The sequence below is a fragment of the Salvelinus fontinalis genome, chromosome 16 (genome assembly GCF_029448725.1).
Source record: "Salvelinus fontinalis isolate EN_2023a chromosome 16, ASM2944872v1, whole genome shotgun sequence".
NCBI lineage: Eukaryota > Metazoa > Chordata > Actinopteri > Salmoniformes > Salmonidae > Salvelinus > Salvelinus fontinalis.
Window position 1 is genome coordinate 35,273,402 of NC_074680.1, and position 142,647 is coordinate 35,416,048.

General features: G+C 42.9%; 8 protein-coding genes and 1 pseudogene across 19 annotated transcripts; 5 read left to right on the forward strand and 4 right to left on the reverse strand.

Annotated features, from left to right (window-relative positions):
* Nucleotides 1-9,434: 9,434 nt before the first annotated feature.
* Nucleotides 9,435-12,447, forward strand: LOC129813076 (NF-kappa-B inhibitor alpha-like). The gene is made up of 6 exons (XM_055865234.1): nt 9,435-9,767; nt 10,566-10,671; nt 10,825-11,038; nt 11,234-11,322; nt 11,473-11,730; nt 11,960-12,447. Exons 1-6 carry the CDS (start codon nt 9,520-9,522, stop codon nt 12,002-12,004), a joined length of 960 nt encoding a protein of 319 aa, XP_055721209.1. The 5' UTR covers nt 9,435-9,519; the 3' UTR covers nt 12,005-12,447.
* Nucleotides 12,448-14,708: 2,261 nt separating this feature from the next.
* On the reverse strand, nt 14,709-17,173 carry LOC129813077 (proteasome subunit alpha type-6-like). The gene is made up of 7 exons (XM_055865235.1): nt 17,004-17,173; nt 16,466-16,560; nt 16,287-16,368; nt 16,017-16,172; nt 15,307-15,485; nt 15,111-15,205; nt 14,709-14,914 (listed from the first exon to the last, which is right to left on the reverse strand). Exons 1-7 carry the CDS (start codon nt 17,077-17,079, stop codon nt 14,857-14,859), a joined length of 741 nt encoding a protein of 246 aa, XP_055721210.1. The 5' UTR covers nt 17,080-17,173; the 3' UTR covers nt 14,709-14,856.
* Nucleotides 17,174-17,370: 197 nt separating this feature from the next.
* Nucleotides 17,371-44,423, reverse strand: LOC129813078 (mitochondrial ribonuclease P catalytic subunit-like; annotated as a pseudogene).
* Nucleotides 44,424-45,525: 1,102 nt separating this feature from the next.
* Nucleotides 45,526-53,480, forward strand: ppp2r3c (protein phosphatase 2, regulatory subunit B'', gamma). The gene is made up of 12 exons (XM_055865251.1): nt 45,526-45,737; nt 45,957-46,078; nt 46,397-46,501; nt 46,642-46,754; nt 47,182-47,279; nt 47,853-47,923; nt 49,985-50,117; nt 50,273-50,404; nt 50,559-50,695; nt 51,026-51,163; nt 51,726-51,785; nt 53,015-53,480. The coding sequence occupies exons 1-12, from the start codon at nt 45,671-45,673 to the stop codon at nt 53,204-53,206; spliced, it is 1,368 nt and encodes a 455-aa protein (XP_055721226.1). The 5' UTR covers nt 45,526-45,670; the 3' UTR covers nt 53,207-53,480.
* On the reverse strand, nt 53,330-55,829 carry fam177a1 (family with sequence similarity 177 member A1). Its single transcript, XM_055865255.1, has 5 exons — nt 55,720-55,829; nt 55,087-55,269; nt 54,903-54,969; nt 54,682-54,779; nt 53,330-54,531 (listed from the first exon to the last, which is right to left on the reverse strand). The coding sequence occupies exons 1-5, from the start codon at nt 55,786-55,788 to the stop codon at nt 54,340-54,342; spliced, it is 609 nt and encodes a 202-aa protein (XP_055721230.1). The 5' UTR covers nt 55,789-55,829; the 3' UTR covers nt 53,330-54,339.
* Nucleotides 55,830-60,824: 4,995 nt separating this feature from the next.
* On the forward strand, nt 60,825-68,567 carry LOC129813081 (F-box only protein 33). Its single transcript, XM_055865250.1, has 4 exons — nt 60,825-61,395; nt 62,217-62,327; nt 62,793-63,460; nt 63,765-68,567. The coding sequence occupies exons 1-4, from the start codon at nt 60,857-60,859 to the stop codon at nt 64,028-64,030; spliced, it is 1,584 nt and encodes a 527-aa protein (XP_055721225.1). The 5' UTR covers nt 60,825-60,856; the 3' UTR covers nt 64,031-68,567.
* Nucleotides 68,568-68,800: 233 nt separating this feature from the next.
* Nucleotides 68,801-99,278, reverse strand: ctage5 (CTAGE family, member 5). Of its 11 annotated transcripts, none has more exons than XM_055865244.1 (28): nt 99,049-99,278; nt 98,815-98,948; nt 98,630-98,716; nt 97,742-98,483; nt 93,491-93,619; nt 93,232-93,347; nt 91,394-91,525; nt 91,172-91,282; nt 90,956-91,027; nt 90,692-90,802; nt 90,464-90,535; nt 90,225-90,329; nt 89,841-89,963; nt 88,285-88,396; nt 86,947-86,993; nt 83,312-83,402; nt 82,556-82,694; nt 77,808-77,909; nt 77,519-77,579; nt 77,369-77,404; nt 77,222-77,289; nt 77,020-77,102; nt 74,462-74,599; nt 73,654-73,782; nt 72,300-72,422; nt 71,826-71,875; nt 71,483-71,657; nt 68,801-70,772 (listed from the first exon to the last, which is right to left on the reverse strand). In XM_055865244.1, exons 1-28 carry the CDS (start codon nt 99,179-99,181, stop codon nt 70,624-70,626), a joined length of 3,570 nt encoding a protein of 1,189 aa, XP_055721219.1. In that variant the 5' UTR covers nt 99,182-99,278; the 3' UTR covers nt 68,801-70,623. The 11 variants fall into 11 exon arrangements, with proteins under 11 accessions (XP_055721219.1, XP_055721218.1, XP_055721216.1 ...); XM_055865243.1 differs by having other exon boundaries at nt 93,491-93,622; XM_055865241.1 differs by having other exon boundaries at nt 97,655-98,483.
* Nucleotides 98,896-104,591, forward strand: gemin2 (gem (nuclear organelle) associated protein 2). Of its 2 annotated transcripts, none has more exons than XM_055865254.1 (11): nt 98,896-98,972; nt 99,862-99,990; nt 100,095-100,179; nt 100,306-100,395; nt 100,489-100,548; nt 100,647-100,760; nt 103,399-103,443; nt 103,566-103,634; nt 103,890-104,000; nt 104,174-104,232; nt 104,323-104,591. In XM_055865254.1, exons 2-11 carry the CDS (start codon nt 99,869-99,871, stop codon nt 104,360-104,362), a joined length of 795 nt encoding a protein of 264 aa, XP_055721229.1. In that variant the 5' UTR covers nt 98,896-98,972; nt 99,862-99,868; the 3' UTR covers nt 104,363-104,591. The 2 variants fall into 2 exon arrangements, with proteins under 2 accessions (XP_055721229.1, XP_055721228.1); XM_055865253.1 differs by lacking the exon at nt 98,896-98,972 and adding an exon at nt 99,279-99,366.
* Nucleotides 104,592-105,400: 809 nt separating this feature from the next.
* pnn (pinin, desmosome associated protein) lies at nt 105,401-112,061 on the forward strand. Its single transcript, XM_055865249.1, has 9 exons — nt 105,401-105,555; nt 106,226-106,294; nt 106,488-106,565; nt 108,983-109,058; nt 109,137-109,231; nt 109,496-109,571; nt 109,758-109,913; nt 110,092-110,230; nt 110,339-112,061. Exons 1-9 carry the CDS (start codon nt 105,443-105,445, stop codon nt 111,574-111,576), a joined length of 2,040 nt encoding a protein of 679 aa, XP_055721224.1. The 5' UTR covers nt 105,401-105,442; the 3' UTR covers nt 111,577-112,061.
* Nucleotides 112,062-142,647: the final 30,586 nt, after the last annotated feature.

A 142,647-nucleotide genomic window follows, 5' to 3' on the forward strand; every position in this document is an offset into this window, starting at 1 on the left:
CAATTTGTCAATTTCAAGGTGACGCAACGCCTGGTTATGCTGCGTTTCTGTCTAAATGTATAGTGTCTAAAGCCATGGCATCATAATGATGGTAATAAGAGGTGGATTAATTTGGGTGGGACTGTGTAGTACCTCACTGAAGGCCCAGGCCCCAGGCCCACGGCACGCCACTGTTAGCTCACCACCAAATACAAAAAAGGACAGACATTTTTCACAGCACAGGTAGCATGCACAAAGCCAACCTAACTAACCAAGAACCAACCAAACTAACCAAGAAACAACTTCATCAGATGACAGTCTTATAACATGTTATACAATAAATCTATGTTTTGTTCGAAAAATGTGCATATTTGAGGTATAAATCAGTTTTACATTGCAGCTACCATCACAGCTACCGTCAGAAATAGAACCGAAGCAGCCAGAGTAATTACAGACACCAACGTCAAATACCTAAATACTCATCATAAAACATTTCTGAAAAATCGATGGTGTACAGCAAATGAAAGACAAACATCTTGTGAATCCAGCCAATATTTCCGATTTTTTTTAAGTGTTTTACAGCGAAAACACAATATAGCATTATATTAGCTTACTACAATAGCCTACCACACTACCGCATTCATTCATCAAGGCACGTTAGCGATAGCAATAGGCACGTTAGCGATAGGGAATAAACCAGCAAAAGATATTAATTTTCACTAACCTTCATAAACCTTCATCAGATGACAGTCCTATAACATCAGGTTATACATACACTTATGTTTTGTTCGAAAATGTGCATATTTAGAGCTGAAATCAGTGGTTATACATTGTGCTAACGTAGCATCTTTTTCCCAGAATGTGTGGATATTTTTATGACACCAACTATTCTGACCAAATAACTATTCATAAACGTTACTAGAAAATACATGTTGTATAGGAAATGATAGATACACTAGTTCTTAATGCAATCGCCGTGTAAAATAACTTCATTACGACATCCAGCTTAGGTATAGCGAGAGCGTACCCAAAATCTGGGCGCAAACGACTAGTACAACATGTTCGACAGATATATGAAATAGCATCATAAAATGGGTCCTACTTTTGATGATCTTTCATCAGAATGTTGTACAAGGGGTCCTTTGTCGGGAACAATCGTTGTTTGGATTTAGAATGTCCTCTTCTCCAGTCAATTAGCACGGAAAGCTAGCAAAGTGGCGCTTAGCTCTCCTTCCTGAACAAAGGCACACAACGCAACACGCCTAACGTCCCGAATAAATTTCAATAACCTAATAAAACTATATTGAAAAAACATACTTTACGATGATATTGTCACATGTATCAAATAAAATCAAAGCCGGAGATATTAGTCGTCCATAACGACAGCTTATCAGAAGGCAAATCCAGGTCCCTTCACGCGCTCTCCAGAAAACAGGAAACTGGTGACACGTCATGCCGAGAACTATTATTCGACCCCAGATCAAGTTACACACTCCATTTCTTCTCTCACTGCCTGTCGACATCTAGTGGAAGACGTATGAAGTGCATGTATTCTAATAAATATCAAGGACATTAATAGGCAGGCCCTAGAACAGTGCATCGATTTTAGATTTTACACTTACTGTCAGGAAGTTTGCTGCAAAAGTTCTGTTTTACTCACAGATATAATTCAAACGGTTTTAGAAACTAGAGAGTGTTTTCTATCCAATAGTAATAATAATATGCATATTGTACGAGCAAGAATTGAGTACGAGGCCGTTTAAATTGGGCACGATTTTCCCCCAAAGTGAAAACAGCGCCCTCTGTCCTCAACAGGTTTTAAAGGTCTCCAAAGCACACACATCCCTTTGTCGCTTGTCTTTTCAGTTTGCTGCAGCTAGTGACTGGAACGAGCTGCAACAAACAATCTAACTGGACAGTTTTATCTCAATCTCTTAATTCAAAGACTCAGCCATGGATACTCTTACTGACAGGTGTGGCTGCTTTGGGTGATGTATTGTTGTCTCTACCTTCTTGCCCTTTCTGCTGTTGTCTGTGCCCAATAATGTTTGTACCATGTGTTGTGCTGCTACCATGTTGTGTTGCTAACATGTTGTTGTCATGTTGTGTTGTCACCATGCTGTGTTGTCATGTGTTGCTGCCTTGCTATGTTGTTGTTTTAGGTCTCTATGTAGTGTTGTGTTGTCTCTCTTGTCGTTGTAAATAAGAATTTGTTCTTAACTGAATAGCTTAGTTAAATAAAGGTTAAATAAAAATAAAATGTAAGGGATTAAGGGGATTGGATGCATGTTTTAAATAAATGCCCCACAAGAGAGTGGAGCTGAATGGAGAGCGAGAAGTTCTCCGCTGAGTTTATAAAACTGTAAAAATAGTGTTTTATGTATAATATTTTCAACAAAATTAGAATGCTTTTACACCCGTCCCTATTGCAGAATGCAGCCTTCTGACACAGCATGTACTAATGCCAACTTTTATCCACATCTGCATTAGTCTCCTCGTTTGGTGATTGGCATTTAGGCTGTGACAACGAAAATGCATCAGACAGACCTACAATATGTTTTAGCAGGGAAGTTTGGTTAGGTAACCTTATTGTAATTATGAAAATAATTTTGTCAAACAGATTGTGAACCCAAAATTGTAATTTATATTCTAGAGAGGGGACAATAAAAATACAAATAATTTGGTTGGAGTGTAGGGGCAGATTTATGTAATCTTGTCTAGGAGATGTTATTATCTATTTACTTAGTTTGATCAGTGGAACAATTATCATTCTTAACAATGGGCTAAAATATAGCCTAATTACTGTGCTTGTCAGCAAGGACACTACTGTTATTCCCCAAACTTATTTTATTATTCCACTTCTTCCCAATTTTGCCATTGTAATCACATATTTTAAATCTCATATGCCTACTTGTGTCTTTGATAATGAATTATGTGAGGCAATGTATTTGTGCAGCCATTCATGGACAGTTTTTAATAAGTTATACAAATAAGCACAGGATATTAAATGCTCCAGGAATCAAATATCATTTTTGCCATTTTAGTATTGTGCACATACTAGGCAGCTCAAAAACGTGTCATATGTCTATGTAGAGTATGGTGATGACAAGGATCTTCAACTAGTAGGCTTAAACCACCTGAATATTGATATTCATTAGATTTTTCTTGAAGTTTGGTAATTTTGAGAAATTAATGGTTATAACAAGAACATTTTCAAACACCCATCACTTGGGAAACATAGATCAGGAGTGGCCAACCCTCCTGGAGAGCAAGCAGAAGTTTCTTCCAGCCTCATTTTAAAGAGATAGTTCACCCAAATGACAAAATACGAAATGTTTGTGTCCTTACCTTGAAAGCAGTCTATGGACAAGGAGACCTCAATCTATGATTTGGTTACCCTCTGCCATTAACCATTAATATTTCCTGTGCAGAGCCTTAGTGTAGTGGTAACAGTCTGCCGGCACGTGGCATACAACTTTCTACCTGACAACAGGGATCAATCCCTGCTTCCAACCTTCGCACTCTTTCTGGTATTTGCCTGTCTTCCGATCTCATTTCATTACTGTCAGAATAAACTGTCAAACCACCAAAAAATATGCACAAAAAAATATTATTATACTTTAAATTTCATCCCCCAAATATCGCAAAGTAACAAAGTCGTCCAATTTTGAGTGTTCATTTAATGTTCAAAGCATACTGAATACACCTGACCTGTGTTTTTATTAAAACATTTAAATCCACTCTGGTCATAGGCCTAATGTCAAAATGCCTAGAATTGCAGGAAATGAGCTTTGAAACAGTAGGCTACAATTTTCCCTGTCTCGGGGTTGTACTGGGGGGGAATGAAATTCTCATAGAAAATCTCTCCCCAAGCTTTCTTCAAAAGTTGGTAGCCCTGTTCTTATGTTATTGAGCTTGAACTGATATTTTGCTGTTGTGTAGATAGTGATATCTTCTCATCCCAAGACATGAAATGCATCCAAATCAGGCATTTTCAGTCTGCCTTTAAATAAGAAAATAAAGATTCCCTTATATTCCCCTACATGTCTGAGTAGGGCTAATGGTATGAAAATGTTTGGTCACAGTATTAACATGCCACAGCATATCATCAGAGAACAAAGATTGTGTTCTTTTCAGCTAGCCTATATGCTAATACTTTGTGGCTTATTTCCATGCATTTACTATAATTCACTTCTCTTTTTGACCTGCACTGTTAGGGGAATTTTACTGTACCCTGCAATTAAATCTGCAACCTTGTGCATGTGACTAATAAACGCCATAATATACAGTGGGGGAAAAAAGTATTTAGTCAGCCACCAATTGTGCAAGTTCTCCCACTTAAAAAGATGAGAGGCCTGTAATTTTCATCATAGGTACACTTCAACTATGACAGACAAAATGAGAAAAAAAATCCAGAAAATCACATTGTAGGATTTTTAATTAATTTATTTGCAAATTATGGTGGAAAATAAGTATTTGGTCAATAACAAAAGTTTATCTCAATACTTTGTTATATACCCTTTGTTGGCAATAACAGAGGTCAAACGTTTTCTGTAAGTCTTCACAAGGTTTTCACACACTGTTGCTGGTATTTTGGCCCATTCCTCCATGCAGATCTCCTCTAGAGCAGTGATGTTTTGGGGCTGTTGCTGGGCAACACGGACTTTCAACTCCCTCCAAAGATTTTCTATGGGGTTGAGATCTGGAGACTGGCTAGGCCACTCCAGAACCTTGAAATGCTTCTTACAAAGCCACTCCTTCGTTGCCCGGGCGGTGTGTTTGGGATCATTGTCATGCTGAATGACCCAGCCACGTTTCATCTTCAATGCCCTTGCTGATGGAAGTAGGTTTTCACTCAAAATCTCATGATACATGGCCCCATTCATTCTGTCCTTTACACGGATCAGTCGTCCTGGTCCCTTTGCAGAAAAACCCCCCAAAGCATGCTTGTGCTTCACAGTAGGTATGGTGTTCTTTGGATGCAACTCAGCATTCTTTGTCCTCCAAACACGACGAGTTGAGTTTTTACCAAAAAGTAATATTTTGGTTTCATCTGACCATATGACATTCTCCCAATCTTCTTCTGGATCATCCAAATGCTCTCTAGCAAACTTCAGACGGGCCTGGACATGTACTGGCTTAAGCAGGGGGACACATCTAGCACTGCAGGATTTGAGTCCCTGGCGGTGTAGTGTGTTACTGATGGTAGGCTTTGTTACTTTGGTCCCAGCTCTCTGCAGGTCATTCACTAGGTCCCCCCGTGTGGTTCTGGGTGAGATCTTGCGTGGAGCCCCAGATCGAGGGAGATTATCAGTGGTCTTGTATGTCTTCCATTTCCTAATAATTGCTCCCACAGTTGATTTCTTCAAACCAAGCTGCTTACCTATTGCAGATTCAGTCTTCCCAGCCTGGTGCAGGTCTACAATTTTGTTTCTGGTGTCCTTTGACAGCTCTTTGGTCTTGGCCATAGTGGAGTTTGGAGTGTGACTGTTTGAGGTTGTGGACAGGTGTCTTTTATACTGATAACAAGTTCAAACAGGTGCCATTAATACAGGTAACGAGTGGAGGACAGAGGAGCCTCTTAAAGAAGAAGTTACAGGTCTGTGAGAGCCAGAAATCTTGCTTGTTTGTAGGTGACCAAATACTTATTTTCCACCATAATTTGCAAATAAATTCATTAAAAATCCTACAATGTGATTTTCTGGAAAAAAAAAGTATATTTTTGTCTGTCATAGTTGAAGTGTACCTATGATGAAAATTACAGGCCTCTCATCTTTTTAAGTGGGAGAACTTGCACAATTGGTGGTTGACTAAATATTTTTTTGCCCCACTGTAACAAGGACAATGTTGAGGAAGTTTAAACAGGATACTGTAAATGATTCTAGTAAATTATTAACTTTTTAGATAAATGAGTCATTTTAGCTGAAGGATCTATAAATATGCCTGTTATCCTATCCGCCAACCATTTATCTTCTCTGGACAAGAAACTGAAAGGAAACTGCATTCCCCACATTGTTCAAATGTTCGCTAAACCATGGGGAAGGAGCATGATCTTTCTAATTTCCCTCTCTCTCACGCATGCACGCACGCACACACACACACACACACACACACACACACACCTGACTCACCTCACCTGGTATGCTTTACTCATTAACTCACTGGGAAGTCCGGAGGAATCCAAAGAAAGAAGTCATGATTCATACAGTCACCTTGCCTGGATAAGATGTCACAACAAAATGCCAACTGTAAAGACAAAGTTGCACACAAAATACACAATGTCATCAATTCGATTAACACACACTACTGTTTTCCATTGGGTTGGACTGGTTGTTTGACAAGGCAGAATACTCATCACTTACATTTACTTACATTTACATTTTGATTCAGTGATTCACTAGTATTAATTATGATGTCAGAATAAGGCTGTAACGTAGACATGTCCATTCTTGTCTGCTCATGCCCATTGCTCCGTGTTTGTGTTTCCAAAACTCCTGCCCTGTGGAGTTTTAGGGATTCCCATACATGCCCTCCCTCCACCCTGTCCTCCTCCCTTCCCCAAGTAAGATGCAGATTATGGGCTTTAAAGTTGAGTTTTCCCTGAAACTCCCATTCATCCAACAGGCATAATCTAACTGCAGCACTAGTGTTGTGAAAAAGTTTATATTCCAATGTTATGAGACATTTTTTGCAGAAGATAGTTAATGGAGATTTGCTGTTCTCTTTGTTGTGAAATGAAAATATTCTCAGGCTGAAACCTGTATGTGTGTGTCTTTTCTGCACGCACACTCAATATTACTATTTAAGTGCAGATAACCCAGGGTTGTGTAATAACACGGTCTCCCATCTTTCCATGCACAGACGTTGTTGTTCCTCAAAATGTACTTCATGTGCCAGGAGTTTCCTACCACGTCCGGTCCACTCAGTCATGTGACTCCATAGAACATCTAAAGAGGACATGTCAAAAAAGGACTATCATAACATAAGATACAAGAAAGTAATGACCTTACATACCTAGACTTGAATTAAAGTCAGATTAATCATACTGTCTTGTGCCACAGTGGAATAAACATTTATTTTATTGCACTTCAGGTAATACTTGCCACTGGCCTCGTCAAAGGATTAATTGTCTTGCTATACAGGTTATTGATCGGATCATGGTTCACCCATACAGACAGACTCAAAATGGCAACAAACTGGTCTTCTTTTCAAGTTCAGCTGGGTAATTTCAGACGTGTCAGTCATTAGTCATGTTCTGTCAGTAAGGTCAGATAAACGGTGGTTACCACCACTAGTGTGTATGTTCCTGTCCGTGTGGTCTGGTAACACATGGAGATAGTTGCTATGTTTCTTTTGCTTTCATTTGAGGAGAAATGTACCTTGATGTGTATGATTGTGTTTCTTCCCGTGTTGTGCAAATAGAAAGACCGCTGGATTTCACTGTGTTGTTCACACCACACACATTAAACAATAGTCGATTGGCATCAAGGAAAAATACAGTGTATTCGGAAACTATTCAGACCCCTTCCCTTCTTCCACATTTTGTTACGTTACAACTTTATTCTGAAATGGAAGAAAATATATTTTTTCCCTCATCAATCTTCACACAATACCCCATAATGACAAAGCGAAAACAGGTTTTTATTTGCAAATGTATTAAAAATAAAATATTTATTTACATAAGTATTCAGACCCTTTGCTATGAGACTGAAAATTGAACTCAGGTACATCCTGTTTCCATTGATCACCCTTGATGTTTCTACAACTTGATTGGAGTCCACATCTGTGGTAAATTCAATTGATTGGACATGATTTGGAAAGGCACACACCTGTCTATTTAAGGTCCCATAGTTGACAGTGCATGTCAGAGTAAAGACGAAGCCATGAGGTCGAAGGAATTGTCCGTAGAGCGCCGAGACAGGATTGTGTCGAGGGACAGATCTGGGAAGGGTACCAAAAAATGTCTGTAGCAGTGAAGGTCCCCAAGAGCACAGTGGCCTCCATCATTCTTAAATGGAAGCATTTTGGACTCACCAAGTGTCATGTCTGGGGGAAACCTGGCACCATCCCTACGGTGAAGCATGGTGGTGGCAGCATCATGCTGTGGGGATGTTTTTCAGCCTCAGGGACTGGGAGACTAGTCAGGATCGAGGTAAAGATGAACAGAGCAAAGTACAGAGAGATCCTTAGAGAGAACCTGCACCAGATCACTCAGTACCTCAGACTGGGGGTGAAGGTTCACCTTCCAACAGGACAACGACCCTAAGCACACAGCCAAGACAAAGCAGGAGTGGCTTCGGGACAAGTCTCTGGATGTCCTTGAGTGGCCCAGCCAGTGCCTGTACTGGAACCCAATCGAACATCTCTGGGGAGACCTGAAAATAGCTGTGCAGCGACGCTACCCATCCAACCTGACAGAGCTTGAGAAGAGGTGCTTCAACAAAGTACTGAGTAAAGGGTCTGAATACTTATGTGAATGGTATTTCAGTTTTGTTTTTAATACATGCAAACATTTCTAAAAACCTGTTTTTGCTTTGTCATAATGGGGTATTGTGTAGATTGATGAGGAGACAAAAAAACAACAATCAATTTTAGAATAAGGCTGTAACGTAATAAAATGTGGAAAAAGTAAAGTGGTCTGAATACTTTCTGGATGCACTGTAAGCAGACAGGAGTTTCCTAATTGTAATGCAGTTCTGTCTCATTAGGCCTATCATTGTACAGAGGGATGAAATATTTGACAAAATAAAATGTATTGACAGGCCTACTCAGCCAATATAATATATTGTCACGCCCTGACCATAGAGAGACATTGTTTCTCTATGGTGAAGTGGGTCAGGGCGTGACTGGGGGTGATCTAGTTTATTTATTTCTTTGTGGTGTTCTAGTTTATTTTCTATGTTTTTTTTTTGTATGATTCCCAATTAGAGGCAGCTGGTAATCGTTGTCTCTAATTGGGGATCATATTTAAGTAGCTGTTTTCCCCACCTGTGTTTATGGGATATTGTTTTGAGTTAGTGCACGTAGCAACTCTGTAGTCACGGTTCGTTGTTAGTTTATTTTTTATTTGTTTTTGTCTTTGCTTAGTTTCACTTTCTAATAAATAATGTGGAACTCAACATCCGCTGCGCCTTGGTCCGACATTTATTTCAGCGAACGTGACATCTATTCTGCAAGTAGCCAACTATATGCACTATAATCAGGCAGAATTATATTTTGCTTACTTTTAATCAACTGAGTGAATTGTCTTGATTTTATTTCGGCTATTATTTGCATTTATGTAGGATTATGCACATTTCTCAAAACTTCAAATGCCATCTGCAATGTTCTAACATAAACCTAATCTGTTTTTTTTAAGGGGGTTCGTTTCATGTTGGATAAACGGCCACAATAATGAAAATGCAGAATTTAAATATGTGACAGTGCAATCCGCCTGGAAATCCCCCACCCTGTATTGACTCCTCCCCCTCGGGCACTACTAGAATTGAATGCTGGTGTATGTAAAGGTCTGAATTACAACCAACACAGAAGCCAGTGTCAATGGACCTTCATCGAGCGAGAATCCTCAACCACATGGATTGTAACACTGATGGTCGACATTCTAAGGATGGGAAAGTTAAATCTTTCAATGAAGAGCGGCTGGACAGTGGCCTCGACTCTCTCAAAGATGAGGAATATAAAGTTGTCGCCTGTGAGCTCGAGCGTCTTCGTGTGGATTGTCACACACCGCAGAGAGACGAATGCGGCAATGAACTGTGGAAGGAACAAGTTTCAGATGATGGAGACACGTACGTTGAGAAACTATAATACCATCTGTGGACATTCAAGTTTTTTTCCATGTCAGAAGATAGTTACACCAAGTCTACTATAAATAATGCATTATTATTGTTATTTTTAGGCTATATAGGTAACCTAACGGATAGCGCGTTGGGCAATTCACCTAAGGGTCCTGGTTCGAATACCCGAGCCGACAAGGTGTAAATCAATCGATGTGCCCTTGAGCAAGGCACTTAACTCTAATTTCCTTCAGGGGCTCCTTACTACTCTGGCATACCCTGTAAAACAATACATTTCACTGCACCTATCCAGTGAATGTGACAATATAAAAACAAATGTAAGCTTATTTTTGTAGTTGAGTAATTTTTCGCAATTGTGGGTGTCTTCCAGTGTGCAACAGTTATTGTTAGCATTTGCATGCAAAGCAGCCTCTAAACAATGCACAAGGAAGGTATTGGGGGGAGTTAGTCAGAGTGATTATTATGGTCATTGTGGACTGTACGTAAACAAAAGGCTATCAGAACGGAATGTACTATGGCCGGGGGTCAAATGGGCGGCGCTCACACTCTGCCCCAGCCGGGAAAGTCCCAGGCCTCGTGCCAGAAACCACGCGCTGCAACGTACGCCAGTGCGTCAAGCCACCACTAGTAGAAATAGCTTGAGGGGGAAAAAGTGTGAAGTCTATGAAGTGCTGCCGTTTTCTCATTCTACATTTTAAACCCCTACATGTCATATTCGTGTTCTTTTCTTTTGTTGAGTAATCTGAGCAGTTAAATAATACATTCTTATTTCTTTTTAAATCTATGCAGGCTTCTCCACCTTGCCATTATCCATGAAGCCAAGGACTGTGCAAGGAAGATGATAGCGCTGTCATGCAATGAGCCTTTCCTCAATCAACATAACTACCAGAGACAGGTAAATACAGCTAAAACCTGCACAAATAGATGCATAGGTAGAATACAAGGTGTATGTGTATGTATGAGAGAGAAGTATATGCACACTTACAATAAAGTTTTTTGTGTGAGACCCATACTTCCAGTTCCTAACCAAATCCCTCCTCCCCTATAGACTCCTCTCCACCTGGCTGTGATCACAGAGCAGGCTGAGATAGTGGAGTGTCTCCTGAAGGCTGGCTGTGACCCCACGCTAGTGGACGAGAGTGGCAACACAGCCCTTCACATCGCCTGCAGGAAGGGCTCTCTCACCTGCTTCAGTGTCCTCACCCAGACCCAGGGCTGCTCTACCCAGCTCCCAGCCATCATGGCCACGCCAAACTACAGTGGTAAGAAGGGTCTAGTCTATTTTCTGTTACTTGTTTCAGCTGGTAGGGAACCTGTGGCCATACTGAAACTAAGCAACTACTAAATAATGTTTAACAACTGCAGTAATTACGGTTACTACACAGTTATAAGGGCAGCTTAATGTAAAGTGTTATCCTTTTCTCTGACCATTGGTCTTCCTCTGCTCTCTGTTTCAGGTCAGAACTGTTTGCATCTGGTCTCTATCCATGGCTTCCTCTCGCTAGTGGAGAGCCTTGTTGATCTCGGAGCTGACATCGATGCACAGGTATGCATGCAACAACTTAGTCTTTCTTCAACCCTACCCTCACAATAGTCCACTCATTTGACTATGTCATGCACATTTAATAAAAAACATCCAAATGCTGTGTATTTTCCGTTAACTTATTTGGTACTTGTTTGTCCCTTGGTGTTCCAGGAGCAGTGCAATGGCCGCAGCCCTCTCCACCTGGCTGTTGACCTACAGAACCTGGACTTGGTGCTGCTCCTGGTCAGTAAAGGGGCGAATGTCAACAGCCTGACCTATGGCGGTCACACGCCGTACCACTTGACCTACGGACGCCAGAACGCCTCCATCGAAAGGGAACTGTATGAGCTGACGGCTCAGGAGCTGAGAGAACTGCCAGACAGTGAGTCTGAGGACAGTGAGGAAGAGGAGGGACCGGCTGATGAAGTGGTGAGTGTGACTTAACTCTGATGTGAGTTTATTTGGACTGTGAGTGTGTGACACATCGCTACTGTGTGTGATTGCTTGTATAGGGTTTTGCCATATAGTTCTGTAGTGATACTAAACTGTGAAAACGGTTCAGCATATCTAGCTGTATGTCATGAGTGAACCCAGCAGATTAGACATTTTAGATAGTCATGAGTGAACTTTGGCTCTAATCCACCTTCTCCTTTAACAGGTGACATGTTGGTATGATGACGTTCAATGGAATGGGTGCCATTAGAAAATAGACCACAGAACCTCCAAAGAACAGTAGTACAGGCAGAGACAGAAGCTCATCTGTGCACAGGCTTTAGCTTTGGTACAGTCGCATGCCGAAGTGGTGCCAACCTCAGAGGTAGAGGATGGCAGAAGACTGGTACAGCAGGGGTACAACAGACTGACAAAGTGATGATGGACAATGTGAACCACTGAGAAGATGCCAAATAAACAAAATGGATGCCAATAAATAAGTCTTTATGGCTCTGAAAGACTCATTATCACAGCATACATCCAACCAACGATGTAATAACACCTACATGTATTATATTGTAAATGGATGTGAATACAAAGATTTATATTTTTAAATGTATAAAGTTTGACTATTGTAAATGCTTTCCATTGTTTGTGGAAAGGTAAAGCAAGCCACACACTCCAGTAAATTAAAATAGTCCATATTTAACATTGCCTTGATTTCTGGTGTTTTTCCATCTGTTGGAGATTGATGAAAAAATATGGTGATTTTTCAGAACTTCAGTCATCTCTTTACGAGACTGAATCATGCAATTATGTTAAATAAATTACACAGATGCCGAAAGGTCAGTGTTCAAGACTAACACACTATTATGCAGATAAAATGGCACATCACAAATGCCCGAACAGAATAAGGGACTTAAGTTCCAAGTTGCTGGTCTATCAGGCTTCTGAATGAGTTATAGCCAAATGATGAGCTGTACCATCTATCCATAGACTTGTATATGTAATTAGTATTGTTATTATAGCTGAGTACACTTGCATTTCCTGTAAGGGTGGGGCCAAGACTGGCAGCAGTGAACAATTTCCCTGGGGAGTCAGAGCTTCACAGACATGAGGATCTCTCAGATGTTAAATGTGATTAAGGTCATGTGATGAGGGATATACAGTAACTTTGATTACCTGTGTGTGTGCGTGTACAAACAGTCTGGTAGAACTTCGAGACTTTTGTCAGTGTGGTTATTGTCATGCATATAAGTACAAGCTTAACAGCTCATGAGAATCTACTACTGAGCTACTGATTTTCATACTACAAAGATGAGTCATTTTACCTTGTCGGTCTACTTTTCAGTGGTGCATTCTCAGAGAAACCTCTGCAGGTGAAGGCAAATTATTTAGTCATAGCATGCTCCCTCAAAGCCCGAAGTGATCAGGAAACACAAGAGGGACAGCCAGGCCATTCAGAAAAGAGTCCCGAGGGGGAATAAGAGAAGCTCATATGACTCGGCATGACAAGGAGAAATGACAAAGCCTTCGGATGGAAAATCCAGACCGTCTTCATGAAGGGGAATATACAGTGCATTTGGAAATTATTCAGACCCCTTGACTTTTTCCACATTACATTACTTATTCTAAAATTGATTAAATAACATTTTTCATCATCAACCTACACATAATACCCCATGACAAAGCAAAAACAGGTTTTTAGAACTTTCTCAAATATAAAAACCCCCTGAAATATCTAATTTACTTCAGTACTCAGACCCTTTACCCAGTACTTTGCTAAAGCACTTTTGGCAGCAATTACAGCCTTGAGTCTCCTTGGGTATGACGCTACAAGCTTGGCACACCTGTATTTGGGGAGTTTCTCCCATTCTTCTCTGCAGATCTTCAGGCTTTGTCAGAGGAGTGTCGCTGCACAGCTATTTTCAGGTCTCTCCAGAGATGTTCGATCGGGTTCAAGGCTGGGCCACTCAAGGACATTCAGAGACTTGTCCCGAACTCACTTCTGCATTGTCTTGGATGTGTGCTTAAGGTCATTGTCCAGTTGGAAGGTGAACCTTTGCCCCAGTCCGAGGTACTGAACGCTCTGGAGCAGGTTTTCATCGAGGATCTCTCTGTACTTTGTGCCTCGTTCATCTTTCCCTCGAACCTGACTAGTCTCCCAGTCCCTGAAAAACATCCCCACAGCATGATTCTGCCACCACCATGCTTCACCGTAGGGATGGTGCCAGGTTTCCTCCAGACATGACACTTGGTATTCAGGTCAATGAGTTCAATCTTGGTTTCATCAGACCAGATAATATTTTTTCTCATGGTCCGAGGGTCATTTAGGTGCCTTTTGGCAAACTCCAAGGAGGTCGTCATGTGCCTTCACGAACAATTTCTTCGACCTCATGTCTTGGTTTTTGCTCTGACATGCACTGTCAACTGTGAGACCTTATATAGACAGGTGTATGCCTTTCCTTATCAATTGAATTGACCACATGTGGACTCCATTCAACTTGTAGAAACATCAAGGACGATGAATGGAAACAGGATGCATACTTATGAAAATGTGAATACTTATGTAAATGTCATCATTGAAGATGAGGTAATTCTATTTTAGGTGATTGCTAAAAATCAGAGTTGTCTTTGATAAGACATTTGTGGATGTGAATATCAAGTTTATAATGCACACATGCTTACAACCACTTCAAGAATGCTGTACATCCAGCAGTCTAGAACAGGGAATAAGGGGATCTTCAATCTCATTGCTCAACTTTCAAATATTATTGTATTGCATCACTAATGTGCTGAGCTGTGTGGACAATTTATTTCAAAAGATCTGAATCCACTTGCCTTTGTTTTTAAGTAAAATAAGACATTCAGGGATTTCTATAGCACACACACAATCATAGTGTCAAATAACAGTCAGCATAAGGCTTTGGATCTATGCACCATATCTGTATGGGGAAAGAAAACCTACCAGGATGTGAGTTTCTCGAAAACATTCTCTTTAATTGAACAGCGTAAATGTACAGCAAAAAAGAAGTCAGCGCTTTTGTTCTGAAGATCAGCGGTAGTGTTCTCTGCCATATTTCTAGGGTAGTCTCCCCTCTAGACTGGAACAGATGGAAACACTCAATCTCGCTCTGACAGGGACACAAGGTGGACATCGATCTCGGTCTCTGTCAGGATCCTGTAAATGGAGAGAGACAAATACTGATTCTGCCTGGTTCTTTGTACATAACCTATCTCTCCAGTGTATACTTGGTGTTTACACAACATACAAAAAAAGATTACATTTCTATTTACACTTATGACTTCCTATGTTCTTTTCTGCACCAAGCTTCGAAAAGTTGCATCACTATTAAACAATTCCCATGGAGACTCACCTGAATTTAGGGTCTTCCGTTGTAATGACACCGATCTCTAGCTCGGAGGGCTTGAAGTCAATGGACAGTACCGTAGACAAACAAGTTATCGCAGTCTGTAAACAAAAGAGGATGAAACTCAAACTATTTCAAAATCGGGACTAGTTTGCTGATTTAGGTTATATTATTCTACACACCAAGGGGTATGGTATTTTACCTCGATTGTTTGCGCAAAGGTCCAGTCCAGTTTCTTCTTGACCTTTTTCTCCAGGAAGGTGGTGGCCTCTGTCTGTTTGACCCCAGCAGCGGTGGCCTTGAAGCCACAGTAGTATCCTGCAGGGTCACACTTATACACTTGGGGACCACACTCCTCGTCCACACCAATCACTATCATGCCTGCAACAATGGATAAAAAAAACAATTAATTAAGTGAGACCAAAGGCCAAAACTAAAAGCATCTTTCTTAGCTAAGAATGCAACTTTCTTACTCTGCATTTCCCCCCAAAAAATACATTTACATTTTTGTCATTTAGCAGATGCTCTTATCCAGAGTGACTTACAGTTAGTGCATTCATCTTAAGATAGCTAGGTGAGAACCACATATCACAGTCATAGTAAGTCAATTTTTCAATTTTTCTTCAATAAAGAAGTTATCAGCAATGTCAGTGCAAGTAGGAAAAGTGCCGGGTTTTTTTTTGGGGGGGGGGGGGGGATAAGAAATATGTCTTATTTAAGATACTCTTTGAAAAGCTAGGGTTTCAGACGTTTTCATAAGATGGGCAGGGACTCTGCTATCCTGATGTTTTTATTAGTGAGGAACAGTCGTACTGTTAATTTTAAACCAGCAGGTTTGGTTCACCTCCAATAATTTGAAACCACTTATAGTCCAAGATTATTATTATTTTTAAACAGAATTGTAACACTTACAGCAACCCAGAGGTCTCATCTCAGCGTTCTGTGTGTACACCTGAGAGATGTCAGCCATCCTCTTACACAGCATGTCCACTGGGATCTCATAGCCGTACTTGTACTTCCAGTTGGCTGCTTCGTAGCGAGCTCTCTGGACTTGAGACTTGCTGTCAGCTGAACACAAAAGAATCAGTTATTATTTGTCATTATTACAGAAATTAATTAATACACTCCATGAAGTTAATCTTCAGTGTGTATTGGATATTTCAACCTTAAAATATTTCCCACCTGTCATTCCGGACATGACACAGCCAATGTTTTCTGTGATTTTGAATAGGTGTGTGACTGTGGAGGCATCAAGAAGCTTGTCCTGTAGGAGATTGAAGAGTACATCTCATTACAGCCTGTAACATCGCATAGGCATATTGATAACAGAGCAATGAATAAGTCATGAAGAATGTTCTTACTGGAACTTTCTTCTGTGTGACGACAACTGCACAGTCTTGTCCTCGGATAGCTAATGAGGTAAGGCCACCTTGATTGATAGCCTTGAATGCATATTCTGGGGAAATAAACACAACAGGAAAACATTATGCATCACTCCAGACTGTTGTTTATGGGAGAGATAACAGATTCAAAGCGGCAACTTCTGTCAAATAACGTTACACGAGTAGTTCTTAGGTTAGCAAATTTCAAGCGCAGCAGGAACTGTTGACAGATTTGAATTTTAACGTTAGCTAGGATAGCTACTTAGCTGGCTAACTAGCTAATTGATTAGCTACTAGTTAGCAAGCATAATCAATTTCTTACGCGTTAGGATCTGACAATGTTAACATACTTTATCCGTTCACTGACAGAATTAAACAGTTAATAATATGATTAACTTAAGTAACATGTCCCTTAACATTACTAGCTAGCTAAGTTACTAGCTTACGTTAGTTTGCTACCGGTGATGACTGCGCAAGTTAGTATTTTTTATTTTCTTCATAACGATCCCATACTAACCGACTTGGTAGAGTCTGCCCTCTGGAGAGAAGATGGTAATATGTCGGTCAAATCCTGCACTCGACCCTCGGGACATTGTGTTGGTAAATATGTATAAAAGTTGAAACTGAAAATAGAACAGCTCAGGGAAAAAACGATGCACGGCAATGACCCCCGGAAGTAGTTCTCGGGAACAGTAGATTCATGTTCGGGTCAAGAGAAGAAGGGGCGTGGTTTACTCACACTGGTTTGATGAATGCTTTTTTTATATATATAATCTAGGACTCAAAGTGATTGAGTCTTTCTTTTATAATTTTTTCACGTTATATAGTTTCATTAAGGAACACTGTATTTTACAGTTTGTGAAGATCAAACAGAAGCAGGGGCCTTATTTTGCCCTGGTGAGACAAAGACACTTCTGGGGAACTAAATAAGTATATCTCTCTGCCCCATTCTCATCATAGTGGATGTGAAAGGAGCCTCCATTTGTATGGACAATGGTGTCATAACTTGATATCCTAACATAACAAAACACCACAAGAATTATAATAACCTCAAACACACATATGCCATGCATTTATTTATTTGGGGCTCTCGAGTGGCACAGCAGTCTAAGGCACTGCATCTCAGTGCTAGAGACATCACTACAAACACCCTGGTTCGAATCCTGGCTGTATCCCTGTGCGATAGGGCGACGCACAATGTTCCTTTTAGGTCCTCATATAGACAACATGAATTTATGCCATGATTTGTAATAAATAAGCAAGCTCCATCTCTCTTTTACTCTCACCTGGAATCATACACTCTTTCCCGGAGTGTAACTGCTCAGCACCAGCTAGTTCCCTCTCTGCCACTTGAAGAAGAGGCGTCAAGTAGCACCATCGGGCAGGCAGGCCTTGTGGTCCCGCATCAGGTCCCGGCTCAAAGTTACAGTGGTTCCCAGAGTGCAGTGTGGCATACAGCAGGAAAGGGTCACCCTCAGAACTGTCAAACAACCAGAGGTGTCAAGATCCAAACAAACCCAAAGAATACACAATGTATTGCACACAAATACACAGAGAGGACGAAACATTAAGAACACCTTTCTAATACTGCGTTGCCTAATATGATCCTCCAGAAAGCTTTGGTTTGTAAAGACATAGGACTGATTTTGTAAGACAGAGTATACAGCTGAATTAACATGTCAGTGAAGAAGCAGTGGGCCTTCTGCTGGACCAGGCTCATGTCATGTCTGTCCCAGCTGCGTGAGGGCCGCTGCATGTGCTTCCTCCACAGTACCAGAATGACCAGGCTCTGTCGCTCCAGTTCTGACACCACCACCAGGAGCTGCATGTAAACACAAAGACATTTAGCCATCATCACTTATGTCACACCACGGTCCTTTTAATTAGGCACCAAACAGAACACAATGTATTTAAAAGGACTACAAATTTCTTTGCAAATTTTAACAAAATGTTTATTGCATGCCAGCCTTAATAAACATTATTTTGCTTTTAGAAGATCAACAAAGGTTAGCTAATATAATGCATTGCATTTAGGGTGAACATTCTCCTATCCTTCAATGTAAGATTTTTATGAATGAAAGAACACAATGCATTCGCCCATTGGGATGAATACTCAGTCCGTGATGTGTTAATACCTTCATTCACTTCCTCTGTAGGGAATTTCCCTGGTTGAGTCTGAGACAATTGACACATATTATATATTGTTTTTTTAACCTTTATTTAACTATGCAGGTCAGTTAAGAACAAATTCTTATTTACGATGACGGCCTACATCAGCTATAGAGAAATTAATTATCTCAATGCTTAACCATTGTTTTGGCTTTTTTTGGTATTAACTATTGGTTTACTCAGGTAGGGTTGCAAAAATCCAGTAACTTTCCCAAATTTCCCTGGTTTTCCAGAAAAACCAGTTGGAGTTCCTGGACAACCCTACTCAGAGGTGATGATGATGGGAGTTATTTTCTACAGGATATTGCATATTTTCCACTTTTGACAAAAAAAGGGGAAATTAAAAAGCTGATTGCAATCTTTATATTACTTTGCTATCAATTTGCACCTGTTTGACCGAGATAATTACTTTTTTTGTCTCATTCATCTCATCTCCTCTGCAACTTTTCCCTAGGTTCCTTGCTGCAAATGAGAATATGTTCTCAGTCAACATACATGGTGAAATAAGGGTTAAATAAAGAGGACCTGTGCAAACACCATGCCATTATTTAGCACTTTTTAAAAAGATCACACCTAGGTCCGTGGCAGTCATGAAATTTTGTCCGCCGGTTATTGTCATGCAAAAGTTCATTAGCATAAACATGTTTAGCATCTCCAGGCCTCCACACATACAAGCAGCATACAAGTGTAAGGTTCTGCTTTTCTATTCTTAGTCAACCTTGTGTTCTTTTTCTTTGTGTTCTGGAACGTAGTTCTGTCTTTCATTTTTGTTCATTGATTTCACCTGTGTTCGTTTCTCACCTGGTCTCATCAGCTCCCTATTTAGTTCAGTTCTTTCTGTTTGAATGGTAGTGAGGTATTGTTTGTTTTTGACTGCCTACCTGTCTTTGACCATTGCCTGCGACCACGTTCCTGCCTTCTGCGAAGGCTTAATAAACATCTGCTGTGCTCCGTGTGTTTGAATCTACACCTTTTTCTCCCTGAGTATTCATTACAAAAAGCTGGTGATGCACACCTTTGGAACATCTACATTTAAGTTGAATAAATCAATTTAATATACACCATGACAATAAATCCATTATTTATTTTAGGCAGGTCTAAAGAAACATGACATGAAGAAAATGTATTTCAGAAGAACAGAATATGTTTTGGCCTACTGTATGTTATCTGGCTATACGTCACGCCATAGGCTGTAGGCTTGTACCTTTAACTATCAGTGGAGGCTCCTCATAAGAGGAAAGGGAGGACCATCCTCTTCAGTGAATTTCATAAAAATAAAAATAGTCAAATATTTTAAAAAGTTATAATTTTTATACTGAACTAAAATATAAACTCAACAGGTAAAGTGTTGGTCCTATTTTTCATGATCTGAAATAAAAATTCCCTGAAATTTTGCATACACACAAAAAGCTAATTTCTCAAATTTTGAGCACAAATGTATTTACATTTCTGTTAGTGACAGGTGTGACATATCAAGAAGCTGATAAAACAACACGATCATTACACAGGTGCACTTTGTGCTGGCGACAATAAAAGGCCACTCTAAAATGTGCAGTTTTGTCACATAACACAATGCTACAGATGTCTCAAGATTTGAGGGAGCGCGCAATTAGCATGCTGACTGCATATTAGCATGCAGTTAGCATGCTGACTGTCCACCAGAACTGTTGCCAGAGAATTGAATGTTAATTTCTCTACACAAGCCGCCTCCAACGTTGTTTTTGAGAATTTGGCAGTAGGTCCAACCTGCCTCACAACCGCAGACCACGTGTAACCATGCCAGCCCAGGACCTCCACATCCAGCTTCTTCACATTCGGGATCGTCTGAGACCAGCCACCCAAACAGCTGATGAAACTGAGGAGTATTTCTGTCTGTAATGAAGCCCTTTTGAGGGGAAAAACGAATTCTGATTGGCTGTGCCTGGCTCCCCAGTGAGTGGGTAGGCATATGCCTTCCCAGGCAACACTCATGGCTCAGCCCCTGCCCAGTCAGGTGAAATTAGGGCCTCATGAATTTATTTCAATTGACTGATTTCCTTATGTCAAATCAAATCAAACTTTATTTGTCACGTGCACCGAATACAACAGGTGTAGACCTTACAGTGAAATGCTATATACAGGCACTGGTTAGTCGGGCTAATTGAGGTAGTATGTACATGAATGTATAGTTAAAGTGATATGCATATATGCTAAACAGAGTGTAGCAGCAGCGTAAAAGAGGGGTTGGGGGGGCACAATGCAAATAGTCCGGGTAGCCATTTGATTACCTGTTCAGGAGTCTTATGGCTTGGGGATAAAAGCTGTTGAGAAGCCTTTTGGTCCTAGACTTGGCGCTCCGGTACCGCTTGCCGTGCGGTAGTAGAGAGAACAGTCTATGACTGGGGTGGCTGGGGTCTTTGACAATTTTTAGGGCCTTCAACTGACACCACCTGGTGTAGAGGTCCTGGTTGGCAGGCAGCTTAGCCCCAGTGTAGTACTGGAACGTACGCACTACCCTCTGTAGTGCCTTGCGGTCAGAGGCCGAGCAGTTGCCGTACCAGGCAGTGATGCAACCAGTCAGGATGCTCTCGATGTTGCAGCTGTAGAACCTTTTGAGGATCTCAGGACCCATGCCACATCTTTTTAGTTTCCTGAGGGGGAAAAGGATTTGTCGTGCCCTCTTCACGACTGCCTTGGTGTGTTTAATGGATTTATTGTCATGGTGTACATTCTAGTTTGTTGGTGATGTGGACACCAAGGAACTTGAAGCTCTCAACCTGCTCCACTACAGCCCCGTCGATGAGAATGGGGGCGTACTCGGTCCTCCTTTTCCTGTAGTCCTCAATCATCTCCTTAGTCTTGGTTACGTTGAGGGATAGGTTGTTATTCTGGCACCACCCGGCCAGGTCTCTGACCTCCTCCCTAATGGCTGTCTCTTCGTTGTCGGTGATCAGGCCTGCCACTGTTGTGTCTTCTGCAAACTTAATGATGATGTTGGAGTCGTGCCTGGCCACGCAGTCGTGGGTGAACAGGGAGTACAGGAGGGGACTGAGCACGCACCCCTGGGGGCTCCAGTGTTGAGGATCAGCGTGACAGATATGATGCAACCTACCCTCCCCAAATGGGGGCAGCCCGTCAGGAAGTCCAGGATCCAGTTGCAGAGGGAGGTGTTTAGTCCCAGGGTCCTTAGCTTAGTGATGAGCTTTGAGGGTACTATGTTGTTGAACGCTGAGCTGTAGTCAATGAATAGCATTCTCACATAGGTGTTCCTTTTGTCCAGGTGGGAAAGGGCCGCGTGGAGTGCAATAGAGATTGCATCATCTGTGGATCTGTTTGGGCGGTATGCAAATTGGAGTAGGTCTAGGGTTTCTGGGATAATAGTGTTTATGTGAGCCATTACCAGCCTTTGGAAGCACTTCATGGCTACAGACGTGAGTGCTACGGGTCTGTAGTCATTCAGGCAGGTTGCCTTAGTGTTCTTGGGCACAGGGACTATGGTGGTCTGCTTTAAACATGTTGGTATTTCAGACTCATTCAGGGACATTTTGAAAATGTCAGTAAAGACACCTGCCAGTTGGTCAGCACATGCCCGGAGCACACATCCTGTTAATCAGTCTATCCTCACGGCCTTGTGAATGTTGACCTGTTTAAAGGTCTTACTCAAATCAGCTACGGAGAGCGGGATCACACAGTCATCCTGTCAGGACCCGGTGAGAGAAAGTCACTAATAGTTGTCAGAACCCAGAAGATGAGGCAGACTCAGCAGTACTAGAGATAATGATTTAATAAAAGGACAAGATCTTCAGGCAAAGAATATAAATCCACCACGTCCAAAATAAAGCCAAGAGGCACAAAATGGATATCCTCCAAAATACAAAGAAACTCCACAAAGTGGTAAAAACAGCAGGGAAAAACAAACCTCAAAAGACTACTCAAAAAATACACAAGAACTAAACCAGAGAACCTCTGGAAAATCCAATAATAGAACTATATGTTTCACACAAAAAGGCTTGGGCTGGGGCTGGGTGCTAACATACAAACACTGAGCAAAGAACTGAGGAACACACAGGGTTTAAATACTAACAAGGGAACGAACACAGGTGCAAACAATAAAAGAGCAAGGAAAAAACAAAAGGTTCAAAAAAGGTGCAATGGGGACATCTAGTGACAAAAACCAGAACAGTCCTGGCCAAAACCTGACACATCCAGAACAGCTGATGCTCTCATGCATGCCTCAGTGTTGCTTGCTTCGAAGCGAGCATAGAAGTGATTTAGCTCGTCTGGTAGGCTTGTGTCACTGGGCAGCTCTCGCGGCTGTGCTTCCCTTTGTAGTCTGTAATAGTTTGCAAGCCCTGCCACATAAGACGAGCGTCGGAGCCGGTGTAGCACGATTCAATCCTAGCCCTGTATTGGTGCTTTGCCTGTTTGATGGTTCATCAGAGGGCATAGCAGGATTTCTTATAAGCTTCCAAGTTAGAGTCCCGCACCTTGAAAGCGGCAGCTCTACCTTTTAGCTCAGTGTGAATGTTTCCTGTAATCCATGGCTTCTGGTTGGCGTATGTACGTACAGTCACTGTGGGGACGATGTCCTCGATGCACTTATTGATAAAGCCAGTGACTGATGTGGTGTACTCCTCAATGCAATCGGAGGAATCCCGTAACATGTTCCAGTTTGTGATAGCAAAACAGTCCTGTAGTTTCGCATCTGCTTCATCTGACCACTTTTTTATAGACCGAGTCACTGGTGCTTCCTGCTTTAATTTTTGCTTGTAGGCAGGAATCAGGAGGATAGAATTGTGGTCACATTTACCAAATGGAGGGCGAGGGAGAGCTTTGTACGCATCTCTGTGTGTGGAGTACAGGTGATCTAGAATTTTTTCCCTCGGGTTGCGCATTTAACATGTTGATAGAGATTAGGTAAAACTGATTTAAATTTCCCTGCATTAAAGTCTCCGGCCACTAGGAGCGCTGCCTCTGGGTGCTCGATTTCCTGTTTGCTTATTTCCTTATAAGTGCGGTCTTAGTGCGGTCTTAGTGCCAGCATCCACCTGTGGTGGTAAATAAACAGAATATCCATGTCATCATTCAGTCACGATTCCGTGAAACATAAGATGTTACAGTTTTTGATATCCCACTTGTAGGATATTCATGGTCGTACCTCGTCTAATTTATTGTCTAATGATTGTACATTGGCGAGTAATACTGACGGTAATGGCAGCTTTCCTACTCGCCTTCTGTGGATCCTTACGAGGCACCCCGCTCTGTGTCCTCTGTACCTGTGTCTCTTTCTCTTGCCAATAATGGGGATGTTGGCCTTGTCGGGTGTTAGCAGTACATCCTGTTCGTCCTGCTGGTTGAAGAAAAAATCTTTGTCTAATCCGAGGTGAGTGATTGCTGTCCTGATATGCAGAAGCCATTTTTTGCCGTAAGATACGGTGGCAGAAACATTATGTACAAAATAAGTTACAAATAACCCGAAAACCCCCCACATAATAGCACAATTGGTTCGGTGCCCGTAAAACTGCTGCCATTTCTTCCGACGACATTTATATGAACTGTAACTCAGTAAAATCGTTTAAATTGTTGCATGTTGTGTGTATATTTTCGTTCAGTAGAGATAAAACTATACTAAATATATTGAAGTCACCAAATAATTTATTTTTAAAAACTGTTTTGCAATTGTCTACAGTTGCCTCAGCAGTATTCTGTAGGGGAGCACCATGGTGTAGCCGGAGGACAGCTAGCCTCCGTTCTCCTCTGGTTACATTGACTTCAATACAAAACCTAGGAGGCTTATGGTTCTCACCCCCTTCCATAGACTTACACAGAGATTATGACAACTTCCGGAGGACATCCTCCAACCTATCAGAGCTCTTGCAGCATAAACTGACATTTTGTCCACCAAATCAAAGGATCAGAGAATTAATCTAGTCCTGAAATCATAAGCTTTGGTCACTGGAACTCTTCCAAGTTAAGGTAAGCATTTGTTTTTATTAATGTATTGCCACCGGGGCCGGCCAGTGTAACTGCTAAACTGATTTCTGACTGTACACTGTACTGCATGATTTTAGCGGGTTTATTAGTAGTTCTAGTTGACTATGATGTGACAACGATGTAGGCTGTGTGTAGCGGTTAGCGGTCATGATATGACGTTTTGGCTAGGAAAGGTTTTTTCACCTGGTCACAGACAGCTGATGTGTTGTGCAAACGAAGGGAAAAGGTGAGGAGGAGACTGAATAGATAGTTGCGAGAAGTAATTATATACAGTATAGGCCTACAACGAGCAAAGTGATCATGCTGTTTTTATGTGGCTGCTATGAAAGTGAACTGTTAGCGTGTGAATAGGGGTGTATTCATTCCACCTATTCTGTTGAACCTTCACCTCACTAAAAACCTGCGTTCGATCCCAGACTGTGTCACAACCGGTTGTGACCGGGAGTCCGATAGGGCGGTGCACAATTGGCCCAGCTTCGCCTGGGCTAGGGAAGGGTTTGGATGGGCACCTGCAGGCTGGCTTCGGTCGTCAGTTGGACGGTGTCTCCAACACATTGGTGGGGCTGACTACCGGGTTAAGTGGGCGGGTGTTAAGAAGTGCGGTTTGGCGGGTCATGTTTCGGAGGACGCATGACTCGACCTTCGCTTCTCCCGAGCCCGTTGGGGAGGTGCAGCGATGAGACAAGATCGTAATTGGATCGCAATTGGATATCACAAAATTGGGGAGAAAAGGGGTGTAAACTAAAAATAATAAATAAAAGAATGATGACATTCAATGCTGCAAAAATGTTTTGATACCCTTTCCCAGATCTGTGCCTCGACACAATCTTGTCTCGGAGCTCTACGGACAATTCCTTCGACCTTATGGCTTGGTTTTTGCTCTGACATGCACTGTCAACTGTGGGACCTTACATAGATAGGTGTGTGCCTTTCCAAATCATGTTGAATCAATTTAATTTACCCCAGGTGGACTCCAATCAAGTTGTAGAAACATCCCAAGGATGGTCAATGGAAACAGGATGCACCTGAGCTCAATTTCTAGTCTCATAGCAAATGGACTGAATACTTATGTAAATAAGGTATTTCAGTTTTTAATTTTTAATAAATTTGCTAAATTTTCTAAAAGCCTGTTTTCGTTTGTCATTATTGGGTATTGTGTGGAGATTGATGAGGGGAACAAATTATGTAATACATTTTAGAATAAGGCTGTAACGTAACAAAATGTGGAAAAAGACAAATATTTCTGAATATACTCAGTCCATCATTACTTTAGGCCTATGTATAAGGTCTAATTTGCATATGGGTGTTTGGAATTAATCATCACCTCTGAAAGTGCTGTCCATTTCATTGCACTCTCTTGGCATTCTCTCAACCAGCTTCACAAGTTAGTCACCTGGAATGCATTTCAATTAACAGGTGTGCCTTGTTAAAAGTTAATTTGTGGAATTTCTTTCCTTCTTAATGCATTTGAGCCGATCAGCTGTGTTGTGACAAGGTAGGGCTGGTATACAGAAGATAGCCCTATTTGGTAAAAGACCAAGCTCATATTATGGCAAGAACAGCTCAAATAGACAAAGAGAAATGACAGTCCATCATTACTGTTAAGACATAAAGGTCAGTCAATACGGAAAATTCCAGAATTTCAAAAACCATCAAGCACTATGATGAAACTGGCTCTCATGATGACCACCACAGGAAAGGAAGACCCAGAGTTACGTCTGCTGCAGAGGATAAGTTCACTAGAGTTACCAGCCGCAGAAATTGCAGCCCAAATAAATGCTTCACAGAGTTCAATTAACAGACACATCTCAACATCAACTGTTCAGAGGAGACTGTGTGAATCAGGCCTTCATGGTCGAATTGCTGCAAAGAAACCAATACTAAAGGACACCAATAATAAGAAGAGACTTGCTTGGGCCAAGAAACACAAGCAATGGACATTAGACTGGTGGAAAGCTGTCCTTTGGTCTGATGAGTCCAAATGTGAGATTTTTGGTTCCAATCACCGAGTCTTTGTGAGATGCAGAGTAGGTGAACAGATGATCTCCGCATGTTTGGTTCCCACTATGAAGCTTGGAGGAGGAGGTGTGATGATGTGATAGAGATACGCCTTCCCATCTGGTTTGCGCTTAGTGGGACTATCATTTGTTTTTCAACAGGACAATGACCCAACACACCTCCAAGAAGGAGAGTGATGGACCAAGAAGGAGAGTGATGGAGTGCTGCATCAGATGACCTGACCTCAACCCAATTGACATAGTTTGGGATGAGTTGGACCGCAGAGTGAAGGAAAAGCAGGCTAAAAGTGCTCAGCATATGTGGGAACTCCTTCAGAACTGTTGGAAAAGCATTCCAAGTGAAGCTGGTTGAGAGTGTGCAAAGCTGTCATCAAGGCAAAGGGTGGCTACTTTGAAAAATATAAAATATATATAAAATATACATTTTTGGTTACTACATGATTCCATATGTGTTATTTCATAGTTTTGGTGTCTTCACTATTATTCTACAATGTAGAAAATAGTAAAAATAAAGAAAAACCCTTGAATGTGTAGGTGTGTCCAAACTTTTGACTGGAACTGGAAGTGTTTAATGTGATTTTCGATTGCGTTTGCATTGATGTCAGAGGGGTTAGAGGGACAATAGAGCCCTGCGTACCAGGCCATTAGGACCTGGTGATCGTTAGCGAGTTGAGTACTACTAATGCATGTCCAGAGTGGATCAAAGGAGATTACCATGATTCAACGGCCACTTACAATTTTACTGGTGTCATGACACAGGACTGCAGGTGTTGCAGTAATTTGGTCACCGCAACAGCCCTAATCACACCCTGTTCTCTTTCTGTCCACTCTAGATGAGGAAGTGTTGACCTGGGAACAGCCGGTGGATGTGGCTGTTTTCTGCTAACTCATCATGGGGGAAGTGAGCTTGGAGCAGCAGGTGTAAGGTTTACCAATTAAAGCGTGAGACAAGAGCCATGAACTTTTAGCTGTAACCTGAAGTAATTTATATTTCTCACCTCATTGTTGTATCCGTTTTAGTTTCTCATTCTCTCTTCTAGCAAGAAGAGGAAGATGGAAAAAAATAAACCCAGAATAATCATTTAATTACACAACGATTTCTATATTAAAAGTCGTTGCTTATTGCAAATATCTGTTAATATATGGTTCATGGTTTTACACACAAAAAAACTCCTACATGTCTAGTTGTCCGATGTGGTTGAGGCTGCAGACGTGTGGGTTGTGGATGGGTGGCCTTTAGCTCATAACTGGGATGGAAATTTACCCCACACACACACTTGAAATACTGATGTTAGTCATGTGAGAACCGGAGAGGAAACCCCCCCAATAAGGCATCAGGGTCTGTAGGTGTGCTGAAACAATACTCTCTGTGCTGCGATTATACAAACACAGAACTCCTATATTTTTTTATATATTTATTTATTTATTTATTTATTATTTATTTATTTATTTGAAAGCAGGGGATTAATATCTACTCTATGCAGTCAGTGACCTGAGGCCACAGCCCCTCCTGCTCACTTCACCTGTCAGAGAAACAATAATGCCACACAATTGTGGGGAGTTGGAGGGAGGAAAAGGAATGTCATTATTCACACTGTGTGGTCAGACTCTGTGGTGACTGAGGGTTCTGCTTACAGATAGAAACCCACAGAGTATGGTTAGGCTATGAAAAAATATATACCCATCTTTCCCACAGGATCCAATCTAAACAACAGCCTCCCACATCACCCTGCAGCTGTGACAATGCAATCTCCACTGTGTCTCAAGTGGGGGAAGACTGGTATTACAACTAAGTCACTTCAATGGAATTCAAGACGTTCCCTTTCAGGATATTTGTATTTGTCTCTATCCGAGGGGTCTATCCGAGGGGGAGGCAGGTAGCCTAATGGTTAGATACCCTAAAGGCTATTGCCTGCAGTTGTGCTCTTGAGCAAGGCACTTAACCCCCCACAACAACAGCTCCTTGGGAGTCCAGTGAGGCAGCCACCTGCACCTCTTCTAAACCTGTATATGTATGTGTGTCTTCCTGAGGGGTTAGGTTAAAAGCGGAAATACAATTTTGGTTGGACCTTGTGTGCAACTGACCGATAAAGTGATCTTAATGTTAATCTATTAATCTATATCTGCTGGTGTGGCTGTGCTCCATATTACCCCCTAGTGGCAAAAGGAGAGATGGTGGAGACATACTGTACATACAGTACATCCTATTCAGAATTACTTAATTGTACTGAGTCACAAATACAGAATAGGCACCCTTTAAATTCTGTAACTAGGAATTAGGTCATATTCACAGTGATTCCAGCCTTAGTCATTATATTGGAAAGTCAACAAGTACTTTTCTCTCACAGATTCAACTAAACTGATGTTTGAGAGTATTTGTTTTAATGATGATGACTGATGCTCGACCACTCAAGTAGTAGAAAATTAAGGAAATCCACCCATTGCATTGGGAGATTTCTTTTTGAGTGACACGGACTGTGGTTTGCTTAGTTTGGAAGACAGAGGAAGAGTAACAGTGAGTCAGCATGAACCTCAAGCACACTAACATGAGCTGTTGCCTTGCCAACTGGAAATGGTAACACCAACTGTGGGTGTTCATTATGTTCTAATAGCTACTGTAGAAAGGGCAGGGAAGGAGAGAGAAGGGCAGGAGAAGGCATGGAAGGAGAGGGCTGGGCAGGGCATGGCACGGCACGGCAGGAGAGGGCAGGGCTGGGACTTGGAGATTCCATCAGGTGCAGTCTAATTGCATTGCAGAAGCCACATCAATAACACATCTCAACCTTATGTGTCAGATCTTATGGTCAGATCAACAGTGCCAACCTAGGCTCGGAACATTTCGTACCATCTTGCTCAGATTGTTGTTCCATTGAGTTTGGCAGGTCGCTGCCTTAAGAAAATAGACAAGGCCTTGCCTTGACTCATGACAATTATATATTCTGGATTCACACCGCCAGATATGAGAGATCTGGCAGAGCACTCACCATCTGCGACTGGTTCCCTTTAATGCCCATGTTGGCAATGTTGAAACCATCTATGACCATGTCAAAGGCCGGCTTCCACTTGACAAAGTTCTTGAAGCTCTCCAGCTCCTGGGAGAGGGAGAAACATTTGGTTACGCAAGCGACTGGTTTAAATATTTGGTGAAATGCTATGTGCTTCCATTTTAAATGTTTGTGCATGTCAAGTGCATATCATATGTAATATTGACATTTTTATGATGCATTTCAATGTCTCACAGCTATCAAATATCAAAATCTTAGGTGAAATATAAAGGGGCTGGAGGGGATTCACATGCCGGAACAATATCACTTCATGACAACACCAGACTTGAAAGTCCCAAGCACCAGCTCACGTTGCATGCCTGACTGTACACAACAAGGATGAATTTTAGTAACAGGGCAAGACTTGCTCAATATTTACTGAACTTGACAGCCAGACAGCCTTCCCTTTTTTTGTCATGTTTTTCTTTTCTTGTTTCCATTTCAATGGGAACCTGGACTGGCTCCAGATATGAGTCTGGTAGTACACAGTACAGTGGGGGAATTTCTGGCTGGACCACATGCCAACTCCAGGCCACACCTCTACATGTCTGTCTATCATGTACATTGTACACTGTATGTATGCATACATTGGTCTCTCGTGTTGCCGTCACTGCTGCATTGGAAATAGAGATCCATTTACATTTCATTGGTAGGAGGTTGGTAAATACTGGTCATACATGTCTAAATCTAAAGTATTTTGCTGAACTAAAATGTTTCTTTAAAAAAAAGGATTTCATCACATGTATATGCAAATATGTTCCTCATGTTTCTAGAGAATGCAATCAGACTGACCAACTGCAGCCTACACACAGGAGATTACAGTAGTACACTGCAGAGTCCATTCATTGTTCAACAAATCATCTTGTATAAGTGTCTATTATACAATACTGTAGCCATGGGAACAGGCCACTACTTTCACTTCTTTGTCTCTGCATGCAAATAGCCTGAGAAATCCCCCGCCACACCCCAACACAAACCTCAAAGTCCACCAGAACAACAGTACTGTATACCCTTGCAAAATACTAACCATTCTTCAAGGTGGCTCCAACTGCTTGATTGTACTGTACATTTGAGAATAAAAAATGCAGATAATAATTCTATAAAGAATTGTAGCTTATTTGACTAAAGCTAGTAACTTGTCCCTTGTAGCGTCAGCTGTGTGAATTGTGTCAGTTGCTCTGTCTAGTGGTGTCAATTTTTGTATATTTTCCATTTGGTTTACATTTTTTATATTATGCACTTCGAGATTATTCTGTATAATAAAAAGCACTTTGCAAATGTAATAAATTATTATTATTAATATTATTACTTTTATTTTAACAGCATTGCAGTGAGACATCTGTATAGAATGGAAAGGGGAAGAATATTTGGGGAATCCCTCTTTTGTGCAGAAGGGAGAAAGTTCTGAAATAAATAACATTCAGAAGTCAAGAAATGTTCAGGCCCTGTTTCAGGCCATAGACATTCATATTCATTAAGTGTCCATATACAGGCCTCTGTGATAAAAGCAGGATGTTAACATCTAGTTGACCAATAGGCTTGGGACGAGGTTACTTTCACATTTACTTCACCTCTACCTTATTAACACAGCTTGTTGTGTTGCTATCTACTCCCTGCAGCAAAAGCAGTTGTCATGGAGAGTTGAGGTAGCACAATCGGACTAGAAGAACTGGGAATTCTCAGAGGTTGTAGGGTCACGTGACTGGTGCCTAGATGTTGTTTGTTTGATGGAGTCTGATACAATGAATCTCCAGTGTAGTTCCATAATACCTTTTTTGCACTATTGGTTAGAGCCCGTAAGTAAGCATTTCACTGTAAGGTCTACACCTGTTGTATTCAGCGCACGTGACAAATAAACGTTGGTTTGATTTGATTGTGGAGGGAAAGGGTTTGGCAGAGCACAGCCTTCGCTTTGGCTCCCTCTCCTGTCCAGCTCAGGTGTTCGGCGTCGCTGGCCGTCTAGCTGCTGCCGAACCTGCTGCTGGCAATCGCTCTTCACTCATTAACCCCGTACTTGTCTCATCATCATTACACACATCTGGTTCCAATCCCCACTCTATCACTGCATATATACTCCCTCTGTCATTTGTCTTTGTCGGTCATTGTAAATGTTGCTTGTTTTATTATTTTGCATTTTGGGTTTCATCCCGCTTTTATATATGCTGCTTTAATAAATTCAGTAGTTCTAAACCTGAGACTGCCTCCTGCCTACTCCTCTCTACACTTGTGACAAGTAGGAAGAGATTATTTCACATTTGATGGCTCTTCATTGTTCTTGCACAATTAAGTTATCCATGTGGAAAAAGGACAGAAGTCTGAGAAACAATTTTATCAACAAGATAAAATGTCTAAAATCACTGAGGAGCCTACGTATTAAATGCATTAGGCTACACAGTGACATTCCACAACTATTCTACAAAAATCCCCCAACCTCCCAAAACAAAAGTTGTAGATAACTATTTGTTACACCCATGTCTGTGACCTAATAGTGTCTAGTCTAAAGCAAAAGAAACCGGTTGTTTAAGTTCTATAGCTGGGGCTATATTCTAAAAAACCCTGTCAACTTGTTTCAAAATGTTACCATAAACTCTTTCTTGTCAGTGTAAGATTATTTTGTGTTTATGCTATGCCTTTACCTCTAAAAGTATTGATTGGGACTGAAAGAGAAATTGGCTAAAACAAAGCAGTATTGTGAATCCTAGACAAAAATTATGCAGATGCTTTCAATTGGTTCTGAATGCATTGTTCTTGCACTGTTTCATGCGACAGATTTAACAAAAGTTGAACCTTGAAAAGAAAATACTGATGCTGCATAGGAGCATGCAAGGAGCAACGCTCCAGCCCCAGGACTGAAGGCGTTAGTTTTCAGTGCCCCACAGTGGTTTCACTACATAAACTACTCACTCATGTAGACATGGGGGGTTAGAGTCCACACACACACACACACACACACACACACACACACACACACACACACACACACACACACACACACACACACACACACACACACACACACACACACACACACACACACACACACACACACACACAGAGCAGGCAGGGACTTTCCAGGGTCACTCATGTAAGAGCCTATTGAGGGCTGAAATGTGAAACTCTTTTGTGCAGCTTACAACTGCAGCGGGCTAAAAACTGTCCAAGCTGTGCACAGAAATAAACATGTCACAAAAAGCTAGTGTTGCCTAAAGCAACAGAGAGGGATTACAGCTCAAAACAGGGATTTAACTGACATGCAGCAGCAGCGTATTGCATTTCCGTAAAATAAACTGCCATAAAATAGCTTATTACTTTATTATACAATATGCATATCTTTATCTATACTGAACATGCCAATTGCATGCTCGCTCAAAACTTGAGACATACGTGGCGTTGTGTTGTGTGACAAAACTGCACATTTTAGAGTGGTGCAGGCCTACCGGCAGACTCTGTTGCCCCGGCTGCAGGAGGGCACAGAGGAGCTCCTCTGGGAAGTGATGGAGGTGTCTCGCCTGCTTTCCCTGCTCTTGAGGGATGTGGCTCGTGCCAAAATGATGGGCCATGGCGCAGGTGGTTACCTCCCGGCGCCATCTCTGGCTGGCCCAATCCCGTCTGTCAGCTGCTCTCCAGAGCACATTTGCCACTCTCCCAATCACCCCAGGGCTGACGTTTGGCCCAGGGGTTGATGACATTCTGGAGCAGACCGATAAGGTTCGTAGGGACCGGGAGACCCTGAGACGGTTCATGCCGCCTCTTCAGGCCCGGGTCCAAGGCAGACGGACCGTCGCCACTCACCTGCACCCGAACGATAGTGGGGTCCCTCTCCTGCCCCATCGCCTCATGCTGAGGGACGACAGCAGGGAGGGGCACAGCGTGCGGTGGAGCAACAACCTGTCAACCGTCACCACCACAGGGACGTACCTGGGGAACCCAGGCGCACGGGGCACCAGAGGAGAGGCGGGCTACGGCAGGACCCCTGACACACCCTTCCCCGGCCTCGGCCGCTTCTCCCGGTCTCAAAGGGCAAAGTGGGGGGAGGGTGTGGAGTCCCACTAGGTGTTGTCCACAATGCTCGAGGGCTACCGACTCCAATTCCGGTGCCGGCCCTCATCCTTCACGGACTTTTGTGTCACCACGGTGGCCGACCTCCTGAAAAAAAACCTGCGGCTGGAGATCTCCTCACTCCTGGACAAGTGTGCCATCCACAGGATCGAGACATCAGAATGGCTAGGTGGGTTCTACTCCACTTATTTTGTGCTCCCAAAAAGAGACGGAGGGTCCGACCAATTCTGGACCTCCAAAACCTCAATGCGTACTTCCATGTTCCTGTTCACCCAGCTCATTGGCAGTATCTCCGATTCGTTTTTGAAGGGACAGCTTACGAATTCATGGTTCTTCCCTTCGGCCTCTCCTTGGCACACGCACTTTCACAAAGTGCATGGACGCTGTCCTGGCACCTCTCACGTCCTGAGGATTGTTTATCCTCAATTACCTGGACGATTAGCTGATTTGTGCCCTGACCAGGACATAGGTCCTGTCAGACAGAGACATGCTCCTGACCCACATCGCGGGCTGGGTCTGACGCCCACCCAGAGGATGGCCTTCATTGGCATGGAACTGGACTCAGTTCTCATGAGAGCCCGCCTGCCCACCAGAAGGGTTCAGGCGATCTTATCTTGTCTCGACCACTTTCGGCAGGAGCGGGTGGTATCCGCCCTGACCTGCCAACGCCTGTTGGGCTTGCTGACGGCGGCCTCGTTGCTGATTCCCCTGGGCCTGCTCCATCTCCGGCCTCTTCAACGATGGTTCAACTCCCACCGGCCGCACCCGAAGCGCCACCGTCACCGCCAGCTGTGGGTGACCGCACAGCATTCTTGAGGTGGCGCAGTCACTCCTTTCTCTCAGGTGGGTTGGAGATGCTGAGTATATTCCGTCGGGAGCTGGTCAGCACAGACGCCTCCCAGATCGGCTGGGGGGGTGTGACCAAGGGCAGGTAGGCCAGCGGCTGTTGGCTATCCCCTTGGAGCAGCAGGCACATCAATACACTAGAGCTCCGAGATGTACTGCTGGCCCTGCGGTCTTTCCTTCCAGATCTGAAGGGAAGACATGTTCTGGTGAGAACGAACAACACCACAGTGGTAGCTTACATCAACCATCAGGGTGGACTAAGGTCCCACCACCTCCATCTTATGTCACGGGAGCTCCTTCTCTGGGCTCAGGGACATCTAGTGTCTCTACGCGCAGCACACATACCTGGCATCCTGAATGTAGCTGTGGATATGTTCTTGTCACGACTTCTGCCGAAGTCGTTGCCTCTCCTTGTCCGGGCGGTGTTCGGCGGTCGACTTCACCGGTCTTCTAGCCATCATCGATCCATTTTTCATTTTCCATTGGTTTTGTCTTGTCTTTCCACACACCTGTTGTCAATCCCATTCATTACCTGTTGTGTATTTAACCCTCTGTTTCCCTTCATGTGTTTGTCAGAGATTGTTGTATGTCAAGTGTTGTTTTATTAGTGTATAGGTGTGCGACGGGTCCTTGTACCCATTTTATTTTGATATATGTATATTACTCGTGTTTGGAGCATTTCATGGACGTTTATTAAAAGTCTCCATATACACTTCATTTACTCTCCTGCGTCTGACTTCCCTGCCACCTATACACACGACGTTGACAGAATCTCTGACCTTAAAAAATGAAGTCAGCAGGAGGAGGCACTTCGCTAATGGAGGTTGAGGAACGCGTCCTGAAACAAGCGGAGGAGATTGACAGTCTGTGCGCTGCCATGGATCGCATTGTCCAGAGTATGGACCGCTGGGAGAGACAGGGAGCTTTTCCAGTACCTCCACCACCACCTGGAATTCCTTTGAACGTTTTTTCTCCTCCGGAACAGAACAGGATCCAGTTATCCCTACCCACGGGATACAATGGAGATACTGCCAGCTGCCAGGGTTTTCTCCTAAAACTGAACTTGTATCTGGCCACGGTCTCTCCAGTACCATCAGACCGTGAGAAAAGCTCCGCCCTCGTCTCATGCCTTACCGGGAAAGCCCTGGAGTGGGCCAACGCTGTGTGTGGAGAGGATAAGGCGTTGGACCATTTTGAGGAGCTCATCTGCCATTTCCGGAAGGTATTCGACCACCCATCCGAAGGCAGAGCAGCAGGTGAGCTCCTCTATCATCTGAGGCAGGGGACGAGGAGTACTCAGGAGTTCGCTTTGGAGTTTAGGACTTTGGCTGCCGGCGCTGGATGGAGCGACAGGGCCCTGATCGACCACTACCGTTGTAGTCTACGCGAGGACGTCCGTCGGGAGCTGGCCTGTAGAGACACCACCCTCAACTTCGACCAGCTGGTGGATATGTCCATCAGGCTGGACAACATGCTGGCTACTCGGGGACGTCTAGATCGGGGTCTGGTTGTTCCATCCTCCCGCACTCTCTCTCCCGAACCTATGGAATTGGGAGGGATGGTGCGCAGGGAGACCGGAGGGGGTACCCGCTCGAGCACCATCTATGATCGCAGAGATCACACTGCTGATCGGTGCCGGGTTGGTTCCTCTGGGAATAGAGAAGGCAGGCAGGGCACTCTGGCATCACCCCAGGTGAGTAGGCACCATACTCATCCAGAGCCCTCTGCTGCACTTATGTTTGTCTCTGTCACCTTTCCGGATTTTTCCCTGCATTCCCAGTATAAGGCGCTAGTAGATTCAGGCGCGGCTGGGAATTTCATTAATAAAAATTTTGCTCATAGTTTAGGGATTCCTGTTGTTTCTGTGGATATGCCTTTCCCTATTCATGCCTTAGATAGTCGACCAATAGGGTCAGGGTTTATCAGGGAGGTCACCGCACCTTTGTCTATGATAACGCAGGAGGGTCACAAGGAGAAGATTAGTCTTTTCCTTATTGATTCCCCTGCGTATTCTGTGGTGTTAGGCCTACCCTGGTTAACTACTCATAACCCCACTGTTTCTTGGCCACAGAGGGCTCTCACGGGGTGGTCGCGAGAGTGCTCAGGTAGGTGTGTAGGGGTTTCCGTTGGTGCTACTACGGTGGAAAGTCCAGACCAGGTTTCCACCGTGCGCATTCCCCCAGAATATGCCGATTTGGCACTCGCCTTCTGTAAAAAGAAGGCGACTCAATTACCACCCCATCGACAGGGGGATTGTGCGATAGATCTCCTGGTAGACGCTGCATATCCCAGGAGTCACGTGTATCCTCTGTCGCAAGCGGAGACAGTGGCTATGGATAATTATATCTCTGAATCCCTGCGTCAGGGGTTCATTCAGCCATCCATTTCACCCGCCTCTTCGAGTTTCTTTTTGTGAAGAAGAAGGATGGCGGTTTACGCCCGTGCATTGATTATCGAGACCTTAATAAAATCACGGTAAAATATAGTTACCCGCTACCTTTGATCAATACAGTAATGGAGTCAATGCGCGGGGCCCGCTTCTTCACAAAATTGGATCTCAGGAGTGCGTACAATCTGGTGCGTATTAGGAGGGGTGATGAGTGGAAGACGGCATTTAGCACCACCTCAGGTCATTATGAGTACCTGGTCATGCCATATGGGTTGATGAATGCTCCATCAGTCTTCCAATCGTTTGTAGATGAGATCTTCAGGGACCTGAACGGGCAGGGTGTAGTGGTGTATATCGATGATATTTTGATATACTCTGCTACACGCGCTGAGCATGTGTCCTTGGTGCGCAGGGTGCTTGGTCGCCTGTTGGAGCATGATTTATATGTCAAGGCTGAGAAATGCTTGTTCTTCCAACAATCCATCTCCTTCCTAGGGCATCAGATTTCCACTTCAGGAGTGGAGATGGAGAGCGACCGCATTACAGCCGTGAGTAATTGGCCGACTCCAACCACGGTAAAGGAGGTGCAGCGTTTTTTAGGGTTTGCCAATTACTACCGGAGATTTATCCGGGGTTTTGGTCAGGTTGCAGCTCCCATTACCTCACTGCTAAAGGGGGGACCGGTGCGCATAGGGCTTTTGGTAAACTGAAGGCTCTGTTTACCTCGGCGCCTGTGTTGGCTCATCCGGATCCCTCTTTGCCATTCATAGTAGAGGTGGACGCATCCGAAGCTGGGATAGGAGCAGTGCTCTCTCAGCGTTCGGGTGTGCCACCGAAGCTTCGCCCCTGTGCTTTCTTTTCGAAGAAGCTCAGCCCGGCGGAGCGTAACTATGATGTGGGGGACCGAGAGCTGTTAGCTGTCGTAAAAGCCTTGAAGGTGTGGAGGCATTGGCTTGAGGGGGCTAATCACCCTTTTCTCATCTGGACTGACCACCGCAATCTGGAGTACATCCGGCAGGCGAAGAGACTAAATCCTCGCCAGGCAAGGTGGGCCATGTTTTTCACTCGTTTTGTGTTTACGCTTACTTACAGACCAGGCTCCCAGAACGTCAAGGCAGACGCATTGTCTCGGCTGTATGACACAGAGGAGCGACCCATGGATCCCACTCCCATACTCCCAGAGTCGTGTTTGGTGGCGCCAGTAGTGTGGGAGCTGGACGCGGACATTGAGCGGGCGTCACGTGCAGAGCCCTCTCCTCCTGAGTGTCCAGCTGGTCGTCTGTACGTTCCGTCTGCTGTCCGCGACCGATGGATCTATTGGGCTCACACATCACCCTCCTCTGGTCATCCTGGGATAGGTCGGACGATGCGCTGTCTTGATGGGAGGTACTGGTGGCCCACTTTAGCTAAGGACGTGAGGATTTATGTTTCCTCCTGTTCGGTGTGCGCCCAGTGCAAGGCTCCTAGACACCTGCCTAGAGGTAAGCTTTTACCTTTACCCGTTCCTCAACGGCCGTGGTCGCACCTGTCAGTGGATTTTGTGACTGATCTTCCACCTTCACAGGGTTACACCACGATCCTGGTCGTTGTGGATCGGTTCTCTAAGTCCTGTCGTCTTCTCCCTTTGCCCGGTCTCCCTACGGCCTTACAAACTGCAGAGGCTCTGTTTACACATGTTTTCCGGCATTATGGGGTGCCTGAGGATATAGTGTCTGATCGGGGTCCCCAGTTTACGTCAAGGGTCTGGAAGGCGTTCATGGAACGTCTGGGGATCTCGGTTAGTCTTACCTCAGGTTTTCACCCCGAGAGTAATGGGCAGGTGGAGAGAGTTAACCAGGATGTGGGCAGGTTTCTGCGGTCCTATTGCCAGGACCGGCCAGGGGAGTGGGCGAAGTTCGTGCCCTGGGCAGAGATAGCCCAGAACTCGCTACGTCACTCCTCCACTAACCTTACCCCTTTTCAATGTGTATTAGGGTATCAGCCGGTTCTGGCTCCTTGGCATCAGAGTCAGACCGAAGCTCCTGCGGTGGACAATTGGTTTCGGCACGCTGAGGAGACTTGGGAGGCAGCCCACGTCCACCTTCAGCGTGCCATAAGGCGCCAGAAAATTGGCGCAGACCGTCGCCGCAGTGAGGCCCCGATGTTCGTACCAGGGGACAGGGTCTGGCTCTCGACCCGAAACCTGCCCCTCCGCCTGCTCTGTCGGAAGCTGTATCCGCGGTTTGTGGGGCCGTTTAAAGTCCTGAGGAGAGTGAACGAGGTATGTTATAGATTACAACTGCCCACTAATTACCGTATTAACCCCTCGTTCCATGTGTCTCTCCTCAGGCCGGTGGTGGCTGGCCCGCTCCAGGAGGCTGAAGTGCGTGAAGTTCCTCCGCCTCCTCTAGACATCGAGGGGGTCCCGGCGTACGCTATTCGATCCATTTTGGATTAGAGACGTCGGGCGAGGGGCCTTCAGTACCTCGTGGACTGGGAGGGGTACGGGCCGGAGGAGAGATGCTGGGTTCCGGTGGAGGACGTTTTAGATCCTTCCATGTTAAAAGAATTCCACCGCCTCCATCCGGATCGCCCTGCACCTCGCCCTCCGGGTCGTCCCCGAGGCCGGTGTCGACGCGCTGCTGGAGCCGCGCGTCAGGGGGGGGGGTAATGTCACGACTTCTGCCGAAGTCGTTGCCTCTCCTTGTCCGGGCGGTGTTCGGCGGTCGACTTCACCGGTCTTCTAGCCATCATCGATCCATTTTTCATTTTCCATTGGTTTTGTCTTGTCTTTCCACACACCTGTTGTCAATCCCATTCATTACCTGTTGTGTATTTAACCCTCTATTTCCCTTCATGTGTTTGTCAGAGATTGTTGTATGTCAAGTGTTGTTTTATTAGTGTATAGGTGTGCGACGGGTCCTTGTACCCATTTTATTTTGATATATGTATATTACTCGTGTTTGGAGCATTTCATGGACGTTTATTAAAAGTCTCCATATACACTTCATTTACTCTCCTGCGTCTGACTTCCCTGCCACCTATACACACGACGTTGACAGTTCTCAAGGGAGGGCCTGCCACCATGGGACTGGAGTTGCACCTGTGGGACAAGTTCGGGAGGTCGCAGGTGGACCCATTTGCCTCCCTGGACAATGCACACTGCCTCCTGTGGTACTCCATGTCAGAGCCACCAGGGCCTCTGGGCTTGGATGCTCTGGCTCAGGATTGGCCAGGGCCGGAGCTTTACGCATTCCCCCCTTTTCCCCTGATCCAGGCTGTGCTGGACAGAACCAGAATGGTGGAGCATCGTATGCTGCTGGTGGCCCCATACTGTCCCAGACGACCCTGGTTCAGCCTTCTCCTTGCCCTGTTGACTGGGACACCTTGGCAACTGCCCCTGAGACCCAACCTGCTGTCTCAGGTTGGGGGAACTCTGTGGCATTCAAGACCACACCGCCTCCGTCTGTGGCACCAATGGTCCATTTACAGGAGGGCGCAATGTGCTACCGGATGGACCCCGGTGGGAGGAGTATATCTCTCCGCCTCAACTCTTCATTCCTCCCGAAGGTTCTGTCAGACAAACATGTGAACATCCCTTTAATCCTGTCTGCTTATGACCCCCCCGGCAGTCTGGGCCTCCCTCTGGCATGCTGTGCCCTGTGCGGGCACTGGCTGCCTATGTGGAGCGGACACGGTCAGTGAGAACAACAGACCAGCATTTGTCCGCTATGGTGAGAGAGTCCTGGGGGCTGGGCTATCAAAGCAGAGGCTCTCTCACTGGATCATAGACACGATTACGACAGCATACCGCCTGGCTGGCAGGCCAGTGCTGGGACCTGAGGTGGCACATTCAACACGAGGTGCGGCTGCGTCCTGGGCTCTACTGAGACGAGTGCCCCTCGCTGATATCTGTGCTGCGGCCAGCTGGGCTTCATCTTCCAACTCTTCTAAGTACTATCGGGTAAATGTGGCACCTCCCTCTGCGGTTGATTCAGCGGTCCTGGGCATCGCCTCCCCTTCCGGGGACTGTGCTGTGACCCCCCCTTCCACTTTGATGGCCCCTGTGTCTCGATCCCTCGCTGAGACTTCGCTGCAGGCTGGCTGGGTCCCTCTAGCACCAACTAAATCTGGTACGGGTATACCAATATATTGGAGTGATCCAATATAGTGAAACATAACGAAGGTTACGTATGTAGCAACAGTTATGTGAGCTATACGGATCACTCTAATCCTCTAGGGTGCTAGAGGCACCTCAAAAATGATGTCGAGAACATGTGTCACGGCCATGGGGTCTATATATAGGGGCGTGACACAGGTGTACATGGGAGTAAATCTATAAATCCTCTCTTCGGATTTATCCCTCTGCCGCGGAGTAATACCAACATATTGGAGTGATCCATATAGCTCACATAACCACGGTTACATACGTATCCTTCGTTTTTCATGGTTCGGGTTAGGCCCTTTAGTTCCAGTGAAGGGAAATCTTAATGCTACAGTATACAATGACATTTTAGATGATTCTTTGCTTCCAACCTTGTGGCAACAGTTTGGGGGAAGGCCCTTTCCTGTTTCAGCATGACAATGCCCCTGTGCACAAAGCGAGGTCCATACAGAAATCATTCGTCGAGATCGGTGTGGAAGAACTTAACTTGCCTGCACAGAGCCCTGACCTCAACCCCATCGAACACCTTTGGGATGAATTGGAATTGAATTAGAAGGCCGTTATAGCAGCCAAAGGGGGACCAACTCCATATTAATGACCATGATTTTGGAATGAGATGTTCGACGAGGAGCTGTCCACATACTTTTGGTCATGTAGTGTATCGGTACAAAAAGGAATTCCCATGCTCCCATTAAGACAAAACAGAATTAACAAGGTGTTTTCCCCACAGTAGTCTGTAGGTTATATTGTGTATAAAGGCTTGCACACATCGCAATGAATGAGTATCTAGTGTTCGTCTGCCGATCGTTCAGCGTGCTGTGTTTTAAGTACCACCCGCGGTAGACGTCTGGCTGCCAACATTTTCACAAAATTCTACATGTAAAATCGGTGGGCAAATTACGTTCAGAGGTGCTAAGTACTCTCAGACTGTAAATGCTATTGGTGTGTCTGAGCCCTAAGAAGCATTAGGTACATAAGATAAGACTCAGTCTCTAAGAATTGTATGTTTCCTCCCATGCGTCTGAAGATTTCTTATTGAAGAAACATAAATGGCCACATATAGGAACAGTGATAAATGGAGGTAAGCTAGATACTGCACAATTATTTTGATCTGAGAAGAGCCTACAAGCAGCTATCATCAAACACTGCATTTAGACAGGCGGCCCAATTCGGATATTTTTGACCAATCACATTAGATCTTTCCACATCAGCTCTTTTTCTGAGCTGATCTGATTGGTCAAAAGACCAATTAGTGAAAAAACTATCAGATTTGGGCTGCCTGTCTAACAAAGCCAATGAGGTGCAACAGGTCTTTGCCAGTAAAGGATGAAATGTATTTTATCACCTACATATTGACCAGCCTTTGCTAGTGTCTGCAATGTGTGGCTGGACTGAGCTGACTGACTATAGCGGGCTCAGTGAGGGATACATAGAGAGACACAGGGAGCTAAATGTGCTGCAACTGGAAATCCCCCCCTGATCAGCAAGATCCACCCTGAACAACACTGTATCACGCAATAATGCATTTCTCAGCTGATTAGTTTGACCAAAACTTTAAAAATGTTTGCCCAAACATCCAGCACCAAATGAATAGTTCAATGCAAAATCTAAAATTTGCAAATCTCACTGCATGCATCTGGAGAAATGCAGGAGAAATCTACAGTTGCTTGACATTACCAACCCTCTGCCATTAAATTCACATCGTGCAGACTTTGTTTAATACGACACTAGCACCATCTACTGGACATTGTATCTATCTACTTTTACATGATGTGTTTGTTCAACCAAATGTATTCAAAAGGATCGGCTGATAAAAAAAACATAAAGCTGACCTGTAGTGCAGACAGTTTGCATAATGTGTTTGGACACTATCAGTGTGGGGATAGACAAGAGGGAGACAAATAAGAAAGAAAAAGAGGTTCCCAAACCTCTGGAGTGGTCTCATTTAGACATCTCTGCCTTGGATCACATCCCCCATAACCCTGTCCTTGAGCTGGGCGTACTCCTCCGGACTCTGTGATGAATTCCAGCTCTGCCTGACAGCTCAGACACAATCCCCTGGTTACAGGGGGTAAAGAGGCCAGAGGTAAAAAATTATTTCAATTTTCCAGCCATCTAGATTTCTTATAGAAGTAGCCTATGAAGTGCTGATGAAAACTCTGAATTCATTAGGTCTAATGGTTTAATGACGAGGAGAATGTTTATGTCGTTACCTGGGATCTACGGTGGACCAGCTTCCACTCCACTTCTGGTCTAGAAGATTGGCAGGAGAGAGGAAGATATCATCATCAAACTAAAATAGGCACAACCCATGCTTTGTTCCAATAATATTGTGTGACTGTAGGCCTATTCAGTAACCTATACTCAGGATTTACCTCTCAAACCAAGCTTTGATATCTTTAGCCAGAGTCTCCATGGGATAGATCTGGTTGTCTCTATATGAAGCAGGATGGACTGCAGCCCGTCCCTATGGCCCTGATGAGAGAGGCCACACTGGAATAGGGCCTGCCATGTCTCCTGGTTGGGAATGAGGCCCTTCTCCATCAGTTCGGCATACAGGGCCCCGGCAGTGGCACCATCACCATGCAGTACTGCCCCCACGATGGCATCGCCGTAGTTACGCGGTGATGGCCCTCTTGATGGGTGTGATAGCACCTCCTTCCAGCGTTCTGATCTGCTAAAGCCCTTTATGAGCAGGCTGGAGGCCCTGGTGTCTAACGTCATGATCTGGCTCCTCATGATGTCATACTTGTTAAACACCTCCAAGTGGTGGCCACTGCTGACACACAGGGTGAGGTATTGAAGAAGCAGCTCGTAAGACAGTGTCCCGGTATCCATTGCAAAATAGGGACTGTCCCATCGGCCAGCATTGATGCCATCATCGTCAAAGCGATCGGGGTTCGGTGAAGTCAATTTGAGTGTCTCCCTTTCTGAGGCAGTGAGAGGGTGGTCTGGGGGTTCCAGTCTCTTATTCTTTCTGGGGAAGTCTGGTTCTTCCTCCTACAGGGCTGCCTCAGCCCTCTTCTTTTGGTATTCAGCAGTTATCTTAGCTGTTCCAGCAGCAAACACTGACTTGGGAAAAGGGGGCCTCTCTCTGATATTGAAGTCCCTCTGTCTGTCTTCTTTCCTGTTGGTACCTTCATGTCTACTCACTCCTTTCATGCATAATAGTCTGGTGCAACCTGATAGCTTGCTAATCACATTATTTAGGGGAATAAAGCCAGGAGTGCTGGGATGAGAGTGTGGGCTAATGTATTTGACGTTTTCTTGGTTTTGATATCAGGAAGGAGTTCATTGTTTACAGAAAATATTTTGATGAAACCAACTACTTTAACAATATTATTTTGTACACACTGTCAGTGTCAGCTGTGCGGTCTCATGCCTCTGTTGTATCAAAAACAGTTAAGTGAAGTTCAAACTAACATTAACTAGCTAGCTGGAAGTGTCAAGACACATCCGTTGTCATTTCCTACAAGTAACAACCAGTTAACAGCTGATAATAACAGGTTTAATTATTTTATTCTTTGGCTGATAATTTGACTAAATAATATAGCTGAAGAAGAATTTACGGAGTATTGAGAATGAATGCCTGTGATCAGAAAGTTGAATTTCATGATAGCCGACAAACCCATTGCAGGATTAGACAGATGGGTATACAGAGAAGATTTACTTGCGTCCCGTTAGAGGTTGGGATGTTGATGTTGTAGTTTCAATGAGCAAGGCAGAGGCAAAACGCCTGATATGGACAGTGATGCTGCAGAGATGGCAGGAGCAGTGGAATAGAGATACTAAGGGCAGGCATTTATTTCAAGTACAGAGGAAAGCTTGGGAGGGGAGGACGGCAGGAAGGGACAGAAGAGAGGAGGCTATTTTTACAAGATTAAGGGTAGGACACAGCCAGTAGTCCTTAAATGTGATAGGAAAGCATCCAACAGGAAAGTGTGATTATTGCCAGGAAACAGAAACGGCGGAGCATGTATTGCTACAGTGTGGGCAGATCACGTATGAGGGAGAATTTTAATTATTTTATTTTATTTAACCCTTATTTAACTAGGCAAGTCAGTTCAGAACAAATTCTTATTTACAATGATGGCCTTCCCCGGCCAAACCCCGGATGACGCTGGGCCAATTGTGCGCCGCCCTATGTGACTCCCAATCACAGTCGGTTGTGATACAGCCTGGAATCTAACCAGGGTCTGTAGTGACGCTGGAGAAGGGGATACAGGAAATTAGTTTAAAGAGTATATTGAGTAGAACGTCATTAGATATAGTCTCAAATATTTAATATTTTTTAAGAGCAACGGGGCAGGTAGAATTTTGTTTCTCCGTCTCTGGTCTACACCCCCAGTACAGTAGGTGGCGGTAATGCACCATAACGTTGGATGTAAAGCGCCGATAAACCCCACCGAATAAGAAGTTGCTAGCCGACCAATCCCAAACAAGCTAACGATTGTTTAGACATTTCAGAGAAGCTGAAAAGAGTAACTTATCATAACATTGATTAGCTTGTTTTCATGTTATTAGGAATAAACAGAAGTTAAAATGTCAAACGATACGGTAGTACATTGGAAGGAACTTTTGAAAAGAAGATTGGCATCCTCCAAGAAAGGTTTTCTACGTCCATAGCTAGATCTGTTGTGTTTATTTAGATAGCAAGTTAGCTAGCTAACGTTAGGCTAATTTCAGCTAGCTAGTCATATTTATGACTAGCTAGTTAGCTACTTATTTATTTTTGTGTAAGAAAAACTAGATAACTAGCAATCTACCCACTCAATTATTGAACTTTCACAAAGCCTTATTGTGTCAACATGTATTCATTTCTGTTCAGATGAGAGGACTGAGGAGGAGAAGAAAGCAGAAGAGACAGCACTCTTCACCAAATACTACACAGAGTGGAGGGGTGGAGGCAACAGAGAGAACTACAGGAACATTCCACGCTTCTACTACAGGGCAATTGAACATTCTGACAGAAACATTCTAGCTAACTAATCAGATCATTTTTGGGGGGTGTTTTGACATCTTTATAGCAGTTGTGATATTCACAACATGTCAATGACATTTTCTTTTAGGGTCATTTAGCAGACGCTCTTATTCAGAGCGACTTACAGTATCAGTGCATACATTTCCCCCTTGGGAATGGAACCCAGAACCCTGGCGTTGCAAGCACCAAGCTCTACCAACTGAGCCAAAACGGGACTGAAGTGCTTTTGTGAGGGGCTGAAAGGATCATGGTTTCTGAAGTCTTATATATCTGTGTGATCCCTATAGCTTCCTGCAGAGGATGAAGTTCTCCTGCAGAAGCTGCGAGAGGAGTCCAGAGCCGTCTTTCTGCAGAGGAAGAGCCGGGAGCTTCTGGACAATGAAGAGTTACAGGTGAGACTGACATCTGGTTCAATCAAACAACTATTTAGTCAAATAGAAAGATTTACAAGCACTGGAATCTGATAAGTCCATGGCACTATTAAAGTAATCAAACCTAATTATTTAACCTAGACCTTCTTTCTGTTATCTAGAATCTGTGGTTTCTGCTGGACAAACATCAAGTGCCACCCATGACAGGAGAGGAGGCAATGATAAGCTATGACAGTTTTCTGAAGGTTGGAGAAAAAGCAGGAGTTAAGTGCATGTGAGTACTCGGCATATTACGTTTTGGAGCCACAAAGTTTTGTGCTAATCACTTGGGCAGAATTAACACTGTTTACATTCATATTAGCCCAAAAGCATGTTTTTAGCTGGTGTGAAAAGGCAACAGGACTACCATAATGAGACATACTGTATGTGTAAACTACGGGTGGATTTATTAGTCGTAGCAAAACGTTTTGCACCGTAGTAATTTTTATTTTGTAAATCTGCTCCAAAGTATTCCCATGAATAGTAGAGAGGTACAGGGTATACAAATGTAAGCAAGGTTTGAAAATATTATGCTTTAGTCTAATATTATATTTGTTTCTTGTTGTCAATTTGCAGTCTACAAAATTAACCATTTTTGACATATCTTGGAATGGAACGTGGAATTCTTCTAACAGTTTTTTTGTCCTGCCTTTCGCTCCTAGGCAGTTCTTCACTGCCAGAGTGTATGCCAAACTTCTCCACAACGATCCATATGGCAGGATATCAATTATGCAGTTCTTTAACTATGTCATGAGAAAAGGTCAGTTTCTTATCCATGTCTCCTATTGTCTTGCATCCATAACTTTCATCCATAACTTAGGTCCAACAAATTTGGCCAGACAACTTTTTCAGTCAGAACATCTGGATAATGGAACACCCTGCCAACCAAGAGAGTGCAGTACCTTTACTAGCATCAAGGCAAACCTGAAAAAGTGGCTAAAGGCAAACCAGTCGTGTGAAAATTAAGACATTCCTACTCTTAAGATGTCAGATACCTTTAAACAAAATATTATCATATTATCTATTATTGTATATTAGTGTTATATTGCTGTTTTCTGCCTAGGGACTACAGAATAAAATTATCACATAAAATGTGCTATCTAACTAAGTCTGGTGTAATGGCATGTTGTACATCAGGGATGGGCAACTTTGGGAGCCACAAAAAATCGGAACTCATCATGGGTGGCTTGCGGGTCTGCGAACCCACATCCATACTTTTTGAGGGCCCTAAGTGAAAATGTGTTGAGTTTGGTGGGAAAGTGAAGTTGGTATTTTGTAACAGTGTTCGCTAAGTGCCTTGTCCTGATTTTGATATTGATGTCTCTTCTTCCAGTGTGGCTTCACCAGACGAGGATAGGACTGAGTCTCTATGACGTGGCTGGACAGGGCTACCTCCGTGAGTCTGTAAGCACTCTCACTACTTTACTTTTACACCAAAATCTTGTGTTGGTGGCTCCTTAGTGAAATAGGGATATTCCTTCCCTCCCTACTTTCTCATGATTCCTATTGAGACCCATTTGTGCTTTTCAGAGATGTGAAAGATATTTACTATGACCTTGATGCAGGAACCACCCTCCTGTGAAGCATCTCTGGTTACAGGGTGTTGTTCTTCTCTGTGACATGTTCTTCTCAGTGACCCTTTTGCCTTTGGTTAACCAACCGATGGTGTTTTTTTGTTCATTTATTTGTGTTGTTCCCAACAGTGACCTTACATACATACCCAATCTAGTAGCCATGGATTACAGGCAACATCCGCACTGAATTAAAGGGTAGAGCTGCCACTTTTAAGGAGCGGGACTCTAACCCGGAAGCTTATAAGAAATCCCGACATGCCCTCCGACGAACCATCAAACTGGCAAAGCGTCAATACAGGACTAAGATTGAATCATACTACACCGGCTCTGACGCTCATCGGATGTGGCAGGGCTTGCAAACCATTACAGACTACAAAGGGAAGCACAGCCAAGAGCTGCCCAGTGACACGATCCTACCAGACAAGCTAAACTACTATGCTCGCTTCGAGGCAAATAACACTGAAACATTTATGAGAGCACCAGCTGTTCCAGAAGACTGTGTGATCATGCTCTTCGCAGCCAATGTGAGTAAGACCTTTTAACGGGTCAACATTCACAAGGCTGCAGGGCCAGACGGATTACCAGGACGTGTACTGCGAGCATGCGCTGACCAACTGGCAAGTGTCTTCACTGACATTTTCAACCTCTCCCTGTCCGAGTCTAAAATACCAACATGTTTTAAGCATACCACCATAGTGCCTGTGCCCAAGAACACTAAGGTAACCTGCCAAAATGACTACCGACCCGTAGCTTTCACGTCTGTAGCCATGAAGTGCTTTGAAAGGCTGGTCATGACTCACATCAACAACATTATCCCAGAAACCCTAGACCCACTCCAATTTACATACCAACGCCAATAGATCCACAGATGACGCAATCTCTATTGCACTCCACACTGCCCTTTCTCACCTGGACAAAAGGAACACCTATTTGAGAATGCTATTCATTGACTACAGCTCAGCGTTCAACACCATAGTGCCCTCAAAGCTCATCAATAAGCTTAGGACCCTGTGACTAAACACCTCTCTCTACAACTGGATCCTGGACTTCCTGACGGGCCGAACCCACGTGGTAAAAGTAGGCAACAACACATTCACCACGCTGACCCTCAACACAGGGGCCCCTCAGGGGTGCGTCTCAGTCCCCTCCTGTACTCCCTGTTCACTCATGACTGTGTGTTCAGGCACGACTTCAACACCATCATTAAGTGTGCCAATGATCACTGACAACGACGAGACAGCCTATAGGGAGGAGGTAAGAGACCTGGCCGTGTGGTGCCAGGACAACAACCTATCCCTCAATGTAATCAAGACAAAGGAAATGATTGTGGACTACAGGAAAAAGAGGACCAAGCATGCCCCCATTCTCATCGACGGGGTTGCAGTGGAGCAGTTTGGGAGCTTCAAGTTCCTTGGTGTCCATATCACCAACAAACTAACATGGTCTAAGCACACCAAGACAATTGTGAAGAGGGCACGACAAAACCTATTCCCCCTCATGAGACTGAAAAGATTGGGCATGGGTCCTCAGATCCTCAAAAGGTTCAACAGCTGCACCATCGAGAGCATCCTGACTGGTTGCAACACTGCCTGGTATGGCAACTGCTCGGCCTCCGACCGCAAGGCATTACAGTGGGTAGTGCGAACAGCCCAGTACATCACCGGGGCCAAGCTTCCTGCCATTGTAAGGTCTACACCTGTTGTATTCGGCGCATGTGACTAATACAATTTTATTTTATTTGTTTTTTCCAGCAAAGCGACAAATGTTATGACTTTTGGGGTGTAAATTGTCCAAGTTGCCCCAGATTCACTATAAGTTGAACATCAGACTGTTTAGAATTCAGATTTGACTTATTGTTGAGATGATATGTGTGTGTTTTGTAATGTGATAGGACTTGGAGAACTACATTTTAGAGCTGATTCCCACACTCCCTCAGCTGGATGGCCTGGAGAAGTCCTTCTATTCCTTCTATGTCTGCACCGCTGTCCGCAAGTTTTTCTTCTTCCTGGATCCCCTACGGACTGGTTTGTTACTTATGATAACTAACCAAAAACATATTTGTCAAATGTGCAGACTTCTGTAAGATTCCTATAACTTCTTTGTCATGCCTATAACTTGTTTGTCTGTGCCTGCTCTGACGAAATAACATCTTGTTCCATTTATTCATGTTTATTCTCAGGGAAAATTAAGATTCAAGACATCTTGGCCTGCAGCTTTTTGGATGATCTACTTGAGCTGAGAGATGAGGAGCTTTCCAAGGAGAGCCAGGAATCCAACTGGTTCTCTGCACCCTCTGCTCTTAGAGTTTATGGTACGCAGCAGCTATTTGATAAAAAAAAATGCCTCAGACATTAGGCTAATCTGAAGCCGGTAACACATGAATGTTCAAATAAAAAAAGAGATTCTAGATGATCTTTGTCTTTGCCCTCTTGGTAAGATGGTCGATCATGTGTTCCCTTTTGCAGGTCAGTACCTGAATCTTGACAAGGACCACAACGGCATGCTCAGTAAGGAGGAGCTGTCTCGCTACGGCACTGGCACTCTGACCAGCATCTTTCTTGACCGCGTGTACCAGGAGTGCCTCACCTACGACGGAGAGATGGTAAGAACCTTGCCTGCTGTTCTGACCTATTTTACTATACATGTGCGTACTTAAAATAGATGATTGATGTCGGTGTGTTGCAAAGACTCTCCTTGCAGGTTTATAGCTCTTTGTTTGTCTAAATGTAAAATAGTTTAACGAAATACAATGACTTTGAACTGTACGAAACCATCTAAAACACACTCTTACTCAAAATTTGTCAGATTCCACATGGCATAAGACCATTATCACATAGTTGTTCTAAGATTTTATCAAAGGACACAGTAAGTGTGAAATGTGTTATGACCTGATTTGATGCTTAATCTGGTCTTGACTCTGTGTCTCTCCCAGGACTATAAGACGTACCTGGACTTTGTCCTGGCTCTGGAGAACAGGAAGGAGCCTGCAGCGCTGCAGTACATCTTCAAGCTGCTGGACATGGAGAATAAGGGCTACCTCAATGTCTTCGCACTCAACTACTTCTTCAGGGTGAGACATCAGAGGGATAAATAGAGAGAGCAGAGTAGACAGTGGTACCTCTCCATCTGAAATCCTGCCCACTGAACAAAAAGTGTTGTCATGGGCCTCCCGAGTGGTGCAGCAGTCTAAGGCACTGCATGGCAGTGCTGAGGCATCACTACAGACTCGGGTTCGATCCCAGGCTGTGTCACAGCCGGCCGTGCCCGGGAGACCCATAAGGCTGCGCACAATTGGCCCAGCGTCATCCGGGTTATGGGAGGGTTTGTCCGGCTGGGATGTCCTTGTCTCATCGTGCTCTAGCGACTCCCTGTGGTGGGCCGGGCTTGGCAGGGTCGTGTTTCTGAGAGGAGTTGCAGCGATGAGACAAGACTGTAACTACCAATTGGATATCACAAAATTGTGGGGGGGGGGGGTATATTTATATATATAAATTATCAACTTTTTTTTGTGAACAATTATTATTTATTAAGTCACTATCAAAACAATCAATGAAAATAATAATAATTGATCTACATCTGAAAACTGTTGTAACATTGCATCATGTATTTTTGCTTCATGTTTTTTCCACCAGGCCATTCAGGAGCAGATGAAAATCCATGGCCAGGAGTCGGTGTCCTTCCAGGATGTCAAGGTAAATAGACTTTGTCCCGTTACCGTATTCACCATGGAGGAAGTAACTCTGAAGTATACTACTGGTTAACCCACACCAAACGCGATCACGACTCGCAGGTTGAAATATCATAACAAACTCTGAACCAATTATATTAATTTGAAGAGAGGTAGAAAAGTATGAAAAATGTCTGGCAATTTAGCTAGCTAGCTTGCAGTTGCTAGCAAATTTGTCCAATTTAGCAAGCTTGCTGTTGTTAGCTAATTTGTCCTGGGATATAAACGTTGAGTTGTTATTTTACCTGAAATGCACAAGGTCATCTACTCCGACAATTAATCCACACATAAAACGGTCAACCGAATCATTTCTAGTCATCTCTCCTCCTTCCAGGGTTTGTCTTTGGACTTTTTATATGGCGATTGGCATCTAGCTTTCATAATAAGGTGTATTACCACAACTGACCCACTAACTTCAGTTCATTTTTCAATTACCCACGTTAGTATAACCAATGAGGAGATGGCACGTGGGTATATGCTTCTATAAACCAATGAGGAGATGGGAGAGGCAGGACTTGCATTGCGTTCATTGTCACAAATAGAACTGACTCCTATTTTAGCGCTTGGCAACGCAGATGCTCGTTGGCGCGCACGAGCAGTGTGGGTGAAATTATTGAATAACATGTGTCCATTTATTTTGGAACACACGCGACGCGAGTGTTCTGGTCAGCATGTTAGTGTGGGTGTCAAGCATTTGTATGGAGTTAACCAGAAGGTATTGTGCTCAGTAGGTGTTCAGTGTTTCCCCAAGCTCTATTCTGAGTTTGTTTATACAAATTTTACATTGATGCAAATTTGTCATGCCATAAAATCGAAGTTTCCCTGACTGCTTTTTACAGTCTCAAACTGCATTCTCATTTGTACTAGTAGGGATTTTGTTTTTAAAATTGTAATCTTTAATCGTGATATGCCCGTTTGCGATATTACAAGAAGTTACTGCAAAGAACAGTTTTTTCCCTCAGACGTCATTGCGCGCATGATAGAACCGCAGCATATCTACTGACATTTCTTTTACCATGATGTGTGATGCTCCTCAGCTCTGCTTCAACAAAACAAAAACAATAACAACGGCCGTGGGGTGGACAGTGGTGCTGTTTTCCCCACTGTGGATTCCATCTTTAATAATGATTTCAATAATTAACTCATTGATTTTAATAAGTCGTTTAAAAAAAAGTTGCAATGTTGTGCCTTCAGGATGAGATCTTTGACATGGTGAAGCCAAAGGATCCCTACAAGATCACGTTGCAGGATCTAGTGAACAGCAGCCAAGGAGACACAGTAACCAGCATCCTCATTGATCTCAACGGATTCTGGACTTATGAAAACAGGGAAGTTCTGGTTGCTAACGACAACGACAGCAACACAGCTGACCTTGACGATACATGAATCTTCAGTCAACCTGGGGACTACTAGACTCAGCAAGAAGATGATAAATGTTATGGTAAAGATTCTAGACACACTCACTGGAACTCAGTTGTTTAAAAAATAACTTGTCAAGACTTCGAAATACACAGTTGTATGACCTGTTTAAATGTTTATTAATGTAGTGTACAAAGTATAGAAAATGAAAATACTATGTATTTTACTCTAAAAATGACTATAAAAAGCCTTCAAATGAAACTGTTTTTCCATTAACACATTATAAAATGTTTTTACATAATTATGTTGGCCTTTCAGTTTTTCTTTCCTTGGGTAAAGGTGTGTAGTGTGAATACCGTAGGATGGGAAAATATTTTCCTTATACAACCAGCCCTAATAAAGTGGCATTTCATATTATTGCTGTTCAAAAGAAAAGCAGCAGATATTTTTTAAACATGTTTCGCTTTACCTTGGGCTTCCTTCTCAAGCCTTATACACTCAGAAGGGATCATGGCAGATAAGGTAAACTTCAGCAGAGCTATTTCTAAATATATGGTTCTGGACAATAGTAATGACTGAAGTGTGAGCACAGATGCCAACAAGCACCGTGTGAAGTTTTGTTAAAGGCCTGGAGGATAGTTCCCAACATTATTTTGATGAACTTTCTGAAAAGAACTGGAGAACTAGTCATAGTAAAACAATAGGATATTTGTGGGTATTTTAAGGGGAAAATTGTCATGGTTGATAATGAATATAAAAAGAAATTTCCAACTGAAATAAATCAACTATTCCAATAACATTATGCACCCCTGGAATGGTTTTTAGAAAGGTCACTTATCTCGCTGCTAACTTATTGTATAACAATGTTATTAAGTACCTGAATTTTTTTTAATCAGATCTCTTAAACCCGCAAATAGTTAAAATCAGCATCATATCTATAATGTGTGTGCTCATTCACTGACGCACAGCAATGTTCATTGCACACAAAAGTTAATGCATATTGACAACGCAGCAACTAAAAAATATGTATTCTGTCTCATGTCTGACTTACAGCATTAATAGAACATGATCAATATGATACAAAAATAAGAACTACACTATAGCAAAAATGCTGAGGAGGCTACATCGTGAAATGTGAAGATGTCCATTTAATTGAACTGTTAGGTGGGGATGGGGGCAGGGAATCTGTTGGCATCAGGTGTGGCATCTTGATCCAGCTCAAAGGTGACGTTGACGAAGGAGGCTTTACCCTCCGGCTGCTCCATGGCTGGCTGCTGCATCTCCTGGTCATGCTCCTCAAAACGACGCTCTGCCTCCTCAGACAGCCGGTTCTCCTCCTCCTCCTCCTCCTCCTGTCAGTCACAACATGAATGAGGATTAGGGATACTAAACTACACCTTGGAGTAGTAACAAGTAGTGACAAAATAGTGGTAACACATTAATAGTAATTAAGCATTCCAAGGTCTGCCAGTAGATGCTTCCCCATTGACAAGACAACGTACCTCCTTTTTCATTCTGTAGTACTCGTCAATAGCATACTGGTACTTAGGTGAGGTAATGCCAAACAATGAGGCCATTCTCTCCCCAAGATAGTCACAAACTGAAAGCACAAGGCAGAGGCACAGTATTACCAAGACACAGAACATTACATTTATATAGGATATATTTTGACACTCATCATATGTGTGTATCTTTAGTCTAGTATACATAATACCACATTTACCTGAAATAGTGGAGGTTGCCACTCTCCACATGTGAAACAAGAAATATGGACCCCAAGTCAACCTGGACTATAACAAAAATATGACACAATAACAAAACAAAGTTAACAAAATGCAGGAATATTTCATTCTATTCATGTCATGGAGTAAAGTCCAATTTGAATTTATAAGGACATAGAAACCAACAGGGTCAGCTGAGGTCTTAACAGCTATAGAAGCTTGCACTTCCTCCTCTTCTTCTTCATCTGTGCTGTATTCCTCCATGGTCTCTCCACTGGCAAAGTAAATCGTTCTTCGGGGCACCTTCTGCTTCTTCATCCCTAAGTCTCCCAGCTCCACACTCTCAAACTCCTTCACCATATTGGAGCTCTGTCAATCATCATCACCACCACCAACAAAAACAGTCTATTCTCAAAACATGTTTGGTTACAGCTGGTAGAAACAGGATTTTACTATCATGTTAGCACTAGAAAACTTAGCAGCTACGTTATAGGGCTGTTTACATTTGTCTCACGTTATTTTGAGGTTAGTAAATCACCATTTGAATAAAAACATTCCAACAGGTTTTTCAAGCAGTTTCTGTGAGTGATTGATTCTTGCCAGCTATGTCTGTGTTATAATTGTTAACAAATAGCCTACAGAATGCACGTATTTATGAATTAATGTTCGAGATAGATAGCTAGATATATAGCTAGCTGCTGATGCTACAAGGAAGTATTAACGTTAGATCGCTAGCTAAAACAAACACAACACAAATTGGTTTTTATTGGCTAAACTCATGATAACAGGTCTAAAATTGTAATTATGACACAATCGCACCTTTTCAGCGTCCATAGCTTTCCCCAAAGAGATGTTGACATTAGTGAGATATAGCGACAGCTCTGCCATCTCACTTCTCTCTCAAATTTCGGAAGTGACGTGGATAGGGGTTTGGTCATAGAGATCCTATTAAATTACTAGACGGATTTTTCATAAACCCTTCTCCCTTGGTCAGGGAGAAATCCAAAACCCGTCTAATTGGAATGAATGGCAGTAGAGGCATAGTCAGGGAGAAATCCAAAACCTGTCTAATTGGAATGAATGGGAGTAGAGGCATAGGTGATGCATTTCCTGCTTTTACTTACACAGGACAATAAATGTAACGCATAAGTAAGTTACCAGGGGGCAAGGCTACCGACGTAAAAACTAATCTGAAGAGGGGGCTGGCTAAGGCTGAAACTGGCGAGTGTAGAGAGTATAGGGATATTGTTATCCACGTCGGCACAAACGATGTTCGGATGAAACAGTCAGAGGTCATCAAGCACAACATAGCTTCAGCGTGTAAATTAGCTAGAAAGATGTGTCAGCATTGAGTAATTGTCTCTGGCCCCCTCCCAGTTAGGGGGAGTGATGAGCTGTACAAAAGTCTCACAACTCAATCGCTAGTTGAAAACTTTTCTGTGCCTCCCAAAAGATAGAAAATGTAGATAATATGCCCTCTTTCTGGGACTCATCCGACTCATCCACAACATGCTATCTAATCGGGTGTCTACAAACAGGACCAAGCTTTGCTTGCTGAGGAGTGACAGGGCTCTAACTCCTCTAGCTCCACAATGAGATAGGATGCAGACCAGCAGCCTGCCAGTTTAGTGGAGTCTGCGACTAGCATAGTTAGTGTAGTCAGCTCAGCTATCCCCATTGAGACCGTGTCTGTCCCTCGATCTAGGTTGGGCAAAACTAATCACTTTAGTGTTCACTTTAGCAATCTCACTGGAATAAAGACCTTTTCCATTCCTGTCATTATTGAAAAATATTATGATATCTCAAAAAAGGGCTACTTAATGTTAGATCCCTCACTTCCAAGGCAGTTAAAGTCAATTAACTAATCACTGATCATCATCTTGATGTGATTGGCTTGACTGAAACATGGCTTAAGCCTGATTAATTTACGGTGTTAAATGAGGCATCTCCTCCTGGTTACGCTAGTGACCATATCCCTGCGCATCCCGCAAAGGCGGAGGTGTTGCTAACATTTATGATAGCAAATGTCAATTTACCTAAAAACAATTACTGCGTTTTTATCTTTTGAGCTTCTAGTCATGAAATCTATGTAGCCTACTCAATCACTTTTTTATAGCTACTGTTTACAGACCTCCAGGACCATATATAGAGTTCCTCACTGAGTTCCCTGAATTCTTATCGGACCTTGTAGTCATGGCAGATAATATTCACATTTTTGGTGACTTTAATATTCACATGGAAAAGTCCACAGATCCAAAAGGCTTTCGGAGCAATCACCGACTCAGTGGGTTTTGTCTCCGGACCTACTCACTGCCAGTCATACCCTGGACCTAGTTTTGTCTCGTGGAATAAATATTGTGGATCTTAATGTTTTTCCTCATAATCCTGGACTATCGGACCACCATTTTATTACGTTTACAATCGCAACAGATAATCTGTTTAGACCCCAACCAAGGATCATCAAAAGCCGTGCTATGAATTCTCAGACAACCCAAAGATTCCTAGATGCCCTTCCAAACTCCCTCTACCTACCCAAGGACGTCGGAGTACAAAAAACGGTTAACCACCTAACTGAGGAACTAAATTTAACCTTGTGTAATACCCGAGATGCAGTCACACCCCTAAAATCAAAAAACATTTGTCACAAGAAACTAGCTCCCTGGTATACAGAAAATACCAGAGGCCTGAAGCAAGCTTTCAGAAAATTGGAATGGAAATGGAACTCTGCCAAACTGGAAGACTTCCAACTAGCTTGGAAAGACAGTACCGTGCAATATCGAAGGGCCCTCACTGCTGCTTAATCATCCTATTTTTCCAAACTAATTGAGTAGAATAAGAACAATCCAAAATAAAAAAAATGATACTGTTGCAAAGCTAACTAAAATGCAGCAAGAGAGGATGGCTTTCAATCCAGCAGTGATGAATTCATGAACTTAAACAAAGAAAATATCATAATCATTAGAAAGCAAATTACGGACTCCTCTTTGAATCTGCATATTTCTCCAAAGCTCAGTTGTCCTGAGTCTGCACAATACTGCCAGGACCTGGGATCAATGGAAACACTCAAGCTTTTAAAATCCTATATCTATTGACGCATTCATGAAAATAGTTATGGCTTCTAAACCGTCAAGCTGCATACTGGACCCTATTCCAACTAAACTACTGAAAGAGCTGCTTCTTGTGCTTGGCTCTCCTATGTTGAACATAATTAATGGCTCCCTATCCACCGGATGTGTACCAAACTCACTAAAAGTGGCAGTAATAAAGCCTCTCTTGAAAAAGCCAAACCTTGACCCAGAAAATATTAAAAAACTAGCGGCCTATATCAAATCTCCCATTCCTCTCAAAAAAATGGGAAAAGCTGTTGTGCAGCAAGTCACTGCCTTCCTGAAGACAAACAATGTATACAAACCGCTTCAGTCTGGTTTTAGACCCCAATCAAAGAACTGAGACTGCACTCATGAAGGTGGTAAGTTACTTTTTAATGGCGTCAGACCAAGGCTCTTCATCTGTCCGCGTGCTCCTAGACCTTAGTGCTGCTTTTGACACCATCGATCACCACATTCTTTTGGAGAGATTGGAAACCCTAACTGGTCTACACAGACAAGTTTTGGCCTGGTTTAGATCTTATCTGTCGGAAAGATATCAGTTTGTCTCTGTGGATGGTTTGTCCTCTGACAAATCAATTGTACGTTTCGGTGTTTCTCGAGGTTCCGTTTTAGGACCACTATTGTTTTCACAATATATTTTACCTCTTGGTGATGTCATTCGGAAACATATTGTTCACTTTCACTGCTATGCAGACGATACACAGCTCTACATTTCGATAAAATATGGTGAAGCTCCAAAATTGCACTCCCTGGGATTGGATGGCGGCATATTTTTTACTTTTAAACTCGGACAAAACAGAGATGCTAGTTCTAGGTCCCAAGAGACAAAGAGATCTTCTGTTGGATCTGACAATTAATCTTGATGGTTGTACCGTCGTCTCAATTAAAACTGTGAAGGACCTCGGCGTTACTCTGGACCCTGATATCTCTTTTGATGAACATATCAAGACTGTTTCAAGGACAGCTTTTTTTCCATTTTCACAACATTGCAAAACTCTGAAACTTTTTGTCCAAAAATGATGCAGAATATCTAATCCATGCTTTTGTTACTTCTAGATTAGACTACTGCAATGCTCTACTTCCCGGCTACCTGGATAAAGCACTAAATAAACTTCAGTTAGTGCTGAACATGGCTGCTAGAATCTTGACTAGAACCCCAAAATGTGATCATATTACTCCAGTACTAGCCTCTCTAAACTGGCTTCCTGTGAAGGCTAGGGCTGATTTCAAGGTTTAACCGCCAACCTACAAAGCATTGCATGGGCTTGCTCCTACCTATCTCTCCGATTTGGTCCTGCCGTACATACCTACATGTACGCTACGGTCACAAGACGCAGGTCTCCTTATTGCTTTCTCCTATAGAGCTCTATTTTTATGGAATGGTCTGCCTATCCATGTGAGAGACGCAGACTCAACCTTTAAGTCTTTATTGAACACTCATCTCTTCAGTAGGTCCTATGATTGAGTGTAGTCTGGCCCAAGGGTGCGAAGGTGAACAGAAAGGCACTGGAGCGACGCACCACCCTTGCTGTCTCTGCCTGGCCGGTTCCCCTCTCTCCACCTATTACAGGTGCTGAGTCACTGGCTTACTAGTGCTCTTCCATGCCGTCCCTAGGAGGGGACATGATCTTTCTGTCCGGGTTGGCGCCCCCTCAGGTTCGTGCCGTGGGGGAGATCTTTGTGGATTATACTCAGCCTTGTCTCAGGGTAGTAAGTTGGTGGTTTGCGGATATCCCTCTAGTGGTGTGGGGGCTGTGCTTTGGCAAAGTGGGTGGGGTTATATCCTACCTGGTTGGCCCTGTCCGGGGGTATCGTTGGACGGGGCCGCAGTGTCTCCCGACCCCTCCTGTCTCAGCCTCCAGTATCTATGCTGCAATAGTTTGTGTCGGGGGGCTAGAGTCAGTCTGTTATGTCTGGTGTAATTCTCCTGTCTTATCCAGTGTCCTGTGTGAATTTAAGTTTTCTCCCTCTAATTCTCTCTCCCTTCCCTCCCGGAGGACCTGAGGCCTAGGACCATGCCTCAGGACTACCTGGCCTGATGACTCCTTGCTGTCCCCAGTCCACTTAGCTGTGCTGCTGCTCCAGTTTCAACTGCTCTGTCTGCGGCTATGGAACCCTGACCTGTTCACCGGGTGTGCTACCTTGTCCTGGACCTGCTGTTTTTGACTCTCTCTCTCTACCGCACCTGCTGTCTCGAACTCTGAATGCTCGGCTATGAAAAGCCAATTGACATTTACTCCTGAGGTGCTGACCTGTTGCACCCTCTACAACCACTGTGATTATTATTATTTGACCCTGCTGGTCATCTATGAACGTTGGCCATGTAGTGTTATACAGTGCTTCTACATCTGAATTACTTGCTGTTTGGGGTTTTAGGCTGGGTTTCTATATAGCACTTTGTGACATCGGCTGGTGTAAAAAGGGCTTTATAAATACATTTGATTGATTGATTGAACGACGTGGTCTTGGCGTGGGCAGAGAATTCAATAAAATGACCATTTTACTATTTTATTCTTATAAATCCAGTAGAATATTGCGGGGCTCAACTGCAATGAAAGTACTCCACCTTGCGCACTTGAGAGGTATGGCAAAAATAACAGCACTTGGGTCAAACCATTTCCCCAAATGGCTTGATAAAATAATACTACATTTGTAGATGTCGTCAGTACAACTAAATGGACAACATACTATGGGGAAACTAAAGTTGTATCAAACAGATGAATTTTCATAAGGAAAGCAAACTATGTCGGCCTGTTTCATAAGTGGGATTTTGCAGAGTATTGTTTTCATCCCCACGTAGTCATAGAAGTGGTATCATCCAATAGTATTGAACACAAAGCTGCTGAATGTTGTTTGTTTTCCACACAGAGAGTAGCGGAACAGTACCGTTGTCGCACAATCTTACAACGGTTATATTTACACTTTTGTTTGCGAATAATAGTTTAGTGGCCTGCGCCATGGCTCTGTGCGGGGGTGTTGGAGCCATGGCTTTACCAAGCGAGCTTATCGTCCACATATTTTCATTCTTGTCCGACCGTGACAAGCTTCGGGCCTCGTCCGTGTGCTCTCGCTGGAGGGAGTGTCTGTTTTACCCATCGCTTTGGACGGAGCTCAAGTTGCGTGTCGGAGGTGGCTCGAATGGGGGAGGCTATGGCTCCGAACAGACCCCAAGATTAGACTTTCTCATGAGGAAGTTTGGCTCCTTCGTGCGCGAACTACAGCTCGAGTTTGCCCCAGTTGAAGGATATCTAAGGCCATTGAATGGCGTGGAGGGCAGGATGGAATCTGTCGAAAGCGACCCTCGGTTCCCTGGCCGCTGGAAAGACGCAATTATCACCTATTTGGACCAGGTGTTGTGTGTCCTCGGATGTATTCGAAACAACAGGTAGTTGGATACATCAACATTATGTTTAATGCAAAGTGCGTCAGCTACGCCATACTCGTCAAATTGAGTGTGTTGGGTCTGCGTAGTCAGCGAGCTAACCTTTAGCTAGCCTAGCTATAAACAAACCCACCATGTCATTACGTAATCGGGTCATGTCGTTCTCTACGGATTTCTGCGTTTCCTGCCTGATTGAGGTGTCGTTTTTCGCCTATTCAAGCTATAATCTAGCTACTTGGTATATAGGACATGTCAGTCTGAAGTCTGTTTTTCTGCCTGGTATGCAAATGTTGCTAGGGCATATTTATAATTTGAACTACATTGCTGCAGCAGTGGTGGTCATGCTCAGGTAATCTATAAACGGAACCACTAAGGTCAGCAATGACATTGGCAGCATGCTTTCATTTGCAAGTCCGGCTTCTCAAACCTGTACTAGCAATATGCCAATATCTTTTGGACACGTACTGTCCTGAAAAGTTCCAGTTGCACTGCCACATAGGGAGACTTAAAACTGTCTTGAGGCATTTCTTTGTTGGTAGTTAATTCCAGTACTCATTCAATAACAACACACTTGTGAAAGAGAGCTCTAGAGATGTTGGTTGTACAGTCAAATGAGGAATGCTGGGTTTGTGGTGTACACCAGTGATGTTGAAAGGTGTTGATTGTCACAGGCCTTCTGGCAAATTGGTGAGGACGTGCATACTGTTTGAGTTGTTTGCAGTCGTGTTTGTTGCAGAGTACAATTAGAACATACTGTCACTGACCTCCACTATGGCTGATTGTGTCTGGTTTTGTCTAAAGCTCATACTACTTTCTCGCTCTAGGAATCTCCAGAAGCTGAGTCTGTATGGGGATACCTGCGTTCTTCAGGATGAGGGCATTCTGGACAGTGCCTATCTCAACCAGGTTGACCAAGGAGGAGTGAAAATCAAAGAGTGAGTGGCTTTATATCTTACTTAAGGTGACAAAAGGGCATTAAATGGGTCACAATCACAGTCCTCAGTTGAAATTCTGCCTCATAGAATTACATATAGAACACATAACTAGGTATTTTTAAAATTTATTTAACCATTATTTGATTAGGCAAGTCAGTTAAGAACTAATTCTTATTTACAATGAAGTCCTAAGAATAGTGCCTTGTTCAGGGGCAGAATGACAGATTTTGACCTTGTCAGCTTGGGGATTTGATCTAGCAAACTTTCGGTTACTGGGCCAATGCTCTAACCACTAGGCTACCTGCTGCCCCAGGTAATCTAATAGGATTTATGTTCTGCCTATTTTTTTTCTCTCCTGTATTCATTTTAATTTAGAGTAGACTTATTGCATATATGAAGACGTGACAAAGATTTAAACTTTCTCTCTCTCTGTCTTTGTGTTTGTATTCCTCTGGCATGGAATAGGATCCAGCAGCTGTTAGTGGAAGTTTTGTCTAACAGCAGGCAGATGAAGTGGCTGTCCTCAGCCTTCATGCTGGGTGTGGTGACCCCCTGCTCCCTGGCCTCTCTGTCCAACCCCAGCGCTGCCTCCCTGGAGCACCTCAGCCTGTTGGACAACCAGCTGCCCTGCCTGTCCTCCCCTGTGGAGCTGGAGCGCCTTGTCCACCTGCGTTCCCTGGCCCTCGACTTCTGTGACTTCACCTCTGAGATGTGCCGCCTGCTGGCTGGAGGACACCGTGCTCCACTACACCGCCTCTCCTTGATGGTGAATGGTGCCGCTCTGGAGGCCAAGCCGCTGGATTGCACCGCCAGTGAGGATGACTGGAAGGCCCTGGTCCGACGCTGCGCTAACCTGCGGGTCTACATGATGGCCCTGGATGTGTCCAGCCAGGACCTGCTGAGGGTGCTCAAGCCCAGCCTACCCCTGGAGAGGATCCACCTGGACAGCTACTCCACCCTGGTCACAGACGGCACGCTGGAGCTCATTTCCCAGCAGTACAACAAGACCCTGAGCCACTTCGTCCTGATGAGGGATGACGCCGGCTTCCCTGACCTCAGCGTCAACCGCAACGAAGACCCGCTGGTCCTACTGGCCTGGCGCTGCGTACACCTCTCTGTCCTGGTTATCCATGGTGAGTTAGCCTGGGTCAGAAGCTAGTATTACGTAGCTCAACACTTTTAGTGTAGCCTAACATTTTAATGGGAGTGATTTCGATTACGAATATCATGGGTTCTAGTTGCTCAGATAAAATAACCAGTTATACATATTTTCTGTAGGAGTAATGTTATGTCTAGTGTGTGTATAGTGTAGAGGTCATATTGGCAGCATGTTGATTTGTATAGCACAGATCAAATGGAGTTGGTTTACATTCAGTATGCAGTATGTTTTTTCTACAGTGGTGTTCAATGTGATTCTCCTCTGTCTGAACACCACAGGCTACACTGTGTGGTCCCACAACCTGGTGGCCATCTCCCGTCTACGTGGCTCCAGCCTCAAGGTCCTGGCTGTGTCCGAGGAGAGTATCGACTTCGACCCGGACCAGGGGGTCTTCATGGAGGGTGACCCCGTCCACAACCTGGTGAAGGAGGTGTCCCAGGGCCTGGGGCGCATCTGGCACCCCTCCATGGACTCCAACTTGGTCCTCAGCGAGCCCACCCAGCACTTCCACAGGGAGATGCAGAGCTTCAGCCTGGGCATGTAGGTTAGAGCTACAACCGCCAGGCCGGTCCTCCATCTGGGTCGTGTTCATTAGGCACCAAACGGAAGAAAACAAGACCTAAACAGGGAGGGACTACCCGGGCTTGTCCAGTAAGAAACGCTCATCTTCTGTTTTCTGTTGCAAAACGTTTTGAAACGTTTTCTGTTGTGTGCCCTAAAGAACACGACCCTGGTATGGCCTGCTGCACATGCTCAGTGCTTGTCATGATGATATAATCTAAACCTTATGGGTCCTATCTCATTTGCATACTTTATTTTTAGTGTATATTTTCTTTCTTTGTAGAATGAACTAATCCTTTATATGTGCTGTGTTTAATCAGTATTAGCTCTATTTATATCTATCTATATATATCCTGCTTATGAATAGGAGAGTATAGTCGGGTATTTGATTAGTAGCTAATTGAGCGATTGGTGTATGGAAGGGGCTTTTTTTTTACACAGCTAGCTTACTTGTATTGCAAGTTTTCTTTTTGGTTTTGTCTGTTTGTTGTTTTTCTCTTAGCGAGTGCTGAGTTACCGTAAACTAACTTATCAGTTAATCCACCTTGGCTTTTTGCAATGACGGAATCCTTTGTAATTGTTTGTTCACCTTTTTAAGGGGAGATTAGTCCAGTGGTCTTCCGGCAGAGGGAGGGACAGTGCTGGTGGACTGTTAGGCCCCCCTAACCCCTCACTTCCTGTCTGCTCTTTACTTTTGTGTTTTGGAGATAATATGATTGCTATGTTACGGGACTAAGATCCTGCTGGTTCTTCTCAGCCCAGAGGTGGGATGTGATACAGTTCTGCTGGTGAAACAAATTGCTAAGGGTTCCACACTGACACACTCATGCTGAGACCCTTTGAGCTGCCTACGTACAGCTGCAGTACTTTAGTCAGGGGGCAGCATTGACAGTCATGTGCTGCAGTTTGCTCTCAGAAAAATCCTCTCTGTCTCAGGTAGGCAAAACATGATGATGATGAAGATGGTGGTGGGGGTGATGTATACTATGAAACAATCAGCTAGTCTGTCAGTTTAATCCAGTTTTTCTTGAGTCACAGTTGCCTTGGAAATCCCCTTGTGTTCTGGATTCAATCGTTTTTGCCATCAAATCTGCCCATTTTACCACAGGGTAAACAAACTTAGTCGTACATTTGTTTTAAGATTAAGGTGTTGAAAGAGTTTAAAGAATGGCAAATTACTCCTTGCACGTATTTCTCTTGTTCACAGTTTTAGGGCAAAGTACTTGCTGTGTTGACTGACTCCAGGACCACAGTGTTTCACCTGCTGAGCATTGGATGGAGGGAGGCATATATTTGCTTGTTCCATATCTCAGGATTTTTGCACTTTCTGTACTTTTTTCCAATGAAGGCTTTATTTTAATGCAAAGCTATCTGTTCTAAGGGTCAGTGTGCGTGGTGGTGGGACTGAATACTGGATACTAATACTGGGGAAAGAAATCTTCCAACACAACGCACACCAGAGGTTGTTGGTTTTATTTTTCTAGCCCCGCCTCGTTCCCTCGATTGAACTTTTAAGAAGGTTAAGATCCGTGATGTCTGTCTGTGAAAAGACTTTTAATGACGTTTTCTATTGTTGTGTACTTGCTGTTTTAGAGCTCAGAGTAGTAGAGGGAATCTGAAGTTGGTTGCTCAGTGGTAGAATGTAAATGTGAAGCTAACAACCTTTTTTTAATGTGTAAAGTTGTCTGCTATCCAGAATTCCCCCTACGTACGAATATCTTCTTTATCCTCGCTTGTAAAGCTTAGGGAACCAGTCTTGACTGATAAGGCAGTACAGTGTGTGGGGCCTGGAATAGGTGACCTCTCTGGTAGGCCTCTGCTTGTTCTGTGCTGCTGAGATATTGTAACATTCCAGAGAAGACGAGAGTAGGCTACATCTCTTGACCTTGAGTGGTTATGAAGCCGTCGGTCGGCTATTGCTTCTTGTTGCGTTCCTCCGTGCCCATGACTTTCATTGGTACTACCAAAGCCAGCCATTTCAGTTAAAGAAGAGATAAAGTACTGTATATTGAGGAAAAAATGATCTTGTATAGAAACATCTGACATCAGATGGCAAGAAGTGTGTGTGTGATCCATGTTTCAAACAATGTCACAATCAGCCTGTGGAATCCACTACTAAGCTGTTGCAGTCAGATATGAGCCTGCATGCAAGGTTCCACTCGGAGTAAACTTAGTCTATCTACGGTTTATGCATGAGAAGCATCAATATGGGGGGGAAAGTAATATTGAAACTATATGCATGTTAAGAGGGATTCTAAAAGTGTTCAAGTCCTGTCTATTTTTAGTACCACACCAAAAAGGATAGATAATATTCTATATTTGGAGTTAACTTGTTTGTGCTGAACAGGGGTAGGGTAAGACCTTGTTAGAGGAAGAGGATGACGAATGCCAGTCAATTGTTACAATGTGTAAAACATCCTAATGTTGCATTCATGCTGTGCCTAAATCCAGAGTAGCTTTAATTTCAAATGTTCCATTTGTTCTGCGTTCGTTTCCAGTTCATTGTCTAGTACCGCATTTGACTACCGTTACAGAAGCATAGCTCATTTACACATCAGTGTTTTTTTGTTGTTGTGTGTTTTGTGTAAAGTTTCAGAAGTGCATACATCAGAGAGGGGGGTGTATGGTGTGTTTGAAGTAAAACATGGTGTACCACTTTCTCACCAGTGAGCAGGAAACAGCCTTTCTCAGGGTTACTGTCAGTTGGGGGAGAGGAGGAAATTTCCATCGCTCAGGCCTCAACATCATAATGAAAGTTAGGATCAATATTTTTTCCAACAAGTCACTGGATTTTAAAAACGTTGTGTCAGCGCGTCTGCGTCAGCTGCCAAAGATCACGGTGTGAAACAACTCTTATAAAGTGCCCACATGCTGGCAGAGGGCAGGGCCCATGGCTGATCAGCTGTGATGTACTACTACGACTACTCCTTTACAACTACTACTATACTTCTAGAAATATGATATACTTACTGAATAGGGGGTGAAGTTGGACCACATGTGGTGCACAGCTGAGCTGTGGTTTGGTCAACAACAGTAGAGCTCTCTCTTTACAAATGCACCTGTTTCACTGTGAAGAGTGAATGTAATTTAAGTATAGATAAAATCAAGATTGGTTGATTCTATCAGACCAGTACGCTGCTAAGAAATGTGTAAGGAACATTCCACTGGGGAGTTAAAAACAAACAAAATGGCCAAATGTCTGCATGAGATGACTTCTTTTTTTTTTTTTTTTTACTCTTTGTTTTGAAGGGTAACGGGATCCAGTAGGTAGGTCACAACTGGTCTTTTGATTAAAATAATTGTTTGCATAGAGGTTGTGTAGCCCAGTCTTTCTGCATGTTAAAAGGCACAGCACAGCAGACTGGGGATATTTTGTTACTATGGACAAAAAGAAGACCAGTTGGGTTATTTGTAGGTTACAACTGAGGTTGGATCCCCTTTTTTTATTTGATATTGTTTTATTATTTCTGAACACTTTTTATATGCATTTGCAATCCAAATTTCTCTTGAGTAGGATGATGCTGTGTAGCTACAGTGAGCTGCTTGGAGGGCAGTTCTAAATGTTGCCTATAGAAGCGTATTGCACTCAGAAAGCTACAGTACCTTACAGCTAAATTAACTCATGCCAGCCTTTAGAGTGTAAATGCTTGAAGTTAAAGAGACCTGAGGAGAACTGATGCTTTCTGTCTTTGGTTTTATTCCATTATTAAAAACCTGAACCACTGTAATACCACAGGTCCACTGTTGTGAGGGTCAGGAGGGAGGCGAGCTTAAAACAAGCCCCATCTCTTAATGGCTGGCTTGCATTACAGCAGTCAAACTATGCAAGTGAAATGCATATAATCCAGTGGTTTTTTTTTTGTTGTCACTTACAAATGGAAATAACTTGCTACGATACTTGGCCTTATTACAATTGTTGATCTTGATTCTTCGGAAGCCAAACTGTTTCAAAGGCAACCGTGGTTTACAGACATGGTCTCTATGAGACTGGCCAGCAGGCCCCAGTTAAGTGGTACGAATGTCGTGCATTTGTTTAAAATCAGGACAGTTTGCAATAAAATAAGTCATACATTACAAGTGGCAACCACGGGGGCACGAGCAGTGCGAACACCTGGACTGCGTCCTTATAAACTTTCGGGGAAGAAAATAACTCATATTGCATATTTGTATATATCAATACATATACTCTTATGCAACATGTCTGGGTTCTATTTATGAACAAAGTTTGTAAGCGGTTTGTTACCATCTTAAATGTTTAAATATTTGGACAGGTGTGTTCTGTTTCAAGTGAGCACATAGCATTGGATTTTATATGTACATCTGCAAATGGGAAATCCACTGGCGCATGTGTGAAAATGCCAGGTGTGGAGAGAATTTTATTGATTTAGAAAAGTGATCCAAGGTTAAGGTAGCTAAAGAAGGAAAATCCTATGAAAAAAAACCTAACTGACAGATTGGGTAAACCAGCCGAATGTTGAATGCTTCTTTTAATCAGTGAATAAAAGCATTATAAAGACAAACATGGTCTTTTGTATTATTCATTGTTTAATTTGAGTTCTGTCCTAGTTTTTAATCTTGTGCAACATCTCACCCTTAATATTCATCAGTTGTAATTTTACCTTACAGGAACATGTCAGAGCTAGATGTCAATGGACGTTTGTGACTTGGCACAGCTTATATGGTCCAGATCATGAGGTAACAGCTATACCTGAATAGGACCAATGTCATTTTGAATTAAACATTTGATACTATGAACATTACAACAGCAATTTAATTACTTGAGCATTACATTTTAACAATAAATCTCTTCATATTCCATGACCTTTAATGATCAAACTATGGACTGTCAAGACCTCAATGCTAAAAAAAGTTATTTTCCAGCTCAATTTAGACAGGAAATGTGACTGGTATATACAATTCCTTCAATATTGACGCAATGTCTAATATATACCCATGTCAAGAATGCAAGGGACATAAGATTGATTTAAAGGGCCTTTAACAATACAAGCAAACGCACCCTTCAAGTTAGTCCAAGTCGCCACTCAGAACAAGGAAGATTCACATAGCTATAGTCATCATACCCATAACACCTAGCGGTCAGAAATTGTTCCAACCGTTTTTCCACTTTTCCTGTAGGGATTTCAGAAACACTTAAGGGCTGTGCTTCGTGTAGGCTTACCCTGGCGTGACAACCATCTAACTCTCTCGGGCAAAGGAGACTTATAAATATAGTCGGCTCTATTTACTCAGATTCAAAAATGCTAATTAGTATACATCTTGCAAAAAGACAAATCCCTGCAAGTCATCTCTAGGTGACACCTTTGCCAACAGGTAATGTGTCAACTTAAAACTTGCTCAAGACAGTTTACAGAAATGTAGCCAATTTATTACTGCACTGAACAAAAATATAAAACGCAACAAGTGTTGGTCCCATGTTTCACGAGCTGAAATAAGACCCCTGAAATTCTCCATATGGACAAAAAGCTTGTTTACATCCGTTAGTGAGCATTTCTCCTCTGCCAAGATAATCCATCCACCGGAGTGTCATATCAAGAAGTTGATTAAACAGCATTATCATTACACATGTGCCCCTTGTGCTGGAGACAATAAAAGGCCACTCTAAAATGTGCAGTTGTCACATGCCACCGATATCTCCAGTTGAGAGGGAGCGTTCAATGGCATGCTTACTACAGGAATGCCCACCAAAGCTGTTTCAAGAATTTCTCGCCAGTAAGCCGCCTCCGCCATTTTAGAGAATTTGGCATCCACAGACCACGTGTATGGTGTCATGTGGATGATCGGTTTGCTGATATTTATATTGTGAACATGGTGGGGTTTTGGTATGGGCAAGCATAAGCAAAATAGCATTTTATCAATTGCAATTTGAATGCACAGAAATACCGTGACATGATCGGGAAGCGCTTTTCTTAAGGTATCTATGACCAACAGATGCATATCTGTATTCCAAGTCATGTGAAATCCATAGATTAGGGTCTAATGAATTCATTTCAATTGACTGATTTCCTCATATGAACTGTCAGTAAAATCCTAAAAATTCTTGCATGTTGCGTTTATATTTTTGTTCAGGATACATTTAGCGAAAATTAGATCGTTAATACAGAGATTCTTACCTTTGCTTCGATTCATCCATTTTAAGTGTTTCTAAAATCCCCTATGGGAAAATGGTTGGAAAAACAATTGGAAACAATTCCCTGTTTGACTGTTAGCTGTATGAGTTATAATACCCATAAAACCTATGTGAATCTACAAAAAAACTGTTACAAATGTTCGCTCAGTACTTCCAGTTGTGTAAAACTCCTAGTGGTACTGTATTGTTCTCTCATTAAGTCCTAAGACACAGTGATCTATGTTTGTGTGTGCAACAGACTGCGGGGGAAACAACTCCACTCCCAGACTCTAAAAAAGGGAGAAAGAGTCACATGAATGTTGAAGTTACACTTCAGGAAACAGTCCCTGAACACACGCTCAGTCGCTCACTACTTTCACAACAACAGGAAGTGAAGTTTCACAAAGGAAGCGGGCTGAGAGAGAGTTTCTCCCACACAGAGAGCTGGCTCAGATAACATCATGTGGAGAGGGGGACTGGTCAGAAGACACTTCGCTGCCAGGTGGGGAGGGCCTTGGAGGGGGTCCAGGGAGAAAACTGTGCTGCGGCGGTGGAGGGGGGACTCGCCCAAACATTCCCGGGGGAGGTGGTCCTCGTACTACAGGGGAAATAAGGGGGAAAGGATTACATCTAGTCAGTCTAACAGTATGAAGGCAGAGACATTTAACCTGCAAGATGTAGCAAATGATGTATGGAATGACAAACTTCATCTCCCACCCAAAACTTAGTTTAATAGAAACAAATTATTACATAAAAACATTATGTAATACTACTTAAAACCTGCAGTTTTAATGCGTTATAACAATGTTTTTTTTTTAATACCCCTTTCTCTCCCTAATTGGTAGTTAGTCTTGTCTCGTAGCTGCAACTCCTGTACGGACTCGAGTGAGACGAAGGTCGAGAGCCGTGAATCCTCCGAAACACAACCCAACCGCACTGCTTCTTGACACAATGTCCACTTAACCCGGAAGCCAGCCGCACCAATGTGTCGGAGGAAACACCGTACACCTGGCGACCGTGTCAGTGTGCTCTGCGCCCAGCCCGCCACAGGAGTCACTAGTGCGCGATGGGACAAGGCCAAACCCTCCCCTAACCCGGACGACGCTGGGCCAATTGTGCGCCGCCCGATGGGTCTCCCGGTCGCGGCCGGCAGCGACAGAGCCTGGACTCGAACCCAGAATCTCTAGTGGCAAAGCTAGCACTGTGATGCAGTGCCTTAGACCACTGCGCCACACGGAAGGCCCATAATGCATTATAACTTAAAAGCACATATGAGCCTTTATTATATAGGGAAAACAGCATACTTACTGCCCATGGGGGCTGGACCTCGTGGGGAGAAAAAGTCTGGAGGTCCGTAAGGGCCTTTGCGTGCAAAGTAAGGGTCCCTGTGCTCTATGGGTGGGAGAGGACCCATACCAGGGGGTACTAAGAGAGGAGGTCCCATCCTCATGTCTCTCAGATCTCCAGGTGCTGACAGATGGGACTGAGGGAACACATTTCAAATACCCAATAACGATGGAGGGCACTGTAGTAGTACAACACTATTATCCCCATGGGGAAATTAGTTGTATATATATATAAATATGAGAGAGAGAGAGAGCGAGAGACAGTCCATGACCCCTATTGTTAGTAGAAGGGTGAGAAAACTTACGTCTCTTTCATTTTCACCAGGACCCATACTGTTTCCCATAAATGATGAGTCTGCAAGAACACAAGAGGAAAAACACAGTAATAACCTAGCTAGATCCACTTCCGTCTTTGGTGGGTTTATTTGATGAAGAGGGCTCATTCATGCCTCGATAATGCTATTAGCTTAACTCTATTAAACCAAGGGAGTTTCCAGATTAGGCACAATATCCTGCCCATTCTCTAACATTGGATTGTTCTTCAGAGGTATACTAATCATCTAAACTCCTACTATTCACTGCTGACGGAGATCGGTCTGAATCACGTCAGCATTAAAGATCCTGTCTTTGAAATGTATTTAATCACATACTCCAAGCACTAAACACCCTTTTGAAGTTAATTTGACAGAGTGGCTATAGTGCAGACATAGAAATCGTCTCAGACATTTAAAAACTAAATCTATGGTGCTGCAATAGATGTTAGAAAGGAAGGTTCTCACCAGGTTGGTGGCCAAAGCTGTGGGACTCAGCAGGACCGGGGCCCCTGGGTGGTAGGGGGCCCATAGGAAGGGCTCCGGGCAGAGGTCTCCTGTAGGGAAGGCCTGGGTCTAGATACATATACCCTTTATGAGAAGAAAAAAAAAGAGAGAGAAAGCACTGTTTCATCAGATTTATTTAGACAAGCTGAGCTGAAGGAGGGGATCACACAGTCAGAAGTGTACAAAGCACAGGAGGTTGGTGGCACCTTCATTGGAAAGGCTCATGGTAATGGCTGGAGCGGAATAATATCAAACACATGCTTTCTATGTGTTTAATGCCATTCCATTCGCTCCATTCTAGCCATTATTATGAGCCATCCACCCTTCAGCAGCCTCCACTGGTCCAAAGGGGATTGGAGCGAAAAGCAAACACCTCTCTATCATATCAGAAACAAAAAACAAGCACACATTTAAATCATGATGCATTGAGTTAGTACACATCAAAACAGTGACAGTAGTAGGCAGGGTGGGCATGATGGAATTGTCAATGTATAATCAAAATACAGTGATGCCACATGCCAATTGCTCCCCCATGATAACTCAACTAAATAAATAATAGTTCCTAACTCCAGTGAATATTAGACATCTCAAACCAGGCTGAGGCCAGAATTTGGTTAGAGTAGCGTAGGGGCCCAGGTGACAAAGGCCAAAGTGTGGGTGGGGGAAAACTCTGGAACAAACCAGTGAAGGTTCAGGCTCCTCAATGCAGTAGTCTGCAGTCAGTGTGCCCAACCTGCTGACTCTGCCCATCTCTGTGGTCCTGTCACATGACTCAAGAGTTGAGGCTGGAACTACGACAACCGACCACATCAGTACTGGACAAATAGTAGTCATACACTCACTGACCTTTGCCTCACAGACTGACAACCAAAAGAGAGAATCTCAAACCTTTCACAGGGCCGGCTGACCACACTACAGCACCACAATCAAATAAAAATGTATTTGTCACGTGTCAAATACAACAGATGTAGACTTCACCTTGAAATTTAAATAGTAACCAAACTGAGGGGAAATATTTTGCTGTGAACAAATCTGACAGTTGGTTAACAAACATAACTCACTAACCTGATTACTAATTATCTAAAACCCAAAAGAAAGTCAGGGCCTTTTTACGTATAAAGATGGTAAAACATACTGAAATAAATAAATAAAGAACACATACCCTTTAGGGCTGATACTAAAAAAACAAATGAATGTGTAGAGTAGACTAGAAGATTAGAATATCAGAAGGATAGAATAACTTCTGTCTATTGTGATTGGAGCGGCTGCTGCCTGAGATCATAGGGGGGGCAATAGCGGGTGGTCATCACTGTACCTGGAGGGTGTATAGGTGGGCCCCTGCGATCCCTCTCCCAGGTGGGAGATATCGAGCCGCTGTCAGAGTGAGGACCACCACTACGATCAGAGTCCACCCCACCAGGGGGATCTAACAGGCCTCGGGATACTGGTTATGGGGGAGAGAGAGAAAGAGGGAGGGCAGAAAGAGAGAGCATGACAAAGAGCATATGAGAAAGAGAGGCGAGATATGTGGGAGTGGTTGGTGAGTGAGAAAGAGAGCCAGCATAATGTCAATGAGTTCATGAAGCATGGATGACAAAACCAAAACATGTGCAAAGACAACACTCCTCTCACTGTAGGTGATAGATATACTGTAGCAGCATAGCATTTCCTATTTTGCTGGTGCATGCTCACTGCCAAGGCAATTTAGACTATAAAGATAAGCATCTCTAACAGATGTTATGCCAACCTTCCAGCCAATCAAGACTTAGTACACATTTGTATTATGTGCTTAAGAACAGGTTTTCAGCGTTGTTTTAGTCAATAAGAAGACTATAAAATCCAAACTCTAATTTCATTGAATTAAATAATCAATTTATCCTGCAGATCATTTTTCTTAATGTCATTTTTACAAGGTCATGGCACATAGGAAATTGGTACTAAATACAAACGCAAAAATATTTATGCTAAATATAAACTCATAACATGCCATTTCAAAGAGTATAACATGGCACTGATGGTAAAAGGGCACACATGTCACAAGACATGTAAATTCAGCTGTGGTGTTATTGTATGACCGGAATGACCCAGGCCTGCAGTGCATTGACGTGGATTGGAGAGGTCACCTCTGCCTCCTGGTCCCATGGGAGGGAAGTTTGGAGAGAGGCGGGGCGGGCCATCCATCAGGGTAGGCGGAGACAGGAAGGCTCTGTTCTCAGAGGCTGGGCGATGTAGGGGGGAGGGGCCATACGGTGACCTTTCACCTGCAGGACAGATGGTTCAATGTACAGAATAATGACATAAATTCTAAAGCAACACCCAGAACACGATAGGCAAGCCATAAGACATCTAAATAGTTAACCAGTAGCTACAAGGACTAACTATCTGCATTGAACCTTTTTGCACTAACTCTTTACTGCTACTGTCCATCTATCCTGTTGCCTAGTCACTTTACCCCTACCTACATGTACAGTGCATTGGGAAAGTACTCAGACCTCTTGATCTTTTCCACATTTTGTTGCTTTAAAGCCTTTTTCTAAAATGGATTACATTACAATTTATCATCTACACACAATACCCCATTATGACAAAGCGAAAACAGGTCTAGAAATTTTTGAAATGTATAAACAGAAATACCTAATTTACATAAGTATTCAGACCCTTTGCTATGAGCCTCGAAATCGAGCTCAGGTGACTTCTGTTTCCATTGATCATCCTTGGGATGTTTCTATAACTTGATTTGAGTCCACCTGCGGTAAATTCAATTGATTGGACATGATTTGGAAAGATACACACCCGTCTATAAGCTCCCAGTTGACAGAGCAAAAACCAAGCCATGAGGTCGAAGGAATTGTCAGTAGAGCTCTGAGACAGGATTGTGTGGAGGCACCAAAACATTTCTGCAGCAGTGAAGGTCACCAATGACACAGTGGCCTCCATCATTCTTAAAATGGAAGAAGTTTGGCCGGGGGAGAATGGCCTTGGTCAGGGAGGAGACCAAGAACCCGATGGTCACTCTGACAGAGCTCCAGAGTTCCTCTGTGGAGATGAGAGAAACTTCCAGAATGACAACCCTCTCTGCAGCACTCCACCAATCAGGTCTTTATGGTAGTGGCCAGACGGAAGCCAATCCTCAGTAAAAGACACATGACAGCCCACTTGGTGTTTGCCAAAAGGCATCTAAAGGACTCAAGACCATGAGAAACAAGATTCTTTGGTCTGATGAAACCATGATTTACATTTTTGGCCTGAATGCCAAGCCTCGAGGAAACCTGGCACCATCCCTACGGTGAAGCATTGTGGTGGCAGTATCATGCTGTGGGGATGTTTTTCAGCGGCAGGGACTGGGAGAGGAGTCAGGATGGAGGGAAAGATGAATGGAGCAAAGTACAAAGAGATGTTTGATGAAAACCTGCTCCAGAGCGCTCAGGACCTCAGACTGGGGCAAAGGTTCACCTTCCAACAGTACAAAGACCCTAAGCACACAGCCAAGACAATGCACGAGTGGCTTCGGGACAAGTCTCTGAATGTCCTTGAGTGACCCAGCCAGAGTCTGGACTTGAACCCGATCGAACATCTCTGGAGAGACCTGAAAATAGCTCTGCAGCGATGCTCCCCATCCAACCTGACAGGGCTTGATATGATCTGCAGAGAAGAATGGGAGAAACTCCCCAAATACAGGTGTGCCAAGCTTGTAGCTTCATACCCAAGAAGACTCAAGGCTGTAATCGCTGCCAAAGGTGCTTCAACAAAGTACTGAGTATAGACTCTAAATACTTATATAAAATTTGATATTTCCGTTTTAAATTCATGAATTTGCACCAAAAAAAAAGGGAAAAAAAGTGCTTTCTCATTATGCGGTATTGTGTGTGGATTGAATAGGTTTTTTCCCCCTCAACAATCAATTTCAGAATAAGGCTGTAACGTAACAAGATGTGGAAAAAGTTAAGGGGTCTGAATAGTTTCCAGATACACATCTACCTCAATTACCTCGTACCCCTGCACATCAACACAGTACTGGTACCCAGTGTATATAGATTTTAAATTATAGCCAAGTTATCATTACTCGTTGTGTATTTGTTATTATTTCTCTCTCTGCATTGTTGGGAAGGGCCTGTAAGTAAGAATTGCACTTTTAGTCGATACCTGTTGTTTATGAAGCATGTGACAAATAATATTTTATTTGATGCACTCCTGTAGATCTGAGAGGATGGATATTATACAAATAATAATTAGGTGGGTGCTTACATCTGAACTATTTCACACATGTACAAGTGCATATGTGAATTGGAAAACTTTTTTTTTTGTTGCATATTACACTCCCCCTGATACACCCCTCGGAGAGTGGGGTCAGAGCCAAGGATCAGCAATTATTGACGTGACGCTGGAGCAATTAGGGTTAAGTGCCTTGCTCAAGGGCACATTGACAGATGTTTCACCTAGTCAGCTCGGGGATTTAGACCAGCGACCTTTCAATTACTGGTCCAACTGTCCTAACCGCTAGGCTACCTGTCGCCCATAACCAGTTTTATGCTATAAGCAGTTAACTTCATCTTGCATTTGGATTGCCGCCATATTGCTTCCCCCTATCCAACCCTCTCAATGTATGGAGTAGGGGTTACCGGGCGAGCTGAGATTTAGCAGAAGATATTTTTCCAGTTAGGGAGGTTTATTAGAGACTCACCTCTGAACAGAGGTCTGTCCATGTTATCCAGAGTATAGGGGTCTTTCTCCACGACCTCCAGCTTGAACTGAGTATCAGTCAATCTGCATGGAGACATACCACAGCTGGAGAATACTTCACTACAGGGAAATACTATTTTGTAGTGACAACTGCTATGTCTGGTGAAACTGACTTCAATAGAAAAGTATTCTTTAGTACTTACTTCTGCCTGAGGTGTGCATTCTCTCTTTTAACTTCAGCCAGGTCACGGTCAGCACCTCGTGCTGCTAGCTACAATGCAGACAGAGATTACAGACGATTTGCCTGAGGTGTGCTCCATATTGTATGTATGATGCAACTATGTACTTACCCAGTTATTGTGTGCCTTCTTTTCCTGAGAAGTTATCTGCAAGATGGAAAAATAATTAAATGCGTTATTGGCCATACATCATCATTGCACGTGGTGAATGTTTTTGCCCTCTCCCAGTCTCTTATGATTCAACAGTGTCAGATCTCCCACCTGGGTTTTGTAGGCCTGGTTAGTCTTCTCCAGCTCATCCTCCAGGTCTTGTGCTCTTTGCCTGTATGTGTGAAAACTGCACCCTGAGACAAGCACTCACAACAAAAACACCCCGCAAAGTGGAGTCTCATAGAATACATTGGATCTATTTGATTGACAGTAACTCCCTCTGGGGTGCACGCTTTGGTTTCTTGCCCTAGCACTTCACAGCTGATTCAAATAATCAAAGTTTGATGAGTTACTGGAATCAGCGGTCTAGTGCTTAGGCAAAAACCATGCAGAAACTGACCTGTAGCTGTTGAGCTCCTCCACGGCCAGGGTGATGCTCTTGTCAGCCTTGGTCAGCTTCTCGTCCTTCTGCAGACGCTCCCTCTCCTCCACAGTCAACATCCTGGCACCAGGGGAGAACACCCAGTATCAGACATACATTATCAGGCATAGTACAGTTCAATAGCCCCACTCTAATTAGTGAAACCTTGGTTACACTTCATTATAACTTTCATACATAAGCCATTATAAATTTGGTTATAAATCCTATATTAGCGTACGTTTCTATTTATGATTAGCCTGTATAGAATGCTTTGTGACTTAAAACCTACCCTAACCAGAAACCGTGGATAGATTGTAGCATTCACGCGAAACTGAAACCGCGAACCACCACATTTAACAAGGCGACTGGTAATATGGCAATATTAACAGTGTAGTTATTCACTCCGCAAGGCAATCAAACAAGCTAAACGTCAGTATAGATATAAAGCGGAGTCGCAATTCAACGGCTCAGATATGAGACGTATGTGGCAGGGACTACAAAAGGAAAACCAGCCGCGTTGCCGAGACCGACGTCTTGCTTCGGACAGGCTAAACACATTCTATGCACGCTTTGAGGATAACAGTGCCACCGACGCGGTCCGCTACCAAGGAATGTGAGCTTTCCTTCTCTGTCGCCGATGTGAGTAAAACCCTCGCAAGGCTGCCTGGCGAGACGGCATCACTAGCCGCGTCGTCAGAGCATGCGCAGACCAGCTGGCTGGTGTGTTTACGGATATATTCACTTTCTTCCTATCCCAGTCTTCTGTCCCCACATGCTTAAAGATGGCCACCATTGTTCCTGTACCCAAGAAGGCAAAAGGTAACTGAACTTAATGACTATTGCCCTGTAGCACTTCTGTCATCATGAAGTGCTTTGAGAGACTAGTCAAGGATCATATCACCTCTACCTTACCTGCCACCCTAGACCCACTTCAGTTTGCTTACCATCCTAATAGATCCACAGAGGATGCAGTCGCCATCACTCTGCCCTACCCCATCTGGACAAGACCAATATCTATGTAAGAATGCTGTTTATTGACTATAGCTCAGCATTCAACACCATAGTACCCTCCAAGCTCATCAAAGCTCGAGGCCCTAGGTCTGAAACCCGCCCTGTGCAACTGGGTCCTGGACTTCCTGACGGGCCGCCCCCAAGTGTTCACCCGTGACCAAGCATGCCTCCAACTCAATCATCAAGTTTGCAGATGACACAACAGTAGTAGGCTTGATTACCAACAATGATGAGACAGCCTTCAGGGAGGAGGTGAGGGCTCTGGGAGTGTGGTGCCAGAAAAACAACCTCTCACTCAATGGCAACAAAACAAAAAGGAGATGATCGTGGACTTCAGGAAACAGCAGAGGGTGCACCCCCCTATCTACATCGACGGGACTGCAGTGGAGAAGGTGGAAAGCTTCAAGTTCCTTGGCGTACACACCACAGACAAACTGAAATGGTCCACCCACACAGACAGCGTGGTAAAGAAGGCGCAACAGAGCCTCTTCAACATCAGGAGGCTAAGGAAATTTGGCTTGTCACCTAAAACCCACAAACTTTAACAGATGCACAATTGAGAGCATTCTGTCGGGCTGTATCACCACCTGGTATGGCAACTGCACCGCCCGCAACAGCAAGGCTCTCCAGAGGGTTGTGCGGTCTGCCCAACACATTACCAGGGGAAAACTACCCCGCCCTCCATGACACCTACAGCACCCGATGTCATATTTTTTTTATTTCACCTTTATTTAACCAGGTGGGCTAGTTGAGAACAAGTTCATTTACAACTGCGACCTGGCCAAAATAAAGCAGAGCAGTGCGACACAAAACAACAGAGTTACACATGGAATAAACAAACATACAGTCAGTAATACAATAGAAAAAATCTATATGCAGTGTGTGCAAATGAGGTAGGATAAGAGGTAAGTCAATAAATAGGCCGTAGTGGCAAAATAATTACATTAGAGCAATTAAACACTGGAGTGATAGATGTGCAGAAGATGAGTGTGCAATTAGAGATACTGGGGTGCAAAATAAATAACAGTATGGGGATGAGGTAGTTGGATGGGCTATTTACAGATGGGCTGTGTACACGTGCAGTGATCTGCTCTGACAGCTGGTGCTTAAAGTTAGTGAGGGAGATATGAGTCTCCAGCTTCAGTGATTTTTGCAGTTGGTTCGAGTCATTGGCAGCAGAGAACTGGAAGGAAAGGCGGACAAAGGAGGAATTGGCTTTGGAGGTGACCAGTGAAATATACCTGCTGGAGCGCGTGCTACTGGTGGGTGCTGCTATGGTGACCAGTGAGCTGAGATAAGGCGGGGCTTTACCTAGCAAAGACATTATAGATGACCTGGAGCCAGTGGGTTTGGTGACGAATATGAAGCGAGGGCCAGCCAACGAGAGCATACAGGTTGCAGTGGTGGGTAGTATATGGGGCTTTGATGACAAAACGGATGGCACTGTGTTAGACTGAATCTGATTTGCTGAGTAGAGTGTTGAAAGCTATTTTGTAAATGACATGGCCGAAGTCAAGGATCGGTAGGATAGTCAGTTTTACAAGGGTATGTTTTGGCAGCATGAGTGAAGGATGCTTTGTTGTGAAATAGGAAGCAGATTCTAGATTTAATTTTGGATTGGAGATGCTTAATGTGAGTCTGGAAGGAGAGTTTACAGTCTAACCAGACACCTAGGTATTTGTAGTTGTCCACATATTCTAAGTCAGAACCATCCAGAGTAGTGATGCTGGACGGGCGGGCAGCGATCGGTTGAAGAGCATGCATTTAGGTTTACTTGCATTTAAGAGCAGTTGGAGGCCACGGAAGGAGAGTTGTATGGCATTGAAGCTCGTCTGGAGGTTAGTTAACACAGTGTCCAAAGAAGGGCCAGAAGTATACAGAATGGTGTCATCTGCGTAGAGGTGGATCAGAGAATCACCAGCAGCAAGAGCGACATCATTGATGTATACAGAGAAAAAGAGTCGGCCCGAGAATTTAACTCTGTGGCACCCCCATAGAGACTGCCAGAGGTCCGGACAACAGGCCCTCCGATTTGACACTGAAATTATCTGAGAAGTAGTTGGTGAACCAGGCGAGGCAGTCATTTGAGAAACCAAGGCTGTTGAGTCTGCCGATAAAAATGTGGTGATTGACAGAGTCGAAAGCCTTGGCCAGGTCGATGAATACAGCTGAACAGTATTGTCTCTTATCGATGGCGGTTATAATATCGTTTAGGACCTTGAGCGTGGCTGAGGTGCACCCATAACCAGTTCGGAAACCAGATTGCATAGCGGAGAAGGTACGGTGGGATTTGAAATGGTCGGTGATCTGTTAACTTGGCTTTCGAAGACCTTAGAAAGAAAGGGTAGGATAGATCTAGGTCTGTAGCAGTTTGGGTCTGGAGTGTCCCCCCCTTTGAAGAGGGGGATGACCGCAGCAGCTTTCCACTCTTTGGGGATCTCAGAGGATACGAAAGAGGATTAACAGGCTAGTAATAGGGGTTGCAACCATTTCGGCGGATAATTTTAGAAAGAGAGGGTCCAGATTGTCTAGCCCGGCTGATTTGTAGGGGTCCAGATTTTGCAGCTCTTTCAGAACATCAGCTATCTGGATTTGGGTGAAGGAGAAATGGGGGAGGCTTGGGCAAGTTGCTGTGGGGGGTGCAGGGCTGTTGACCGGGGTAGGGGTAGCCAGGTGGAAAGCATGGCCAGCCATAGAAAAATGCTTATTGAAATTCTCAATTACAGTGGATTTATTGGTGGTGACAGTGTTTCCTAGCCTCAGTGCAGTGGGCAGCTGGGAGGTGCTCTTATTCTCCATGGACTTTAGTGTCCCAGAACTTTTTGGAGTTTGTGCTACAGGATGCAAATTTCTGTTTGAAAAAGCTAGCTTTAGCTTTCCTAACTGACTGATTATATTGGTTCCTAACTTCCCTGAAAAGTTGCATATCGCAGGGGCTGTTCAATACTAATGCAGTACGCCACAGGATGTTTTTGTGCTGGTCAAGGGCAGTCAGGTCTGGAGTGAACCAAGGGCTATATCTGTTTCTTGGTTCTAAATTTTTTGAACGGGGAGTAAGGAAGGCCAAAAAGATCATCAAGGACATCAACCACCTGAGCCACTGCCTGTTCACCCCGCTATCATCCAGAAGGCGAGGTCAGTACAGGTGCATCAAAACTGGGGCCGAGAGACTGAAAAACAGCTTCCATCTCAAGGCCATCAAACTGTTAAACAGCCATAACTAGCACATTAGAGACTGCTGCCTATAGGCATAGACTAGGAATCACTGGCCACTTGAAGGAATGGAACACGAGTCACTTGAATAATGTTTACATACCTGGCATTACACATCTCATATGTATATACTGTATTCTATACTGTTCTACGGTATCTTAGTCACTTAATTCTTACATATCTTGCATTACTCATCTGTATATACTGTTTTTCTATACTATTCTACTGTATCTTAGTCCGTTCCGCTCTGACATCGCTCGTCCATATGTATATAGTCTTAATTCAGTCCTACTTAGATTTGTGTAATTTATTAGATTTTATTTGTTAGATATTTCTTGTTACATATTACTGCACTGTCAGCGCTAGAAGCACAAGAATTTCACTACACCCGCAATAACATCTGACAATCACATGTATGTGACCAATAAAATGTTATTTGATTTGAATGTTTATAGATGAAGCTGTGCATTTGGGTCAGCGTTGGTGTGGCTCCTGGTCAGTACCTGTGTAGTTTGAGCTCATTCTCCTGGTACATCTCTGTCATGATCTGCAGTTTCTGCTGGAGTTTCTGCACCTGGCTCGTGTACTTCTCACTGTCTGTCTGCAGAGAGGCCTTCTCATTCTCCAGGTTCAGAATCCCCTCTACAACACAACAGTAAAGCTGTTTAGTCCAGGTCTAGGCTCAAAGGGATACTTTGGTAATGAGGCCCTTTAATCAACTTCCCCAAAGTCAGATGAACTTGTGGATACCAGTTTTATGTATCTCTGTCCAGTATGAAGGAAGTTAGAGGTAGTTTCACAAACCAATGCTAACTAGCTTCAGTACAATAACTTGAAGCCTATGGTATCTACTCGTAATGCTAAGTATCCCTTTAATCTGTGTCTGGGAAACCGACCATTTGTCTTTGCATCTTGATTATTCCCAAAACACCCTCGCTTTTCTTGAACTAACCCTAGTATTTGGCTTTTATTACTTGCACTGACTTTGCTAATAGCTACTTCTTGAGGAAAACGTGTACTTACTATGACTGCGATGTGGTTCTCACCTAAATATTTTAATATTAATGCACTAACTAAGTCGCTCTGGATAAGAGCATCTGCTAAATGACAAAAATGTAAAAATGGTCTGTTATCATGAAAACAGCTATTGAAGTATCTTTCAATAGACCTACATTTTATGTACATTATAAAACAAATGTTGTTTTGTTACCCACCGTGATCAGAGGAATTACTATTGAACAGCTGACTACTCTGCTTACCTTGGAGATCCTCCTTGGCCTTGACTTCATCTGCTAGCTTAGCAAACACCCTGTCCTTGTCTTCATCCACCGACTTCAAGTCTGCATTCATCTAAAGAGAAAAAAACAAGTCTCATATCTTCCATTTATTTATTTTATTTTTATTTTTATTTCACCTTTATTTAACCAGGTAGGCAAATTGAGAACACGTTCTCATTTACAATTGCGACCTGGCCAAGATAAAGCAAAGCAGTTCGACACATACAACAACACATAGTTACACATGGAGTAAAACAAACATACAGTCAATAATACAGTGAAAATAAGTCTATATACAATATGAGCAAGTGAGGTGAGATAAGGGAGGTGAAGGCAAACAAAATATATATATAAATAAATAAAAAAATATATAAAAAGGCCATGGTGGCGAAGTAAATACAATATAGCAAGTAAAAAAAATAACACTGGAATGGTTGGTTTGCAGTGGAAGAAGGTGCAAAGTAGAGATAGAAATAATGGGGTGCAAAGGAGCAAAATAAATAAATACAGTAGGTAAAGAGGTAGTTGTTTGGGCTAAATTATAGATGGGCTATGTACAGGTGCAGTAATCTATGAGCTGCTCTGACAGCTGGTGCTTAAAGCTAGTGAGGGAGATAAGTGTTTCCAGTTTCAGAGATTTTTGTAGTTCGTTCCAGTCATTGGCAGCAGAGAACTGGAAGGAGAGGCGGCCAAAGGAAGAATTGGTTTTGGGGGTGACCAGAGAGATATACCTGCTGGAGCGCGTGCTACGGGTGGGCGTTGCTATGGTGACCAGCGAGCTGAGATAAGGGGGAACTTTACCTAGCAGGGTCTTGTAGATGACCTGGAGCCAGTGGGTTTGGCGACGAGTGTGAAGCGAGGGCCAGCCAACGAGAGCGTACAGGTCGCAGTGGTGGGTAGTATATGGGGCTTTGGTGACAAAACGGATGGCACTGTGATAGACTGCATCCAATTTATTGAGTAGGGTTTTGGAGGCTATTTTGTAAATGACATCACCGAAGTCGAGGATTGGTAGGATGGTCAGTTTTACAAGGGTATGTTTGGCAGCATGAGTGAAGGATGCTTTGTTGCGGAATAGGAAGCCGATTCTAGATTTAACTTTGGATTGGAGATGCTTGATGTGAGTCTGGAAGGAGAGTTTACAGTCTAACCAGACACCTAGGTATTTGTAGTTGTCCACATATTCTAAGTCAGAGCCGTCCAGAGTAGTGATGCTGGACAGGCGGGCAGGTGCAGGCAGCGATCGGTTGAAGAGCATGCATTTAGTTTTACTTGTATTTAAGAGCAATTGGAGGCCACGGAAGGAGAGTTGTATGGCATTGAAGCTCGCCTGGAGGGTTGTTAACACAGTGTCAAGAGAAGGGCCAGAAGTATACAGAATAGTGTCGTCTGCGTAGAGGTGGATCAGAGACTCACCAGCAGCAAGAGCGACATCATTGATGTATACAGAGAAGAGAGTCGGTCCAAGAATTGAACCCTGTGGCACCCCCATAGAGACTGCCAGAGGTCCGGACAACAGACCCTCCGATTTGACACACTGAACTCGATCAGAGAAGTAGTTGGTGAACCAGGCGAGGCAATCATTAGAGAAACCAAGGCTGTCGAGTCTGCCGATGAGGATGTGGTGATTGACAGAGTCAAAAGCCTTGGCCAGGTCAATGAATATGGCTGCACAGTACTGTTTCCTATCGATAGCGGTTAAGATATCGTTTATGACCTTGAGCGTGGCTGAGGTGCACCCATGACCAGCTCTGAAACCAGATTGCATAGCGGAGAAGGTATGGTGGGATTCGAGATGGTCGGTAATCTGTTTGTTGACTTGGCTTTCGAAGACCTTAGAAAGGCAGGGTAGGATAGATATAGGTCTGTAGCAGTTTGGGTCTAGAGTGTCTCCCCCTTTGAAGAGGGGGATAACCGCAGCTGCTTTCCAATCTTTGGGAATCTCAGACGACACGAAAGAGAGGTTGAAAAGGCTGGTAATAGGGGTGGCAACAATTTCAGCAGATTTAGAAAGAAAGGGTCCAGATTATCTAGCCCGGCTGATTTGTAAGGGTCCAGATTTTGCAGCTCTTTCAGAACATCAGCTGACTGTATTTGGGAGAAAGAGAAATGGGGAAGGCTTGGGCGAGTAGCAGAGGGGAGGGCAGTGCTGTTGACCGGGGTAGGGGTAGCCAGGTGGAAAGCATGGCCAGCCGTAGAAAAATGCTTATTGAAATTCTCAATTATAATGGATTTGTCGGTGGTGACAGTATTTCCTATCTTCAGTGCAGTTGGAAGCTGGGAGGAGGTGTTCTTATTCTCCATGGACTTTACAGTGTCCCAGAACTTATTTGAGTTTGTGTTGCAGGAAGCAAATTTCTGCTTGAAAAAGCTAGCCTTGGCTTTTCTAACTGCCTGTGTATACTGGTTTCTAGCTTCCCTGAAAAGTTGCATATCACGGGGGCTGTTCGATGCTAATGCAGAACGCCATAGGATGTTTTTCTGTTGGTTAAGGGCAGTCAGGTCAGGAGAGAACCAAGGGCTATATCTGTTCCTGGTTCTAAATTTCTTGAATGGGGCATGCTTATTCAAGATGGTGAGGAAGGCATTTTTAAAAAATATCCAGGCATCCTCTACTGACGGGATGAGATCAATATCCTTCCAGGATACCTCGGCCAGGTCGATTAGAAAGGCCTGCTCGCTGAAGTGTTTCAGGGAGCGTTTGACAGTGATGAGTGGAGGTCGTTTGATCGCTGACCCATTACGGATACAGGCAATGAGGCAGTGATCGCTGAGATCTTGGTTGAAAACAGCAGAGGTGTATTTGGAGGGCAAGTTGGTTAGGATGATGTCTATGAGGGTACCCGTGTTTACGGAATTGGGGTGATACCTGGTAGGTTCATTGATAATTTGTGTGAGATTGAGGGCATCAAGCTTAGATTGTAGGATGGCTGGGGTGTTAAGCATGTTCCAATTTAGGTCGCCTAGCAGCACAAGCTCTGAAGATAGATGGGGGGAAATCAGTTCACATATGGTGTCCAGAGCACAGCTGGGGGCAGAGGGGGGTCTATAGCAGGCGGCAACAGTGAGAGACTTGTTTTTAGAGAGGTGGATTTTTAAAAGTAGGAGTTCAAATTGTTTCGGAACAGACCTGGATAGTAAAACAGAACTCTGCAGGCAATCCTTGCAGTAGATTGCAACACCGCCCCCTTTGGCCGTTCTATCTTGTCTGAAAATCTTGTAGTTAGGGATGAAAATGTCAGAATTTTTGGTGGTCTTCCTAAGCCAGGATTCAGACACGGCTAAAACATCTGGGTTGGCAGAGTGTGCTAAAGCAGTGAACAAAACAAACTTAGGGAGGAGGCTTCTAATGTTAACATGCATGAAACCAAGGCTATTACGGTTACAGAAGTCATCAAAAGAGAGCGCCTGGGGAATAGGAGTGGAGCTAGGTACTGCAGGGCCTGGATTCACCTCTACATCACCAGAGGAACAGAAGAGGAGTAGGATAAGGGTACGGCTAAAAGCTATGAGAATTGGTCGTTTGGAACGTCTAGAACAGAGAGTAAAAGGAAGTGATTTATCACTGATAAGAGTTTTGTTTTTAAGCCATAATTTCAGTTGAAGAGAAGACATACCTTGGCTGCATGAATGAGTTTCTGTATTCTTTGTCGTTGATGGTTATCTGTGGACCAAAAAATACAAACAAATAAGTTAAATCTGGGAAGACACATACACATATGTAGACACATCCCTCAGTCAATATCTTGACTCCTTAAAAAAATAAATCCAATGATGGCTGTGCATAACGATCCAAAGAGATGATGAGCAAAAGCCTGCTGACCATGCCTTACTCTCCTTTCGTGGCCTCCAACTGCTCTTAAATGCAAGTAAACCTAAATGCATGCTCTTCAGCTGATCGCTGCCCGCCCGTCCAGCATCACTACTCTGGACGGTTCTGACTTAGAATATGTGGACAACTGCCTAGGTGTCTGGTTAGACTGTAAACTCTCCTTCCAGACACACATTAAGCATCTCCAATCCAAAATTAAATCTAGAATCAGCTTCCTATTTCGCAACAAAGCAGCCTTCACTCATGCTGCCAAACATACCATCGTTAAACTGACTATCCTACCGATCCTTGACTTCGGCGATGTCATTTACAAAATGGCCTCCAACACTCTACTCAGCAAATTGGATGCAGTCTATCACAGTGCCATCCGTTTTGCCACCAAAGCCCCATATACTACCCACCACTGCGATCTGTATGCTCTCGTTGGCTGGCCCTCGCTTCATACTCGTCACCAAACCCACTGGCTCCAGGTCATCTATAAGGTCTTTGCTAGGTCAAGCCCCACCTTATCTCAGCTCACTGGTCACCATAGCAGCACCCACCCGTAGCACGCGCTCCAGCAGGTTTATTTCACTGGTCACCCCCAAAGCCTATTCCTAATTTGGCCGCCTTTCCTTCCAGTTCTCTGCTGCCAATGATTTGAACAAATTACAAAAATCACTGAAGCTGGAGACTCATATCTCCCTCACTAACTTTAAGCATCATCTGTCAGAGCAGCTCACAGATCATAGCCGATCTGTAAATAGCCCATCCAACTACCTCATCCCCATACTGTTATTTTTTCCCTTCTCCTTTGCACCCAAGTATCTCTACTTGCACACTCATCTTCTGCACATCTATCACTCCAGTGTTTAATTGCTAAATTGTAATTACTTCGCCACTATGGCCTATTTATTGCCTTACCTCATTTGCACACACTGTACATAGATTTTTTCTATTGTGTTATTGACTATACGTTTGTTTATTCCATGTGTAACTCTGTGTTGTTTATGTCGCACTGCTTTGCTTTATCTTGGCCAGGTTGCAGTTGTAAATGAGAACTTGTTCTCAACTGGCCTACCTGGTTAAATAAAGGTGAAATAAAAAAATGGGGTCAGCCTTGTATACATCAAGAGAATCTCACCTTGTCCTTCTCCATTCTCTGTCCCTTGTTTCCCACTCCTCTCCTCTCTGTTGGCGCCAACCTCCAGCACTGAGTCCCAGTCCTTCATCTTCAACAGGCAGTCTGTCAAGGACTGATGGAGAGAGAAGGCTTTACCATTCAAACTCAAATTTATTTTACTCTTGAAAACTTCTTGTGTTGTATACATGCAACAAAACACATACATACACTACATGTCCAAAAGTACGTTGACACCTGCTTGTTGAACACCTCATTCCAAAATCATGGGCGTTAACATGGAGTTGGTCCCCCCTTTGCTGCTCTAACAGCCTCCACTCTTCTGTTCCAATTCATCCAAAATGTGTTTGATGGGATTGAGCTCAGGGCTCTGTACAGGCCAGTAAAGTTCTTCCACACCGATCTTGACAAACAATTTCTGTATGGACCTCACTTTGTGCACGGGGGCATTATGCTGGACAGGAAAGGGCCTTCCCCAAACTGTTGCCACAAAGACGGAAGCATAGAATTGTCTAGAATGTCATTGTATGCTGTAGTATTAAGATTTCCCATTACTGGAACTAAGGGGCTTAACCCGAACCATGAAAAACAGCCCCAAACCCAGATTCATACGTCAGATTGCCAGATGGTGAAGCGTGATTCATCACTCCAGAAAACACATTTCCACTGTTCCAGAGTCCAATAGCAGCGAGCTTTACACCACTTCAGCCAACACTTGGCATTGCGCATGGTGATCTTAGGCTTGTGTGCGACTGCTCAGCCAAGGAAACAAAAAGTTATTGTGCTGACGTTGAGTCCAGAGGCAGTTTGGAACTTGGTTGTGAGTGTTGAAACCGAGGACAGACGATATTTACACGCTAAGTAATTCAGTGGTCCCATTCTGTAAGCTTGTGTGGCCTGCAACTGTTGCTCCTAGAAGTTTCCACTTCACAATAACAGAGCTTACCGGGGGAGCTTTAGCAGGGCAGACATTTGACGTACTGACTTGTTGGAAAGGTGCTATCCTATGACGGTGCCACGTTGGAAGTCACTGAGCTCTTCAGTAAGGCCATTCTACTGCCAATGTTTGTCTATGGAGATTGCATGGTGGTGTGCTCGATTTTATACATCTGTCAGCAACAGGTGTTGCTGAAATAGCCAAATCCACTAATTCAAAAGGGGTGTCCACATACGTTTGCGCATACACACACACCCTAAATAGCTCAACCTATTTGAGGCTATGATAATCTTCATAATGGAAATTCTTTATTGCTTGTTATTTAATTATAAATTGTATGTACTGTGTTTTGTTGTAGTTTTTTTTCTTCCACACAACAAAACACAGTACAAACAATTTATAATTAAATAACAAGCAATAAAGGATTTCCATTATGAAGATTATCATAGCCTAAAATAGGTTGAGCTATTTAGGATGTTTAACTTATGGTCATTTGAAACCCCAAGTAATCTTCCTAGTGGGTGTTGACTGGTTTTTCCAGTACAAGGCAAGGTACACAAATATTTGTTTTAGACATCTTACTGTATGTGGTTTTTGCCAGTGCAGTAATATGAATGCACACCTTGATGCGCTCATCTTTGTTGGTAGCATCCTGCAGCATTCCAGTGTAGGAGCTCTCACACATCCTCATCTCCTCCTCCAGCTCACTCATCCGCTCCCCCCAGCCCTCTGCCTCCTGGACCAGCTGTGGGAAGAGGGGGAGAGGGTGAGGACCCCACCAGACTATTAGACTCTTTCTGCTTAGGACAACCCATGCAGGTTCTTTGTGTAAAAAGAAACTTCAAATGCTTTGTTTTGCATTAATGGCAACAAAGGCTGATATGGAACTGGAGTATACCACTATTAGTGACAGAGCCACACACATAGATACTGTATCTATGGCTCTGATTAGTGAGGAGGCCTAGATATTGATGAAAATTTACATTTTTAATGTCAGGTTACATACCTGGCCATTTTTCTCCTGGAGCAACACCTTCTCTTCTTTTGCTGCCTCCAGATTATTCTGATTCCTTTCACTGTTCATGTCAAATATTTTCAGGGTTGTCTGTGCCTGAAATGATAACAGAATAAGTTACATCTAACCTGGCTCTGACTGGGTCAGATTTAAAATGCATTATGGGAAGGAATTACAATTAACATGTTGTTCATAATATATAACATTGTAATGGGGACATCAGACTTTACCTGTTCTGTCTGGGACTTGAGGTCTCTGGTTTCTTCTTCTAAGGTTTTCAAGGTTTCCTGCATATCTGCAATCTGAAGAATTGCACACAACACCACATCTCAAAAACAAACTGAAATATGAGAGCAAAGAAGAAAATGGAAAATAATAAAAATAGCTGAAACATGTCAACGCATAACCATCAAAACACAGGAAAAGGCGATGAGAAAAAAGTCCAAAGTCAAACTCACTGTCTCCTCCTGCTGCAACCTCCTCGCTCTTTGGATATTCAGGTCCTCCTTTAACTTTTCTATATCATTCCCAAGCTGTGTATTTGACTGTTTCAGCCTCTGGGACATCACCTAAGGACGACACCATTATAGTTTTACTGGGACTTGAAAGTCACACACACACCAAGTCCTTTTATACCACTTGGCAGTGTTATTTAGCTGTGATATATGGAAATGTCTCTTCAGTATTGAGAACAATCATACCGTGTAGTATCTCTGTCTTACCTCCAGATTCTCTCTCTCTGCGACATGAGCCAAAACGCCACTATTCCGCAGGGCAGTTTCCAGTTCTTCATACTAAAAAGGTACATAAACAGTAGCAAAGGCATTCATAACACACAGGTCCATAGAAAACATGTAATTTCAAAGGGAATTGCATTGAATAGTTTGCAAATCCAGTCAGAGACACACACACACAGGATTACTTGACATAGGCCTCACATTTTGTTGAACCTCACTCAAAGTCTCAAGGACTTTGCACTTTTCATCTAATAGTTCAGCCACCTTCAGGCCCATCCGCCTCTCTTTGCTTGAATACAGTCTGCTCTTTATCTGTGGAAACAATGGAACAATTTTGTGAGCTTGGTCACTCTCCAATCAACATAAAGAATGTGGTTGTTCATCCCTATACTTGCATGCTGATAATAGTATCAGACAACTTACACATTGGTAGAACCTGCAGCTGAACAATAGGAGGGTGCCCAACCCTAGTAAGGCAGTGACGATGACAGCTTCCCATGGCAGTCCATACAGGTCAGGACCTGGCCTTATGTCATCAGGAAGGGATGACAGGACCTGGGTAGAAAAAAAAATAATATATATATATATATATATATATATATATATATATATATATATATATATAATTTTTTTTTTTTAAGTATTATTAGATATGAGAAATTACTTATAATCATTATAGATCTGCTTTAGATATTTTGTTTCAGGCCCTGGATTGTGGATACATGGCACTTCAAACGTTCAACTTCCTCTAAACACAGAGACAACTTGTTGTGAGTTACTGAGAAGTAAAGTGATTGCCAATGCTATAAGGAGCCTCAACAAACTAACTAGCTAGCCAGCTACTTAGATAGCTAGCTAACTAACTACAACCGTTAGCTAGTTATCTAGCTAAGTAGTCAGCTAGCTTACGTTAGCTTACCAGGCAACAGTGCTCTCCTAGCCAACAAGACACGAGACACTGGCTAGATAAGCCTTATCTGACAGCCCTACAAATTAAATGATGTGGTAGTTGGCTAGCTTGCGTGATAACACCAGTTGATGTTTTTAGCAGCGATGGGTCCAAGTTAACGTTAGATAGAATGACACGTGACTCACATCTTTCGTTTTCTCCAAGGCAAGAGTGTAATAGGTCCTTGCTGTCATTTTGAAATCAGTCACTTGAGTAGCGACTGTCTCGCCACTTGTTTGATCTTCCATTTGTCGAATATTTCATTTAAATATTATTTTCAGGATTATGTTACCTAACGTAGAAAAAACGAATGCTCAGCTGTTACTTGGACCTGATAGTGGTAGCGGGTAACGTCATGACGCTGAAACGTACGGTGGAGGTTGTTGCTATTTTATGCACGCCAAATTCACTTAAACGACTCACTTTCGTTTATTTTTTCCTAAACGAATATTTATTGATTTATATAATTGTAATCCTACACAATAATGTATGTTATCTGACTTTTCAATCAAAAGAGTTATTGGTAATTGTTACAACACTCCCACTTCCTGCCTAACGTTGAGTTGGTATATTCTCAACGTCACCAATCGTAGAACGCCACACTGGCAGACTGAGGCGTATTTAAAGTGACACAAGCTGACGAAACATGCAAATTGTGTGAAAACAACATATATTAGTCAACCATCCCTATTCTCAAATAGTCTATAAACAAGGAAAAATTGGCATTTTTCTCCAGCTGAGACAGATTGTCACCAAAGTCCCTCTGCTGTCAACTGCCTTGCCCTATCAGAGTAGGCCCAGTTGTTGTTGTTGGTTGGGTGTTGACCTTTCATGTAGCTTTTCAGTGCTTTCCCCAGTGTCCAAAACACTACCCTTTACTCACCTGGTCAACATCCTGAACCTCCATCTGTATTCTCAATTTAAAGTCCTCATGTTATTGCACTACCATAGTGCGGGGAAAAGCCTTGTCACCGAAGCCAGAGCCAACTACAACTCCTCAAAGTGTTGAATGACTCATAGGGGCAGTGCAGATGACATGTTGCATACCAGAGACACATACCAGAGGTTTTAAAGGACCAGCCTTTTCAGCTATCTAGTCAATGATTATTGTCATGTGTGTATTGTGCTGTTATGTATTTGTCTAAGTCCAATGCCACAACCGAAGTTCCCTCTCTTGGAAAAATATGACATTCTATTGAGGATGATGGAGGCATCCATAGTGCAGTCCAATCATTTTAAATGTATGGGCTGTTTAGCTAATTTAATCTCAATAGATTACAAGGGGGGTAAAGTAGTCATATAACTTTCTTACCTGTACAGTGAGCCATTTTAGAAGAGCCTTAAGTGTCAGTATATGAGCAACAGCATCACCAGTGACTTGACGTGCAGAAGAAAAAAGATATTCCATCACTGCAGGCTCAGGTTTATCTGTTAAATATATTTCAAAGGTATAAATAACACAATAGTGAGTGTCATAATAATTGATCATATATTTTTACCAGCCACAGATGGAACCATTTTCATCTATATAATTAGTATGTTATTTATAAGAATGGACATAAATGCATTACATTTGTCTGTTAGTGTTGGGGTTTGGATGTCTCCCTCCCCAGAGAAATGTTCTCCTTTCAGGTTGGTTAGGTCTTCATTTTCATTGCGAGTGAAACAATCATCGTTGATGCAGTTTGTCTTGTCTGTTTCTGCTGGATAACATATAGACATTATGATACCAAATCATTTTAAAAACATGTAAGACCTTGTCAATAAATGTTTGTCAGATATAACACTTTGACAACTGCTAACCTTTTCAATGTTGACATGCAAGAGACATGGAAGAGACATGCAACCAAAATCAATAAATGTTTCTCATACTACTTGAGTAGTACCTTGATTGTCTTTTATACTGACAGGTGCTTTCACTTGGGTGAATCTGTTTTTTATGTTTGACAAGAGTATTTCTAGTTTTCGTAAAGGCACACATTTTCTGGATTGGTCTTCATCCTCCAGTACTCCGCCAGATGAAGTTTTTGTCTCATCAATGTGATACTGCAGGAGCCTTTCAAAGTCTGATATAATAGCTCGGCCATTATTACCATCTTGGCCATCAGTCAATGTCTCTGAGCTTCCTAGGCTGTAGTCAAGCCACAGGAGTTTGTGCTTCCCAAACATGTCCAACAAAGTAGTTATTTCATCTGCGCTGATTTGCTTTTGGATATTCTTGTATTCTTTCAAAAATGCTGTAGCTTTCAGCGAGTCTTCTACTGAGGTTGACTGAGACTGTGGTTCTGGTTCGTGGAGGTCCAGGTAAGGAAGAACAGGTGGAGGTTCTTGTTCCTCCTCTTCTTGCCCCTTTGGTTCTGGGTCTTCTAAGTCTTTGGAGTCAGTGCTTGGGATCACAAAGTCCATAGCATTTTCAAAGAAACTCCTAGTACCCTTGTTGACTGATGTGTCCGTGATTTCCTCTTGAGGGGGCCCTACTGAATACTGGTCAGATGGCATGTCTTGCTTTTCAGGGGGTTCACTGTGAGAAGTGGAAGTCTCATCCTCTCTTTCAACATTGGGAATAGATTCAATATCCCGATAACTGATTTTCTCAAAATCATCCTTCTCAATCACGTCCACGTTTTCAAAATCCTGCTGCCTATCTTCATCACTAATTGTGCTCTTTACATCTGTTGCTTCTTGATAATTAGACCAACTGTCTGAGAGGAAATTCTCACCTGAACACAATGTATCATGGTCTATTGTTCTCTCTGACTGAGTAATGACATCATAAGCTTCATCAGTGGGGGAAAGCTGACTAACTGCATGTGACTGATCAAAGCTATTTCGTCCATCATTGGTTTCCCTATCCTGTAGGCCTAATTCCTGTGCTCTCTCGTTTTCTAGAGTGATCTCATTATACAATCCTTTGGTCCCTTTTGAATGTACTTCCTGGCTACTGACTGATGAGATGTGATTCCTGTTATCTAGCGGCAGATTATTGTCCTCAATTGCTGTCGTCTGGTCACGCGTCATCCCAGATCTATCATTCGGGACGTTTTTCTCATCACTGTCTTTTTGAGATTCATGGGACTCCCTGTGGACATGAATGAAATCTTCTACTGACATGTTTTCTGTGTCTGCCTCCTCAAGGATTTCTGTCTGTCGTTGTTCATTTCCTATTTCTGTCTCAGGGGGAACTAGCTCTGAGCTGTCAGGATACATTTCAATTTTAGCATCAGGTCCGGAACTGCTCTGTTTATTTTCAAAGGCATGTGTAGGGAGAGTTGCTTGATCCCCATGGTCTCTCTCAACTTCAACTATTTTCCCTGGTTCTAGCCCCTCTATCTCGGTAACTTCATTAGGTGAATCTGCTTCCTCTATCTCAGATGCTTTGTCCACAATATAACGTTCCCCATCATCATTACCTTTATCAGATAGAAGATTGTTACTTGTAGTGTCAGCATTTAGTATAGTTGAGTCTAACACTAGGTCAAGGGTAATGTTTATCAACCCTATGTTATCTACAGGATCGGCCTCAACGTGCCACTCCTTGAAATGATCAGAGGAGGAAAATTCCTCTTGATCAACAACTTCTATTACATTGGAATTACTTTCCTCATAGTTAGAAGATAACCAGTCTTTCAGCAAAACTGAATCTATGTCTCCAACATGAGCATTCTTATTTGGTACCTCTAATCTATTCTCATTCTTGTCCTTACTTTTCCCATCCCCACTTGAGGTAATCAAATGATGTCCTTCCTCTCCTGATACATTTTCAATGACTGGATCAACTATGACAGGTTCAACTAAAGATAGGTTCAGGATAAGTTCAGCTATGCGAGGGTCCTGAGCATCATGCAGATGGGGGTCAGGTGTCTGTGTGACCTCCTCCAGCACTGAAGCATCCTCTGTACCTGGCATGCTTGTCTGACCATATAGCATCCCCACTCTGTCCCCACTGTCCTCTTCTGCTGGTCTCTGAGGCACTAGAATACTGTCGTCTCCTTTCTGATTGGAGGATACCACTTCAATACCTGTAGTGTCAATGTCAATGTCCTCCACCTCAGTATACATTACAGACGTATCCTCTGATACACCAGGTAGCTCCTCTGTCAGTGTTCCTGCTTTTGTCTGAATAGGAATCGAATCAAAGAGATTTGGAATCCCTGATCCTTCTAAAGCGTCCTGACCAACTGAATGATCAGTCTCAACATCATCCAGGCTATTTTCAGCAAGGTCAGCAGCAGGACTCTCTTGATGGTGATTAAGGGCATTCTCATCACTATCATGCAAAAGCGCTTCGGGGAGCACAGTTGATATTTTCAAGTCCTCTTCATTGTCTGGTTTGGGGTCCGACACTAATTGCTTTGGCTCTACATCTCCTTGGGAACTGACAGGTTCATTAGTAGTGACATCATCTAGGTCTAATCTACCTGCAGAATTGTGCTCATCATTTTCATTGATCTCAGCTCTAGATTTTTCAGCATCATCTTCAAGATTCACTATTCCGGTTGTGTCCTGTAATTGAGGGTCGTGGGACAAAGACATATACTTGCTATTTCCAAGTAGCTGTTTGAATGCCTCCAGCATTTCATTACTGTCATCTGTGTGATTTCTGTCATTTAGCGGCAGATTACTGTCCTCATTTGCTGTCGTCTGGTCATCCGTCATCCCAGATCTATCATTCAGGACGTTTTTCTCGTCACTGTCTTTTTGATATTCATGGGACACCCTGTGGACATGAATGAAATCTTCCACTGACATGTTTTCTGTGTCTGCCTTATCAAGGACTTCTGTCTGTCTTTGTTCATTTCCTGTTACTGTCTCAGGGGGAACTAGATCTGAGGTGTCACGATACATTTCAATTTTAGCATTGGGTCCGGAACTGCTCTGTGTATATTCAAAGACATGTGTAGAGAAAGTAGCTTCATCCCCATGGTCTCTCTCAACTTCAACTATTTTCTTTGGTTCTATCCCCTCTGCTTTCTCTATCTCAGATGCTTTGTCCACAATATAACCTTCCCCATCATCATTACCTTTATCAGATAGAAGATTGTTACTTGTAGTGTCAGCATTTAGTATAGTTGAGTCTAACACTGGGTCAAGGATAATGTTTATAAACCCTATGTTATCTATGGGATCGGTCTCAACGTGCCACTCCTTGGAATGATCAGAGGGGGGAAATTCCTTTTGATCAACAACTTTCATCTCAGCTATAGCTTTTTCAGGATCAACTTCAAGATTCACTATTCCGGTTGTGTCTTGTAATTGAGGGTCGTGGGACAAAGACATATACTTGCTAGTTTCAAGTATTTTATTGGCACTCTGAACCTTATCTATTTCTAATCGAGGGGGATGTAGAGCCTTATTGCTGTCATTACCATCATTATCATCCTTCCTACCTACAGAAGCCTCAGTAGAATCATATGGGATAGCCATCTGACAAGTAAGGGAGATCTCTGTATCTCCATCTGCTTCTGCCGGTTTTATATCTGTTACCTCATCACTTTGGGCATTTTTATAATTGTTAGTTGTATCGGCCTGAAACGGTGATACCAGAGTGTCAAACATGGATGAGAACACAGACTGTGACTCTGTTTCTGACTGAAGGTTGATATCTTTATCCTCTTCATCCTCAGCTATAAGTATATCCTCCTCCTCCTCAACATCACTCTGTTCTCCATAAAGGCCTACAATATTGTTATATATGCTACCATACCACCCTGCATCTTTCTCTTTTCTTAACTCACCATCTTCTTCCTGACTATGACGGTCCTCTTGGTTATAATCCTTAACAGGTTTTGAGGGGTGTGTCTCTGTTCTCTCTGCCTTCTTACCAGTGTTATCATCTCTCTGGTGCTCTGTTTCTTTTATTTGCTCCACTGTGGCATCATGATGAGACTGACTTGTGCCAACGTCCTGTGGGTCTATTGTGCCTGTCGATTCATCTCTGCCTGCTGCTTCTATTCTCTCTTCAACTTTATCCTGATTAGATTGACCAAAATGTAAGACATCTCTAATGCCAATATTCAGCCAGGATTTAGAGGGTGGGGGTTGCTCTTCCACTTCTTTTTCAATGGGCTTCTCCTCCTCTGGAGCTTTATGACCAAAACCAAAGGCGCTAGTCAGTCCATCTCCAAACCAGCCAGAGTTTTCAGTATTTTTAGTCTCTTCCTTCAATTGGTTCGCATCAATGTCCAAAGCAAGTTTCCTGCTCCTGAAAGACTCTTGTTCTGGGTTGTCTTCTTTGGGATTATCATCAGGTCTTTCACCACCTAAACTAAGCCATCCAGTTACTGTAGAGCCAATCCACTGAGACCCACCTTGTTCGCTAGGTGCAGGTTTGGTATCATCAGAGAAGTATTCCATTACAGCCTGATTGGCATCTTTGTTTCCTGTTTCATCACTGCTCTGTGCAAAACTTTGGGATAGAAAGGCATCTTTGGAAGTTTTAGAATCCTGAGCATCATTGGCTGCGATTTCCTGAAATTCTGAAACTAGATTTTCTTCATTGTCCCACTCACTGGAGTCATTATCAATTAATGAGCCATACTCATCTATGCAGAAGAAGTCTTGTTTCTAAAAGGAACATAAGAGTACCTTTAATTAACAGAATGTGTTTAACAAAATTATTTAAAGCACTGCTTATTCACCCTTCAATACACATGTATAACCATACATTCAGTTGGACCAAAATTCATAGAGTAATAAAGTGGAAAGATTACCTGTGTGGCCACTTCTTTCTCTGTGTTTGCATAAATTTCATCAACTTTCACAGCGTCTTTTGGGAAATAACCAAATTGTCTGTCAATCTGAAATACAGCATAGGGCACAAAACATTATTGCATAACAAACATACAACAAAATATATGTTATTCAATGTAATTTCAGTGACAAAAAAAACACTTACACTTCCTGCCCATAGATCATCTCTTTTGCCAGAGAGTTTGTGGTAAACAAATATCACATCCCCTTTTTTGAAGTTCAAGAATCTACAATCCTTTCCTCTGTGATCTCTTGTGGCCCTGACCCTACTCAGCAAGCCTATACACACAAAAGCCACATAAGGTAATGTATGAATAATTAATTTGTAATATATATGTTGCACATAGCCTAACTATTTATTTTCTTGTTATCTACTTACTTTCACATTCAGAGTCGCCACAAATTTTGAAGTCAGACAGCAATCCCCAAGTTAGAATTGGAAAAATGAAAATAGTAAATGTCCAAATGTATTTCTGTGAAGCAGCCATATCGACCCTGGAAAGTCCAGTCATGTAGAATGGTCTACAGTGAAACTGGGTAGTTAAAAAAACTGTGGTGAAACGGTGTTCCAAGATGAATAGTCATGTCGCGTTGAATTCCATTGTGCCAAATGGACATTGCCTTCAAGTTGTTGCAGTCACATCTCAACAAGTAAACATGTTTCAATGGCTAAATGAGGAGGGAATCAAGATACAAGGTAACTGAGGAGTAATGATTAACGTGGCAACAGTGCTTGCAACAAGAACGATTTAATTGACCAAGGCAAGGGCTGATCTATAAGCAATACAAACAAACAATGTTTATTGGAGAAGTATATCCCTTCAGGTGATTTAAATTATTTGTACAGTAATTATGGCGGTGTATATTTTGTTGTTAAAACAATATGTTATTGGTCATTATGTTGGAAAGCAACGCGTGGAAAATTATGTTGTAGACCTTGACCTGTGGAATTTGGAATGCCAAAATACACATGTAGCGTTATCTTTAAATCACCATGGCAACGGCCACATTCTAAACGCGTCATGATTCGCACTTGAAACAAAATGGCGTCACAGTTTATTTTGATGTGAGACTTGTGTCCTTATCCAACAAAACAACCTTTATAACAGAAGTACAGTAATAAATGCAAGTCTCATTAGTTGCCTGTTAATCTATCAGTATATCAATCCGACACTGAGCAAATAGTTTGAAGTTTCAGCATGAAATCCGACGTGGAGGAACTGATGCCCAGGCTTCTGCCTGTGGAAACATGCGACACTGGCGAAGACTTCAATCTAAACGAGCCTCCAAGAAATCCCCAGGAGTATTTGAGACAGGTTCAGTAAGTCCCGCATAGCTCTGTCTTTTCATAGTTTTCACGCATATTCCCAGGAAACACGCATTCACGTAATAAATAAAAAAACGCTGCTTTTCACTTTTTTTCAGATTAGAGGCGTCTCTCTGTCCTGATGTTGTGGTGGCGAAGATTGATCCAAAGAAATTGAGAAAGAAACAATCAGTTAACGTGTCGGTAAGTTTCACCATATAGGCCACTGCCACAAATAAAATGTAACTAGAGAGCCAGAGCGCACGAGAGACAGACAGAGTCTGTCTGTCTGACTGTATGTATAATTTCTTGTCAATTTCTTTTTGGTAGCTCACAGGTTGCCAAGCTGCTCCACAAGGATTTTCACCGAGTTTAAAATGGCAGCGACAGCAAGTCAGCAACTTCTCAGAAATAAGACAGGTAACTATAGATTGTATTATCACCTATACATTTCAAGTTATTTGTCACGTTGGGTTGAAGTGAGTTATTCTGATCATGTTTTACTACTTGCAGAGTATCAGTAAGCATAGAGAACACTGGAGTGGTCATGCATTAGATGACAATGTGTTAATGGTGAGTATGAGATTATGATTTTTTGTTGTTTTTATTGGTAAAAGTGAATTGTAAAATACAACATACCCTCTCTAACTATGTGTTTTGTCTATCTCCAGCCAAAACAGGATGCGGAGGAACAATGGAAAAAGTTCTGCCTGGGTGAAAATGTTTATTTGAACTCCCCTCCCATTGACCCTGGTGCTGAAGATCGAGGCCTTGATTATGTGAAGGTAATCTTTTAGACCAGGGTTTCTTAAACTATGGTTCCGGACCCAAAGCGGGCCCTGGGCATGTGAGCAGTGGGTCACGAGTTATGAGACTACATCTATAGTCTCACACTATTGTTTTCTTAATTTTGGTCATGGGAGGACGATTTGGGTCATGGGAAGATGCTACATTTCTCATTTGGGTCTCGAGCTAAAAAAGTTTAAAGAGTAACTTTAATTAAAAAACATTTATTTAATTGAAAACCAGATGTTTTTGAGTAAGTTATAGTGAAATGTCATTTATTGTCTTCATTTTGACAGTATGTTGCAAAAGTGATATAGTTTAGCAGTAATTCTAGCTCTTTCCCGTAGCGGTTCAACTCTACCATTGAAATCATCTCAAGGGAGGGTTTGGTATGAAATACACTCCCTTCAAGATGTGCTGGGTGGTCCCACCTCAAGGCTTACTATAAAAGCAGGTGAAAGTTTGCCTAATTTGGCAATGGTCTTGCTAAGTGGAGTGTGCTAATATATTTTGAATGATACTTCCATGACTAAACTACTGACCGCACACAAAAAAATTCAAAATGCAGTAAGGCACATTTCCGCACATGACCAAATTCAATGTTTTTGCTTACCATTTCATACACTGTGCTTTTACGAGAAAAAAACATGTAGGCTATGAGGATTATACGTTTATATTCGTGTCTACATCCATCGTAACAAGAAATAGATGACAGTGGTGGTCATGTCAAAGTATTTGTTTTTTTACCTCAGTTGTGATGACGTGGTGGTGCAGTCTGCTATGACACAGTTCAAATCAAATTTTATTTGTCACATGAGCCGAATACAACAGGTGTAGACCTTACCGTGAAATTCTTACTTATAAGCCCTTAACCAACAATTCGGTTCAAGAAATAGTTAATAAAATATTTACTAAATAAACTAAAGTAAAAAATAAAATACAAAGTAACACAATAAAATAACAATAAAAGCAGGTGAAAGTTTGCCTAATTTGGCAATGGTCTTGCTAAGTGGAGTGTGCCAATATATTTTGAATGATACTTCCATGACTAAACTACTGACCTTACAGGCTATATTTTTTAAAACATAAAAATATATATATATATATATTGAACTAGGCAAGTCAGTTAAGAACAAATTCTTATTTCCAATGACGGCCTACTCCGGATGACACTGGGCCAATTGTGCGCCGCCCTATGGGACTCCCAATCACGGCCAGATGTGATACAGCCTGGAATCGAACCAGGTACTATAGTGATGCCTCTTGCACCGAGAGGCAGTGCCTTAGACCGCTGTGCCACTCGGGAGCCTATATACAGGGGGTACCGGTACTGAGTCAATGTGCGGGAGTACAGTTTAGTCGAGGTAATTTGTACATGTAGGTAGGGGTAAAGTGACTATGCATAGATAATAAACAGTGAGTAGCAGCAGTGTAAAATAATTGTATTAATTGTTCAGCAGTCTTATGGCTTGGGGTAGAAGCTGTTAAAGAGCCTTTTGGACCTAGACCTGGCGCTCCGGTACCGTTTGCTGTGCGGTAGCAGAGAGAACAGTCTATGGCTTGGTTGATTGGAGTCTTTGACACTTTTTTGGGCCTTCCTCTGACACCACCAATTAAATAGGTCCTGGATAGCAGGAAGCTTGGCCCCAGTGATGTACTGGGCCGTACACACTACCCTCTGTAGCGCCTTACGGTCGGATGCCTAGCAGTTGCCATAGCAGGCGGTTATGCAACCGGTCAGGATGCTCTCGATGTGCAGCTGTAGAACTTTTTGAGGATCTGGAGACCCAAGCTAAATCTTTTCATTCTCCAGAGGGGGAAAAGGTGTTGTGATGCCCTCTTCACGACTGTTTTGGTGTGTTTGAACCATGATAGTTTGGCTCTTAGTTCAATAGTTGTGAGTTCTAATCCCACATTGGGCAGATATTTTTATTTTTTTTCATATGCTTTATTTACAATATTCATTCCGTGCCCACACTTCTAATTCTGAAAAGTGACCGCCTACCTGTGAGAGGCTTCGCCCTCGTAGTAGTTGTGGTCTTGGGTACTGTATAAAAACCTAATCTGTGAGTTAATTTTACAGTTGGATTAAATACTGCAATGCTGCTTGAATTGAATTCAGCCCCTAATTTTCATTTTCCAGGTGATGATTGCACTTTTCTTCCCAACACAATACTGAAATAAATGTGAGTTCACATTTCAACAAAAAAAAAAAAAACGCCCCATGGGGGATTCGAACTTACACCGCAAGTGGCAATAGATGTCTGGAAGTTAGTGCCTTAACACTGTAAGCTAACTGTCTAAAGCCATACATTTATATGCTTGCATTCATATAATGTAGTTATTATGCTTTCGTGAGAAAGTGTCTGGCTCCGGTACAATAATGTTTACCCACCCCAAAAATGAACATCTATGAGCAATCCCCCCCCCCACCCACAACTTCTCATCGGAATGCATTTTATTTTTTATTATTTGAAGGTTTTGGGCAAATGCTGAAATTGGGATTGAGAGTTACCCTTTAAGAACCCCTGTTATAGTGGAAATATCTGACCATAGATAATATACATCATGTAAGTTTTTTGTATAAAGAGTTTGCCATTAATCATGTGTCTGATATTTAACCACTTGTTTCACCAGGTTGGTTTTCCACCTTTCCTTAGTATAGTGAGCAGATTAAATCAGGTGAGTGTTTTCACAGCATTGGCATGACACTCACTGCAATCCTCCCTCATCAGTTGATGCTTCTAATCATGACTTCAATGACGGTACTCGTGTTTGACACTCAATTATATCTTCCCTACTAGGCCACAATCTCTGCAGTTTTGGAGTACTTGATAAACTGGTTTGAAGAGAGAGAGTTTGTCCCACAGTTGGTAAGTTCAATTTATTTAATGTCATCAACACAATTTGGCATTTTTAATACTTTCCAGGTTTGGGGTCAATTTCATATCTATTCCAGTCAAGTCAGAAAGTAAACCCAATTACAAATTGTCCTAATTAAAAAGCATTGAAGAGAATTTGGAATTGACAGTGGAATTTCAGTTTACTTTCTGAAATGACTGGAATTTGAAATGGAATTGACCCCAACCATGATGCTTTCATGGCTAATATGTGTTCAACTTCTCTAGGGAAGATGGCTGTATGCACTGCTGGCTTGCCTTGAGAAACCTCTTCTCCCTGAAGCACATTCCCTAATAAGACAGCTGGCCAGACGGAGTTCTGAAGTGCGGGCCAATCTGGTAGGATGATATAGTGGCTGGTATTAATGGATGTTGAGATGAGAAGTTGCGAACCAACTTCCTTAAGTGTAAAATTCATGTTCAAATACAGCAGATTCTCAAATGTTTGCATGATAATGTTTGATAAGGATGAACAGGGTCATTCTTCATTTTTTCTTTCTTTACCATTACAGGAAAGCCAGGAAGATGAAAGGTTGTCTCCTCTAAACTTGATGATCTGCCTTGTTGCTAGGTAAGCTATGTTATTTGACTTCACAAACACTCACAGCCAGGAAAACTTGTCGTTTGATAATCATATATATATATATATTTTTTTACATAGGTACTTTGATCAGAACGACTTGGCCGATAAGGAGGACTAAATGGGTTAATGTGATGAAATCCACGATTTGAGGCTGAAACTGATCACACCATGAACTGTAGCTCTATGAACCCATCATCATGCTCAGATTTGGTATCCATGGGAAGTTGCACTGTGGCGATTTGTGAAGAAAATGTACCCAATAAATTGTGAAATTTGACCGTTTTTTTCTATTATAGGTTGTTTTCAACTTCTATTGTTGGAATTAAATAAAATGTTTGCTTTCACAATTGTTGTGTTTTCATCTTTACAAGCCCACCACTGCTATGTACCATAAAGAAAAACTGTATGCCATACAGACATCAGACATACACATAAATCCATTGTCCTGAAGGAGTGTTTTAGAAACCAGATGTTTTAAATGCCACTTTTCTGTGGTGTAACTTTAGGATCAAAGCAACCAAATTACTATTATTATTTGTCATCATTAGGGCCCTGTGTTTTGGTTAATAATGTGACATGACCTGAATTATAGCCTTTATTTTAAGTATTTTACAAAAATGAGAATTGAACCAAAAATTAAAACAAGTGTCTGAGGATGGTGCTGCTGACCAAAAGAAAACGGGACAGTTTGATGAAAAAGCGTCAAATCAAGGTCATATGACATGATTAAACAATATACAGGACCTAGTCAGAATTAATGGTCGAGTTCGTTTTGCATGGGCCGGTGCCCGGGTGGAGATTTCACTTCAGGACCAATGGAATGGTCTAAAATGTACAAACTCCGCCTACCCGGGGCCATGCAAAACGATCTTGCTCAAAGAAAATATTTGATTATCGTCAAGAAAATACTGGACATGTGGCGATTGGAGAATGCTCACATTTATGGTCATTGCTTTCTGGAGTCCTTGGGACGTCCTTACCCCCATTGAAGTTAACATTGAAAATGGTTGGGTTAGGGATGTGCTAAGGATTCCGGAAAGCAGTAACCCACAATATATGGACGTGTACGTTTAACTACGCTAATGAAGTTGTCAATTGGGCATTTGAGTTGTCAATCAAGATAGTGAAACGCGTTTATCACCCCCCATGATGCATTGCGGCGAGCGACCTGTGAGAGGAAGCTTGTTATTTAGCTAAGATGGCGGTGGTAGTAGGTTCTTTGCAAGCCCAGCTTGAGAAAGCTAAAGAGAGTTTGAAAAATGTAGACGATAATATTCGTAAATTAACTGGCCGGGATCCTAATGAATTGAGGTAAGACATACTGCATTTTGAAACGCAACATTGTATTCCATTTTTCATTCGTCTTAGTTAGACGAATAAAGGCTGAAAAATAGAATACAATGTTAGCTAGCAATATACGCCAGTCCCAGGGAAAAAAATGGCATCTCCCATTCTCGTGCACAACCAGGGTGCGTGCTGTATAATCGAATCGACTTTGTGCTAGTTGTCTAGTTAAATGGAAGTATATATACTTAAATGGCTTACTGGAGTTTTTACTTACCGGTAGGTGGCAGTTGGGTGGTTGCCGTTACTCATTCATTATTGTGTAATTGGCGAAGTAACATTAAGTTAGCGAGAGAGTAGTATTATTATATATATTTCTCTGCTAGCAAGCTAACTTGCTCAGTCCTTGTCAGTTACGTTTTATTATACAATTAACGTTAGCTTGCTAATTAATAACAGTAACGTTTCTAGCCACGAGCTGGCTAGTTTGATACAGTTTCATGTACTGACTTATCGGAGTAGAAGTAACGGTAGTTAGCTATGCCACTGATTTATTATTGTCTATCCATTCCAAATGGAGCAACGTTAGCTAGCTAGGTTTTCTAAAATCAATCGCTAACAATGACTACAGCTCTGGTCCATCTGTGTATGTTACAGCTAAATCACAAGAGGTAGCTAATCTCTATCTTCCTTACAGACCTGGCCAAGCTAGAAGGCCAACCATCCCAGGTGTTGGAGGTAGGGGACGTGGAATCAACTTGTTGAGGTAAAACATTTTGCCTTACTTTCCATCAGTTGGTGTCAATACTTCTACACCTGCATTGCTTGCTGTTCGGGGTTTTAGGCTGGGTTTCTGTACAGCACTTTGAGATATCAGCTGATGTAAGAAGGGCTATATAAATACATTTGATTTGAATACCTCTGTCAGAGCTTTATGTAACATTTGTATTTGTCTACAGACGTGGACTCTCCGACATTGGTGGAGGACCTGGAGGACCCCCAGCTAAACAGAGGGACATTGAAGGGGCCCTTCTGAGGTTAGAATAATCTATAGATCTGCCCTTTTTCCTGCTGTAGCAAAAATGAGTCGTACTCACTCTGCTCAAATCAAATTATTTGTAACCTGGTTAGCAGATGAAAATGTGAGTAACGAGATGCTTGTGCTTCTAGTTCCCGACAGTGCAGTAATATGTAACAAGTAATCGAACAATTCCCCAACAACTACCTAATACACACATCTAAAGAAAGTGGTGAATGAGAATATGTATGAGCAATGGCTGAGGCATAGGCAAGGTGCATTAGAGGGTATATACATGTGATATGAGTAATGTAAGATATGTTAACATTTAGGTGCATTGTATGAAGTGACTAGTGATCCACTTAATAAAGTGGCCAGTGATTGGGTCTCAATATAGGCAGCAGCCTCTGTGTTAGTGAATGCTATTTAGCAGTCTGATGGTCGAAATATTTTTTTTGATGCAGCTGTACTGACTTTGCCTTTTTGATGATAGTGGGGTGAACAGGCTGTGGCTTGGGTGGTTATTGCCCTTGATGATATTTTTTGACCTTCCTTTGACATCAAGTGCTGAAGGTGTCATGGAGGGCAGTTTGCCCCCAGATGATGCGTTGTACAGACCGCACCACCCTCTGGAGAGCCTTGCAGTTGTCGTACCAGGCTGTGATACAGCCCAACAGGATGCTCTTGATTGTGGATCTGTAAAAGTTAGTCAGGGTTTTGGGTGACGAGCCAAATTTCTTCAGCCTCCTGAGGCTGAGGCGCTGTTGGGTGGACCATTTCAGTTTGTCTGTGTACGCCCAGGAACTTAACTTTCCACCTTTACCACTGCTGTCCCTTTGATGTGGATAGGAGGGCGCTCCCTCTGCTGTTTCCTATAGTCCAGGATCATCTCCTTGGGTTGACTGAGTGAGAGGTTGTTTTCCTGACACCACCCTCCGAGTGCCCTCACCTCCTCCCTGTAGGCTGTCGCGCGGCGTTGTTGTTGGTGATCAAGGCCACTACAGTTGTGTCTGCAAACTTGATGACCGAGTTGGAGGCGTGCATGGCCACAGTCATGGGTGAACAGGGAGTACAGGAGGGGGCTGAGCACGCACCCTTGTGGGGCCCCAGTGTTGAGGATCAGCGAAGTGGAGATGTTGTTTCCTACCTTCACCACCTGGGGGTGGCCCGTCAGGAAGTCCATGACTGAATTGCACAGGGAGGGGTTGAGACCGGGGCCTCCAGCTTGATGATGATTTTGGAGGGTACTATGGTGTTGAATCCTTTTGTCAAGATGGGTAAGAGCAGTGTGATGGCAATTGCATCTGTGGACCTGTTGGGGCAGTATGCAAACTGAAGTGGGTCTAGGGTGGCTGGTAAGGTGGTGATATGATCCTTGACTTCTGTCATCATTAAGTGCTTTGAGAGTAGTGAGTTCTCAAGTGAAGGCTCTGCCTGCAACTTCAAAATCATTGTTGCTCTATTGACGTGCCTCTAAGTAAATTGGGTGATAAATTGACTACTGTTTTGGTTGGTTTCCCGAGCGGAAGACTGCGGTTCAGATCTCACCCTTGACAGAGAATTGCATCAATGTTTTTCAGGCTTGGATGCTTGGATACACCTTCACAGCAAAAAAATCACGTGCAATGTAGGGTATATAACCAAACAAATTAGGCCTGGCTTTCAGCATGAATCTACTATCCATTACTGCAGGGGGCTTTCTCCCTGGCCTTAGAGCTTGGTGTTTCTGATTGTGATTTGTTTAGGGAGTGTAGTTGCTTTTCCTTTAGCCAGCTGTTGGAAGATTTTTAAATAAATAATTACAATAATAGGAAAACATTGTCGGAAAATACACATCCTCAATCACTTTTGCTTTGCGTGGAAGTTGGTTCAGGTTGTCTTTCAATCGAGTCATCTTAATCCTCTGCCTGTCCACATTGTCTTGAGTGGTCTGTCAATTGGAACTTTGTATCAACTGGTTCTGGATGCAAACTTTCCCGTGCCATCAGCTCCGTGACAGCATAAGCTGTATGTGTGCATGGGTGAAGTGTTGTGGTATTTTAGGATGTTTTGCTGGATTAATATCCCTGAAAGAGAAATCCCCCGTATTTAAATGAGGTCATTTTTGCTTCTCTCCCTCTAATGCCTGGTCGAGTAGTTGGCTTAAAAAAAATCTGTGGCAATCAGTTAGCTACTGTACCAACGATGGATTCAGAGACAAGTAAAAAATAGACATAGAGCCCAAATAGGTGGACATGTGCAAGAAGCCAACTTTAACTTGGTAGGCTGCCATTCCCCCTTACACAATTATTGCAGTCACTTCCATGTGGTGTCAATGAATCGGCAGTGGGCACTCCTAAAAAGGCATTACCTACACCTGGTGGTATTCAAATGGATTTCTATTTCATATGGCCGGTATATCACGCATTTGTCCTCTTGCGTGTCTTTATTGTATAGGCTGGCCGGTGACCAGCGAGCGAGGAGAGATTCGCGCCATGACAGTGACGCTGAGGATGATGACGATGTCAAAAAGGTAAATCATTGTACACTGAATGTCTTTAATCTTTTCCCTCAATGTTTTAACTCCCCGCTTGCCGTTCTCCATACACAGCCAGCGTTGCAGTCATCAGTAGTAGCTACCTCCAAGGAGCGTACGCGTCGAGACCTGATTCAGGATCAGACCATGGATGAGAAAGGAAAACAAAGGTAATGCATCATTACGTATGCGTAAGGAATAAGTGGGAGGTAGGTAGCCTAGTGATTAAGAGTGCCAGTAACCGAAAGGTCGCTGGTTCGAGTCCCTGGACCGACTAGGCGCTAATCTGTGCCCTTGAGTAAGAGACTTTACCCTAATTCTGCCTCTAAGTTGCTCTGGGTAAGAGCATGTGCTAAATAATTTAACTATTCTATTTCCAAGAAATCATGTAAATTATCATTCTAGTCATTGCTTTTGCTTCTTTTTCCCTATAGGAATCGACGCATGTTTGGCCTGTTGATGGGAACGTTACAGAAATTTAAGCAGGAATCTAATGTGGCAACAGATAGGGTAGGGATAACACTTTACTCCAATATGTGCATCAATGAAACTAATCACTGCTGTTCAAATACTGTAAATGCATAAAAATTTGCCTTAGCTTTATGCTTGGTGAAAATGATTCCAGCCATTAGGCTATAGTTTGGAATATTTCCCAATGGGAAATTCATTTTTGTTTAATATTTTATCTCGTCTTAGCAAAAGAAACGCATTGAGATTGAACATAAATTGGAAGTTCAAGCTGAACAAGAACGCAAGAAAGTAGAGGGCGAAAGACGAGAGCTCTTTGATGAGAGGCGTGCCAAGCAGACAGAGCTAAAACTGTTGGAACAGAAAGTGGAGCTTGCTCACTTGGTAATGACCTTTCTTGAAAGCAATATTAAATCTTACTGGTTATGGTGTTGCCTTAGAAAAACAAAAACGAAGGAAATGTTAAACCAGTAGGAACATTGCAGTAAGATGAAATTAAACCCTTGTTTTCCCCACATGTCAATGAGGAGATTCTGTGCTCATTAACTTTTTTGTATTCTAGCAAGAGGAGTGGAATGTGCACAATACAAAAATTGTCAAGTACATCCGCACAAAGACCAAGCCACCCATATTCTATCTGCCTGGGAGGATGTGCTCAGCCACTCAGAAGCTCTTTGATGAGTCGCAGAAAAAAATGAATGGTAAGCAATTGTCTTTAGCCATTCCTCTGCGCTCGATAAGTGGCAATACACGTCCTTGGTGTGCGTGGTCTGTCACTGAATCTGTTTTTGTTTTATCCCTGTTTCCAGTTATGTTTGAGGAGAGACGCGAGGCGTTTGCCGAGTATCTGAATAAGATGGAGGCTCGGCCTCAACGCCAGTCTCTGAGGGACAACGCTCTGGGTAAGGACCTGAAGAAAGAAGAACAAGAGGAGGGTAAGCCCATGGGTCAGGTAGTCAAAGTGACAGGTAATCGGTTTAATGTGGAGATGGAGGACGAGGCATCACTAGAGAAGGAAGAGGGGGATGTGGGTGTAAATCGTAAGGAGGACAGAAAGAAAAAGACAGAGAAAGTCAGGGAGCAGGCACCTAAGAAGGGGGAGAATGAGGAAAATGGTCAAGACATTAGAATAGTGGAGTTCAGAGAGGTGGAAGAGCAGATGGAGGTTACTGCAGTGGTGAGGGAGGCTGAGTGGCAGGTCGGGGATCAGGATAATAAGATGGAGGATAGTTTGGTGATAGGTGGGGCAGAGGTAGGTAATGAGAAGGAAGCAGATCAGCAACAGGTTAAGGTAGAAAAGGAAAATAAGCCCCTTCAGAATCAGGACCCCACAGCTGTGTCAGGCGACCAGGAGAAAAGCTTTGAAATGCAACCAACCGAAGATGAAGAGCCACATACAGAAGTGTCCATACCCTTGCTCTTAGAGCCCAACCCTAGTCTGGAAGTCTCTGATGGAGCATCTATAGCCCCTGAGGTTCAGATCCCCCTGCTGGAGGCTGGAACAGAGCCTCTCACAACAGAGCAGAGCCAAGAGGCTGATCAAGGCGCAATGAAGCAGACCGTTGATGTCCAGCCTGCCCAGTATGATGCTGCCCCCAAGGAGCTGGAGCCTCTGATCGAGGAATCAAGCAGGGGACGTGGAAAGCCCAAGTCAAAGGACAAGAAGGGAGGTGGTGGCAGCAGTAGCTCCTCTAGCAGCTCCTCTGGCTCCTCGTCCAGTGGGAGCTCCGGCTCCTCTAGTGGCTCCTCCAGCAGGAGCAGCTCCTCCAGCGGCAGCTCCTCTTCCAGCTCCTCTAGCAGGAGCCGCAGCCGGGGGAGGAAGGACAGGAAGCATAGGAGGAAGCTGTCCGAGGGGGAGAGGAAGAAGGGAGGTGGTGACAAGAGCCAGAAGTCGTCCATGGGCAGTGGTCGTGAATCCAAAGGTTCCAAAGACAAGGGCTCTAAGTCTGACAGGAAGAGGACCAGCTCTGAGGGCTGCCGGTCAGGGAAGATGTCCTCTCGCAGTGACCGGGATCGCAAGTCTGCTAGGAAGGAAAAAAGACGTTAAAGTTGTTTTTTCTGTCATGCTTAGTTTCATAAGTGAAATGTTGTGGATTTCTTTAAATGGAGTTCCACAGGGTAGGGAAACTTGACTGCCTTAGTGGATTTCTTGGAACAATGTGGGTTTTTAAATCAAATGTTTCTTTCTCTAGTCCCCATTCAGTTGACAGCCCTGCTGCGCCGGTGTCTGGACTCATTTTACTTAGTTTTCTTTTATTTGATTGTTCTATTTGGTTTTTAATTGTTCCTAAACAGGTGCAATGTGAAGAGGATGGCGTATTTTCTTTGAATCTAGTGTTAAGCTATGGGGTAGTAGTGTAATGTTGAGGAATTGTAACATACAGCTTTTTTATTCATCCAAAGCCTCAGACTGTGTGCAATGTCTAGCTCTGCATTGTGCATGACACTTGTTTTGGAAAGTAATGTTTTTTTTGTTTTTTTTTTTCTAATGAAATTTAAGGATCAATAATTAAAAGAGAAAAAAACAGGTCATATTCTTGTCATTAATGGCTCACATCTTAATGATTTCTTATAGCCTAATGGTCATTAAATGCTACTTGTTGGTTAGGATGCAGAACTAATGAAACCCATGCATATTGTTTTAGGGTAACTGATTTAAAAGCATTTTTTTATATAATTGGTGGATACCCTCTTTAGAATGGATACGTGACACATGATGCTCCAGACATAGTGCCTTTGGAAAATATTCAGACCCCTTGACTTTTTTCACAGCCTTATTCTAAAATGATTAAAGATTTCATCAGCAATCTATACACAATACTCCATGATGACAAAGCAAAAACATTAACTTTATTTCAACAAGGAACACAAAGATCTCTTACAGCTGTGCCCTGCATATACATTTTAACACATACAGTTTTAGGTACAATGATTAAGAAACTACACAAGACAAACAAAACAATACAGCAACAGATTCAATTTACACACAGGGTATTCCCCTAACAGCACAAGAACTGGTGGCAGCATCATGCTGTGGGGATGTTTTTTTAGAGGCAGGGACTGGGAGATTAGTCAGGATTGAGGGGAAGATGAACAGAGCAAAGAACAGGGAGATCCTTGCTGAACACCTGCTCCAGGACCTCAGACTGGGGCGAAGATTCACCTTCCAACAGGACAACAACCCTAAGCACACATCCAAGACAACACAGGAGTGGCTTCGAGACAAGTCTTTGAATGTCCTTGAGTGGCCCAGCCAGAGCCTGGACTTGAACCCGATCGAACATCTGGGGAGAGACCTGAAAATATCTCTGCAGGGATGCTCCCCATCCAACCTGACAGAGCTTGATTATGATCTTCAGAGAAGAATGGGAGAAACTCCTAAAATACAGGTGTGCCAAGCTTGTGGCGTCATACCCAAGAAGGCTGTAATCGCTGACAAATACGTATGTAATATTTTAGTTTTATTTTAAAAACTTTTTGCTTTGTCATTATGGGGTATTGTGTGTAGATTGATGAGGGGAAAAACAATTTAATCAATTTTAGAATAAGGCTTTACCCTAACAAAATGTGGAAAAGTCAAGGGGTCTGGATATATTCCGAAGGCACTGTATGTTCAACCTGTAATATGTCATTCACTGCCATACTGCCCAGCCCTTATACTGCGCCCTGCAAAATTACTTGATTGAAGGTAGTCTGGTTTTGAACATGCTGCAGGCAAAGAGTCATGTTGTTCTCAAATGGTAATGCTAATTATATTATTCTGCTCAAGTGACTTGGAACGAGTCCGGTACTAAATATACAGGTGATGCACAATGAAGCTCATGATAACAGGACAGTTGGACAGTGACTGGATGAAAAAGTAATGAACCTGTACTGCTGATCACATTGGACACAAAAGGTTTCACAGTCTCTCCAATGTCAAATTCAAAAATTTTGAAGACTGATGTTTTGGATGTTTTATGCCAGGGGTACTCAACTCTTACCCTACAAGGTCCGAAGCCTGCTGGTTTTCTGTTCTACCTGATTATTAATTGCACACCTGGTGTCACAGGGAACAATAAAAAAATGCAGTGGAACTGGCTTCGAGGTCCAGAGTTGAGTTTGAGGGTTCTATGCAGTCCTTCGGAACTAGAAGCACAAGCATTTTGCTACACTCGCATTAACGTCTGCTAACCATGTGTATGTAACCAATTAAATTTGATTTGATTAATTATACCAGAGGTGCAGTAGCTGTAATGTCCACTTGGTGACAGTAGTGCCCCAGGGGTATAAAACCCAAAGCCCCATCTGTGTTTCTCTTGCTCACTAAGCACTCATGGACAAACAATATTATTGCTAGAATTACTAGGCTAGACTGTATAACCAACTGCAACATTTTTCATTATCATTAATAGTATAGAAAATAAATATACTTTTGATTTGGGGTCAGTGCAAGGATACAGATGGTTTACTGGGCCTACTAATGGAGAGTGAGGTCTCAGGGTTGGGTAGGTTACTTTCTAAATTTAATCTGTTACAGTTACTAGTTACCTGTCCAAAATGTTTGGCTTACCCAAACTCAGTAACATAATCTGATTACATTCCGTTTACTTTATGTCGGCTTCTTCTAACCCAACGCTTTCTACTACATATAATACTATTAAATGATATCTTTACATTAAAAACGAAAGTCTTTCAGAATTCCAGTCATTCCAATAGATGTTATACCCCTTGAACTTCAAGAGTAGGACTTGGAAATATGGAAGTATAGATTAGCCAAATTGTTTTACCTGGGTATGACCACAATATTAAGGACTTATTAGCCAGCCCTTCTTGGTTGTTTATGATTTTGTTGTCATGGAGGACTGATTGGGCTCATTGATTTGAGTTGAAAAAGAAATGCTGGAATGCCATGCTTTGAGCACAACTGAAAAGTTCTATTTACATGTGAAAAATTAATGCCATATGTTGCATTTGCAATAGGCCTATTATTTACCTTTTTGTTGGTGACACTTTGATATCTTGATAATATGCAGTTTAAAGGGCAAATCCACAGATGAAACAATAACAAAACGTCGGGCCCGGTATAAAGTAGTTGTTGTGGAATTGTTAGATTACTTGTTAGATATTACTGCACTGTCGGAACTAGAAGCACAAGCATTTCGCTACTCACATTAACATCTGCTAACCATATGTATGTGAACATTAAGTTCTGATATCGCTGTAGACCACCACTGCTGTCATCCTTACAGTGGCTTGCGAAAGTATTCACCCCCTTGGCATTTTTCCTATTTAGTTGCCTTACAACCTGGAATTAAAATCGATTTTTGGGGGGTTTGTATCATTTGATTTACACAACATGCCTAATACTTTGAAGATGCAATTTGAAAAAAAAATTGTCAAACAAGAATGAAGACAAAAAACTGAAAACTTGAGTGTGCATAACTATTCACCCCCCCAAAGTCAATACTTTGTAGAGCCACCTTTTGCAGCAATTACAGCTGCAAGTCTCTTGGGGTATGTCTCTATAATAGCCACTGGGATTTTGACCCATTCTTCAAGGCAAAACTGCTCCAGCTCCTTCAAGTTGGATGAGTTCCGCTGGTGTACAGCAATATTTAAGTCATACCACAGATTCTCAATTGGATTGAGGTCTGGGCTTTGACTAGGCCATTCCAAGACATTTAAATGTTTAAACCACTCGAGTGTTGCTTTAGCAGTATGCTTAGGGTCATTGTCCTGCTAGAAGGTGAACCTCCGTCCCAGTCTCAAATCTCTGGAAGACTGAAACAGGTTTCCCTCAAGAATTTCCCAGTATTTAGCGCCATCCATCATTCCTTCAATTCTGAACAGTTTCCCAGTCCCTGCCGATGAAAAACATTCCCACAGCATGATGCTGCCACCACCATGCTTCACTGTAGGGATTGTGTTCTCGGGGTGATGAGAGGTGTTGGGTTTGCGCCAGACATAGCGTTTTCCTTGATGGCCAAAAAGCTCAATTTTAGTCTCATCTGACCAGAATACCTTTTCCATATGTTTGGGGAGTCTCCCACATTCCTTTTGGCGAACACCAAACAGGTTTGCCTATTTTTTCCTGGCCACTCTTCCGTAAAGCCAAGGTCTGTGGAGTATGGCTTCAAGTAATCCTATGGACAGATACTTCAATCTCCGCAGTGGAGCTCCTTCAGGGTTATCTTTAGTCTCTTTGTTGCCTCTCTGATTAATGCCCTCCTTGCCTGGTCTGTGAGTTTTGGTGGGTGGCCCTCTCTTGGCAGGATTGTTGTGGTGCCATATTCTTTCAATTTTGTTATGTTTTTAATGGTGCTCCATGGGATATTCAAAGTTTTTGACATTTTTTTATATCCCAACCCTGATCTGTACTTCTCCACAACTTTGTCCCTGACCTATTTGGAGAGCTCCTTGGTCTTCATGGTGCCACTTGCTTGGTGGTGCCCCTTGTATATATACTGAGATCATGTGACAGATCATGTGACACTTAGATTGCACACATGTGGACTTTATTTAACTAATTATGTGACTTCTGATGGTAATGGGTTGCACCAGATCTTATTTAGGGGCTTCATAGCAAAGGGGTGAATACATATGCACGCACCACTTTTCCGTATTTTTTTTTTAGCATTATTTTAAACAAGTTATTTTTTTTATTTCACTTCACCAATTTGGACTATTTTGTGTATGTCCATTACATGAAATTCAAATAAAAAGCTATTTAAATTACAGGTTGTAATGTAACAAAATAGGAAAAATCTTCGGATGCCGACAGCAGTCACACCATTGGAAGACATAGCTTGGACTGTAGCCTACAAACAGCTATTCCTGCTCTTTTCCCGCGATCCATCAAACACATTTGGTGAGACACGCTCACATTGAACAAATTCAAATGTTCAATGCTGTCATTGAGAAAACAGAGAAGTGTAAAAAATTCTCTCAAACATCCTTTCTGAATTTAAAATTAATCCTCGAATTAATCATCTAGTTTTTCGAAAGTATCTGTAATCCGCTTAAAATATTTTTGCTGGTAACGTAACAGATTAAAGTTAGTTTTTTTGTAATCCTTTACCATGCCCCCAATATGGCGATTGGCAACTAACTTTCATAGTAAGGTGTATTACCACAACCGACCGACCTCAGTGTATATTTCAATCACCCATGTGGGTATAACCATTGAGGAGATGGCATGTGGGTATATGCTTCTAAAAGCCAATGAGTAGATGGGTGAGGTAGGACTTGCATCGCGTTCGGTGTCACAAATAGAAGCAACTTCTATTTTAGCGCCTGGCAACGCAGATGCTCGTTGGCGCTTGCGAGCAGTGTGGGTGCAATGATTGAATAACATGCATGTGTACATTTATTTTGCAACGCTCGCGGTGTGGCCAGCTTGTAACTCCCCAACCCTGTGAGGTCTAATTGTGGCCCCAAGATCTCTCCCCTGAACCCATGTAGTCAGGCAGATATTTCTCTTTAACCAAACCTGTGCTCTGTTCTTGTTGAAACCATATATGCTGTGCTGTTTAGACTACAATACATCTGAACAAGTCTTTTTTATTTTTTATTTTTTTTAGGGGGTGGATCAGCTTTAATATTGCGGATAGATTGTTGCTTCCATCAATGTAATTGTCTGCATCATTTCCAATCCCCCATATATTTTTGGGGTAAATATATATGTATATATTTGGAGTCATTAAAACTTGTTTTTCAACCACTCCACTAATTTCTTGTTAACAAACTATAGTTTTGGCATCTACTTTGGGCATGACACAAGTAATTTTTCCAACAATTGTTTACAGACAGATTATTTCACTTATAATTCACTGTATCACAATTCCAGTGGGTCAGAAGTGTACATACACTAAGTTGACTGTGCCTTTAAACAGCTTGGAAATTTCCAGAAAATGATGCCATGACTTTAGAAGCTTCTGATAGTCTAATTGACATCATTTGAGTCAATTGGAGGTGTACCTGTGGATGTATTTCAAGGCCTACCTTCAAACTCAGTGCCTCTTTGCTTGACATCATGGGAAAATCAAAAGAAATCAGCCAAGACTTCAGAAAAAAAATAGTAGACCTCCACAAGTCTGGTTCATCCTTGGGAGCAATTTCCAAATGCCTGAATGTACCATGTTCATCTGTACAAACAATAGTACGCAAGTATAAACACCATGGGACCATGAGGCCGTCATACTGCTCAGGAAGGAGACGCGTTCTGTCTCCTAGAGATGAGCGTACTTTGGTGCGAAAAGTGCAAATCAATCCCAGAACAACAGCAAAGGACCGTGTGAAGATTCTGGAGGAAACAGGTACAAAAGTATCTATATCCACAGTAAAACGAGTCCTATACCGCTCAGCAAGGAAGAAGCCACTGCTCCAAAACCGCCATAAAAAGCCAGACTACGGTTTGCAACTGCACATGGGGACAAAGATTGTACTTTTTGGAGAAATGTCCTCTGGTCTGAGGACAAAATAGAACTGTTTGGCCACAATGACCTTCATTATGTTTGGAGGATAAAGGGGAGGCTTGCAAGCCAAAGAACACCATCCCAACTGTGAAGCACGGGGATGGCAGCATCATGTTGTGGGGGTGCTTTGCTGCAGGAGGGACTGGTGCACTTCACAAAATAGATTGCATCATGAGGCAATCCTACAAAACGTGTGGGCAGAACTGAAAAATGTGTGTGAGCAAGGAGGCCTACAAACCTGACTCAGTTACACCAGCTCAGTCTGGAGGAATGGGCCAAAATTCACCCAACTTATTGTGGGAAGCTTGTGGAAGGATACCCGAAACTTTTGACCCAAGTTAAACAATTTACAGGCAATGCTACCAAATACTAATTGAGTGTATGTAAACTTCTGACTTCTGACAGGGAATTTTTACTAGGATTAAATGTCAGGAATCGTGAAAAACTGAGTTTAAATGTATTTGGCTAAGGTGTATGTAAACTTCTGACCAACTGTATATTGATATATATATATATATATATATCGTACATATACACATATACAGTGGGGCAAAAAAGTATTTAGTCAGCCACCAATTGTGCAAGTTCTCCCACTTAAAAAGATGAGAGGCCTGTAATTTTCATCATAGGTACACTTCAACTATGACAGACAAAATTAGAAAAACAAATCCAGAAAATCACATTGTAGGATTTTTAATGAATTTATTTGCAAATTATGGTGGAAAATAATGCACATTTGTGGCCTGCTGGAGGTCATTTTGCATGGCGCTGGCAGTGCACCTTCTTGCACTAAGGCGGAGGTAGCGGTCCTGCTGCTGGGTTGTTGCCCTCCTACGGCCTCCTCCACGTCTCCTGATGTACTGGCCTGTCTTCTGGTAGCGCCTGCATGCTCTGGACACTACGCTGACAGACACAGCAAACCTTTTTGCCACAGTTCGCATTGATGTGCCATCCTGGATGAACTGCACTACCTGAGCCACTTGTGTGGGTTGTAGACTCCGTCTCATGCTACCACTAGAGTGAGAGCACTGCCAGCATTCAAAAGTGACCAAAACATCAGCCAGGAAGCATAGGAACTGAGAAGTGGTCTGTGGTCACCACCTGCAGAATCACTCCTGTTTTGGGGGGTGTCTTGCTAATTGCCTATAATTTCCACCTTTTGTCTATTCCATTTGCACAACAGCATGTGAAATTTATTGTCAATCAGTGTTGCTTCCTAAGTGGACAGTTTGATTTCACAGAAGTGTGATTGACTTGGAGTTACATTGTGTTGTTTAAGTGTTCCCTTTATTTTTTTGAGCAGTGTATAAGTAAGTAAGTAGTAAATAAGTAGCTTCGGTTAGTGGAGATGGAGGAGACTGAAACGAAAACATATGCTTAAAGTTCTTTACTTCCTCTTTCAAAATATAGTTTGGTGAATCATGAGTGACTCCATCATTTGTAAGAAGTTTCAATACATTTTTTGGGGTAGCATTTCTATGTTGAAGATTGAAAAATAATTTGGTGCATTTTTCCCCATATTCCATTCAGTTTGCTTTATTTTTACAATATATTACACTGGATCTTTCTTGAATAAGTTCCTCCATTTCTTTTTGCTTTTCCTGTAACTTCCTCTAACTTACTCTGAGCCTCTATGGTACAGTTTTTATTGCTATCTATCTGTACTGTTAGTCCTTCAATATCCTTTGTTAATATGGACTCTTTTGACCTAAATTGCTTTTGTTTTATAGATGAGTACTGGATTGCATGGCCTTTAAAGGCATATTTAAAAGTGTCCCATACAATAAGGGGATTTGCTGTACCTTTGTTATGTTGGAAAAAGTCAGTTATAAATGATTCTGTCCTAGTTAAAAACAAGTTATCATCCAGTAGGCTTTGATTACATTTCCAATATCCTCACCTACGTGTAAATTCTGTAAGAGTAATATATATGCCAATTATGTGATGGTCCAACCGCTTTCTGTCCCCTATCAACACTTTTTAAACTTTTGTTGCCAGAGAGAATGACATAAGAAAGTAATCAAGACGACTAGCTTGATTAAGCCTCCGCCATGTATATCTCATTAGGTCAGGGTATTTAAGCATCCATATATCCACTAATTCCAATATATCCATGACATTTATTTCCTCTACGGTCCATGGAGGTATTTAAAACCATATTATAATCTCCCACCATAATAATATAGTCTTGTGTTGCTTGTAGAGTTGATAAATTATTATTTGGACCATATAGGTTAATAAGCCATGTCTGTTTATGGTCCAATAACATATTTAAAATCATCCATCTACCTTGAAGATCTGCACATTTGGATCAAAATTACTGTTAATTAATATCATCACCCCTTTTGAATTTCTTTGCCCATGGAAGAAATATATTTTGCCCCCCCAGTCCTTTTTCCACAAAACTTCATCTGAAATTGTTGAATGAGTTTCCTGTAAACAATAGATTTTATATTCCTTCTCTTTTAGCCAGGTAAATACTGATAGTCTTTTCTTACAGTTTTTCTCAGTCGCTTTGGTGCATTTCTTAGATCAAAAGTGCAATTCTTGATACTACTTGTACAAATTCCAAATCATCTAGTCACTTGTGCACATCATTAAAGCAATTTCTTATTCCTTTGAACAAATTGCAATTGATAATGTACAAGTGTCAGCTTTTTTCCACATTATCAATTGCTCATGTCATGTTGATCAAAATATAGTAGATGGTTCTCTATTGAATAGTCTTACCCCTCAAAACATCTAGGCATTAGTTCCTTGCATAAGCCATTACATGCAAAATTGTTGAAATATTTGTCATAAACTGTCAAGCATACACATTTCTATTAGACCTTTTGTACAAAAACGTGAATTTATGAATCGTGCAGGTGAAATTGACCCTCACTCATGAAGGAATATAAAGTGTTAGTTCAACCAACAATCAACCAGTTGTCTAAATTGCTCAAAGGTGCATCTCATGAAGAATCAATTGGCAAGCATATATAGACAGACCACAACACAGAGTTGCAATTTTCCAATAATGGATGGACCAGGAAACGAACAGGGTCAACAGCCAAGAGGAGGAAGAAGAGGAGCAAGGATGCGTGGTGGAAGGCAAAACAGAGGAAGAGGCAGAAGAGGACATAGGCGCATATCTGATGACATAAGGGCCACTATTGTAGACCATGTTGTCAATCATGGCCTTACAATGACTGAGGCGGGTCGAAGGGTGCAGCCGAATATTGGGAGATCAACCGTGTCCTCAATAGTTCAAAAGTTTCGAAGAGAGAACAGGTATGTCCACCAATGTACAGTGCACTGTTACTGTATATAAGCAGTATACTGTATACTTCCTACAATGCTTCATATTACAGTAGTCCACTTGTATTTTACAGCATACAGAAATATACTCTATACAGATACATACTGCACATTACATGCACCCACCTGTATGTTTTACAGTAAAATGTGTGTTCGCATAGTTTTTGTCTATGTGAAAGTGTGCGATGTATCACTGCATTTTTCCCCACATAGGACTGCAAGATTACCTCAAACCGGTGGCAGAGGACGCCTTTTCACACCTCAACAGGAGGAGGTTATTTGCACCATGGTCCGAGCAAACAATGCCATGAGACTCAGGGAAATACAAAGGACCATTATAGAAGACAACGATGTCTTTGAAAACATCCATACGGTTAGCATCTCATCCATCGACAGGGTGCTGCATAGAAACCAGATGAGTATGAAACAGCTGTACCGTGTACCATTCCAAAGAGTGAGGATGAGGACAGAGTTAAGGAGCTACGGTACCAGTATGCACAGGTAAAACATATATCTATGTAACTACTTTACAGCAACATTTTATAGTGATACATAGTACAGTAAGCATAAACTGCACACATTTCCATTGCTGTGGAAGGAACATGCAATATATGTACATTTTATGTCACTCTTCCTTACCAAAACAAATTCAACTGTGTGTTCTGGGATATAGCGTATAATGGAGTTGGAATCAAGTGAACCCTCTCACAACTTTGTATACGTGGATGAGGCTGGCTTCAACCTGACCAAATGCAGAAGGCGGGGTCGGAATATCATCGGTCACAGAGCTACTGTGGATTTGCCAGGCCAACGGGGAGGAAATATCAGCATTTGTGCTGCTATTTCGGAGCATGGTGTCCTAACCCATATCCCCCTTATAGGGCCATACAACACCCAGCATCTACTCAACTTTTTAGAGACTCTCTACAGGGCTCTCGTCCCTGATGATGAGAGGGGTCTGTTTAGAGAGGATTTGTCAAAGTATGTGGTCATTTGTGATAATGTGAGTTTCCATCGATCAAACATCATAAGGCAATGGTTTGTGACCCACCCGAGGATGCTCATAGAATTCCTCCCACCTTATTCACCATTCCTTAACCCAATTGAGGAGTTCTTTTCAGCATGGAGGTGGAAGGTGTACGATCGTCAGCCACACACACAGATGACCCTGCTGGCTGCAATGCATGCAGCATGTGAGGACATCACAGTAGACGCCTGCAGAGGATGGATAAGGCATTCCAAAAGATTCTTTCCACGTTGTATTGGAAGGGAAAATATCCGGTGTGATGTGGATGAGAATATGTGGGCCGACAGACAGGAACGTCTGGATGTGTAGAGACAGCACACTAGTGCTGCGGGCAAAGTTGTGCCTTTGGGGTTTCCTGTGTTTCTTTCTAATTTAGTTTTTTTTCCTTTGTGCCCCTTGGGTTGTCCAGTCTCTTTCAATCAATAACCCACATACAGTAATATGTAAAAAGTACTGTTGAAATTGATATATGCCATAGAAGTGCAGCCTTGTGCATTTTCAATACAGTAACTGTCATCCAAACTGTAGCCTAAGTTTACATCAGGTAATACTGTCAAAGTACACAGTTACATTGACAACATGCCTAAACATTTTGACGACCTTGTTCTTGAACAATGACTCAATGACTTATCATTCTGATGACACTGACATGATCATTGGCATGAATATTTACTTTTGAGAGATGTACGAAGGGTTTTTAGTGACTGACTAGCTTTAGAAACATATCTATTGTATATTGCAGTTTGTACAAATTGTTCTGAGAAATGCAATTATTACTTTGCACATGTTAGGGATGATGTGAAAAATGCACCAAAGCGACTGAGAAAAACTGTATTATCTGCTAAGCCATTACAATTATAACTGGCTATATTTATATCACCAATTACCATACTGAGACACACGTTTTAATTCTATTTATCAACAAGACTCTTACAATAACTGTTTTCTAACTTTCATTTTAATGAGAGGCCTGCATTCCTTTAAATGTGTTAAAACCTTTATAGTATTCATAGGCTACTGCTATGCATTGTGGGGTAGTGAGAGGTTAAACAAAGGAATGTGGCTGCATGATGTTTTTTGTTCCTCCATGGTTCGCTCCGATATGAGTCAATGATCCATGCAGCAACTCATTTGCATATCACCCTGCAATCTGCTTTCACTTTGTCCCACAGTACAGTGTGTGTGTGTGTGTGTGTGTGTGTGTGTGTGTGTGTGTGTGTGTGTGTGTGTGTGTGTGTGTGTGTGTGTAAGTCCGAGTCCCCTGTGGTCCGACCGGGGTATATACGGGACGGAAAGTGAGTAGTCAGCTGTTCTTTCTCTCGGCTCATTAGCGTCCTGCGTCTCGGATGAGGCCGGATGAGGAAGCCCTTCTATTGATCCTCATCGTCCCTCTCTCCCTCCACCTAACAGCCCACCAACTGACCCACCGGAGGAAAGCTGCTGTATAAACATTACCAGACCTGGGTTCAAATACTTGATATTTTTTCTTATACTTTATCTGAGCTTGATTGAGCTTGCCTGGCACAATGGAACCAATAGATTAGTCCAATAACTGCACCCCGCCACTCCAGACAGGCTAAAGCAAACGCTCAAAGTATTTGAAAGATTTGAAAAAAAAAATAATAATAATAGTAGTTGAACCCAGAACTGAATAGTACAGGAGTAGAGTAGTCTAAGGAATGAGTTTGTTCTGGGAGTGCTGCCCACTGGAGGAGATGGGTGTTGTGGGAGAGGGGCAGAGAAATGCTGTGTGAGGGAGGAACAGGAGTGGTTTACAGATAGTTCTTGGAGGGCTGCCCATCGGTTTCGGAGAGGTGCTGGGGCCAGGGAGGGAGGGACAGTGATCTTTTTTGTTCCAAGCAACTGCAACTTATTGGATGTGCGTACACTGCGTTTGAAACTAGAGGCAGTGAGTGAGAGGAGAAGTCTGTTACCATCAACTTATGCCAAGTATGTATACATTCCACCACATTAGATACAATATATGTTAGACATGCTCTTTTGATGACTTACTTTATGTATTTGGTTCCCCGGCCTTCCTACAAAATCAAGTACTTGCCAAAATGTTCAGGTGACTGTGTGAAAGAGGTAAGCTAATGACTGTATGCTGCGTATTGGTAAAACTACGTCAACAGTAATTTCAGAGGTTAATAATAAGTTATGTGACTTCTCTTCTTGGCCCTTTGTCATATGCAGAGGAACGGAATTATGTAATCCTCCTGACTTGCATTTAGGTGTTCTTTTTGCTGCAGTACTTTCTCAGTGGTCAGCGGTTTGCTGTTCTAGGGAGAGTAGTCTGATTTTCAGATCAATAGCGAGATTTTTCCCTTCAAGCTTCAAAGCCAGGGGGGTTGAGCTGGGCTTAATGAGACTACAGGGCTATTTAGAAGGTGCTGCGTGTCCCTTAAAGCCACCCCAAAGAAGCTGGAACACTAGATATGCTGCTAGCTATACGGTGCCTTTGGAAAGTATTCAGACCCCTTGACTTTTCCCAGATTTTGGGAAATCCTTATTCTAAAATTGATTAAATAAATAAAAATCCTCAGCAATCTACACACAATACCCCACAATGACAAAGTGAAAACAGGTTTTTAGAAACTTTTCCAAATGCATTAAAAATAAAAAACAGATACCTTATTTACATAAGTATTCAGACCCATTGCTATGAGACTCGAAATTGAGCTCAGGTGCATCCTGTTTACATTGATCATCCTTGAGATGTTTTTACAACTTGATTGGAGTCCTCCTGTGATAAATTCAATTGATTGGACATCATTTGGAAAGGAACACACCTGTCTATATAAGGTCCCACAGTTGACAGTGCATGTCAGAGCAAAAACCAAGACATGAGGTCGACGGAATTGTCCGTAGAGCTCAGAGACAGAATTGTGTCGAGGCACAGATCTGGGGAAGGGTACCAAAAAATGTTTGCAGCATTGACGGACCCCAAGAACACAGTGGCCATCATTCCTAAATGGAAGAAGTTTGGAACCACCAAGACTCTTCCTAGAGATTGCCGCAAAATAGCGACGCTCCCCATCCAACCTGACAGAGTTTGAGAGGATCTGCAGAGAAGAATGGGAGAAACTCCCCAAATACAGGTGTGTCACGCTTGTAGTGTCATACCCAAAAAGACTCGAGGCTGTAATCGCTGTCAAAGGTGCTTCAACAAAGTCCTGAGTAAAGGGTGTGAATACTTATGTAAATGTGATATTTTAGTTTTTTATTTGTAATAAATTAGCCAACATTTCTAAAGACCTGTTTTTGCTTTGTTATTATGGGGTATTGTGTGTACAGTCATGGCCAAAAGTTTTGAGAAAGAGTCAATATTTGCAGTGTTGACCCTTCTTTTTCAAGACCTCTGTAGACCGCCCTGGCATGCTGTCAATTAACTTCTGGGCCACATCCTGAATGATGGGAGCCTATTCTTGCATAATCAATGCTTGGAGTTTGTCACAATTTGTGGGTTTTTGTTTGTCCACCCGCCTCTTGAGGATTGACCACAAGTTCTCAATGGGATTAAGGTCTGGGGAGTTCCCTGGCCATGGACCCAAAATATTGGTGTTTTGTTCCCCGTGCCATTTAGTTATCCTTATGCTTATCCTTATCCTTAGCCTTATGGCAAGGTGCTCCATCATGCTGGAAAAGGCATTGTTCGTCACCAAACTGTTCCTGGATGGTTGTGGTTGGGAGACGTTGCTCTTGGAGGTGTTGGTACCATTCTTTATTCATGGCTGTGTTCTTAGGCAAAATTGTGAGTGAGCCCACTCCCTTGGCTGAGAAGCAACCCCACACATGAATGGTCTCAGGATGCTTTCATGTTGGCATAACACAGGACTGATGGTAGCGCTCACCTTGTCTTCTCCGGACAAGCTTTTTTCCGGATGCCCCAAACAATTGGAAAGGGGATTCATCAGAGAAAATGACTTTACCACAGTCCTCAGCAGTCCAATCCCTGTACCTTTTGCAGAATATCAGTCTGTCCCTGATGTTTTTCCTGGAGAGAAGTGGCTTTTTTGCTGCCCTTCTTGACACCAGGCCATCCTCCAAAAGTCTTCGCCTCACTGTGCATGCAGATGTACTCACACCTGCCTGCTGCCATTCCTGAGCAAGCTCTGTCCTGGTGGTGCCCAGATCCCGCAGCTGAATTAACTTTAGGAGACGGTCCTGGCGTTTGCTGGACTTTCTTGGGTGCCCTGAATGTCACATTCTGACCATAGTTCTTTTGTGTTTTCTTTGTTTTAGTGTTGGTCAGGACGTGAACTGAGTGGGCATTCTATGTTGTGTGTCTAGTTTTCCGTTTCTATGTTTGGCCTGATATGGTTCTCAATCAGAGGCAGGTGTTAGTCATTGTCTCTGATTGGGAACCATATTTAGGTAGCCTGTTTTGTGGGTGGTTGTCTTCATGTCTTCGTGTGTCTGCACCAGACAGAACTGTTTCGGTTTTTCACATTTTGTTGTTTTGTATTTTGTAGTGTTCACTTTTATTGGCTTTAATTAAAAATGATGAACACTAACCACGCTGCGCTTTGGTCCGATCCTTCGTCCACAGAAGGAAGCCGTTACACTGAAGCCTTCTTCACAACAATTGAACCGCTCTCCTTGAAGTTCTTGATGATCCGATAAATGGTTGATTTAGGTGCAATCTTACTGGCAGCATAATCCTTGCCTGTGAAGCCCTTTTTGTGCAAAGCAATGATGACGGCATGTGTTTCCTTGCATGTAACCATAGTTGACAGAAGAAGAACAATGATTCCAAGCACCACCCTCCTTTTCAAGCTTTCAGTCTGTTATTCAAACTCAATCAGCATGACAGAGTAATCTCCAGCCTTGTCCTCGTCAACACTCACACCTGTGTTAATGAGAGAATCCCTGACATGATGTCAGCTGGTCCTTTTGTGGCAGGGCTGAAATGCAGTGGAAATGTTTTGGGGGATTCAGTTCATTTGCATGGCAAAGAGCGACTGCAATTAATTGTAATTCATCTGATCACTCTTCATAACATTCTGGAGTATATGCAAATTGGCATCATACAAACTGAGGCTGGAGACTTTGTGAAAATTAATATTTGTGTCATTCTCAAAACTTTTGGCCACGACTGTAGATTGATGAGGGAAAAAACTATTTAATGCATTTTAGAATAAGGCTGTAACGTAACAAAATGTGGAGAAAGTCAAGGGATCTGAATACTTTCCGAATGCACTGTATATGCTGACCAGAGGGGTATTGGTGGATCCATCACACATTCATTTTTGTTATGTCCCATATTGTGCCCTATTAGCTTTATAGCATACTCCTTTTGACCAGGGCCCATAGGGTTAGGTCACACTTCAAATTAGGGCTCACCATAAAAGGATATATCAATATCACTATGTCTTCCCTGGTTAAATGGAACAAAACAGATTTGCGCTACACGCTCCTGGAGACCTTACAGAACGATGAAGACATCACCTGCAGACAGTGCCATGGCAACAGGAGGATTGTGACTATAAAAGGCTACCGTTTCCTCGACTTACCACCCATTACCACCCATTATCATCCATCCTTACTATACCCAACCGGCTTCCCTTGCGTGCGGAGGCACTCAGATCAGCTCCACTTACAGCTGTAAGTGGGAAAGTGCTACAGCACCAACATGTTAGCAGAGAGAGTGTGGATGTAAGGTATGGAACACTATTATGGTCTTATGTTACCTGTGAGTATCAAAGTGTTCCCAGAAATAATGTTATTTGCCGAGCAAACATTCCAATGAAGTGCACACATTATATGGTGCTGTATTGAAGCACTGCAGCTATCTGTGTTTAGTAAAATGGATTCCTGGGCCACACGTTTTGGCAGTGAATTTATATACCCCATTAATATTCCAAATGTGCATTTCCCCCATGCATAACTTACACCCAGCAACGCACGCACGCACGCACGCACGCACGCACGCACGCACACACACACACACACCACTCTCAATTGTGTCTATTACCTCTCTCTTAGCATTACACATGCATACACACAGGACTTCAATTACCCAAGAGAGAAAGAGAGACATGAATATCCTATTCCATTTGTAGTGTTGGCCAGCTGAAGTAGGTTGGCAGTACTGTCCCTTTTACACAAAGGGCAGCTCCAGACAGGCAGAGTGTAGGAGTTACTCATGTTCCCATTGTCTTTCTGACAGTTCCTACTACAAAGCCTGGGCCTGACTGGTCCCCGCATGCAGCCAGCAGCCTGGATACAAACACAGCTACAACCCAGTGGCTGAGCCTGTCTGGTGGGATGGGAATCAAAGCCAGTGGCTGAGCCATGTGATCCGGGGGTACTGTAGCCTATCCTCTGCTCTGCCCACTTGGGCGGAGACACCGTCAGGAAAGTGGCAGTAGGATAGCAGAGCAAAGTGTGGATAATCTGAGCTACCATTTGATATACAGTATCAGGGAGGGATGTTAGAATGAAAAACCCTTGTGTGCTTTTGTGCTGCTACACTGCTTTTTTCAGCTCTAGTTGACTATGTCGTTTTTGCTAGCTTTTTCATAGAACAATGTCCATTTGATGTCCATCTTGCACTTAGACATAATGGTAAGCATTGGTATTACCATGTGTAAACATAACAGTTGTATGAATAAAGCACTGTGCTCAATGTGAAATGAGGAGGACAGGGAAAGCTACAAATGCTTAACACTATCTCAATCAATCAATTTTATTTTATATAGCCCTTCGTACATCAGATAATATCTCGAAGTGCTGTACAGAAACCCAGCCTAAAACCCCAAACAGCTAGAATGCAGGTGTAGAAGCACGGTGGCTAGGAAAAACTCCCTAGAAAGGCCAAAACCTAGGAAGAAACCTAGAGAGGAACCAGGCTATGAGGGGTGGCCAGTCCTCTTCTGGCTGTGCCGGGTGGAGATTATAACAGAACTATGCCAAGATGTTCAAAAATGTTCATAAGTGACAAGCATGGTCAAATAATAATAATGAATAATTTTCAGTTGGCTTTTCATAGCTGATCATTAAGAGTTGAAAAACAACAGGTCTGGGACAGGTGGCGGTTCCATAACCGCAGGCAGAACAGCTGAAACTGGAATAGCAGCAAGGCCAGGCGGACTGGGGACAGCAAGGAGTCACCACGGGCGGCAGTCCCGACGCATGGTCCTAGGGCCCAGGTCCTCCGAGAGAAAGAAAGAGAGAAGGAGAAAATTAGAGAGAGCCAAGATTTTCAAAATGTTCATAAATGACAAGCATGGTCAAATAATAATCAGGAATAAATCTCAGTTGGCTTTTCATAGCCGATCATTAAGAGTTGAAAACAGCAGGTCTGGGACAGGTAGGGGTTCCATAACCGCAGGCAGAAGAGTTGAAACTGGAATAGCAGCAAGGCCAGGCGGACTGGGGGCAGCAAGGAGTCACCACGGCCGGTAGTCCCGACGTATGGTCCTAGGGCTCAGGTCCTCCGAGAGAAAGAGAGAAGGAGAAAATTAGAGAGAGCCAAGATTTTCAAAATGTTCATAAATGACAAGCATGGTCAAATAATAATCAGGAATAAATCTCAGTTGGCTTTTCATAGCTGATCATTAAGAGTTGAAAACAGCAGGTCTGGGACAGGTAGGGGTTTCGTAACCGCAGGCAGAAACAGTTGAAACTGGAATAGCAGCAAGGCCGGGCGGACTGGGGACAGCAAGGTGTCAGCATGCCCGGTAGTCCTGACGTATGGTCCTAGGGCTCAGGTTCTCAGAGAGAAAGAGAGAACGAGAGAATTAGAGAGAGCATACTTAAATTCACACAGGACACTGGATAAGACAGGAGAAGTACTCCAGGTATAACCAACTGACCCTAGCCCCCCGACACATAAACTACTGCAGCATAAATACTGGAGGCTGAGACAGGAGCGGTCAGGAGACACTGTGGCCCCATCCGAAGAAACCCCCGGACAGGGCCAAACAGGAAGGATATAACCCCACCCACTCTGCCAAAGCACAGCCCCCACACCACTAGAGGGATATCCTCAACCACCAACTTACAATCTTACTATCTGCATGTTTGCATTCAGTGTGTTTTGAAATATTAACAAAATGAATCCATACATTAGGCTATGTACAATGTGTGATGGATCTACATCATCAGCCAGAGTAATATACTATAGTGAGTGATGGAGACAGCTGCGTTGTGCACAGTGCTGTAGCTGGAGAGACATAAAGTGTTAAAAGATGAGCTGCCAGACCATGTGCTCTTTTCACCTTGGAATAGAGTTTAGCAAGTCTCGTTGGGTCTGTGGGTTTTGTCACAGAGAATATCTACCAGTTTTAAATGCCTGAGTTTCTTGATCCTTAACTAATTTTGGGCAAGGATTTTGTGTCGTGGCAGTGGGGGGGTTGATCAGTTGGGTTATCTACTGCAGGTCTACTGTGTACTGTGTCACAGCCAGTTACAGGATGAATATTAGGATAAGAACAGTCAATGTGTGCGGTTCTAATCTGAATCTTGTGACCATGTCCCTGTTTCATGTCAGGCATCCTCAGAGGGCTGCATGAAGAATACAAATACAACCTATTCCCTATATAGTGCACTACTTTTGACCAGAGCCCATAGGGAATAGGGTGCCATTTGGGAGGTAACCATACTCCCCAGGTTACTTTATCTTAATTTGAGAGTTTTAAGGCTTTCAGGTGAAAAATATGATGCTTCTCTTCAGTGAGGCAAAATGTTGTAAATGTAGAGAGGAAACGGTTATTTTGGGAGGATTTACATTTGTGGAGGTAAGGGCTGTTGTGGAATGTTGGCCAGGGATAAAGTTTTTGAGCTCAGGTCTCCTCTGAGGAATGGGAGTGTTTTCTTAACAGCTATTGGTCTATTGGCAGTCTATCAGATACTTCCTGCTAATATCAGAACAGTGAGTGGCAAACAAATCCCTGTTATCTTATTGCTGCAAGGTGAGTGTTAGTTGTACATAACTTTTCTATTGTTTTTCATACAGTACAGCACCTTTCATTACTTTTTCTGTCTAAATTGTGTTTTATATAACATAATACCTATACTTTGTTATTTCTGTTTTTTGTCTTTTGGTCTGAAAAGTAGCACTGTTCGAAGAAAGTGACCATTATTTCATCACCATAGTCATCACCATATTTCTCTAGCTGAGACTCTAGTGTATTGACGTTAACATCTGATAAGGTGTTCTGACTGTGGCGCCGTCAGTTTTTCTTTTCTGAGCGCCTCCCGCCCGCGCGGCAGGTTCTGCATACGGTTTCTAATGGCGTTCTATTTTTAAACAGCCGAGAGCCTCAGGTGAGTTTCATTCCTGTACCAAATAGACAGAAGCCAGCCAGCTCCTATCAAAGAGACAGATAATGCTGGTTGCCTTGGAAACCAATCCACCGTTAAGTTATACATCACACCCCACTGTAGAGATTTTTTAAGTGGTTGAAAATTGATTTTCATTGTTTTTTCTTTCTCCTTGTTTGTTCTGGGCAGGTCACTCATGATCTGTTTGTACAGTTTTGGGGATTGTGTAAATTGTTCAATCTAGCCCTATAGAGATTTCTACCCGCACCCTCCCGCCCGACTAACATCACTACTCTGGATGGTTCTGACTTAGAATATGTGGTCAACTACAAATACCTAGGTGTCTGGTTAGATTGTAAACTCTCCTTCCAGACTCACATTAAGCGTCTCCTTTCCAAAACGTAATCTAGAATCAGCTTCCTATTTCAGTTTTGTGGATTGTGTAAATTGTTAAATCTAGCCCTATAGAGATTGCTGCCCGCGCTCTCCCGCCCAACTAGCATCACTACTCTGGACGGTTCTGACTTAGAATATGTGGTCAACTACAAATACCTAGGTGTCTGGTTAGACTGTAAACTCTCCTTCCAGACTCACATTAAGCATCTCCAATCCAAAATTTAATCTAGAATCGGCCTCCTATTTCGCAACAAAGCATCCTTCACTCATGCTGCCAAACGTACCCTCGTAAAACTGACTATCCTACCGATCCTTGACTTCGGAGATGTCATTTACAAAATAGCCTCCAACACTCTACTCAGCAAATTGGATGCAGTCATCACAGTGCCATCCGTTTTGCCACCAAAGCCCCATATACTACCCACCACTGCGACCTGTATGCTCTCGTTGGCTGGCCCTCGCTTCATATTCGTCGCCAAACCCACTGGCTCCAGGTCATCTATAAGTCTTTGCTAGGTAAAGCCCCGCCTTATCTCAGCTCACTGGTCACCATATCAGCACCCACCTGTAGCACGCGCTCCAGCAGGTATATCTCACTGGTCATCCCCAAAGCCAACACTTCCTTTGGCTGCCTTTCCTTCCAGTTCTCTGCTGCCAATGACTGGAATGAATTGCAAAAATTCTTGAGTCTAGAGTCTTATATCTCCCTCTCTAACTTTAAGCATCAGCTGTCAGAGCAGCTCACCGATCACTGTACCTGTACACAGCCAATCTGTAAATAGCACACCCAACTACCTCATCCCCATAGTATTACTTACCCTCTTGCTCTTTTGCACCCCAGTATCTCTACTTGCACATCATCATCTGCACATCTATCACTCCAGTGTTAATGGTAAATTGTAATTATTTCGCCTCTATGGTCTATTTATTACCTTACCTCCCTACTCTTCTACATTTGCACACACTGTACATATACTTTTCTATTGTGTTATTGACTATGTTTTTTTATGTGTAACTCTGTGTTGTTGTTTTTGTCTCACTGCTTTGCTTTATCTTGGCCAGGTCGCAGTTGTAAATCAAAACTTATTCTCAACCCCCCTACCTTGTTATAATAAAGGTGAAATAAAATAAAATAGCTTTTGAATGGATCTCCACAAGCAGATTATGTGATTTGGATAGATCTCTGTTCTCGGTACTCTGTTCCCCTATTATAAACTGCGAGGCAGTGTGGAGAAGTACCTGTGAGGCTGGGAAAATGTTTGTAGAAAGAGCCAGATAGAATAGACCCAAACGACTATGTTCATGCATTTAGTTAACGTGTGAAAAATCACCACTTGAAAACACCCTGCTCCTCCAAAAACAGTGATTATTGAACGGAAGTGCCTTTGCTTTCCAAACCTTTAACCCTCACTTTGTTTACCTTGTCCTTTCATGCCAATTGATCACTCTTCCCCCATAGTCTATGGAGGGAGACTTTGTTCTGGTGGTAAGACTCTTGTTGTGGCACTGAATCATATAACTGTTCCTCATCCTCTCTCTACCTTTGTTTGCGGCTCCCAGGCTCTCGGAGCCATTATGGCCTCAGCCGGGGGTCGACAAGCCAGCCACCTCAAGCACTATCTGGGAGCCAGCCTTAATCGCTCCACTGTCACCTGGTGAAAAATGTACTTCCCTTCTTAATTACGGTCCTATGCTGATTCGGTGGGGTCTGTTCTAGTCTGTTCATTTACCTTAGCCGAAGTAGGGAGATTCGGACCCAGTTGGTGTTATGAGCTACTTGATGGATCTGTTGTGTTGTGCATCCCTCTGGTCTGAGCTGACAAAATAACAAAAATACTGTCATTTTGACTGTATGAAAATGGTAGTCTAAAATAAAAAAAGTATGTATTTTTTTCTTTCTTCTGATACTGAAAACAGTTAATCTACAGTTGTTTGTAGAGATGGGAATTATGTGCATTGTTGTCTCTACGATATTCAGATATTCACACAGAATGCCAATTGGTTTGGTGCGTTTTAATAATGTTTTAATAAACCTGATGTAAAACACTACCGAGTTGAGTTGCTGTCTGGTGCGACTCATTTGTTTGAGTACTTCTCTCTCTCTCTCTGTCTCTCTCTCTCCGTGTCTCTGTCTCTCGCTCTCGGTCTCTCTCTCTCTCTCTCAATTTCAATTCAATTTAATGGGCTTTATTGGCATGGGAAACATATGTTTACATTGCCAAAGCAAGTGAAATAGATAATAAACAAAAGTAGAATAAACAATAAAAAAATGAACAGTAAACATTACACTCACAAAAGTTCCAAAAGAATAAAGACATTTTAAATGTCATATTATGTCTTTATACAGTGTTGTAACCATGTGGAAATAGTTGAAGTACAAAAGGGAAAATAAATAAACATAAATATGGGTTGTATTTACAATGGTGTTTGTTCTTCACTGGTTGCCTTTTTCTTGTGGCAACAGGTCACAAATCTTGCTGCTGTGATTGCACACTGTGTAAGGATCGACGCTGGAAGACGAGAAGCAGGTACAGGGAGTGAACGTTTAGTTACCAACTGACATGGAACAGGACAGGAAAGCGTCTAGACAGGAACACATAACGACATTAATGCAGACACAGGGAACAAACAGGGGAGCAGACAGTTATAGACGGGGCAATCAACAAAGGGAAAGAGTCCAATGAGTGCTGCTGCGTGTAATGATGGTGACAGGTGTGCGTAATGAAGGGCAGTCTGGCAGCCCTCGAGCGCCAGAGAGAGAAAGCGGGAGCAGGCGTGACACTGATATTTCACCCAATAGATATGGGAGTTTATCAAAATCGGGTTTGTTTTCAAATTCTTTGTGGATCTGTGTAATCTGAAGGAAATACGTGTCTCTAATATGGTCATACATTTGGCAGGAGGTTAGGAAGTGCAGCTCCGTTTTCACCTCGTTTTGTGGGCAGTGTGCACATAGCCTGTCTTCTCTTGAGAGCCAGGTCTGCCTACGACGGCCTTTCTCAATAGCAAGGCTGTGCTCAACGAAGTCTGTACATAACATAGTTGTAATGGTTGTTCTCCTCCTCGTCTGAGGAACAGACTATACAAACGAAACAGTCCCGTGTGGTACATACACTGACACTGAAGACAATCACCCACCAACAAACGGTGTGAACAGCCTACCTTAATATGGTTCTCAATCAGAGGAAACGTCAAACACCTGCCCCTGATTGAGAACCATATAAGGCTAAATAACAATGAATCCAGCATAGAAATAAACATAGAATGCCCACCCAGCTCACGTCTTGACCGACAAAACAAAGGAAAATAAGGTCAGGAACGTGACAATAGTCCAAGCTTTCCTTAAGTTTGGGTCAGTCACAGTGGTCAGGTATTCTGCTACTGTGTACTCTCTGTTTAGGGCCAAATAGCATTCTAGTTTGCTCTGTTTTTTTGTTAATTCTTTCCAATGTGTCAAGTAATTCTCTTTTTGTTTTCTCATGATTTGGTTGGGGCTAATTGTGTTGCTGTCCTAGGGCTCCGTGGGGTCTGTTTGTGAACAGAGCCCCAGGACCAGCTTGATTAGGAGACTCTTCTCTAGGTTCATCTCTCTGTAAGTGATGGCTTTGTTATAGAAGGTTTGGGAATCGCTTCCTTTTAGGTGGTTGTAGAGTTTAACGGCTCTTTTATGAATTTTGATAATTAGCGGGTATCGACCTAATTCTGCTCTGCATGCATTATTTGGTGTTTTACGTTGTACACAGTGTCACGGCTTCTGCCGAAGTCGATGCCTCTCCTTGTTTGGGCGGTGCTCGGCGATCGACGTCACCGGTCTTCCAGCCATCATTGATCTATGTTCTATGGTTTTAAAGTCTATGGATTCTTCAATTACATTGAGCTGATTTCTGATGTGATGTTCTCTCTCTCTGTCTTGCTCCTCCCTTTCTCTCCCCACATTCAAACAGCAGATGTTTGGATCCAGAGTGTGTTCTGTGACTGTTTGGCCTAAGCCCTGTTTGTTTAATATATTCCTACTTTAATATACATTCAGCATGAACCGAATTTAAAACAGGGGGAATTCCATCACCAATAATCATACGTGTTCTACTTGTACATTCATCTTCTGCATATCTATCACACCAGTGTTTAATTGCTAAATTGTAATTATTTTGCCACTATGGCGTATTTATTGCCTTACCTCCCTAATCTTACTACATTTGCACACACTGTATATAGATTTTTCTATTGCGTTATTGACTGTATGTTTGTTTATCCCATGTGTAACTCTGTGTTGTTTGTGTCGCACTGCTTTGCTTTATCTTGGCCAGGTTGCAGTTGTAAATGAGAACTTGTTCTCAACTGGCCTATCTGGTTAAATAAAGGTGTTTATTTTTTTAATTAAAAAAAAAAGTTTTCACGTCTGTTGGTGTTTGAAAAATGTATGAACTTTTTCACATTTTCTAATAAATTGTGAGAAAGTCACTGCGTAGTAACGAAGTAAATGACAGAGTAATAAATTGTGAGAAAGTCACTGTGACTAGTAACGGAGTAAATAACAGAGTACCCTAGCTGTGTGTGAGTAATAAATGAGAACATGTCTGTCCAAAACATCTGCTGGCTTCTTGAGCCCCTGTGATGTTTTAGAAATGAGAACATGTCTGTCCAAAACATCTGCTGGCTTCTTGAGCCCCTGTGATGTTTTAGAAATGAGAACATGTCTGTCCAAAACATCTGCTGGCTTCTTGAGCCCCTGTGATGTTTTAGAAATGAGAACATGTCTGTCCAAAACATCTGCTGGCTTCTTGAGCCCTGTGATGTTTTAGAAATGAGAACATGTCTGTCCAAAACATCTGCTGGCTTCTTGAGCCCCTGTGATGTTTTAGCCACAGTACAGTACTTCATGCCCTCTTTTTAAGATAAAGGTGGTGTGGTGATATGTGGTGGTCTGACTCTGACAGAGGAGGAGGGTTGTAATATAAAGTAGTGTGCTGCCTGTTGTAGCGTAGATAATGAATTGTTGCGTAGATAATGAAATGTAGCTCCTCTGTTAAAGACTGTAGGATAATTAGAGCGAATGATCCTTTTTCGTGTTTCTGCATGCACTGTGAAGTTCATGTTGCTGGTCATTTTCCCGTGGCGGTCGTTCTGTCACTTCACAGCCATCATGTTGTCTCACTCCTCCTGCACCGCCACTTGAGACTTCCTTTACCATTATTACTTTTTAAAATCGAAATAACTCAATCACACGCTAAATAGGACTAATCACTGGGGCTTTACTGCTTAATATGGTTGAACATTTTTGTCTGAGAGATTGTCCTTGTTGACATACCAAATATTAGTCAGGCTTACCCTAGCTGTGTGTGAAATTCCGCTAAAATCTGCCTACTAGCCGCTCTACTATAAATTGTGCTTTACTACTCAATACGGTCTGCAGGTGATGCTGTAGTAATAAATATAATCCCTATTGTAACTACTATTGTTTTCACAGGCAAGACAAAATGCATGTCCTCATTGGAGATGCAGTGGAGCACAACAACATGTGTGTTTTATCAAGAGAGAGTTGCTAGTTGATTAGATTATCTAGTTTAGCCCGATCAATCTCAGTCGCTGATCCTCAGTCAAATGTTTCTTCTCCAATGGCTTATGCTGTGCAGTTGACATTAAGATGGAGTTTGACCCCCTCTAAGAGCACCTCCGAAGGGCTGAAATGAACAACTGGAGCCCTGTGGACAACAGTCAGTCTGTGTGGTGCTCTGAGCTGAGCGCTCTGTTTGGTGGTTTGTGAAAAGATCTTCTTTAAAGCTACAGTCCTAGATTCGAAAAACAGCAAAATGGGTTCCCTGACACTTTCTTTTGGTGGGGCTAGGGAAATATAACCTCTCTCAAATCCATATACAGCGCTGTAGGTGCAATGAGGGACAGTTCATGACATCCAAGAGGCAGTTTGGTCATATTTTTAAGCTATACATTGTATACGTTGTTTGTTGACATTCTTGCTGTTTGTAAACAATGGAGTAATAATTTATATTTTGGGTTGTGATAAAGACATACACTTGTGCTAAGCTCATGAGGAATTTCTAAGTCATATTCTTCAAGAATCAATGGGTAAATTTCAAGAATTGAAAAGACCCCTGAACAGTTCCCCAAATCCCAGACTGTAGCTTTAAGATCCTGGCTGTCCAGTAACAAGCTGCAGGATGAATTGTGCCCTTATAGATAAACTCCTGGGGGATTGTGGGAAGGAGAGAAGTGATTCTCATTAATGAGGAGGGTACAGAGAGAGGCCTGTAGCAAGCAGAGTGGCCAGTCCTCTCTACAGATCACAGATCACAGGGGAGATGGAGGGATGGAGAGAGATTGAGGGAAGGGAGAGAGAGAGAAGCCTGTAGCAAGCAGAGCGGCCAGTCCACAGTCTCTACAGCCCACGGATTGGAAGGAGGGATGGAGAGATAGATTGAGGGAGGGGAGAGAGGGAGAGAAGACTAGCAAATGGAGCAGCCAGTCCTCCCGTCTCTACAGCCCACAGATCACAGGGAGATGGAGGGAAGGATGGAGAAAAAAAACAGGGGGGGTGGAGAAATGTAGGGCGGGAGGGATGGAGAGAAAGAGAGAGATGGACTGCTTGTCAGTTAGCTCTCTTAACAGAGTAGTTTATGAGTATCACTGCTGGAGAGCTGGGACCCTGGAGGTGTGTGTGTGTGTGTGTGTGTGTGTGTGTGTGTGTGTGTGTGTGTGTGTGTGTGTGTGTGTGTGTGTGTGTGTGTGTGTGTAAATATATGTACATTGTGTAAATGTGTGTGTTTTGGAAGGGAAGGGTAAGGAAAGTGACGCTGAGTGAGAGAATGTGCTCTCTCCGCTTCCCTCCTGTTCACAGTCATTAAGTTGTGTGTGGAATTAATTTGTCTCTGAGTTTTGATTCCTTCTACCTCAAAAAATACATAACTCATTTCCACAGCTGCAGTGGAGGCCCCCTATGTGTGTTTGTGTGTGTCAGGGATTAATACCGTATCGCATCCTGTTCCAAGTAAACCAGCTGAAACAGAGGGGAGGCTTGTTTGCGTTAGCGTGTCCCCGCTAGGCTAGTTGTCGGGCATTAAAACATGCAGATGAATGGATAATTCAGATTTTGGAAGATTTTGTTCACGACAACATCAGCACAGACAGGAGGGCAGGAGCCAACAAAGTTACCCCCAAGCAAGTGGGACACACTGGGTTTGTTTTGATTAGGATGTAACTGGGTTTTGAGTGGAGAGGACACCTGAACCTCATTCATTTATTGCACTACTATGCCACAAAGTAATTACAGATAGCCTACACACAGTTTGCACCACTGCAGCATGCTGCCACTGCAGATTTAACTCTGCTTGTTTCATTCTGCATCTGTTATATGAAAACTCAGACATGATCTGCATCTTGTGAAACTGCTGTGACAGATTTACTGTCACTGATCCAGTTCTACCAAGCTTTTTCAATAGTTCAGGTGGAACTTCCATTTTTTCAATGTACTTTACTTTGTAATATCAATATTGTATAAAGGATTGAGGAAAAAAGCTCCTCTCTCCTCATATCCTCTGACATAGTTTTCCTCCTCAAGATCAATGTCACGCCCTGATCTTAGTTCCTTTTTTATGTCTCTATTTTGGTTTGGTCAGGGCGTGAGTTTGGGTGGGCATTCTATGTTTTTTCCCCGATGTTTTCTATTTCTATGTGTTTGGCCTGGTATGGTTCCCAATCAGAGGCAGCTGTCTATTGTTGTCTCTGATTGAGAACCATACTTAGGTAGCCCTTTTTCCCACCTGTGGTTTGTGGGTAGTTGTTTCACCTTTCAGGACTGTTTCGATTTTCGTTTCTTACATTCACTTTGTTATTTTGTATTTTCGTGTTCGGTTATAATAAATTAACATGGACACTTACCACGCTGCGTTTTGGTCCGATATTTCCTGTTCCTCAGATGAAGAAGATCGTTACAATCAACCATTCTCCCATCACTTACTCTGTCCGTCTCTCTCTCTCTCTCACTCAACTGAATTATAGAATGTTTCAAATTCAATGGACCAGATTAATGGAAGTGTCTGACATAATTGTATTTCTGAAAACGTAATCGCTCTTCTTGGTTTAGATAGAAGGACATGCAGGCACACAGACACACTAGCACATAGCCCAACATAGACACACAAGCACATAGACCAACACAGATGCACTAGCACATAGACCAACACAGATGCACTAGCACATAGCCCAACACAGATGCACTAGCACATAGCCCAACACAGACACACAAGCACATAGACCAACACAGATGCACTAGCACATAGACCAACACAGATGCACTAGCACATAGACCAACACAGATGCACTAGCACATAGCCCAATACAGATGCACTAGCACATAGCCCAACACAGATGCACTAGCACATAGCCCAACACAGATGCACTAGCACATAGCCCAACACAGACGCACTAGCACATAGCCCAACACAGATGCACTAGCACATAGCCCAACACAGATGCACTAGCACATAGACCAACACAGACACACAAGCACATAGCCCAACACAGACGCACTAGCACATAGCCCAACACAGATGCACTAGCACATAGACCAACACAGATGCACTAGCACATAGCCCAACACAGATGCACTAGCACATAGCCCAACACAGATGCACTAGCACATAGCCCAACACAGATGCACTAGCACATAGCCCAATACAGATGCACTAGCACATAGCCCAACACAGATGCACTAGCACATAGCCCAACACAGATGCACTAGCACATAGCCCAACACAGATGCACTAGCACATAGCCCAACACAGATGCACTAGCACATAGCCCAACACAGATGCACTAGCACATAGCCCAACACAGATGCACTAGCACATAGCCCAACACAGATGCACATAGCCCAACACAGATGCACTAGCACATAGCCCAACATAGACACACAAGGTGTTTGTTACAGCAGCTAGGTTTCCATCCGATTGGGGACAGATTTTCATGCCAATATTCTAAAATCCGCATAAAGTAAATATGTGCATTTTTCCACCAGTGGTGTTTTTTTAAACAAATTAGACATGTTGCGGATAAAAATTATTTTCAACTCAGTTAGTGCAGAATGTTTTTTTTTGGGGGGGGGGTGAACATAAAATTGTTCTGAAACTTCCTGTTTCCATCACAACTTTCATGATTGTTTTTTTTACGGTATGACTTCACTCGCATAAAAACTGTGGATGGAAACGTGGTTAATGACAGTAATTGAGTTCCAGAGAGGAATGCACATGCTCAGTGAAGAGCAGAAACAGCAGTCTAATGTAGTAATGCTGGATGTGCATCATGCAGCTCTCAGAGATGGTAAAACTGCCTGAGGATGGAATTAATGGTGTGACACAGTGAAACCAATGGAAGTTTGAGCACAAAGTAGCAAATTACTATTGAATAACAGTTAGGTTAGAGCACTAAATAACAGTTAGGTTAGAGCACTAAATAACAGTTAGGTTAGAGCACTAAAGTTAGAGCACTCTTTGAGTCACTGACGCAAAACCTTGAGAGCCTTGACTTTATTGCCCCATACTAATCATGGCTTTATGGACTCTTGATGGCTTAGAGGCTTTACATTTTCAACGTGTCCTCTCTCTCTCGCTCTCTGTTGTGAGGCAGATGACGAACATGAGTCATCACTGTGCAGGGCCATGCACAGACCTTTAATGGAGCAGGTGTTCAAAGTGAAAAAGCTCTCCCTAAACAACAATAAAAAAAAGTGAGGCAACATGTTTGAAGTTTTATAAGTCGTATTTATGGAATACACATTGTATACAGTGCATTCGGAAAGTATTCAAACCCATTGACTTTTTCCATATTTTGTTACGTTACAGCCTTATTTTAAAATTGATCAAATTTTTTTTATCCTTCATCGATCTACACACAATACCCACAATGAGAAAGCAAAAACAGGTTTTTAGATTTTTTTTGCAAATGTATAAAAAAAAAAAAGAAGAAATATCACATTACATAACTATTCAGACCTTTTACTCAGTACGTTGTTGAAGCACCTTTGGCAGCGATTACAGCCTAGACTTTTCTTGGGTATGACACTACTAGGTCCTAAGCATTCTGGAGCAGGTTTTCATCAAAGATCTCTCTATACTTTGCTCCGTTCATCTTTCCCTCGATCTTGACTAGTCTCCCATTCCTTGCAGCTGAAAACCATCCCCACAGCATGATGCTGCCACCACCATGCTTCACTGTAGGGATGGTGCCAGCTTTCCTCCAGGCGTGACGCTTGGCATTCAGGCCAAAGAGTTCAATCTTGATTTCATCAGACCAGAGAATCTTGTTTCTCATGGTTTGAAGAGCATCTGTGTGCTCTTCGTCCTCACCAGGGTTTTGACCTAACTGCAGTTCGGCGTTGTAACCGACTTCAGTGGGAAAATGCTTACCTTTGATGGCCACTGGCACTGATGAATCCTGGTTTCAACTGTACCCGGCAGACATGGCATCATGTGGGCAAGCGGTTTGCTGATGTCAACGTTGTGAACAAAGTTACCCATGGTGGAGGTGGGGTTATGGTATGGGCAGTTATCGATGGCAATTTGATGCACAGAGAAACCGTGACGGGATCCTGAGGTCCATTGTTGTACAATTCATCCACCGCTATCACCTCATGTTTCTGCATGATAATGCATGGCCC

Excerpts from the sequence above, each read along its gene's own strand:
- LOC129813076 (XM_055865234.1), top strand. The coding sequence starts at position 9,520 with ATGGACCTTCATCGAGCGAGAATCCTCAACCACATGGATTGTAACACT. Across the intron at positions 9,768-10,565 it reads GTTTCAGATGATGGAGACAC|GCTTCTCCACCTTGCCATTA; the intron begins GTACGTTGAGAA and ends AAATCTATGCAG. Across the intron at positions 10,672-10,824 it reads AACATAACTACCAGAGACAG|ACTCCTCTCCACCTGGCTGT; the intron begins GTAAATACAGCT and ends CCTCCCCTATAG.
- pnn (XM_055865249.1), top strand. The coding sequence starts at position 105,443 with ATGGCGGTGGTAGTAGGTTCTTTGCAAGCCCAGCTTGAGAAAGCTAAA. Across the intron at positions 109,232-109,495 it reads GATGAGAAAGGAAAACAAAG|GAATCGACGCATGTTTGGCC; the intron begins GTAATGCATCAT and ends TTTTCCCTATAG. Across the intron at positions 109,914-110,091 it reads AAGTGGAGCTTGCTCACTTG|CAAGAGGAGTGGAATGTGCA; the intron begins GTAATGACCTTT and ends TTTGTATTCTAG.
- fam177a1 (XM_055865255.1), bottom strand. The coding sequence starts at position 55,788 with ATGGCAGAGCTGTCGCTATATCTCACTAATGTCAACATCTCTTTGGGG. Across the intron at positions 55,270-55,719 it reads AAGCTATGGACGCTGAAAAG|AGCTCCAATATGGTGAAGGA; the intron begins GTGCGATTGTGT and ends GATGATTGACAG. Across the intron at positions 54,780-54,902 it reads GGCAACCTCCACTATTTCAG|TTTGTGACTATCTTGGGGAG; the intron begins GTAAATGTGGTA and ends TTGTGCTTTCAG.
- gemin2 (XM_055865254.1), top strand. The coding sequence starts at position 99,869 with ATGAAATCCGACGTGGAGGAACTGATGCCCAGGCTTCTGCCTGTGGAA. Across the intron at positions 99,991-100,094 it reads GAGTATTTGAGACAGGTTCA|ATTAGAGGCGTCTCTCTGTC; the intron begins GTAAGTCCCGCA and ends ACTTTTTTTCAG. Across the intron at positions 100,396-100,488 it reads ACTTCTCAGAAATAAGACAG|AGTATCAGTAAGCATAGAGA; the intron begins GTAACTATAGAT and ends TACTACTTGCAG.
- LOC129813081 (XM_055865250.1), top strand. The coding sequence starts at position 60,857 with ATGTTGTTTGTTTTCCACACAGAGAGTAGCGGAACAGTACCGTTGTCG. Across the intron at positions 61,396-62,216 it reads GGATGTATTCGAAACAACAG|GAATCTCCAGAAGCTGAGTC; the intron begins GTAGTTGGATAC and ends TTCTCGCTCTAG. Across the intron at positions 63,461-63,764 it reads CTCTGTCCTGGTTATCCATG|GCTACACTGTGTGGTCCCAC; the intron begins GTGAGTTAGCCT and ends TGAACACCACAG.
- LOC129813077 (XM_055865235.1), bottom strand. The coding sequence starts at position 17,079 with ATGTCCCGAGGGTCGAGTGCAGGATTTGACCGACATATTACCATCTTC. Across the intron at positions 16,369-16,465 it reads TCACACAGAAGAAAGTTCCA|GACAAGCTTCTTGATGCCTC; the intron begins GTAAGAACATTC and ends AATCTCCTACAG. Across the intron at positions 15,486-16,016 it reads GATGAGACCTCTGGGTTGCT|GCATGATAGTGATTGGTGTG; the intron begins GTAAGTGTTACA and ends CCATTGTTGCAG.
- ppp2r3c (XM_055865251.1), top strand. The coding sequence starts at position 45,671 with ATGTCAAACGATACGGTAGTACATTGGAAGGAACTTTTGAAAAGAAGA. Across the intron at positions 46,502-46,641 it reads TGGACAATGAAGAGTTACAG|AATCTGTGGTTTCTGCTGGA; the intron begins GTGAGACTGACA and ends TCTGTTATCTAG. Across the intron at positions 51,164-51,725 it reads CACTCAACTACTTCTTCAGG|GCCATTCAGGAGCAGATGAA; the intron begins GTGAGACATCAG and ends TTTTTCCACCAG.
- ctage5 (XM_055865236.1), bottom strand. The coding sequence starts at position 99,181 with ATGACTGGACTTTCCAGGGTCGATATGGCTGCTTCACAGAAATACATT. Across the intron at positions 90,330-90,463 it reads TCAAGTCCCAGACAGAACAG|GCACAGACAACCCTGAAAAT; the intron begins GTAAAGTCTGAT and ends TTATCATTTCAG. Across the intron at positions 71,658-71,825 it reads CTGGTGAAAATGAAAGAGAC|TCCCATCTGTCAGCACCTGG; the intron begins GTAAGTTTTCTC and ends GTGTTCCCTCAG.